Source organism: Cyrtonyx montezumae, unplaced genomic scaffold, assembly GCF_038088225.1.
Source record: "Cyrtonyx montezumae isolate F1298 unplaced genomic scaffold, pur_monq_1.0 scaffold_5, whole genome shotgun sequence".
Classification (NCBI taxonomy): domain Eukaryota; kingdom Metazoa; phylum Chordata; class Aves; order Galliformes; family Odontophoridae; genus Cyrtonyx; species Cyrtonyx montezumae.
In genome coordinates, this window is record NW_027072056.1 from 12,915,559 (window position 1) to 13,059,737 (window position 144,179).

Genomic DNA, 144,179 nt, shown 5'->3' on the forward strand with positions numbered 1-144,179 from the left:
AGAATCTGTTCTGGTTTCAAGGCATTATTGGTGCAAGTGCTGAACAGACCTTCATGTGCGTGCTTCAGACTCACACAGAGTCAGCCCTTCAAGCGCAGGATGGATCTCAAAGCAGCTCATAACAAAGCAGCAAGGAATTCCAGGGACCAGAGCTCACTAATTGCAGCTGCTTCCCCCTCATTGTTTTCTAATGAAGACCATAGGAAATGCTGCTACTTAAGAAATGAGTTATTAAGAGATGTGACCCCAAGAAATCCACGTGTAGGTTCTCCTGAGGACTCTGCTGCTGCAGCTGCCCAAGATGAAGAACATGCTGCAGAAAAATGGTGAGAAGGGAGTGCACAAGTGCACTAGAGCAGGTTTATTCAAAAGAACTGAATAATCTGTCTGACAGACAATTTTGTTATGAACTTGAGAATCACAAGGAAAGATTCCGAAATATTACAAGAGGAAAGGACAGGCAGCTGCTGACTTACACCTGGCTGACAATGCATACCTTCTCAGGCAGTGCTGCTTCTGTATGCAACTGTCTCAAGAGGTTTTTAATTCAACTTTTTTACCCTTTTCAGTGTAGACATGTTCTCAGTTGGAGCAAAATGAATTATTTGTAGCTATCAAGGCGAAAATTAAAAAGCACCAGCAAGGCTTGCCTAACATCTTAACGTATTCCATATCTCTTCCAAACTCATATTATCACTCCGAGCAGAACAGCATAATCAATCCTCCTACACTCTCTTTCAGTGCTGTAAGAAGTAGCCTTTCCATTTACTTTTCATAGTTGAGATGTTGTACACTTGCAATCCACCAGAAAGATCTTCAAACAGGAAAATGCTTTTTGTTCCTTTTCCCCTGCACTCATTCTCTGCCACAAAAACAGCATCAACAAAACCCTTCAAAGTCACCACCTTAATGTGCTCTCAAATACCTGGGACCCGAGGCTTGCACAGATGGCAAAGTTGAGATGAACTCAGTACCACGCCTGCTGTCAACAACAGCCTGCAGACAGAGCTATCAAGAGGTGACCATAACACAGGTACTAAGTCTCCTTGCTTCTTTCCTGGATGGCTTTTCCAGAAAGCTACCCTACCAGGGGTCCAGAGCAAGCCTAAGCACTAGCATTTACATGTCTGTATCAGTGGACTCCAGGTCTGGGTAATTCGCAGCCAGCTTCCAGCCCACACAGCACTGAGCTTCTGCAAGTCTGAAAAATTAAACTAATGGAACAGAGTGCACAGACAGACATCACGGGACGTAAATTACCAGGATTGCTATGGCAACAACACAGGGTGAGTGATAACTTTGAGGCCATGACAACATATGTATCTTATAGGAACAGCTAATTGTCTGACTGCTCACTGACACCACAACATATTTTTTGCTAAATACCTCGGTATTTGAATTTTACTGCCTCCAGCCACTATTAACATATTTTGCATTTGTGCTTTGCATAAAACCCCAGTAATGTTTCTAGTTAAAGTTCCCAAACATACATTCAATTTATATTTAATGAGACAGTGTGAGTTAAGTAAATGAGAGCTAATTAATTAAAGCATATGTATAGTGGGCTGTGATGATTAATTAGTTAATGTTTGCAGAGTGCTTTGAAAAATTTAAAGCACCATATAAACATGAATGGTACTTTGGGAGAAAGAAGGAGGGTGAAGAGATTCAGCATATCCTATCTAACCTTTAAACACCTGTTTAATATCGTGCATGGTTTGTCATACGGTATGAGAAGAACCACCATACATCAGTTACAATTATCAGCTGTTACTTTTCCGTTAAAATTAAACAGGCCAAAGTCTCCAGTTCTGTCTCTTCGGGACAGACCCTCACGTAACACAACCAGCAGACACCAGGTCAGTTAAACATTTGGGGCAGTATTCAAGGAACTGTTATAGTTCCCCAATGGCCTGGTGGCTGCAGCATACCCATTCTGGCATCCCCAGCATCCCCACCAACTGGCTGCTGTACAGGACCACTATTAGTGCCATTGAGCAGCCCAGCATCACACCACCTGCCAGACTCTGCCTTTGCTCTCCCACCCGGTGCTCAGCCAGCCTGTGTCTGTTCCCCAAAAAAAGAGACTGAAAGGCAGTCAATAGCCTGTGCTCTGAACTGATGGAGCATTCATCACCCACTCCATTTTCAGAGTTTCCCAACAGAGATGAAGAGTTACCAGTGACAGGGCCAAGGCAAGGTGTGGATAGTTTCTGTGGCTGCCAGCAGCTTGGCCCAGGACATTGGCTCCAGCACTCAGTAGCTGCAGCCCATGTGTGTTCCCTGTGGGGTGAGCTCTACTGCCAGCATCCAAAATCCTGAACCACAAAGGCATTCAGGCACCTACTTACACCTGAAGTCAGTGGGGACTTCTGAGCTCTAACCATTAAAACTCACCACAGGTGGGAACAGTCTCCATGATCAGGCTCTGAGTTGCCAGGATCCACCTTGAAAACCCAGATAGAGAGCAGTACAGCCCAGAAAGTATTTGGTTACTTACACAGCTCCCACACACCACAGCCCTAGGGTGAAGTCCACTTGCACTTAAGTTCCTTCTCCATGACTGCTACCTGTCTCCTGCAAAGAGAGGCTACTTTTTGCACTCTCCTTTTGTAAGATGCTGTCTCTGCCCCAGGCACAACACCTCACCACTCAGGAGATGCCTGGATGCTGTTCTACACCCAGATTGCAGGGGCAGAGAAAACAGAAAGCCCAACAGCCAGGCACTCAGATTCATGGTGGCAAAACAGAACAGGACAGAGAGTAGCAGACACTCCAGGAGATGACAGGTTTCATTACTTTCTCCTCCCAAAAGTGGACTGTGACCTGGCTGCACAATGTTTGCTGTCCCATCAGCCTCACTGCTGGCTTGCAGTGGCAGTGCTCCCTGGGAAAAGCCTCAGCTGCTCACACAACACTGACAGTGGATGCCAGCAGGCCTGGTGTGATGCCCAGAGGAAAAGCACCTCTTCTTTCAGGAAAATAATCTTAATTTGTGCAGTACACTTAGCAGGGTCCCATCGGTAAGGAAAGCTTGATTTATTCAGCAGTGCCTTTCTCCTGGAAGGACATAAGCCATTCCCTTAGGAGACCTACAGAAAAATCACATTAACACTAACATGTTCTTTGATGATTAGAGAATTTCCCTGGCAACTGTCCAGCAGTGCAGACTGGCAAAATATATTGCTGTACTTGGAAATAGACTTCTCTCCCCCTTTTGCATTACAAAGCAATCCAAGCAAAGGGCTTTAAGTAGATTTCTATTTATTTATTGGCTTAGGTTGGAAGGGACCCTAAAGCACATCTGATCCCTACCCCTAGCGTGGACTGGTTACCTCTCATCAGATCAGGCTGCTCAGGGCCCATCCAACCTGGCCTTGAGAATGCCTTGCATTTGGTACCATAGTATCAATTAAAAGCATCTCCTTTGATATGACAGAAGGAACGCATTTTCAGGAACTTTCCCATAGTGATAATTGTGTAGTCATGTGGTTTCATGCAACACAAAGCAAGAACTGAGTTCCCATCTGTTCCTCTATAGCTTATGCAACATATAGCTGTATGTCTAGTGTTAATTATGTTCACCATTAATAAAAAGGTCCATAGACTGGGATTTTTTCCCACCTTTAATGCTTGATAGGCAGCTCTTGCTCATATGTTTTTTAAGAATTCAAGACAAATTACCTATTTTTCCTTCGTAGCTAGGCCTCACTGCCTAGCCACAACTCCCTTAAGTCCATGCCTCAGTTCCTGAGTGGAAAAAAAAAGGAGTCATGGAAATGCAGCTCATACCCAGGGTTTCTTGACCATGCTCTCCTCCATCTGCACACAGCCTTGCAGCAGGCTGAGGTGCATCACAGAGATCAGCAGGTCCTTGTGGGGTCTGGCCCTGGACTAACCACAGCCAAAGCCCTCCTTTTACCCACAGCCACCCCCACACAAGAGCATGTTAAGCACTACAACACATTATGAATGACTTCTGGATGTGTTACGGTATGTAGGTACCTGGCTCTAGTCTTACGCCTTGGCAGTTCCAGGTTCCATGTAGAACTTCTGGCTGGTCCCTCAGCAAACGCTATTGCTCTTTGGAAATCAGTTCATTTTCAAGCCAGTCAGTTCTAAAAAAGTTTCAAGACACTAAGAAGCTTTTCCTTTTTGTATTTTTCCCTTTGGCTGAGCAGAGGCTCTCAGGATACCCAGATCCACGAGCCCTTTGCCAGGGCATCAGGTGCCTCAGTTATTGCAAGGATCCACAACCAAATGTACTGAGAGACCACAGCAAGTATGGGAACAGATGTTGGTCAGACTTTCCCAGGTCTCTCTGCTTCTTTATCCTAACACAGATAATACAGTCGAGACCTCTAACGTTTGCTAGAAGTATTGATTAAGTTTGCAAGCATCAGCACTGACTTGGGGAAGACAACCTGGCCATAGTTGCCTGTGTAGCAAATGCTAATCTGAGAAAAGACAAAACTTAGGGATAGACACTTCCTGAGATCTGTTCCATTTTTCCAGACTGGCTCTTGAAAAAGTTAAAGCAGTTTCTACTGTTGAAGCAATCACTGGTAGAAAGGCAGAACCCTAATCTCTCCATGAAGCTGGGCTTGAAGTCTATTAAAGGGTCCTGAAGAAAAACACAAAGCATGAATTATTTCTGTTAAAAGTAGAGAATTAAAGTTATGCTAATAGAATTCGTTTGGCCAGGGGAGCAGTCTCCTTGCAGTTACATAAATTACCTCCTGAACAAGGAATTTCAACTGGAACATAATTTCTTGGCCAGACCCTGACTGATTTCCAGGCGAGCAATAACAAGCACTCCAGGGGGAGCTGCTCTATCCTCAGATGAATGGAGTTAATAAGTCACAGAAAGCTGTTTAATAAACAAATTCCTCCCTTTTCTCTTGTGAACTGTATGAGAAAAGAGATGTCCATTTTCTGCAGATTTCCCAAACCATTTCCCCACCAAATCCTTCACTTTTTAAGTATCTCTGAGCCCAGAGCTCCTTTCATCTGAGGAGCAGACTGCATGGTGTTGAGTTCCTTGTCTCCTCTGCAGCTCCATATGCCTCATGCACAAACAACAAAGCTCGTTATTCCTGTGGTCCCTGAGTCCAAGGAAACACTGGCAGGATTCTGGTTCAAACCTGTTAGCTTCCTCTAAGACTCAGCCATTTGTTGCTCATAAAGAGCAGCTTGGCAGATAGATTGAGACGTCTCAAATTTATCTTCCCACACAAGTAACAGCAAATTGCAGTGTGAAACTTGTGCAGTTTTGCCCAAGCATCCCAAGGCTGGGGAGTCACTCAATGGAGCTGTTTTGTTGGAGCTGCATATTTCCCCACTCAACACCTTCCCAACACAACCATGGATGCACTGCAGGAGGAAGCACTATAAAAGATCCAAGAAGAAAACCCATGCAGAGATGGAGCTGCCTGTTTGATACGAGAACTTTTTACTAAGCTGGAAAAAAGGTCATTCCACTTTTTTTATTTTAAATTGTATCTGACTTATATATGGCTCTGTACATTCCTAGGGAGCAGCAACAGACTTGCTGAATCACAATGAGAAAAGCCTGTATCCAGGCAGATCTGGGTTTGCAGAAGTGAAGTTTCAAAAGCTCTTTCAGACTAGATGGGTTGGAAAGGAATCTGCCTGTTTTTAACACAACCTTAATTTCACATAGGACAGCTGGGTCTTCCAGCTACCGTTGCAGTGAAGATCAGTACACCCAGCAGAAATTCCTATTGGAAACCTGAGGCGTTTCCACGTGCAGCTCTGGCTGTCAATTTGTCCAGCTTTATCTGTCCCATGCCCAGAGCAAGCTCAACCCTATCCATCTCTCCATGCCCTAAGGCACGGAGATACCACAGAGCCAGCTGCAGCAAAAGCCAATCTGGATTCTCACCATGCATAAATAGAAGCCTTGTGGCTAACATTACCTGTAGGGTTGTGAGGATGCTGATGTGAAGGAGAGCATCTGTCCCACCTGAATCCTCAGTCCATGTCTGAATGTCCCCATGCACACCTGCAGCACGGCTGGTACCCTGGGGTACCAGGGCTCCTTGTGGGACACCCCACAGGGGTCTCAGCTTTGGCAGCACATAGCAGTCCCCTCGTCCAGGACTCCGTTACGGAATGGTGGAGGTTTTGATCTATACTTGCTAAGTCCCGTTTCCCCCGTGCATGGAGCACAGTGATCCCTTCTCGTGGGGTTTTGCCCAGAGTGGAAGCAGGTGGGGTACAGCCTGACCACCTCACACGTTTGCACGGGAATCTCGTGGTGTATTTCACGCCTGAAGCACTGATGGGTGTTTCCCCAGTTTCCCTCAGAATCGAGTCTTGCCGGCCCCCCAGTTCACTTCGAAATCTGAAGTTCATCGACAGAAATAGGAGAGCAAGGAGCGCCGCTTCCCGCCGGCTCCAGCCCGACCTCCGCTTACAGGCGGCTCTCCACATCCCACAGCGACACCCAGCGGGAAAATGGCCGCGCTGCACACACGGGAACTGCAGGTCAAAATAAACCCTCTACAAAACACAGCGGTTCAGAGGGAGTTTCTCTCTCACCAGCAGCCAAGAAAGTGAAGAATTACGGGATAATTGAGTGCAGGTATGAGAGATGGAGGACAGCTGGAGCGTTTGCAAGCCAGACTCACGGGATCCCTGGGATCAAGCTGCTAAGCCCTGCAGAAGGGAGCAGTCCCAAACCCTGCTGCTCTCTGCCGTGCTGTCACTGAGGAGATCTTTGCTTTTCCATCTCCCAGCACAGTCTGGTGGTAAAGGACCTGAGAGTGCAAGCAGAGATCTATGGGTGGGTGTGAAGGCCAGCCCCTGTGCCTCCAGTTTTGCTGCTCCCCCAAATATCTTGTAATTACTTTTTAAATCCTGTTACCCTTTTGTCTAACGCTAGCAATAAATGCATTTGGATTGAAAAAGAACTCTAAAACCATCAAGTCCAACAGACGTGGCTCTCCTGTCTGACAGGAGCACCTCTCAAACAGCCTTAAGATAAAAACAAGAACAAATGTGTAGAGCTGCTCCAGCCCTGTGAATATCAAAGAGAGACAGCTCTATTAAACTCAAAGGACAATTGTACTCTGTATTTCAGATTGGACTAAAACTGTGCTACAGGGGACAATTAATCTTCAAAATCAATTTTTTGTCAGGAGGCTAAATTTCAGTTGTCTCAGGAATGGTGGTGCTGGGCTGGTAATTACTGTCTGATGAGGCAACCTCTGAATTCAGTGCCCCAGAGAACACTTTTTATTAATAACTTTCACCACAAATCCCATTTTTGACTTTGGAAAACCACTTTGGAAGTCCATTTTTGACTTTGGAAAAACAAACAAACAAACAAAAAAACACGTTGCCTTGTTTACTGTGTTAATCTCAAGCCTTCAGGAGCCAGAGGATGTGCTTTGGGTCTTCATTGCAAGACACAAAGTAGATATTCCCTATTCCCTGGGAATGCAAAGCAAAATCCCCAGTTTGTTCCACAAGTAGTGCAATAAAAATGCTAATTTGCTTTGCATGTGTCCTTTTTTTCCACACACCCCACTCTGCACAGCTGCAATCATTCTGACTCTAGGGCCCCACTCTTTCCCACCTGTGAGCATCACCCACTGCCTACACCGTGGCTGTATGGCCCTGAAGCTCTCTGCCTGCCTGCACCCAGAGGCACTGTATCAACAACTAGCTTTGAGAGCTACAGAAACACTAACTGGAGCCACCTGCACATGGACTGGGCACCTACAGCCAGGATTTAATTCAATGACAGCATCAAAGGAATGAACTGCTGCAGAAGAGGGACTGGTTGTCCTCTCCCAGGATCCCATGATGCTCCGTTTGGCTCTGTGAACTCATCACAGGGCTTCAGAGCTCGAGCAGCATGCACTGCAAAGTATGGTCTTATCAGGCTAAATTTGTGTAGCCAGCACACTCTCCTGGCACAGAGGAGGCATCGCTTTGTATCTCAGCGAGCAGATGGATTAAAATCCAGGTTTTCTTCTGGATAACCCCTTATATTTTTGATGCAGAAAATTGGTACTGCAACGGATGCTGCCTGGAGGGAATCTAAGTGCCCCAAACCATGAAAGCAGACACCAGCCTGAGCCTGACAACGCAGCTGTGCACCACGCTTCCTGATGAATAGCCCGAAGTGTGTCCATACACTGAATTTTCTAAGTCACGCAGTCAAAATACCAGATTTCCTCAGGAGAAGCATGACACTGGCAAATCACTGCCTGTTCCCCACTGGGAGGAGCCACCTCCTGCCGCAGAGCTCCGTGCCTGCACCCTCAGTCCTCCCAGCGTTGCCCTGGGAGCATGCATTGACCTGCAAGATCGACCCAGCAATCCTGCTCCCCAGTCCTGCACTTTCCACCCCTCACAGCAGAGGAATACTCAGTGTTTTGGGAAATTGGACTCTGCAGGAGCTGATTTACTAATAAAGGGATTCTCCTGAATTGAGCTTCTGAGTCCCTGCACACTCTATTTTCCAGCTCACCCAGCTAAAGCTCATTTGATTGTAGAGATAATCCAATAAGTATCAATTAACAAAGTTGACTTTGCAAGGGTTGGATTGCCCTAGGGCATGAGACTGAGATTAAGGGGCAGGCCAGAAGGGAAACAGGGCTGACATCTCTGTTATAGAAAAGTCGTTTCCATTAAACCCAGGGCATATTCCTTCATACAAATGAAGGGTCACTTTCAGCCTTGTCCAGTGTACACAGACTGGAATTCCTCCACTATGGAAGCATACAGCGATTTTCTTGAAGAATGAAAAATAGTAGAAAACTCCAGAAGAGAAACAAACAAGAATACACGAAGGAAGTGATGAAAGAAGTGTATAAAATACTTGTTAGACTGCTGTTTCTTTGCATCCCATTTGAATTAGTATTTGCACTGCGGAGTCCCAGCTGGAAGAATTCATTTGCGATTCCTGAAGATCAAACTGTGGTGAACTTGCTAAAAGCCCCAACCAAAGCCTGAGGAGTTTGATGAAAGCTTTTTGCTGCCCAAACGTTCTGTTGGGTGGCTAGCACCAAACTGAGCTCTTTCAATCTCAGAACCATCCCCTTACATTGGAGAGGCAGCATACATGTTCGGAGCTGGAGGGAATGCACACCCCGAGGGCTCTCATGCTACAGAGGTGTCTTCTGAACAGATGCCTAGCTCCAAAATGGCAGTTATACCCTTAGTGCCCTGAATTACTTTCTCAAGCACAAAGCACGCTTTGGCACCTCCATTCATGTATCTCAGAAACACCGTGTATGGCAAGAAAAGAAGAAACAGGCTTATTGTTACAAGGAAATGCCATTAACCAACAGGCCAGGGCTGCTGCAAGACAGTTCAGCCCATGAAAAATTAAAGGCAACATGGACCTCTAATGCATCATGTATCAGGAGAACCATTAAGTAATCAGTTTTATAGGGCATTTTGAGCATAATTCAATCTTCATTCATTTTAGATCATTTACTTAATGAAGTAATGCACTGAACATAAATATTTCAGTGCAAGTCTCTAATGCTCTTTAAGTAGCAAGCAGCCTTCAGTAACACAGAGCCCAATTAAGCTGTAAAGGGTAAATACTGCAAAAGGAAGAAGGACAACGTACAAGAATAGTTATGTGTTTAAGACCATGGGATTGAGGCGGATAGATACAGCTGTGCTTTAGGACCAAACTAAAATTAAGGAGGCATAAACAGCAGTGAGAGCTGGTGTTGGTGAGCTGCTGGCTGCCTCCCTGTTGCACAGGCACCTTGAGTGATTTGGAATGAGGACCATTCTGGTTCGGAGTGGTAAAGCACCATAGTAGTGGTATTTTCAGCCAACATCTGCGATGGAAGTTACCAATGTTCTTCACAGCAGTGATGCTTCTTTTGCTTTTGTGTACAGAAAAGATGGGAATCCTTTAACAGGAGAAAGGTTTCCCTAAGTGCATTAAGTGAGAATTTTGCTAGAGAGCATCTCTCTTCCACTGGATACACGCAGATTCACGGGTGCTTTCCAACAGTCACTTGGCTACAGAGCCTGAGCACCACCTGCAGCAGTTCCCCTGGGCAGGAGCTGCAAGGCAGAACAGTCAGTGCACCCACAGCAGCTCCCTGGCAGTGCTGCACAGCAAGAAGTCACATCACTAAAACAGAGTTTCTGGAAACGTGCTTAAGTACTGCAAGAGACTCTTTGCCAGGCAGCAGCCACAGGTTCCTCTAAGGTCTCACTCACACTAGCAAGAAAAGGATCCCCAGAGCCCTGCAAGCCAGAGAAACACATTTGCTTCTTTTAAAACCACAGGTTGAAGCATTTCACACCAATAGCCACTGCAAGCATCGTGGTGAGCAGGGAAACTATGCGATTCATCTTAGGATGAGAGAGCATTTGCAATCCTCTGAGGAGAAAAAGAAGAAAAACACTCACTGCTGTTCAGCTAGCAGTGGGTTTGTCCATGCCCGGTGCAGGGAACAGCCGTGAGCTGCCTCTGCTGTGCTCTGGCCGCTAGAGAGAGCCATGGGATAAAGCGTGCTGCTCCGTGCGTCCCAGGGACGAAGAAAACCCTCACCCGAACTGAAATTAAAGCATTTTTCCACCTTCATCTTTTTCTATTCTTTGGTTTCCAACAGCATTTTAACTTATTTTTATCATTACCCCAGGTTGATTTTCAAGCTCTTACTTTTAATTGATGGTGGCACGGAGCACACTCCTCTCTCTGCACTGTGTGCTCACGGTGCAACCAGGGAATACAGTTTAAGGAGTAAATCTCCCTCCTTGCCCAGGGTCACACTGCCTTAATGAGTACCCAGTAAATCATCTGTACGCAAATTATGTGTTGTCCTGCACCTGCAGGATCTCCCTGGTCTCTGGGGTTGGGTGCCCTTTTTGAGTACTTTCTGTTCAAACTCCAGGTAGCCTGGACTGGATCACAGAGCTTGGTTGCCCACACAGTAACAAGTCCCTTTGTTTCTGAGGCTTTGCCCTCTCTGCCCACGAGCTCATCATCAAATCACATGAATATTTAGAGAAAACAGAGTATTTTCAGCTGAGCAGAAGTAACTCCCAATGCCAGATCTGAAAACAGGAGGGCCAGGAGGGACCAGCCTTGGTGGGCAGTTTCAGCATCCCCACCCTGCAGAGCCAAGTGCTATTAATGTTCACCTTTGTGCAGCTGAATTCGTTCCTGCTGTAACAGAGCTGGCTTGGGCTGCCAGGGGAGCCATTACCCAGTGGTCATCTGTTGCTGGAGGTAATTGCTTTTAACTGTTAAAACTACGAAGCAGCCGTTTTCCATTCTAGCTGGGACAACACTGAAGCTCTCAAAGCACCCTCTGGTGACAATCAGATGAATAGCCTTAGCATGGACACAGCACCCAGGGAGGATGATGAGGGGAGGAAGACTGTGTAATGCACTCCAGGCTCTGTGCTCAGCCCAGGAAAGGGATGCTCATAATTAGATATGGGATATGTCAACTGTGTTTTAATAAAGATGGAAAAGGATCTACATCTGAAAAAGGCAGACGGCAATGTCCTGTGAAGTGGCATTAAGCAGTTCAGACATAAATAGGAGCCATGTGGTGGTCCGGGAGCACCAGCCAGGGGCTGTTTGTATCCATTTGGAGCATGGCTTCAAAAGACCACGAGGTGAGTCACTGGGACTGAGTGTTTTAGGGAAGTGATTACTAAGGCGAGAGCAGTGCTGGCAGAAAGGAGACAACGTGAAACTTGAGGTGTCCATGCTCAGAACTGTTGCCTGCCATCAGCATGATGAAGCTGAAGTGGGTTTTAGCAGCTACTGCAGGATGCTGCTTGGGCTCCCTGGGGTCAGAGAAACACAGTCATTCACCAGTACACAAATGTTGGTCTCAAGTTCTGGACTCACTTTAAACTTGGTTTGCAGGCTGATCTTAGGTCTCAGTTATTCAGCCTCTATTTTTACCATTCCATCTGTCACAAATTGTTGCCACAGTGATGCCTGTAAGCAGGGCTCAGCCCTCCCAGGCCACAAGCAATACACAATAGAACAGACCTAGGTGTAACATGATCAGGAAACATGCAAAGATGGGAGATCACAGAAGCACAGAATGGTTGAGTTGGATAGACTTTGAATATCTCCCCCAGTCCCAACCCCTGCCATAGGCTGGTTTTCCCCCATCAACTTAGGTTACTCAGGGCCCATCCATCCTGGCCTTCAGCACCTGCATGGATGGGGCACCCACAGCTCTCTAGGCACCCTGACCATGTCAGCATTGCTGCTGCAATCTGTAAACCCAACCTTGCAGAATAGGATGGAGCAGCCAAATGTGCAATTAAGGTCCTGAGTACCCAGCAGTGTTGGCTTGAAGCAGACTCTGCTGGCTTACCTTCTCTCAAAGCTGGAGGTTACCTGGGAAACTTGGATCCATCACCACTGATGAGCACAAAGGATCACCACATCCACGCAGACGGGAGCTGCATGCAACTTGGAAACCCAGAGATCAGCAATTCCTCTGATGCAGCCAAAAAAATTTTAAAGGCCCCAGAGGCCCTTCAATGTTCCTTTTGTGGTTCCCACATACAATCCTCTGTGCGTACACTGGCACAGCAGGTGAGAGGTGCTGCTGGGGGCTCCAGCTGGCCCCCTTTCCACCGCAGCCCAGAGCTCACACAAGCGCCAAGGCTGGCGTGAAAGGAGCCTTTCAAAGAAAACAGACCAACCCAGTCATTCCAGACAGAAGGCTACAATAAACTGCAAGTTGGCAGAGCTCTTGGCACTTAGAAGTGCTCTGTATTTACAAGGTTCTTCCTCTTTTAGCCTGAGCCCAGTATTTTTTATTGTGTGTTTTGCTGCTCCCTGACTCCCAGAACCAGCTGAATGGGACTGCATCCTCACCTGCCTCCTCTGAAGACATCAGCCACTCCCAGGACGCTGGTCATGTTTTCTCATTGCCTTCTGTCAAACTGCTGAAGGTCTGGGCTGTTCTTAGGAAGCTTCAAGAAGATATTTTGCAAACCAAAACCCAAGTTAATAAAAAAAAAAAAAAAGGAAAAAGTATCCTACCCTTGCAAATAATTACACAGCTTTATTTTTCAGTATCACAATCTCAGGAAATGAAACAGTCCAAATCCTTTCCAAGACATTACACAGCTTTTTCCCATCTCTCAGGCCACAAAAATAATCAAATTAAATACAAACCGTTGTTTTGCTACATATCTATTAAATTGGAAGAACATAATTACTGGTAGAAACAGCAAAGCTCTGGGAGCCAGAAGTGGAATGAAGTGCTGCTTTCCCCCTGCTCTTGTGTGACCCACAGCAGGATGCACTGAATGAGCCTCTGACACAATGGGGAGAAGGACCCCATTCAGTGTTCCCAGAAAAGCACGCAGAGGGACAGAAGGATGTGGTCAATAACAAAATACAACCGTTTATTGAACAAAATGGGGCAAGGCAATGTTCCCTTTACATTCAATGAACTCAGGAGTAAGAAGCAAAACATGCTACACACACACGCGGACATGATACTTTGGTTAAATGTCATTCAGAAGTTCTATGCCAAACCTGGTAAAATTAGAGAGTGAACAGTCAAAAATAAGAAGAAATAGGCTTGCATAGACAGATTATTGTCAGTGCGTGATTTATACTTAAGGATTAGCTGTTGCAACACAGGGTACACTCGCAGCTCTGAGGAAGTTCAACCACTCAACTATCTTATGGCCAATGATTAGATCCAACAGGCTGAAAGCTTACCCTGCAGAGCTAAATTAGACAACTGCAGCTTTTCTGAGGCAGTTAGCTATATTGCAGTGCACAGATGCAGCTGGAGACACACTGTGGAGTCTACTTAGAGTGAACACTGATACAGTGAAACTTGTTTGCTGTGAAGTAGAAAATACTCAATTGTGTGCCGCTGTCCTCTGTGGGACTCTCCTATGATGAGCATCAGCTGCACAGCTCCAGCCTTGCCCTGGCCCCACCAAGAGGAGGAAGTGCCTGTTGTTCGCAGCCCACAGGCTGAGGGCAGCGCAGGTTCTCAACACAGGACCTGTGTAGTGCAGCCTGTCTGGGGCATCGCAGTCCAAGTGGCACTTGTATGTAGCACAGGCATTACTGCACAGAAACATGCTGCAGGACACGTTTTAAGAGTACAGTAAACTGGAATCTCTGCAGGTTTATGCCTGTTCTCCACAAGAAGAGATGAGCTGCCTGCGGAATGCACAATGCGAGGGGCACTGCTGTGCTTCACACTGCGTCCCACACCCATCTCCCAAAGCAACTGCAAAAACACACATGGAGCATCTTGAGAGTGGGGTGAGACCAGAATGGTCCATCTGCTGGGGACGGACATAGGGCAGAGAAAACCTCAGTGTCACGCCCAAAAGGGGACTCCTGCTGCAGCAGCCTCCCTGGGCATCTCTGCCACAAACAGGACAGCAGAGAGCTGGGTCAGCCCTGCTACAGGCTGTGCTTCATCTCCTGTCACAGCCAAACACAGCTTGCAGCATCCGTGCTCCTGTCCTTCCTCACAGCAGCAATCTACCTGGGTGGCAGGTGCCCACAAAATGCTCTTTGCAAGAAGTGATGAGTTCTATGGACTGGCTGCACTACATTACAGGAGTGTAAACTAAGCAGGGGAATCCTCACACTGTCTCCAAAGTGCTCCCCTTATAGATAAATTAGCAATCCACAGTTAGCTTGCATACAGGTTAATATGAATTAAAATAAAAAACCTTGATAATAAAAAATATAATATACACGTTGATCAACAAACTGAAAGAATATCCTAGAATGTAACAGTGGCTGTAATTTGGCACAAAATAAAAAAAAACCTCAAAGGTTTAGCATTGAAAAAAAAATCTTTTTTTTTTCCTATGTATGTTACAAAACTTGATTTAAATCCTGACAGGTGGGAATGCAAAGATATAAAAATACTGTACGTACAAGACCCCTTTTACAGCTCAAAGCAGACTGCAGCATTTGTAACTTCTATCCTTCCTCCCTGGGAGGAGGAAATTCAATGATGAGACAATCCACCTATCCCTAAGAGCTGATATTTTCCCACCCCTTCACTAAGTTGAAAACCATGAAATTCCTTAAAAAAAAAAAGATTAACCTGTTTGGTCTGCTCCCATGATGATAACTGCTTCTCACTGCAGGAAGCTGTACAGTCCATGATTTAAGACAGTGTTTCACAACAAGGTGACCCAGATCAGACTGCTGAAGACATTGAGTATCTCTGCTGGTAAGGCACGACCACTCGGGTTCACCCAACCTCTCTTCTGCGGATCACTGTGCTTCGGACGGAGGCAAGGAGGTGGTGAGAGCTCTTGCTGGTGAGATGTGCTTGCTGTGGAGATCAGGAAGTGCCAGGATTCCACAGTGATGGACTCTCCATGTTCCCTTGTTAATGCAGGTAGTAAGAAAGGGATGCAAGATCAGAGTGATCAGGGTAGGAGCCCTGGCTAGGGCTCCAACATGCTACTAAATTTAGAGCAAAATCAAAGCCAAAGCTACTGAGACTCAGCAAGGGAAGACATACACATACAAAAAAGAAATTATGTTTTTTTCTGCCATAGAAATAGATATTGCTCTGGTTGTTTCTTTTTTAAGACGACAACTTCACTGTGCCCCTTCCGAGGGGCACACATGCAAGCTGCTGATTTTCTATCTGGTCTCTGCCTTTCCATCTTGCTGGCTCTCAGCAGAACTGGGATGCTGAGCTCCAGGAAGATTTGGCTTCTTGTTCACCTCTGGTCTTAGCTCTTGTTGACTCCAATGGTGCCACGGACCGAGCTACTAAACATGCAGGGTGCAACCTCTGCTTGAGGTTGTCTATGTGAGGTCTACAAGGCATGTCAGATGAACAACTGTTTCATTTATCCCCCATTATATGCTTTTCTCAGTTACCATTAGCATTTCTCTCTGTAGGTGTCAGCTCCCATCTAGCAAAACCTCAAGGTCCACCTTTTCTCAAGGACCATGGAAAATACAAAGCAGAAGCAGAACAAGGGGCAGCAAATGAATAAAGGCAGGGAATAAGATCAAAAAGGGAAGCACTAAGGAAGGATCACTGGGCAGCGTGGCTGGCCTGAGGAGGCCACTAAGGAGATGCTGCAGCTTTACAGCCTAGGCACTGGGTCATGTTTTTTACTTCACTCAGCTTCCACACCACAACCACAACTATCTTTTGTATCATTTCCACTTGATCCCATTGAAGTTAACCATCAGGATCTTCAAAAGCATCTCTCCTGATTCAATAGGCTCTTCCTGTGCCAGCAGGCTCAGGGCCTTTGTGATTTTCCCAATTAGTAAGACAGAAGTTACATCAGCCAACTGCAGTGCAAGAAAGCCCACCACAGTTATCTCCAGAAACCCAGGGAGGGCTGAATCCCTGTTTAGCATCTCCCCCCATGTCTTGCACAGAGGGTCACCATTTTCCCCACGCAAAGTCTGCAGAAAGAGCTATCAGTTTCTGATTTGGCAGGATTTTTCCCCATCAGTTTTCATAACTGCCCAGATGACACAAGCAGCAAGGCCTGGGACATTTACAGAAGCATTAGAACATAAAACCCTACCAGGCATCCATTTCACAACAATAAATATACTCAGATGGCAAGGGAGGGGAAAAACTCCATAGAACAGAAAAAAAAAATGACAATGTCAGCAGTAAAAATTTTGACTGTTACACGAAATACAAAAATAAACTTTTATAAAATAAAGCCACCACAAATGAGGTTGCCACACTGACCCAAGTTATCAAATAATAATTAAAAAAACTGTTTATGTTGTGGTTTTTTTCCCCAATCCCTTAAAAACAATGTTAACACTTCTGAATGGACACAGATGGAACAAGAAGAGGGCACAAGGAAAGGGCAGTACAATCTAGCCACTGGCTGAGATATTTCCTGAGAAGAAAGAGCACACAAGCAAGAGCTTGCAACTCACTTAAGGACTTGTGCAGGTAAGAAGGCCTGCAGCCTGGAAGCAAGGGTATGCAGCTGGGTTGCTGCTGGTGCACAAAGACTTATGTTGCAACATTTTTGGTTAGTGTATGCCTGCAGCTGAGGGGTTACCTGGTACTTCACAGGTATAGAAGTGGTGCTGACATCCCTGATAGGGTAAGAGATTGAAGTCTGAGTTGTTCCAGGCAAGACAAGAGCTTGTGCTGTATTATTAAATGTACCCTTGCAACTTATTGAAAACAAGTTGCTTTGTCTTCCTAGCGATTCATCTCGGTAGCTACCCTAACCAAGGACAACAGCCAAAGTGAAAGCCTTTCAGCTGTCTATGGATTTGAATTGTACATTAGTGCAAGATACGATCTCCTCTGACCTCCTGTCAGCACTCCACGCCAGCATCTGCTCTCCACAAAGCTCCATGGAAGTGTCAGGCTCCCATTCCAGGCAGCTATTCAGGCTAGTGGCGAGGGTGAGCACAATCACAGCTCTGCCTCATCTCAGCAAAGCCAGCAGCAGAACCACCTCAGCTGCCAGCAGATGAACAGTAAGGCAGGACAGGCTCGGCGATGCACTGTTAGGAAGCTAGGCACAAAAGCACTGCAGCCAGGCTCTACTGCCATGAACGAGACTGCCAAGTGGGTAGCTAATGTGTACTGTGCTGGGTATCCAGCTACTCAGCTTTGCAGCTTAAAAATGCACTTGGCAAAAAAAAAAAAAAAAATCATCAAGACAAAAAAGAATTGGAATGACAGAAGGCAAGGGGACAAGGCTGCTGCTTCCTGCCAGAGCAGGATGATTTTCAAAGAGATGAGGGAATGCAAACCATCAAAAGGAGAGAAAGGAACAAGTACATGGGCAAATCTGCATCGAGGACTTAAAAACTTGGAGACACCACTGTGCCCTGAAGAGTAATAGTCTGATCCTGACTGGAGCCTGCCTGGTGTGCAGGACGGAGTAGAGTTAGAGGGAGGCAGCTAGCACAGACATCCTGCACACAGTTTGGCACTCCATAGCTACCTCTAAGTGACTTCTAACTGTAGTTTTTGGATTTAATTCTCAGTGCCCATATGGCCCTGTGTTCATAAGACATATTCACGTTCAGATGTAAGTTACTGTGCTGAAGTGCATCAGTGATTGAACTAGGAGTTACAGTAATTCATAACGTGGTTTCTGTGGCATTCCTTGGCTTGCACCATCTGGAAGCTCAAAGCAGGTGACCACAGAGATCTCCTCAGGCATCTAAATTCATTTGCGTGATTCTCTCCAACCCACAACTCACAGCTTCATCAACTCCCTGGCATGCCTTAACAGCCACGCACACAAGGCCTAATTTCAATTGAAATAGTCTTTTCCTGCTAACTGCCCTATCCTATATCCTGAAGCTAACTGCTTGGTTAAACACTCTAAACAAATTGCTGGAAACCCTAGAGATAATCACAGCAGTTAAGGAGCTTTATTCTGTAGGCAACTTCTTCCTCATCAGCCCCAGGTTCCTGCTTTGGATTGTGAGCTCTGTGAGGATGCCCTCTATTTCCTGCAAGCTAACATGACTTTTAGATTGGCTCTGCTCTTACCCAGCAGAATAAAAACCACACATTCCCTCTTATAACTCTCTGTTCAGCCATCCTAACATGGAAAGGACTTGCAATTGAGACGTTCACCTGCACTGCCACAACCCAGCTTGTATCTTGAATTTTCCTCCCTCTTGTGCGTGCATCTCTGTTTGTCAAAGCTCCAGCCAAAGCTTAAAAATAAAAGGAAAGCCTCAAAGGAATATAAGAGGGAGCTGTTATCAGCTTGTTGATTCACACAGCTCCGTGGTGGCTAGATTGTACGGCACTGCTTGACTGATCACATATGGACAGAAAATTGTAACGAATAAACATTCCGTATTAATATGATGACACTTAAAAAGGAGATCCTGAGAGTGGAAGGTGGATCCCCCATAGGGTAAGGATTTGAAAAAGTTGCCTGGCAATTCCAGTAATGTTTGCTACAGAAGAGTCAGTACCAAAGCAAAGGCTAGCATAGTTTACTGCTTCCTACGGGAACCTGGAAAGCAGAACAGAAATAAATAATCTGTAAGGATAGATTCTGGTGAAGAAAATACGACCTGCAGTCATTGTACTTGCACTGCCCTGCTAGATGTCTGAACTGGTAAAGTCAAACGACAAAATGAGAATTGTACATTACTTTATTCAAACAAAAGGAACCTCAGAGCCCCAAGACAAGCCAACACTCATTTCTCCCAGGCTGTGAACAGCACTGCAGATGCAATTCAGTCTTGCTAAAAAACAACAGAATGAACACTGAGCTTATGGACTATATGAACTGCCATCAACTTCCAGCTCTTGTGTTCTATATCCATCAAGAAAGCTTTCCAAACCTTAAAGTTTGGAAAGTAAGCTGTCCATATTTAAGATGCAATCAGTGGAGTTGGAAACAATTTGAACAACTGAGTCAAACTCTGGCTGCACCTTTCTTCCTCCGGGAAATCTAGAGGTAACTCAGACAACTGGCATTCAGATTTCAAGAGCTGGAGGGAGGGTGATCCTAAATACACTGCGCTGCTGCCAAACTATTTCAGGAAATGAGCCAACAAAACAGTTGAGATGCTACAGGAACAAAACAAGCCTGTTCTCAGGACAAGCTTCTGTATCATCCCACTCGCCCACCAGACAGGAGAGACTGAGGCTTTTTGTCATGTACTGAATTCTTTTATATTAGTGACTCACCTAAAACCCATCACATCATTGTCTTGATGTTATTTCTCCTTCATTTGCTGCCTGTGTTTACAGTCATTTATCACTGAGACATCAGGGAGGACAAGCAGAGAGCAATTTGACAAACTTGAGGCAAACCAACTCAGCTATTTACTCTCTCAGCCAGCAAAGTGCTCAGCAAGTAAAGCTCAAACACTGAATGGCATCAGCTGGCTGTTGGGGCAATAACATCCATTCTTCCTCTTTCAACCGCCCTGTCGTTCAGGCTAGTTATCTGAAGAAAACAGCCCACAGTAACCCACATGCTGAGCCAGCTGCAGATTTGATCCTACCTTTAGGAGAGTGTTCAGGTTTGGAAAGCTGGCGTAAGGGGCTGGGCTGGCTTGTGTAATACCGAGCGTGCTCAAAGTCATCGAGAAGAGGCTGTGACCTACCAAGCATGAGAAAGGAAAGCAAGACAGTACTTAAAAAAAAATATTACCATAAAATTAAAAGACACAGGAGCATGGCAAAAGGAACATCTCAGCTGCCTGGTCTGTCCCTGCCAGTTTGATGTGAACTACGTCTGATCTGAGCTTTGCACATGCATACTAGCAACTCTCAGAATACTGTGAGAAATATCTAGATAACTGACTACTTCTCATGACCTGCTTTCATTTAATAATGAGTTGAATTTTTCAGGAAACAAAGAATTTCCACTATGAAATTTGATGAAAACCTCAAGCAGAAACATTTCAAGTGTTTAACACTTGCCCTGTTCTTACCCCAGAGCATTCTAGTGGGATCTCAGTCTCCACCTGCACACCTTTGTTGTAAGTTAAACAAAAACATATAAGGTCCTATCAGGACTGAAAATCAAAACTGCCAGGGCCATTTCCAGAGTCCAGTATCACATCAGAAGCATCACTACAAAGAGATTCAGAAGATGCACAGCATTATAGTGTGCTCCCATCAGTTCAGGGATGAAGCACAACACAATGCAGTGGTGTGTCCACAGACAGCAGTGGGAGCAGCGTACAGGGCTCAAGTGGGGAACAAGGACACAAGGGAGCAGCTGTGTAAAAGCAGTGATTATTCCTCTCAGCCCAGAAATGTCATTTGGTTTCACATCCCCAGCAGCTCTTTAACCCTCTTGATGCTTCTCTGCCATTTAACAAATGTCACTGCACAGGCTCATCAATCCCTGTCCGTGTCAGGCAGGAAGACCAATGTGGCCAGATGCCATGAGTGCAGCAAGTGACACACGTCAGCAAGCACCTCATGAGCTCTGTGTCAGACACCTCCTTCCAGTGCTAAGAGCTCTACTCTCTGCCAAGCCCCTCATGGGTCAGGCTGCTCACCCCACAACTGCTCCCCATGACTCAGCTCCTGAGCAGCTTCCTGAATGCGTTTCCCAGGTTGACCAGCTGTGCATTCAGCTCACCTTGACGACTTATCACCTTTGTGTCGCTGAGTTTCAGGTCCTTCTTTTGACCGTGAGCGCGGGGACTCATTTGCATCGTGCTGATGGGAAGAAGGGAAAGCAGTTCACATCTGCATGCCTTGCAAGACAGCGGACAGTTGCATCAAGACTGCCTCAGCTGCTTTTGTGCTCTGGTTATGCACACCAGCCACAACCAGGCATGTGCAAACAACAGGATCAGGACTAGTCTCCAGTAACTGAAACTCAGTCTTGCTGAGCCAAACACAAGCTTTACCCTAAATTCAGGACAGCACTGGAGGTTCCATCTGAAAACTGGGATCGAGAGCACACGGTCTGTTTGTAATGACTGCATGCATGCTCATCACAAGGGACAGCTGCACACAGCTGTGCTGCTGCAACTGCTCAAACATGGCAAGAAGTCTGAAAACATGAGCTACCTTCAGCTGGCCCCAAGATTAACACAACACCTCCTTCAGCACATTACTACAGCAGACTGTGAAATCTGTTTCTTATCTACTTTCCACAACAGGCAGCCAAAGTTCTGCAGCATAACTCACAAAATCCTGGTGTAGGCTTGATACACTCAATACTTTGGTTATGGAGCCAAATACATTATGAAGCAGTGACAACTGGAGCAGCTGTGCTGTCCTTTACCTGATGACCAAAGAGAACCAGCTACTGCTGTTACTGCTCCAGCCAGGTCTTCAGCACAGGGAAAGCTCTGTCTGCACCAGGAGGGCTGACAGTGCTCCACAGTAGCCACACAGTGCTGTGACATCCAGTACCAGCCTCCAAGGCCAGAGCCCAAGGCATACTTTGTCTGAATCCAAGGAGCACCTAACCAAGGAATAGACTCCAAAAGCTTGGAAAGTAGCTGAATAGTAGGCAACAAGACCCTTTTTGTGCAAGGGTGCCTCATATTAGACTCTCATCACACTCTGGAACAACATTATAGTATTTCATCTGTGAGGCCTTCTGAAGCTTGGCATACCTTCCAGTCTTGATCATGCCTCTTCCTTTCAAAGGAAGATTTTTCTTTCTCCTTCCCTTTCTTGAAAGCCTTTTTTTCCTCTGCCATCAAGAGACGGGCAATCTCCTGAAAGGGAAAATAGAATGTGTTAGAAGATTTTACCACTATTGTGGGTTTGAGATGTTTATATCCTTTTCCACACAATGTCAAATGGGTGCAAAGCCAAGATTACCAAAGTCTGTGATTGGGGATCAAATACCAGAGTAGAAGTGAAACTGATTACATACTGCAGGCCCAGAGGGTCCCCAATTCACCTGGCTTGTGTTAGCAGAGCCTTTCTGCCCCTTCTTTTCCTTCAATGCTGAGTTAATTTTGCAGCATCTCTGAAAACCTCTTTACAGGGTTCTGTTACAAGAGATGCTCTTCTGAGGCCATGTAGCTACTTCCTCTGTTATGGCTGCAACAGGCAGCACAACTCTCTACTTGCCTAACCTGAACATGCATGTGAAAAACAGCCTGAAACAAACCCCATTGGAGGCCTGATCTCCCTCTACAAAAAGATGGACAGGTAGAGGGTCAGAGTGGACAGATGGAGTTAAGCATTTTCCACAAGTAAAAGAATATTACAAGCATACAGCTTCTTGCTCACCTCATCTTGTGCCACTTGAGCTGCCATCTGATCTGCTTGGTTGGCCTTAAGAAAAAGAAATGAAACAGCAAAACTCTGAATTACTCAGATACATCAACATATTGGACAAGGCAAGTAAGTTTCCCCATGAATACACTACCATCCTCTCCAAACACACTAAATCAGTTCAACATTTACCTCACAACCCAGTACCAAAGCAGCATATCAGCTGAGTTTAGTCCCCATCTATCTTCCAGGACACTCCGTAATCCATAGATGTCCACTCCACCATGCTCTTCCCAAGATACTGGGCTCACTTCTCAGCTCAGCACACTGCCTAAAGGCCATCTTCACTCATCTGAAAGCACTCATTATAATATGTATGCCTGCTATGGAGGCAAAGATGACCATCAAAACACACAGCAACAGGACCTGAGATCTAAGTCAAATGCAAGAGGTTTGCAGATTCAAGTTGTCACTGATGGGTGCCTTAATTTCTTCAATGTGACCAATGCATACTCTCTCTACTCACCAGGAGCTCCTCTTCTTGCAGTTTCCGAGCAATCTCTGCATCAGATAACTCCTGTTCTCTTCGGGGCTTATTGTAAACAGTTTGCTTTGTCCCCCTCAACTTCGCTCCTATAGAATTTAGAGAGAACAATCAACTCATCCGTTCCCCAAATGCTTCACAAAGGAAATCCCCATCACCTCCTCAGCCACCTGCAAAGCCCTCACTCACGGGGCCCACAGACCACTGCAGCGTATCTGCCAGGCAAACATTTGGAGGACGCTTTAGCTAAGGTGCAGCATGCATATTAGAGGGGTTTTTTTCCATACATACTCCATCTTATACAACAAACACAACTGTATGACAGAAAAGCCATGCCTCTTGTTGCAGCTTTTGCTGGCACGGTTATGTCACCAAAGGAATCAGATTTTATTTTACACTGTTGATTCACGCTGGCAAAACCCAACAGCAGAGAGCAGCCTGACGTGCTTGCTACAAGCACAGCAGAGTTCAGAAACACTCTAGAACAACACAGGCTGCAAAAGTTGTCTGGGACAGACTCACACGAGGTTTCTGACCATTTTGTACTTTGGTCTGACCCAAGAATTTTGCAATACACAGTTAGAAAACACGCGTAAAGATTTTCAGAGTTCACACAAGGTTCAGGTCTTGCTTTGTGTACACAGGTTTTTGTTTGGTTTTTAATGTTTATTTCTTTCAAAGATAAAGGTTTTGTTTTGGTTTTAACATTTATTTCAAAGTTAAACCATCCACAAGTGATTTAAAGTACTGCACTTTGAATTTCTCCACGGTCTGTTTGCAATAGGCCCTACCAAAGGAGTCCTACTGCATCCCTGTTACAAAATGCATGACCTCATTCACGTGTAACAAATGCCTTCTCCTTCCAACTGCAGTTGGAACTGTAATGCTCAGCAATCTCAGACATTATAAATGAGCTTCTGCTTTATATCTGAAATATACCAATATACAGATGTCTGTGTCTCTTCCACTACAAACTCAGAAAATAAGCTTCATTTCTATCTTTCTAGCCACACTGTTTACATATTGATTATAAATGTATATCATATCCTGGTGGGCCACATATCAATTTCCTCCTGATCAGGTGAGAGCAAGGAAAAGAAGACATTTCTAGAGGTCAGTAGATTATTTTCCATGCATTTATCAAACTACTATCATACTGACAGAACATCCCAAATGCTTCAAACTACAGAGGACAGAGACCTCATGCCCTGACCCAGAACCAAAGCATGGAATAGGTATTAAAAGGTGGCACATGGGGTATTTTTGCTTTTTTGTTTCCCTTAAGTCAACTGACCAATAATCTTAAGCACACAGCACTCCTCTTGCAAATCTGTGCATAAAAAGAAACCTTTGATCAGTTCTGGCAGTTCCAGTTACGCATACAGTGTGGCCTTTCGAGAACAGTTTGATCAATCCAAGCTGGGAAGAGTCACAATCTCAAAACAGCAAAGGAACTCCAGCAAAAAGCACCAGCTTGGTCAGAGTTAAAATGCTCAGATGGCTTCCAAGGCCACAATAAACACAGCTTTTATTGCCACGCTGGAATGAACAGCCCATTGCCCCTATGAAGAACAAAGCATTTCCAGGAATTGTTCACCGAACAGCCAGACTGGGCTTGCCTTACACACAGAGTGGTGCCAGTCTTCATTTGCTCAGAAAGCAATGTGTTACTCCCACATCACTTCAGCCCACGTTTAGGGAGCACACAGGTTGTCCCAATTCCCACAGGACAAGGGGGAGAGCTTCCAGCTATTCAGACCCCATGTCAATGTGATCAGATACTGAGTCACCTAGGCCCATGTCATATGATGGCCCAGTTAACACCTTCCACTGCCCACAAAGTTCTGCATGGTGAACAAAGTATAGTAATCCTGGCATCTCTGGAGAGGGACATGCATCATCTCCCCCACCTCATGAGAATCAGTTGCATGGCCTGAGGCATGAGTTTCCCACCCCATGGCAAGCATAGATCCAAGCCTCCAACCTCCTACTTTCACTAAGAAACCAGTCCTTACACCCATGCAGGTTTTAAAAGCAGTAAGATGTATCTTGATTTTTAAAGGTCATCTAGTACTATTTAACAAAAACCACAGACCACAGAAAAATCTACTTGTACAGAACTTGATGAGAACCCCACCTTTACTTTTCCAACAAGGTTTTCAATAGGAATTGGAGGGAAGTTGCTGGCTTGCTAGGCTTAAGCAAACCATCCTCATTTATAGCCTTGTATCCCACATCAATTCCCATTCCTGTGATACAGAACCACAGCACAAAGCATCTCAATGAAAATTAAAAAGACAATTCTAACACAAGATAAAGGGTACCATTTCCAACAATACCTTCTTAGCCATCCCTCTTTGATGCCATGGGGACACCTCAGGAATTAACAAGAGTGAGAGTCTTAGTAGCTAAGATGAATCTCATTAAATAGAGGAGAAACCAAGGCAGGATTCACCAGGCCTGCAGACTGATATTGAGATTGTCTTCAGAAGAAAACCCCAGTTTCAGACAAGAGGACGGGGAAAGCAAAGGTCCATCCTCATGTGCATATATACCTTCCCCATCACTTGGTTACCTGAGTCTTTCCGGTAGTCTCCAACCTTTTCCTGGGTCACAGAGTGTGGGGATGGGGAAGGTCTCCTGTGTCCTGCCCTTTTCCAGTCTCTCTCCTCACCCCTCCTATGATCTTCCTGGGATTTGGAGTCCCTGAGCCTGTCCTCGTGCTCCATCCCATGAGAGCAGTGGTCTCTATGGCGGGATTTGTGGCTTTCATGGTGCACCAGCTTGCTGCCGCCCCGACGCCATGTCTCCTGCTCAGCCTCCAGCTCCACATCAAGAACAGGAAGGTGCTTTGCTCCATCTCGCCTTGTTGGCTTTCTACTGCGCCGTGCATGCTCTGTGAATCCACTCTCCAACTCCACGTCGAGACTCAGAGGTCTCCAAGCCTTCCCCCTGCCAGGTGAACTCTTGTCCTGTAGCTCGCAGTTGCCACTGTGCTCACCAGCGTCACGATCAGCCTCTCTTTCCAGGACAAGGCTGGGAGGTCTCCCAGACCCACCCTGGCTGGCAGATTTGCACCCCGGCTGATGGCTATCGGTGCCCTCGCTTGGTTGAGGAGATCTACGGTGATCCTCCAGCGGGGGATGCCTGTGTTGGGAGGCACTGCTGGATAAAGGTAAGCGAGCTTTTCGGTGCTCTCTCTGTCGGTGTGTGCGCCTATCATCACCACGTGCCCTGTGAGGCTCAGAAACCTGCTCCCTGTGGTCAGCCTGGAGGTGCTCTGAGCAGCAGGGGAGGGACAAACAAGGAGCTGGTTAGTGACATGGGGATGACGGGGGCTCAGTGAGGGCAGAATCACAGTCTGATGCAAGGAAAAGCTGGAAATGGAAGTAAAGCACAGTGCAGCTGGGAAGAAATGGATGGGGACATAATGCTGAAGGGATGCAATAGCAGAGTGAAACAGGGGCCTACCTTATGTTAGGGCAACACAGGAAGCGATGGGGTTCGAGCAGAAAGAACAGATGCAGCCCAGAAGTAAGCTACTGGGAAGATTAAGGATTTTTACTGATGCCATTAGGGCTGAAAAACAGAGCAGAGCAATCCATGTCCTGGTGATCTGTCCCTGCTGCAGGACACTGGAACCCTCTGGAGACAAGGCTGAGGAGGCAGCAGTGGAGCTTAAGGGCAGGAGACTCCAAGCAGAGACCCAGGTTGGATCCTGGATTATGGGCATCCATGCATCACTCTGGCTTTAACCACAGAGCTGTTCACCAGAAACAACAGCCTCACCTTAACAGGCAAAGACCCACAGCAATGGGAAGAAGAGAAAGGGCTGGATGGGATTGCTTTTTTTTTTTTTTTTTATGTTTGTAAGAAAGATGACAAGACAGCTGCTGCATCCACGTACTTCCCACCACAAACTGTCACATAGCTCCTGAAGACACAGAAGTTTCAGACTACTCATTGCGTAAACAGAAGCTTGGCCTGACTGCAGAGGGCTACAGCAGCTTAAGGGCAGGATAAGATTTCACAGCAACCAAGCTCCTGACCTCAGCAGCAGAGCTGGAAAAGCCACTTACTCAGCAGCTTACTGAGGTTGTTTCCTCTGAGCTTTCCAGAAAGCAGGTGGAAATTTTTCTTTGCTTTTAGTTTCAGTAATAAAACAGCCACAAGTGTACGGATGCAGAAGTCTGGGTGTATATAATCTGCTCATCTATTTCATTTCTAATCATCCTATTTGCTGAGAAAGAAATCATCACACTGAGTGAACTATTATCTCCCCAGCAGCTTTTCAAAGCAAATGTGTACTGCTGCAGAAAAAAATTCCTTCAAGCAGAGGCTGATTTGAAACAGAAGCACACGAAGAAAAGTGTAAGATTTTCCTGCTCCATTGCTGAGTATTTATAGCATCTGAAAACATTTAATAGATTTCCCAGCACCTTCTGTCTTAACAAATAGCTCTGCCTTCCCTACAATTATCCACAAACCAAAAAACTCTATGTTCCCTTCAAGTCATGCTATCCAGAAAAATACCTTTTCTCTGAGCCAGCAAAAATAAGAGCGTACTGAAAACCTATCCTGAAAACAAATGGGTTTTGTTTGTGTAACTTTCATCCCAAACCAGTGTTAAAGATCCAAGAAATGTAAGAATAACCACAGCAGCTCCTGTTAGCTGATGGGTTTTTGTCTTCAGTTTCAGACTGCTAGTGTGATTTACAGAAGAGGGACATCCAGTGCAACAATTTAAGTGACTTACTGAACAATGCAGAGCAGAATCTGAAAGCAAGAGTCAGAAGTGAGTTTTTTGTTGATTTCTAAATGATACCAACAAGGGTCTAAGAATGTATTCATTTTGTCATTTAGGGAAAGCTCAGTAATATGTCAGAACAGGAAGGGAGGTCATGCAAAAGTAAAGCACGGCTGTATTGGGAAAAATTTGGTGCAGGTAACACAATCACACTAGACAGCCCAAGCAGGAAGTTTGCTTTTTGGTTATCTCAGGGCTATTAACTCCTCAGCAGGCACTGGTTTCCACAGCACCTTTTGCGGGAGCCAAGTAAACACTCTTTAGGTCCTGGTGTTACTCTCTCAAGCAGCCTGTGACTAAGCTAATACTGAAATATTTTTCATGGCACGGACTCTTCTGGTAGGAATTCTGCTTTCTTTCATGTTTATTTTTCCACTTCTTAAAGGCCTGGTTTGCTCTGGAGCAATAACCCTAATCCACACTCCTCCTGGATGTGGATACGTTTTTATTCAGCCAAGACAGACTAAAACTCAAATAAAGCAAGGGCTTTTCTTTTGTGTTTAAGTTCACCCGTAATGAGGATGACACAAACAGAGAATGACAAAGCCTAATCAAACAGTGCCCAAGCGTTTACAGGGCTTCAATTAATGTCCTAACAATCCAGACATCAAAATCCACTTCAGTCCTTCCTAGTTTTTGAGGAACAAGAATCAAGTGCAGCATCAATATGAACAGACAAGCAGTAAATCCTTCCACCACATTTCCAAAACTACAGATTACAGCAGAACAATTAGATCCCCAAAATATCCTGCTTTCCAAATCCATAACAACCAAAATTCAGAAAATCAGAAGCTTCTTTCTGTCAGCTGCTCTCTGTTACAAAAATCCATCCTGTTGTACCACCTCTGCCTGGCACCTCTACCGTATTTTTCCGGGGACTTGTCCCACTTAATTCCTAAAAATTAAACTGTGGGTTGACCATAGAACTCTCAGAACAAAGTCTTTCCAGCTTTGCACACATAACAGAACTGGTGGCTGTAAACTTTCCATCTAGTTACCTTTCTGCACTTTGTGCTCTGCATTTTCTTGGCCTTCCTTGAGCTTCTACTCAATTGGCACTAAAATACTTCGAGTTCAGATGAAGATGCTTAAAATTGTCAGCGGTATCAATGTCAAGGTCAGAAATAAGAGGTTTGATTTTCATCTTCACAACCTGCTGATCGAAAGCAACCCATCTCTTCCCCACCACATTTTCTAAGAAAGAAAACAGAAGCCACCACCAGTGCACAGCAAACCAATCACCATATTGCTGTGTAATTAAACACACAGATTCTCCCTTCTCAATTTAAAGGAAGTTCATATTTGATCGTAGAAGACACCAAAAGAAAGCAACACAGCGCTGAGTCGTATCCTCTTCACAAAATGCAGTCCCAGAGGATGATCATAGCAAAGATTCTGTGGAGCTGACCTTGTTATTCAGTAAGTCATTCAAAGCAGCTGTGCTAATTTTAGCACTTGGATACATACCTGCGAGGAATTTTTTTTGAAAGGCTGTTCCATGAACCAGCATTTACCTGTGTGCAAGTAGCAGTGCCAGCACCACAGATGAGTACACACATTCAAAGAGAAACAGTTATAAGCATGGAATTGCATCCGCATTTCTCTTCTGCACAGAAGAAGCATCATGTAGAAATAACTGTCTTACCAGTACTCTCAGCTATTATTTTTCCCTCCACAATTCCTGACTTCAGAATAAAGTCAGATCCTGATCCTGGAAATTCATGCAATACCATAGTACTGAATGCAAGATCTAATGCAAATAAGGGAAATCACCCTAACAAACTACCCAGATCACCAGGTTCACCTACAGAACCATGATCTTGATCCCTTTTTAAGGCCGAAACTTACCTCCATTTTCTGAATAATAGCTATCCTCATAGCCCTTGTGTCCCTGGGATTCTGGGTAGTGCTTTTTGCGCTTTTTTTCTTCCTGCAGTTCTTTCTGTTGCAGGAGACGGGCAATGTCCTGCAGAGATGGAAGAAAATAATCATTAACTTCCTCACAAAACATCTCCAGATGCTTTTATTAGAATACAATTATAAAAATCTTCAGAGTTTTCTTTTTTTAAGACAGCACTGATAGCATTTCTCTCGCACTCAAAACCACGGACTGGATAGGGCTGACACAAGGCAGTATCAGCAACTAGCACACAACCCACCACTGAGCTCACCAAACAACTGGCAGGTTCCTAGTCCATCTACATGCAAGTCTGCAAAGTAGTAACTGCCAAAAGTGGCAGGAGGGATTTCACTTGCAACCTCAGGCATTCAGCAACACTTTGGAGGCTCACACAAGTGGCTCCTAAACTCCATGACCAAGGAAAAACAGAGAAGCACAGACTCTTCCAGGATGAAGGCACTTCTGACTGAAAGCAGTTCCAAAACCAAGTCTGGAACTTGCTTCAAATTAGATTTAATTTAGAGGGATCATAGCATGCCAAGCAGGGAGATGCATCAATTTGACAGAGGTTGAAGGAAAAGAAAAATCGAATGGGGTGTTAGAAGAGAAGAGCAACACACAGCACAGGAGTGCAGTGGGGACTGTAGGCCGTTTATCTTGTCACTGTTTTGGTAGATAGGCAATCAAAGAACAGCACTCCATTTTCTTAATCGGTTTTCCTTCAAAATGACTGATGGTTCAACAAGGCCTAGCAACAGTAAACAGCTCCTTGGGGCTTCCTCATTTGGGGCCTGATCTGAAGCTAGGAAGAGAAGCTGGAAGATACCAGCAGGACAACCTTACCCTTGGATGATAATCACCTAAGCCTCCCTAGTCCTCAGGGACTTCACAGAGCTGAGCATGAAGAATATACATGGCAGGTAGGAAAAACAACAGTGAAAAGCAAAGTCAGAGCTGAAATTCTTTAAAAGCAAAGCAAGCACTGGAGAGCAATGGACTAATGTTCAAATACCAGTTATTACTTCAGTAATTCAGAATTATATGGTACCCAGCTTTGTTAAGGACCTGGGGATACCACAGGCTCTTCACCAAAAAAACTTGTTTCCCTCTGGAGAGGTTAAAATCTAACAAGAGGAGAAGTCCTGTTGCAAAGTCAGGCAGTACTGCTTCACCTTCAATACTCATCTGTAGCCTGACCTAGCACATACCCGTTTCAGCCACACTTCAGAACTACCTACAAACCAAAAGGAAGAGAAGGAATATTTATGGCTTTTCCTCATCACTTTGAGTTATACTCATCTGAAGATTGTTCCCAGCATCCAGAGATAATCAGTATGCTGGTTTGGGAGGCTGCAGGGACTCGGTATCAGACTGCTGACAACCCAGAAGCTCTCTGCTAAAACCGGTGTGGCTGCAATACTGCTGCCAGCAGAAGCAGAACTGCATCTCCTTCACTTTTTTCAGGAAGATAAGAGATGGTCACATTTACAGCACAAATCCTTTAGCCAGAGCGTTCCTCTCTCTCCCGTTACAAGATCCTCTTGGAAGCTTTTCCATGTCTTCCTGGCCAGCCTTTCTGTACTTGTTTGGACTTAGAGGTACAAGAAGAAAATGAAGTCTTGAACAAGCAAACTGATGTATCAGTCAGCTGAAGACAGATTATTTTTAGTTCTTGCAAGAAGCAGCCTTGTGTTTAAACACTTCCTATAGAGAAAAATACCACTAGCTGCTTCTTCAGCATTGTCAAACTCCCTGGATTTCTCAGGGTCCCATCTTCAGTCAAACATGGAGGGAGACACACTCCAAGCTCACATGCATGTTCCTCTAATCTGGAACTTTCTGGACCCCTCAGGAAGGCCTATTATTATTTGCCCTCTTAGGTAGCAAGACACTGGCATCGACAGCCCTTGCAGACTACAACTGTATTTTATACCTGTAATAGGGCGCCCTGAAATCCCTGTGTGTACTGATAATCCATGAAGACCACCGCTGACACCAGGCAACAGAGCTTCTGCAGCTAATGGCTGAGAAACGCCTGCACTAAAATGGCTGATTCAAGTAGCTCTGCCATCTTAACAGTTACCTCATCTTTTTCCTCTTGCCGGCGTCGCTGCTCTGCTTCAAAAACCAGCTTCACTTGGATTTCCTGAGCAATCTCTGAGTCCTGCCGTTCCCTACAAGAGATGGAAACAAAGATCATAAGTACCTAAAAGTCACAGACATCAGTCAGCCTGGAAGGAGGGATAAAAGAGCTAAAAGCACCTATCCAACTCACACAGAAAAGTTATTATTCCTCAGCAGTAGTGCAGAGCTCATGAACTCTCACCAGACCCAGGACTCCTTGTACTTAATGCTGATCAAATTTAGAAAATAGGTCCCAAAACATTCATGACCAAAGGATAAAGCCTGAGACAAGAGCTTCATAGGCAGTTTGCTAAGAAAGGAGATAGGAACAGTAAGATAGAGCATGCCAAGGAAGTACATAGTCTCTGCAAACAGCAGTCTAACACTGCTGAAGAGCACGTGTACACGTGGTGCCAAAGGAAGGGTTTGGGATTAAGGTTAACACAAGCATTTCTGGGAAGTGGTTTTCAGGTGAAAGTCAAGGAGGAGAAAGTGCAGCCACGCTTACTGGAAATGCAGTATGTATGTAGGCCAAGCAGAGGCTGGAGCAGTTCGGTAATGAATGAGAAATGCTGCCAAGGTGGGACGAGATACAAAAGCCGAAGCAGAGTCAGTAGGGAAAACAGCAACATGCATCAACATGAGGGTGGGACACAATCATCACAGCACCACTGCAGATGTGGGAGCAGAACAAGACTGTATTAACTGGGGAACAGAAAATCAGTAATTGAGACGTGAAATTTCATGTTACCACGAGTTTCATCTGGGTGGATAGACCAGGAAAGACGTATCTCTAGAATGTCATACAGAAAGCATCTGCAAGAATTGTGCAATGCTCAGCTGCGTGTTCTGATGCCCAACAAACAGGACTGAATGATGGCCAAGGGTTCTTCAAGGCAATCCAGATCAGGGCTGGGGGATTTGAGAATAAAGATTAAGAGCTCTCTCCTTCAGTGCCATTGAAGTTAAGCCAATGTCTGCTCTGAACAGGTCAGAGGAAAGAAAAAAAGGAAAAAAGGAGAAAATAGTATCTATCCATCTAAAGGTATCTATGGGATCGGAACTGCTAAAAGGTAAGGCACAGAAGGAGATGGGAATGAGAACAGCAACAGGCAGAGCTAGCTTCACCAGAATACAATCTTTTGAAGAATATACTGGCACTGATCAGATAGGTGATGGGAGGACTACCAGGAGTAAATTATGGAAGCCAGGCAAATATTTCAAGAGAATCAAGTTCAGCCACATGAAAGCTGCACAGTGTGGGCTGGAGCACCTGTTCTTGTCTTGAGGAAGGATCAGGGTTTAAATGACCTGGCACACTTGGAGGCAATGGCCTAGAAGGGATTCTAAGACATGAGCTGATGCGATTAAAATCTTACATGCAAACAAGCACTTTCAGGAGAACTGACAGAACTGGCATTGTTAGAGCAAGTAATGGCACAACACAGGCTTATTTTATAGGTGAAGATCAATAAAAGTATAAGGAGTTGGTTAGCTGGTCTAGGGTGGGGAAGAACACTGCAAGAAGTGCATTAGAGGAGAAATACCACCAAGAAAATCTGATCTGTCAAAGAAAACAAAAGGAACATGAAGCAGTAAGGAAAAAACGCTTTTTTACTTCCATCATTTGCTCATCAGAAACAGATCTACAGTTGGGTCCCATATGTTATTTATATTTCCCCTTCCTTCTCCAAACACACAAGAACCCCAAGTCTGTGTCACAATGTGATGTTTCCTTTCCATTCCTAGACCATATTTGTAAACATTTGCTCACTTTCATAAACTGACCCAGGCCTAAAGTCACCCTAATTTCAGTTTGTGCAGGGCTGGAGTTATTGAAAGGGAAAACAATTTCAGACATTGGTTTCTTTCATCCTCATAAGAGAACTGGTAGTTGGCAAGTGTGTATGTTTGTGTGCTGCACCCGAGTGCAGGCAGAGACCTATTCAGAAGCACACAGGTCAAACACAGTTCTTGAACCTGCCTCATAAAAAGGGAACCTTGGCAAACTTGGTAGCAGCAGGGAACCAGCACCAAGCAGACAACTTAATATGCAAGCCCTAGAAGCAGATTGTCAACTTGCCTAAAAATATCAGATCCTCTAGGAAGCCAATCTCAGATTACATGGATTCATGTAGAAATTAAATTAGAAAGGTCGAACCCATCAGCATTGTTGCAAGCCTCTAGTTCCTCCTGGCACCTGCGAACAAAGCTAAGGTGGCGAGTTCACTGGCACCAACTGAATTGCTAAATGCTTAAAATCCATCTTTCTCAGACAAGCATGAGACAAACAGCTAATTGTCTTCCAGAGCCAAGGCAACAGGGTCACTGCCTCTCCATTCACAGCAAAGAACACCAGAAGTAATGCACAAGCAGAAGTGCTTTCTAGTTCCTGATGACACACATCCTGAAGTACACCATATCAAGCTCTTTCAGAACCACTGAGCAGAGACAAAGGATTGGATTTTGTCTTTTTTTTTGTTGCTCAGTGGTAATTAAACACTAAGACTTGATTAGTTATTTAACATAGGCTGGTGTTTCAACTTGCCCTGAATATAAGCAAAAAGGTTAAATAACTTGGACAGCTCTTCTTGTCCTCTAGTTTACAGTGAATTCAATGGCTTAGTCTTCAGCAATCACACAGAGCAGCACCAACATCACCACCTCCCAGCATTGCACTGAGGTGCCCTTCATGCCTGCACAGCCAGCAGTGTTACTGTCAAGGAAACATCAGCTTAGAGAAAAATAAAACATAAAGGCACTTATTAGAAAGCTGCCATTCAGGCAAGCTGGCACAAGCAATTGTTACCAGATGAGAAAAAACAAAAGGGTTTAAGGGAAGTGTTCAAAGGAGCTGTTCACATTAATGTAACAGAACAAAACAAGGAAACAGCATCTCTTCACACTACTGCAGTTATTTTAGTGGCCTTGCTGCTACGCCCGGCAGCACGCAGGCTGCTCGGCTACACATGAGAGATGCTTTTAAAGAAGCAGGAGTACAAGCAGAGTTCTGATGCTTCCCCACATTCCTCAAGAAAGGAAAGATAAGCAAGAACAGATATGTTTTCTTTGTCTTTCATACCTCCCAGGAAAAAAAAAAAAACCTTAAGTTCAATGAGCTTTTTTTGTTATGCTCTTTGTTTCTAAGCAGACCACCCAGTTCTGCCTCTTCACTCCTCCCATCAACTTGCAGGGTCACACTGTCCTAGGCCACACAGCACACACCGGCAGTGGGAGTCGTAGTGCTGCCAGAACTCGATGATCTTGCATAAGGAAGAGACAGTGGGAACGTACTGAGAATTAAGGAAGAAGCAGATCCAGTCACAAAAGGATGCCTCCAACTTTTTTTCTTTCTTTTTTTTTTTTTTAACAAAAACTACTCTTGCAGAAAAGCTCAGGTTTTCAGGAGCAGAACTGCTGCTGACACAACGTTTTGCGTCAGCACTTCTGTCTGTAACTTGGCTCACAAAGTTAGCAAATCCCATTTTGAGAAGTCCTACAACAATAAAATTGTTTTCAGTTTCCAGCAAGTAGCAAAAAGGAATCATCCCTGTCATACAAAGTTAATTTTTAAGTTGTCATTTGCACGCTCACATCTCTAATTGCTAGCAAAGCTATTGAAATAAAGCACTAACTTCAGAGATGCACACATACTGTCTGCATGTGTTAGTACCATTGAGTATGGCAGATGACTTGTCACACCCCAGCCTTGAAATCTTTTATGAACAGCTCCTTTGAAGCCAGTCCTGTATCACACACATCTGCAGCACAGAGCTCTTCTACTACATCGCTCTCTGCCAGATGAACCCCTCAGGGTTTGTGATCCACCATCAACTGTATCTAGCGGGTGGCATCACAGAATGAGACAAGCTAGGATGTGTTTCCCAACTGCTGCACTGCATTCTGCTTTGCAGACCATGCAGAGAGCTCCATTAGAAAGCAAGCTGCTGTCTCTCATCACTGATCTTACTGAGCCCTGTCACACGAACCATTTGTTACTTCTCACGCACAGCAAGAGCTTTAGAGTTAAGAATACAAGAAAACGATCAAAGTCAACTCCAGGCTGGTAAGTCCAGTTTGTTTTGCTCTGCAGTACAACTTTTTATTCCTATACCAGCTCCACAGCCATAGCACAGAGAAATCCAAATCACAAGCTACTCTGTTAGATCTGGTAAGGGGGGCCCTGAGCAAACCTGCAGAGTAAACTGAATCAGTCATTAAGGATCCTCCTGCAGAAGACAAGTGACTGCAAGAGAAGGAATGTCTACAGCAGCTATCTCTACCAAATGGCCCCACAACAGCAGCTCCTCTTCCCACCATGCTTTTTGCTGGAGCATCTGCAAACACAAGTAGGAGTTTTGAACTGTTCAGCACAGCAAGGCACCAATGGTGTACAGCGCAAAACCCTCAAAAGCACTCATAAGGCACAAAAAAGGAAAGACAGTATCTGCCATTTCCACAAGAGAGGGAATTCACTATTACACTGTGTATTTCTGTAGTGTAAACTCTTCTCTCTCAGACTTCAGCCAGGGACAAATCTACTGCAAACGGCCAAGTTACTCCTCTCTGCCAACAAACAGGAAGGCTTATTTCCATGGTCAGCCAACAGAGTCCAAGCCAAGGCAGACCCCAGCTCCATCTGCTCCTATCCTGTCCTATGCTAGAGACTAACATCAATACCTCTAAAGCAACAGATATCTAAAGGCAAATGGCTGATCAACCTATACCCCACTGTACCGTGCATCAACTTGAAACAAACCAACTCATTTCAGCACTCTGATTAAATGGGATGAATGTTTGAACAGCTCCATCCTAAACTCACAGGTCTTTTTGGCGTTTCTGGATTTGAGCACGTGCTTTCAGATCCTCCTCCTCTTGCAGTTGCTTGGCCACCTGCAAGTCATGCTGCACCAGACGATTACGCTGAATGTTTGTCGCCAAGTGATGCTCAACTGGAAATAAGCACAGAGAAGAACCCCAGAAATCAGCTGGCTGAACGTCATGGTGAGAATAAGATGAAGCAAGTGGAAGGGAGATTCCAGGCTAGAAAGGAAGACAGTTTACTGCAGTGTAATGTCATTAACTTCTCTACAGGTGGGTAAGCCCCATACTGAAATTATGTTAGCAGCCTGAGACTGCCTCACTTCAACACTGCAAAAGCTGCATATACGTTTATTACCAAAACAAGGCCTACGCATCTTAACTGCATACAGATTTGTAAGGATTTACTTTTAGGCTTTGCATTTTATTTTCTGGTCATGGGAAATAACCCTAGATTAATAAAGTGGGCTGGAAAGGACCACCAGAAGCCAATGAAGATGAATTGAACCTAAACCACTTCTGATGGATTCTTCTCTAAATCGCTTTCAAGAAAATCAAGAGAGGATCTCCTCTCCCTCTCTACATAATAGGTTCCAGAATCTCACTGACTTTATATTTAGCAACAGAGCAACTGAACGCTGCAGTGAGTCCTTTACCATACATGGATACTGCCTCCAAGAAAAATGGCTGTAAGATCTGCAGCTGAGAGCCAGTTTTTGTTCTGTGGTCTCACATCCCAGCAGTAAGAGCAGCTTCAGTGCAAGATGCACGCTCAGTGAAGCCACTGGAACAGCATCAGCACCTAGTACTGGTAGATACCAAGGCAACTGGCACACAGCAAAACAGATTAGAGAGGCCACTTCAGCCCTGACTGAAAAGCAAACGCATCCTGTACAGAAATCACCACCCACTCTGAAGTTCCTGGCTTTACTTTTTTTTTTTCCCCTCTCCTTTTTGAACTCTTGTAGCACACAGCTGCCTTGCCTCAAAATGTCTTCATTAAAAGGAAGCCTCCGTTCTGAAGACAGGCGCTAGCAGCTCTCAAATCAGTCAGTAAGCAGGGCTCTTCTGGCTGCACTCAGGTCAGCCTGTAAAATGGGAAGCTTCCAGACACGCTAGTCATTTCTAACAGCCTCACACAGCAATGAAACCTCAAGTGCACTCCCACATGCAATCTTATTGTAAGCAGTGTAAACAAACTCAATTCTGAAGGGAATGAGAAAAAAGAATATACGAAATGCAACCATCTCTAGAGGGCAATATAAGCTGGGGTAGAATGCAAAGTAGTGTTACAGGACAGCAAATACAGAGAGGATAACAATACTCCATTAGAAAGAATAAAAAATAATAATAGGGAAAAAAAAGCAGGGAAGATTTTTCTCAGGAGAAAAAAAAATAACACCAGCATAAGAGCAACATAGAAACAGTTATCTGCTGCGATACATTTGATTCAGTTTGTTCCAGACACTGCTACTTACTTTCTTGTTCCTGCAAGTTATGGGCCAAGGTATGATCTTCCAGAACAGCGAAGTCTCGGCACACTGTGCAGGGAAACGAAGGCAAGAGAATGAGGATAAGGAGGAAGGAAGGGGAAATGAAAAACTACCAAGGCAGGTGCTTGGGCTCTCAAGCACAGGCACTGCCCTGCTCAAACCAGGCAAAGTCAGTGCTCAGGGGGCACATCTATGTCTTGCTCCACAGCCCTGGAATGCCCAGTGCTGAGCTGCTCACTCCCAGAGCCTTTGTGCTCGGCCATGCAGACTTTGAACACAGCCTGCATTCTTCATGCCAAGCTATGTCCCTTGCACTTGTCTCCTGTAAGGCAGTGTGGAGCCAAGTTTGCCATACAGGTGGCTGTGCAAACACGCCCCACCTTCACATTACACACTCTGGCTTCGAGTCATTACTGCTAACAACTCCGTATTTACCCGGAGCGTGGATGAAAAGTGTCAAACATTATTGGGACCAGCACTGATTGCTGTGCAATCACACCAGAAACTCATCCAATGCATACTCACTGGTCATGCATACAAACATCAAGCACCAATATCCAACACAGAAAGTTAAATGACTGCAACTTCAGTGGCTTGAACATGGCTGTAGCAAGAACCCATAACAGTTCAAACCTGCAACCTGGCATTTGTTGCGCTTGGCACAACGTGCATTCCAAGGAAGCAGTTTTCCTGGCATCTCCACACTCCCATGCTCTAAAAATAATGAAGACTTCCATCAGATTTCCCAGGGTTTTACCACAGTTCCCAGAGCTGCTCTCTCCCATCGAACAGGGTTTGGAAACTGTAAGGGGATTGCAGAATACGCAGATCTCACATCTAATGCCCTCTCAACGGTCATGAGACTTAAAGCCTGAAAGAATCACAGGAAACTGATTTCTATGTAAGTTGGAAGTGGAAAAGGAAAATGTTATCTGCCCAGCCCTGAGATAGACTAGCTGGCTGAGGTCCAAAACAAGACCTTGAGAGTCTGAAATGCAAGTAATCCAATCTTCACACTTATCACGAGATACAACAAAAGGTTTCTTTTTCCTTCGACCACATGAATGAGTATTCAAAACCCACTCTAACTGCTCACCCTGCCTCCATCAGCACGTACATCAGCCAGGGCCAGCTCAGCTCCTGGGGCAGCAAATAGCCTCCTACCCCTGAGCCTGCCAAGCGTGCTCCAGGCAAGGGCTATCAAGTCATTTTCAGTGTAAAAACTGTTTCTGAGTTAATTTATGGACTTCAGACAAAAATAAAGATTTTCACGCGGAAAATATTTTATTTTTGAGCCAAAACTTAGGGGAGCCGTTTGGTTTGAAAAAGACCTGAGATTACCCATGGAAAATGTTGGTGGAAACACACCTCCCCCAAGACACCGCTCCTTTCTCAGGGGAAAGATTCTGTCTTCCCCTCGAGCTGCTCTCAGACTCCAGAAGTCGACCTGCAGAGCCCAAAACAGCCGCCCACAGCATTACCACCACGGGCAATTTTCAGCTTCTTTTTGGAAGCCGTGCTGACCCAGAGACAAACAAACAGGAAGGGGATGAGCACCAGTCTGAAAGAAGCATATTTTTACAAACGTTGATCACTTTCACTCTTGAGCTTTCAAAGGAACGCTTGTCCACACTGTGGGAAAACACAAGGGTTTATTTTTAACTTGTTATGATAGGCAGCAGAGCAGTAAAACAGTCATACACCTATTGGGACAGGGCCACATGCAGTGCCTGGTGTCTTGGTAGCACAGACACAAAGCGTGCACTGCTGCATGCAGAGCTCCCACTTCAAGGGGAGATTAAAGCCCCCAGGATGTAGCGAGACTACAAATGAGGAACCCACTCATTGAAGAGTGTGAGTAGACTCCATTTCCATCCCCACAAAGGGCAGGAAACACTGCAAGGGGAGGGAAAGGCAGCTAGGGTCCCATGGTGTTCCTTCATCTCTCGGTGTCATGCATGCTCTGAGATGTATCAGGACACTCCTTGGCACCCACAGAGCTCCACAGGCTTTTCAGAAGAGTTTCTGAGTGCAGCCAAATTAGCACTTTAACAAAAAAATCCTGTTGAATATGATCAAGGAGAAGCCTTGGAGCATTTGAGGGTGGAAGCTGCACTTCAAGCAGCCCTACCTTCAAGGTCAAAGGCAGTGCTTCAGGGAAGGGGGGACAAGCAGCAGGGTGGAGAGGAGGACAATGCTTAAGGTAACACAATCCCAGAGTGACTCACTTTAGGCATCTACAGTTCTGCATGGTGCAATTAAGGTTTTGTTGTCGCTTTCTTTTTATTGCAACTACTTTTTTTTTCTTTTTTTTTTAAAAAAAAAAGAAAGAGGATACTAAATGCTAACTAGCAATGAAACACTTCCAGTTGGCCTTTCCTATAAATAAATGCTTCCTTCAGCCACAGAACTGGGAAAAGCGCAGCTTTTTCAGACAGTAGTGCTGCTCCCAGGTGACATACTCAGGGTGTCTGGTGTTCATGAACACGTTTTTATTGGATGTGGACAGATGTTCCCCAAAGAGACTTTACTCCATGGTCCCTAACACTATTTAGGCTTCACAGAATGATGGTGAGACAGCCACCTTCTGCTCACACAGCACCACCCACAATGTTGGAAAGGCACCTCTGGCTCAGAGGCTGGAGCTAAGCAGACATCACAGTGTAGCACTACTAAGAGCCTGTCCAGATCCAGGGCTGTGTTCTTACTGCCACATCTTAAGAGTAGTAACACTTCCTACTGAAGGTCTGACAGAAACAAACAAACAAACAAACAGAAAAAAATCCCACCCACAAACTAGAAAGAAAAGGCAGTGCTGTATTTACCATAGTGGGTAAAGTTCATTGCACAGCTGCCTGAACAGCTGTACAAGCAAAACAAGGGAGGGCAGAAGCAAGGGTGAACATCTCCAGAGCTGCATATGTGAAAACATCTGCAAAGATTATGAAACTGCATCCCAGCCCTTCTGAACTCCCTTCTGCTCCCTGTGGCATTTGGGAGCTCTGCCGTGTTGGTCATGACACTGAGGGTGCTGGCAGACCTTTGCTCCATCCTCTCCTCCCCAGAGAGGCACACGTGCAGAGAAGGACTTTAGATTCTATGCTCCGTTCTGCTCACACCCAGCTACGCTCTGCTACTCATCTGGGAAAAATCACAGTGATGGAAATATACTGGGTGTGCAGGCAAAAAGGCAGGAGGGCTGTGGTAGAACACTGCTGCTCTTCTCTCAGCAGCCTTGCACCAAGCCCCACAGAAAGTCTCGTCTCCTTGAGTGAGCTTCATTCCTACAATAAAGCAGGGATTTAAAACCTATTTTATTGTTCTAATTGATGGCTGTCCTCCTAAATCTATGAATGGCTAACGGGAGCACGCAGACCTCGCTCTGTGTGGTTGAAGTTGCTGGCAGAGAAGAAAGAGATGTTCATCACCGCCCAAAACTTGGCTGGACTGAATGCCCCTAACTCATCCGAGCACATTATTCCTAAGTTCTGTCAGCCTGAGAACAACATGCAGAGGAGGATGAGAACATCCCATTATGAACAAAACAGAGTGCTGTCAGCCAGCCAGGTGGCAGGAGATGGGACACCTGTAATTCCCTCAAATCTGGGGGTGATGGCAAGTGCTGAGCCCTCCCCCAAGTTGGACCCAGTGTTTATGGCACTGAGTCAAGCATGACCACTGCTGCAGGGAGGCCAAGAAAACTAACCCTCCTACCCTGAGGATGCATCCAGCAACGAGGCTGATGGGAAATTACTGAGGATGCAGATTGGACAGATGTGGTCTGAAACGAAGCTTCAGCAGCATGAGTCCTCACTCTCAGACCATTACAATGCATTATTGGCACTGGGTTTATGCTGAAAAATAGGATGGCCCCAGTGACAAGAGAACCACAGTTCTTCCTCTCTGAGAGGTTTCGTGGTGTGGGATAAGAAATCTGTTTACTTATTCCCTAATTGCACGGCTAAGAAATGAAAAGGTAAGATTGATGCTCGTTCACCACTGAGAATTAACTCAATTTCCCATTCCCAGGCCCTGGCTGCAAGCCATCAGGCGGTCAAACAAGCAGCAGGGGCACAATCAGAGCAGCTGTGATCAGCAAGTCCAGCAAAGCGTGAAACACTGACAACAGGTTTGCCCTGGGCTGATTAAACCAATCTGCCGGGCCGCAGCAGGGAGTGTGCTGGGACGTGTGCTTCTAGCACAGCTGTGAATGAAAGCAATGCCTGCACAGGAATGCCAGCAGGGAAAGCAATGGTCAGGGCATGGCGGGAAGCAGAGAACCGTATCATGGAAGCATACCTTTGGAAAAGACCACTGAGATCATATGGTCCAACCACGAACCCATCACACCACGCCCACTATATCTCTCAGTGCCGCAGTTCTTGAACACCTCCAGGGACAATGACTCCACTGCCTCCCTTGGGCATCCTGTGCCAGTGTACCCCCAGACTTTCTGAGAATAAATGTTTCCTAATATTCAACCTGAACCAGCCCTGGCACAGTTTAAGGAGACACTTCTTGTCCTACCTGGGAGAAGAGGCCAATCCCCATCTCGACACAACCTCCTTTCAGGCTGTAGAGAGCAATAAGGCCGCCCCTGGGTCTCTTCTCCAGACCGAAAAACCACAGTTCCCTCAGCCACTCCCCATAAGATTTGTGCTCCTGTGAGCATGGCTGCAAGCCCTGCCTTAGGTACAGCAACTTGGCAAAATTTCACACAATAATCTTTTCCTCTTTCTATCCTGCCGCACCAGCTTCCTCCAGCATTACCTCAGCCTCATAGCTCAGCACTTCAACACTGAATTGCTTCAAAGGGAGCGAGGTAACCACAACAGAGGAACTAAGGGAACCCTCAATGCTGTGTGACAGAGGTAGGGAAGGGCAGCAGAGCAAGCAGGGTCTCCAGCAGGCCGGATCCCACAGGGCTCACAGCAGAGCATCCACTACTTGTGCCTGGAAGCCTAGGCCTTGCTGTGTGACATCAGCCCAAGGGCCCCCATGTTAGTGCTGCCCTTCTGACATGCCCCAGAACCCCCACCGGGTTGACACAGGCACACTCCCAGCATTTCCTTTTGGGTTTAAAAGCCATTCCTTGCTCCCCATCCCCTCCCACTGCCTGCATTCTCCCTCTCAGCATCATGTGCTGGATAGTTCACAAAATAAACGAGGTGTGAGTCACACTTAGCTCAGAACATCTGCAGTTTTTGAATCCTGAAGCAAAGGACGGGAGGGAGACAGTGACACTGAAAAAAAAAAAGTTTCAGCAGCTAAAGCCACTTCTTAAGGCCTACAGAGCTAACAAATTAAATGGAGAGCAATAAGCACAGCTTGTTCCAAGCCAGCAATCTTAGAAAGATGCTGAGTTAATAAAACTGCAGATCAGAAAGAAGAGCTGGCACCACAGGGACTATATCAGCCAGGTGAGTGCTTTAAGATTTCCTTGAGCCCAAGAGGACCTGGCCGAGCAGCCCTGGCTGAGGCAAGAGATAAACGAGGGGCAGCTCCCAGAGGAACAGCACAGTCCCAGCACCGCCTGATTTGTGAGATACACTGCCTGACCTCAGCACTTCGCATTTCTTTCCTGCCTCTCCCATTGCCCTGAGAGATTCCTGAGCTTGTGCTAATCCACATCACTTCTCAGCAGCATTCCTGGGACTTTAGTCACCCCGGGCGGCCAATGCCAAGGAAATCAACCTCACAGGGAGAAGATGGCTCCTGAGAAACAGAAGGGGCCAGGCAGGCTGGGGAAGGGAGCATGATGAAGCTGGGCAGCCCCACTGATAACAAGCAGAAAAGTCTCTGCTTTGCTCTTAAAAGGCAGAGTAAGAAATATCTCCACCACCAGTGTGGTGTGTTATTGTTTACTATTTTTTTTTTATTTTATTGCCAGTCCTGGCACGGAACCGAAAAGCAGCTTGGGATTTGGGAATGAGGTTATCCTCCCTGCTCTAAAGATAATGCCTTGAGGTCAAGGGTATGAGAGGCTTGTGCTGTGCGCACCATTCCCCAACAATAAGCTGCCACCTGCCCAACCAATGCTTTGCAAGGGAAGTCTGCATGTATTCTGGGACCAAGTCCTCAGAACACGAGTCTGTTTTGTTAACCTGCTTCGAAATAGAAATCAGCAGCTCTCCCTTCAGGAAATGTCCTCTCTGAGGCCACCAGGCTGGCACTCTTACTTCTGTAAACCTGCCTGTGAACTGTACTCCAGAGCAGTCCTCAAGCTGAGATAGCATCTGCTGAGCACTCCAACACACGAGGTGATGTGCTCGCACAGACAAGCAAGAATATCTAAGACTGCAGAAAGCAGCACCACAAGGGACCTCAGAAGGTCATTTTAGACTATGTCCCAGAATGACTGAAATCTCTCATTCTGCTTTTATTACAGACATCTTTTTCAATGTCGGATAATTCCACCTTATCCGCCAAGCTTAACACGCAATCCATAGGTCATAAATGTTAAATACCACGTTTTTGGTTTTCAGAAGAAAATGCTGAGTTTAAACACTTCAGGCTCAGATGTACGCTTGAGAGCAACTTTGATACTTCCAAAGTACTGGTACATGATTTGGAAACTCAGCCCTTTCAGCCACGTTCTGCTTGGTCCCCACATTTGCAGCTCCTGGAGTCACAGACTCAGCCAGTAGCTTGGCCACTGGAATGCCAGAGCCAAGCAGCAGAACTCAGGCCACCAAATATCATCCACAATATTCAATACACAGCTACGTTTGTATGCAAATGAAGTTAATCTTTAACCATGGATGTGAACAGAAGTTGCTTCTGCAGCCCTCTGCTATCTGACACAGCTTCAACTGACTCAGCCAGCGCACGTACAACCTGGAAAGCTAACAAGACAAAAGCTTTCCTAGCAGCCAATGCTCGCTCTGCATAACAAATACCACTGCCCCTTCCAAGTGAGTTTTATCCCCAGTTGGCCCAGGGGTGAAGCACTATGGAGGCCAGGGGGAAGGGGAGAGGAGTTACCTTCACCAGGAGATCACATCCCCTGGCTCACACAGATGTCTCCACAAGCTGTAAGTCATGCCCTGAGTGGTGTCCCATGAATCATACGATGCTGTCCTTTTCTGGAGGTTGTTGTTGTGTGTTTTTTGTTGTTTTTTTTTTTTTCAGACAGGATGTCACATCAGTTTTAGTTTTAAGCCAACACCGCTCACTTAACAGGAAAAAAAATAAAAGTCTCCTTTCACGAGCAACTCAAAACAGCCACCCACTCAGCAAACTGCTCAGGCACAGAGCTCACATCTCAAGGGATTTGTGCTATATACACTCCCTGCCCCCACAGCCATCTCAGCAGCAATCATCCTATTTTACTTTGATCTGGTAAGTAGCTTTCACTTCAGCATTTTAAACAATCTTATACTACACAAAATTGTTGGAAGGACACACTGATTTCCCAGATAGGCAAAACTTCTGTCCTTTGCTCAGCACAAGCCTAAACTCCTTGCTCAGTTCAGCAGTTTCTCTTGGGGGAGAGGCTGGGAGGTGCACCCCAGGAGTGAGGCCAGCTGTCAGGAGCCATGGCGCCCTTGGATGCTTCACCCACATCTTAAAGCCCTCTGTTTCAGGCAATCATGAATAAACTCACAGAGTAGCTCCAGAGAGATGGAGCCAAGATAATTTGAAGGGTCAGCTTCTCCGTCTTCTCCTCCAGCTTAATCCTAAAAGATAACACAGCAGAATACAAGGAAGCATGGAATCAGGACAGGGCTCTTAGTACCCTTCCATCACAAGTTCACGCACCACTTTGAGGACTCCAAGCAAGGCTGACTGCTGAAACCCGATGCCCCCGCAGAAGGTGCTAAGTACCAAGAAGAGTTCCAGTTCCTCTTAAAACCTCACAGTGTGGTTTTACACCTCAGAGGGCTTGCAGTCATTTGGAGGGACAAGCAGTAGAAGTGCCACTTTCTTTCCAGTGCCCAGGTGACTGTAGCCAAACCAGAGACCGCTACAAAGCTTGCAGCTAAGCGGACCGACAGCAGCATCAGCACACACACACCCACAAATCAGGATTCATTCATTACATCAGATATGCAAGAAGCAAAGCTCCAGCCAGCAGGACAGGCCGCGGGGCAGGCAGCCACTCAGGCTTCCTCTGGCCAACTGCTGCTTTCCAAGCTGAAGGTGTCAGAGCTGAAGGCAGCTTGGCTTCTCACTGACTCCTGCAGATTCCTATCAGCTCCCTTCATCCTAGGAAGGAGCACTCCTGTCTGCCACCTGCCCAGCCACTTCCAGCCCTGGGGATGAGCTGCTCTGAGATCTGCTTTGCGAGGACAGCCTTCCTGTATCTAACCATTAAAGATGTTCTGCCTCATTTCCAACTCCCTTTTATTGTTATTCATTTATTTATTTTCTTTTTTACCAGACCCTTTGGGGTGCTTTCTCCCCTCCTCACTTCCTACACTTAAGTTCCCCAAGTTCATTAGGCTGCTCTGAAGAAACCCACATACCAAAGCTGTCCCCAGATCAGTCAGATCTTCACAGCCATCTACAGAAAGGCCACAAGTCAGCAGAGCTGCAGCACTGAGAACGCACATCTCCCTTCCTGCCAGAGCCCTGCGCTGACACCCTGCCCTTGGAGCAGCTAAGATCAAAAACAGTGGGATAAGATGGTAAAAATACACCCTGGATGCTGAAGCCACATAGGCAGAGATGAGGATTGTGAACAGCAGCTCCGTGTGCCACAAAAACAGCTGACACCCTGAGGGCTTGGAAAGCTCCCAGGTCTTTCCCTGCCATCCTCCACTGCTTCAGCCCAACAATATGGCAGTGCTGCAGCCTCCTGTCCTCTTTGGTTATAAGTGGCCAAAGCAGCACACACTCATTTCACAGTGCCTTCAAGCATTTGCCCCTTTGCCACCGCTAATTGAACATTGCTTAATTAGCCCACATAACACTTCCTCTTTTCCCCCAACCACAGACTCCTGGTTCAGCAGAGCATGTTGTAGAAGGAAGAACCACATACACACGCACGCACAAATTTAGTGCAGCTTTTTAAAGCTCCTCTGAAACAACAAGAGAGGAAGAGCACGCCACCTGCTAAACACTGCTGCTTTCTGTCCTAAACAGCACTCACCACAGGCAGAGGTGCTGTGCCCTCCTAGCAGCAGTGCTCATCTAGAGAGTGGGATGGATTCTTTGTAGCACCAAGAGATGGAGCAAAGGCTCCTGTTTTTAAAAATCATCAATATGCTTCCAAGTGGCCAGCTCACCACCAGCACTGTAAGCACCCTGCCTTCCCAGGTGGAAGCACCCAGCAGCCCCAAATTTCTGAAGTTTTAAGGCAGCTTTAGCAACAGCTCAGCCATCTCCCTCGGCCTTTTGGCCTTCCAAGCAGTGCTAAGCAGAGGAGCGGCAGGAAGTACATGGAAGGCAGCCAGCTGCACGCCTGCTGGGAGGGGGTGAGGAAGCAGAGAGGGAACATGTCACTTCGTCCCACAAATCGTCACACTGATGTGAACTGCAAGAAAGAAAACAAGGCTCTGAGCAAGAAGGAAAACAAGGCTTACTGCAGCAAAGCAGAGGCATTTCACACAGCCCCGAGGCACACTTCCCCTTGTATGGCTTTCCATGCATGGCCCCAGTGAGGGCACTACTGGCTCACACTGCCCTTTGCAGCCACCATCTCCAGGTCCCGGCATGCACAAGCTCTCTGATGTTGCCATGGGAAATTAAAGATCAAACAGAGGCACACAGTCACAGTAAACACAAGGCTGTCTGCAAGGCACTGCTCAGACAGCAGGAATGGAAACGTCCTGTACTGCTGATGGGGAAGAGCCCACCACCTCACTGCCATCCCCAGGAATGCCAATGGAAAAAGGACCTTGTCTCCTTCATCCCAGCCCCAACGCTTCTCTGCTCATCAGTAACTAAGAAAACATCCATCTGCAGAAGGCACCAGTGCAAGCCTGGGAGCTCCAGAGACAGGGAAGAAAGAGCACAGGATGGCAGGAGGCAGAGCTGCCTGCTCAGCCACAAGCCTGAAATGCTAATCCTGCCCATCTCCTCCACCAAGCGCTGCAGACCCAGGACAGCTGAATGAACAATAGAACTTTCACCCAGCTTCAACCAGAAGCAAAACGAGCACTGCAGCCTCAGCTACTGAATTTGTGCATGCTGGAAAAACAGACCTCCTATTACTCAGAAGAGCTGGACATGAACCAATGACCTAGAAAGAAAATCCCATGTCCATGTCCCGTCAGCCCCTGCCCTCGCTGCCCCTGAGCCATTCAGCTTGCCTGCATTTTTCAGAGTGCTTCTCAGAGGAAGTCACCAAGCAGAAAACTGTGACACAGCACATGATGCTTCACAAAAAAACCCCACCATCTGGAGCCAAAGGGCTCAGAGCAGGTGGCTGCAGGGTGACCTGGCTGATCAGCAGCTGCTCGAAGAGTTGTCCTGATTACATTAATCCAGCTGGAGGCCAACCCGTCCTCTACATGAGCATGGCCCCACAACAACACCCCCCCCCCAAAAAAAAAAGAAACAAAGCAGAACCCATCCCCACTCACCCCTCACCAGAACCCCTTCAAAACGTTGAGCCCTCTGGGGTTTCTGACACACATCAAGTTTCCTCCCCGCAGCACCGCGCTGCTGAGCACACAGACACCGAAATGCAGTAAGCTGATAAGATCAGGCAGTCTGCTGCACGGGACACCGTCTGTCTGGCACCAGGAGGCTCTCCCTGCAGCAGTGCCACTAAGGTCAGGTTAAGCTGCAGAGGTCAGAGGGAAGGTGCTGTGGCTGAGGGGAAGATGGATGCTTACCAGACTTATTCCATTCATGATAAGGCAACAAAGAGCAGCCAGGCTGCCTGGCCCTGGGGCTGCCCCAGCAAGGGGGAAAACAAAGCTCCAAACCTTTCCTCTTCCCCCAAAGCAGCGGTTGCATCTTTTGCTACCACATCTGGGAAACAACCAGCAACACTTTAAGTATGAATCAGGAGCTCCAGGAAGTCAAAGCAGACGCTTAATGAAGAGCAAAAGTCAGAGTGAGGGTTGTTGCTGTGCCCTCGAGGGTGTGGGTAGAATGGGGCCTAAGTAACAGCAGCGTGGCTGCGCTGATTTCAATGACAGGCCCAGTCTCACTGCCCTTTTATTTCTTCTTCATGCTATTAAAGATAAAACTAAATGAAAACTTCAGCCATTGCAATTCTTCACCATTCTGAAGAGATGCATGATCAGAGTGTTGGGTCTCCCCTTCCTTCCACCAGACCCCTTTTCTCCTGGCGGGGCTCAGGCCAGCACTGAGCTCAGCAGCCCCAGCTCTCACTTCTGCCTCCACAGGGAAGGATGGCTGCCAATTTCACTTCTAGAAATGCATCAGAGCTCAAGAGATGAAAGACATGCAAAGCAGTGCTCAAGCCAGCTTGTTGCTCGCTTTGTAAGTAACCAATTAAAATAATATTTCCAGGATGCTTTTGTCCCTGAAAGGCTCACAGATGAGACCTCCAGTAGAAGAGATCTGCATGCAGACAGCTGAGCAGTGCCCCTGGGAAGGGTCAGACCAGCACACACAGAGCAAAAGCTGCTCTGTGAAAAGAGAACATGTCACACACACCAGACAGGAGAGCAGAGATGCTCAGCCCCTATACTGCAGCCACCACCAAAGCCTCCAGCCTTACAAGAGCTTTGCTGACCACAGTGCTCAGAGCAGGCACACGGCATGCCTTGAAACAGAGACCAGGCTCCAGCACCACATCTGACTGACGCTGAAATAGAGTGCTTTGAGGGTATATCTGGCTTACCAATACAAAATAAAGTGGACCGGCTGAAGTAGCTTTCACCAGCAAAGCTCTGCCTGCAACAAGCCTTCAGCTAATACAGGCGGCTTTGAAAATGAAAGAAAGCAACCACAAGAAGGAAACACCTGGCCACAGCCGGCGGATTTTCACTGCACAGCAGCTTTAAGAGCAAACAGAGGAGCAGGACAGCACTGTCACATCAGTCCCACGGGAAACGCTGGAAGCGGACACACGCACCCCCAAAAAGCGGAGCGAGCGCTGAGCAAAGTCCTCGCACCACAACAAAGCATGGAGCCGTGCCCTTAATGAACGACTGCGCCGACCTTTGCCCGGAATGGAGACAAGGAACGGGGTTTTTTATTTTTTTCCAGAAGAAACAACAGTGATTTCTGCATCGGAAGAACAAATATTTCCCCAGGCACGGAAGGTGATGCATTTCTTCCTTTGGCTGCCAAAACCCGGGCAACCACTCGGTTTCCACACTTGGCCCAAAGAAAACAAATGATATCACCGTGCCGACAGCACGGAACGGGCCCGGGGTTCCGCTCGGGGCACCGCTTTCATCCCGCGGTTTGGGGCGGGGTGGGCAGCAGCCTCGAACCGGGCACCCCGGGGTCGCAGAGCCTCTGCCCACAGGCGCGGGCTGAGCGGGAGCCCCGCAGACCCATTCCCATCACGCGGCGCTGCTCCGGGAGCCGCTCCTCTCCCGCCCGCACCCGCGCCGCTCCCCGCAGCCCAGCGCCCGTACCTTCCTTAACGCCGGGCAGCTTGGACTGGTCGATGCCGATCTCGGCCATGCTGCTGCGGGGCGGCAGGCCCCACACCGAGGGGAAAGCCGCCCGCGCTCCGCGAACTTAACCGAGGAGGGATCCGGAGCGAGCGGCCGTACGGCGCGGCGGAGGGGACAGAAAGCGGCGGGGGGGGGGAGGGGCGGGCGCTGCTGCGGGGCGGGGCGGGGCTGAGTGCCGGCAGCTCCCGGCCGCTGCCCTTCGGGTCCGGCCGCCCTGGTTGGGCTTTGTTTTCCCCTTTTTCTTTCTTTTCCCTTTTCTTTCAGTTTCCCTCCCCCCCCCCCCCCCCCCCCCCCGTTTTCTCTCCTTTTCCGTTATTTTCCCTTACTCCTCCCTGTTATTTCCTCCCTTTTCTCTCCCCCCCCCTTTTTTTTTCCTTTTTCCATTAATTTTCCCCTTTCAATTTGCCTCTTTTTTTTTCTCAAATTTCCCCCTGTTTTGGTCCCTTATTTCCTTTCTTTTTCATTTATTTTCTATTATTTTCCCTTATTTCCCCTTTCTCTTATCCCCCCTTCCCTATTTTTCTCATTTTCCCTTACTTCCCCTAATTTCTCCCCTTTTTCACTTATTTTTCCCCCTTTTCCCTCATTTTCACTTTTTACCCCTTTTATTTTCCCCTTTTACTTTATTTCCCCCCCCCCCCTTTTATGTTTTCTTCTTTCTATTTAAATTTCTTCTTTTCTTCGTGCTTCTTTTTATTGACAGGCTGTTTTTCCTCCTTCTTCTCTCATTTATTCCTCAGCCCCTGGAGCACCACCTTGCAAGGCCATTAATTCCTGCAGCAAGTGCACATGGGGACCAGCCAGGACATCCTCCACCCATTGCTAACCCAGTTTTTAATCTCTGTGCAATCATCTGCTGTTGGACATAAGTGGGGAAACACATGAGCATCATAGGGAAGGATACAAAGGTGGGGAAGGGTCAGGAGGGACCTTCCAAATTGTGATGTCCTATAATTTGATGCAACAGAGCACATTGGCCCCACATTCACAAACTTCTCCCAGTTATCGATTTCAGTGATCCCAAGTTCTCCCTCACGAACACAGCTCCTTGCTCCAGTCTTCCACAATTAATCTGTATCCTCTTATCTGGCTGAGGCCCAAACCAGCCGCACCAATTAGTCCCAGTTCCTGAGCTCTCTCTGCTCAGGTTTCTCCTACACAAATGATGTGTCTCCTCATGCCTTCCTCCAGCTCTGTTAATCACGCGGATGCGTTTGTCCTTGCCAGACTCACTGATGCTCCTGGGGAGGAGCAAATCCAGCAAGCAGCATTCACCAGCCCTGTTCCCGAGGGCAGGGTCCTGCACACCAGGCACAGCACTCTCCTCACTACTGTGACATTCAGCTCCTCACATCTTAGCTTCACGTCGAGACGTTCTGAAGAAATCTCTGAAGCCGAAAGATGGCATCAATCACTCGAAGGCCGCAGGAGGCTTCAAAGACTATGGAAACATGGGAATGACCGTGGGGGGCCTGGAGATGAGAGAAAATGAAGCAGGAAACAGGAGATATACGACTGATGCAATGCTGGCACTGCAGCACAGTCACATGTTGTGGTCCCAAAGGGTTCCTCCTTGTGCTGGATCTCAGGGTACCTCCCAGCTCCCACTTGTGTCTGAAAGCCTCTGCCTCCAGGCAGAAAGAGCATGGAAGCTCTGTTCTGCTGGGCTGACAGCAGGTTTCCCACTGCAAATTTTACAACATCCAGCTTGCAGGCTTGTTTCAGTGGCTCAATTAATCCCAATAAAGCTAAGGAAAAAATAACTATTTATTTAAGATAAGACAACATTTCAGCTTTTTATAAAAAGAGCACCAGGAACACCTTGTGCTGCTTTGTTCCTCCTGGAGGCCAAGAAACAGCTCTGTGCCTGCTCCTTAAATAAACCAGGCACCCCTCCCAATGCTGTGCTGTCATCTCAGGACAACAGGATAACAACTGTGAAATAAATTGGGCCTCATCAAGATGTTCACTTTCAGCAGAACAGCCTTTGTTAGAGCTCCCCTAATGACTGCATGGCAAACTCCAACTGATGAGGCTGCTCTGGGGATAGGCAGAGGATAATGATCCCACAGGCAAGAAAGCATCATTCATTGTTCAATGCAAAGAGATGGAAAAGCAGATCTAGGCATCTTGCAGTAATCAGATGTCACGCGAAACTGCGCCCAAAACCTATGGGCCAGTGGTGACGGGTGACTGCCACCTTTCCTCTCTCCTAAGCCAGAGCACAAGATGTCTTTCCTCCTCTGACCACCCCAATCATTAACCTTCCTGCTTTTCCAAGCAACCAAAGACACAGATTAGGAGAGGTCTGAATTCCTGTGCCAGAGGAAGCACGCATTGCAGCACTTGGCAAAGGAGCAGCAAGAAGCAGGTGTGCAATTTCCATCAGTAGCTGAATGGTGCCTGTGGGAATTAAGGCTCCCTGGGGGACAAGGAGAGCAGGAGTCTGCAAGGATTAAAGTATTCAAACATGCAGAGGCAATGAATTGGAGCATTGCAAAAGACGAGCAAATTAAACTAAACTTGTGCTTACATACAATGCCATAGAAACAGTAGGAAAATGGTGAGTTGGGCACTGGGAGGGCTTTTGGTGGCTTCCCAGTTGGAGAGAGAATGCATACAATGGGAAGTCAGGTACAGTGCTGCACAACTCGGATGTTTGTCCAGGCTGACCAGAAAACAGCAAATTAGCTCTACATCAAATTTACTAATACATTTGTAAGGATAATAGTTCCGCCCTCCCTTCCCCCTCTTTCACATGAGACTGTTAAGTTTCACTTCAGCAATACCTTCCAAAATTATTCTTCACTGAAGAAAGTGAGAAGTAATACTAAAGCTGACACATTGACCACTTTTCACTCAGAACAGATATTTGTTCTTCGCTTTGTGCCGGGCAGGGAGCTGCCTGAAGCCCACATAAGGGAAATATAAGCAGCCTAACAAAAGTGGCAGTTTGTGGGGAAGCCCCAGTGCCTGCCATCAGCTACTCAGTCACTTCTGGATGACATTTCAGCAGCGATGTCGGAAGGACTTTGGTGGGGGCTGAAGTCAGTGCAGTTCTCACATGGCACCAAGCTTGCTATATTCCCCTCTGAACAACTGCTAGATCACCTTTCAATTTCCACCTTCCTCGTCCTTTGCTGGTTTATAAAAAAATAAATAAAATCTGGTGCTAACACTTCTGCCAGCCTTGATTCCCAACATCAAGATGTGAGGGATTCATACATCCTCAGATCTCTCATTTCAAGACGTGATTCCATATAGACAAGTCTGCATCCAGAAAGTACTGATATCACTCAACAGAACAGATTTTGCACGTGTAGGAGCTACCTCAGTCTCAGTGACCCTATGTACAGCTGACAAGCTGGGTAGGAAGACAGGCTCTCGGAAATGCAAGAGCTACTTCCACTTATGCAAATTTCCTCAGAATAAACTAAACATATTTACCCTCTCAGACTTACAGTGGATAACTTGTAGCAAAACTATTTTCCAAAGAACAGGTAGTAGTTCTCAGAGTAAGCTCCCAAAAATCAGCTCCTGCTCCACATCACTCTAGATCTTCCTCCTATAGCCAACGATGGTTCTTTAGGATAACACTATTCCTGTAAAGACACCCCACAGCATCATTCACTTGGCACTTCGTGTCCTTGCTGAGTTCTGGGGCACTGCTCATGCATCACCCAGGATGGACTCAGAGCCTGCAGAAGGTGGATCAGAATAGAGAAGGATCAAGCTTACGGTAACTGGTGGTATAACCAGGTCATCCCGTATCATGTCACTTCAGCACACTGTCCTGGCTCAGCCAAATAACCACTTGTCAGGAGGGATCTGGTCTGGAGAAGCTGTTCCAGCTCAAGATCAAGAAGCAGAGGTGCAAATGGCATGATTTCCCTAGTCTCTGCTTTTCTTCCATGCTTCTGCATTCCTGCATTGTTTTTTTCAGCTCTCACTCCTGGAGAACACTTTGGAGCTGGCTTGTCCTCTAAGAAGCCGCATCATCTGACAGCCCTCTGAGTGGATGTGAAAGCCAGGCAGGCAGCCCAGCTGCACTCCATATCCTCCTCTGACTTAACCACAAAATGCTGCTTCTTTTTCATGTGATCCCCACCTCACAGGAGCTAGTGATGCTTCCCTCTGTGCCCTCCCTCAGCTGGCTGCAAGGAGGTGACAAGTGAAGCTGTACTATGCCCTGCTTGAGATCTTTCCCTACTTCACTAAACAAGGAGACAGTTAAACCATAGCACCTCATTTTATGGCAGTAACAGGCCAAGCAACAGCTGAGTCCCAAAGACAAGCACGTAGAAAGGGGAACAAATTGCATGAGTCAGACTAAAAGCTTCATAAATATTGACTGGTTTTAACAGTCCCCTGAGGAACAGAGAATCTCATTTTACAACTGCATCTCCCTCCCTGTTATGCACTCCGTCCTCTCAGAGAGCTGCTCTGCTGGCTTATGTGCACATTACTTTAATTCCTTTCCACAGTGAAGCTGTGCTGTTCTTGTCGGGGACTTTGCACCAGCCAGCAGCAGAATAGCTGAGCGCCTTCCAGTGGTGCTTTATATAGCAGGACCAGCACGGGTTTTGTTTTCTGATTCACCCCAGGGTACAAGTGACGCAGGCAGAGGAGAATTCAGATAAATATGTGAGGGACAGAGAGGACAAGGTGGTTTTCAGTGCCTTCTACTTTGATTCCTATCAGGTGAAGCACAGTTGGAGAGATAGAAGGACAGTCAGATAGCATTGGAACACAGAGAGGAGACACAAATGCTACCAGGTCTACAGTGGTTGTACAGGGAAGAACAGATGCCACAGAAGAGACTGGACTACCAAGGAGGGAAATTGTTTCGTGGACAGAGGGGATAGGGGGATTGCTCTGGAGCCACTGTTTAGGATGGGGAGAAAACTGACTCCTGCCCTTCCAAAATTGTGTAGGAATTCATTTCATCTCATCCCTGAAAGGACAGCTCTCCCTTCTCATACTGACAGGCTCCTAACTCCTCTCTGATTTGCAGGGTCTCTAGCACCCAGCCTGCTTTCCTCTCTACAGTTTGCCCCTTCCTCTTTCCCCTACCTATCATACCCTTTATCTTTACCCTTTAACACTCTAAGCAAGGAAGCAGCAAGACCTAAGTTTCCTGCTAGGATAAAATAATAATAATTTAAAAAATCCCATCTCCACCAGCTGGGACTACCTGGTCTCAGCCAAGACCCTTCTTGGTGCAGACACTGCAGGGCAGTTTATACACCCTTTCTCCCAACTTTAAGTAAGGGCTCTTTCCTCCCAGGTCCTGCCACAGCCAGTTGGTTGCTTTGTGACCAAGCAAGCAAAGCTTAAGCAGAGACTGTAAGAGCACAGAGCAAAGCCCATGAATGCTGCTGAGGCCTACCTGAAATACAGGACGCACGTGAAACTTTCACATGCTCTCAAGAAGCACTGGAAAAGACAAGAAATCCTACCCCTCTTCGAACACCAAAGTGAAGCATACAATGTGCCCTGGAAACCTGCCACTCCAAGCAAGGTCCAAGCTCTCCTGCTTTCAGCAGCTCAACACTGCCTCCTGCATCTTGCAAGGGGCCCAAGAAACCTGCTGAACTCTTGTCTGAGCTTTACTCAGAAACAAGAGATGTTGCTACTCTGGGGTTAAGCTAGGCTATTTGGAGACTCCATCTATTCTAGAGAAATCAATTAGTGGTAAAAACAAACCTGAAAGTGACTTCAGAGAAACTAGAATTTTATACAGAATACCTAAAGGCCTTTACTGCTTCAAGTCAGGCTGACCTGTCTAGCAGAGAAAGGAGTCTGTGCACAGAAGGACCCTGAGCATCTTGAGGAAAATAGCATCAGGGGGCATTCAGATCAACTGAGAGCCAGGATCACTAAGGAAGTCTGCAGAGATGAGGCAGGTTCAAGGTCAAGCTAGAGTACAATCCACCACTCAGAATCAGGCCCAGTAATGACAACCAGGGTCAAACACAATTCAGTGAACAATAGACACATCCATGCTGACAGGACAGGTCTAACATCAAGCCAGAAACCCAGCTCCTAGGTCAACAACCAGATCAATAGACCCACAGCCAAGGACACAACTAACCAGAATCCCTCAATCGGGAAAGAACAGATGGGACAAGGAGCCCAAGGCTGGGCTTAAACAGAGTTCCTCAGCCTATGGGAAGAGAGGGCAGGTGAAGGCCCCAGCTGGTGCTGCTCAAGCTCATTAAAGTCTAGTAATGCCTTGTCTCTAGCATGCAGTGCTGGTACAGCTGAGCTGGGTAGCATCTAACCTGCTTGGATAAGGTCTTTCCATCTCTGTCCTCTGGGCTGGTTGGTTTTGTCCATTCTGGTCAACTTTCCAAATTGATTGTATAGGATTACCTGACATTTGTGTAGCTTTCAGTAAGGAGAATCTTCTGCATGAAGAGATTCAGACAAATTAGGACCATGGAAGTTAGGGACAGAGCTCCCATCTTTGGGCTGCTGTTGTGTTTCAGATATAGACACATATGCTTAGTGGATGTAGTAGAAAACATTATTGCTGAGTGAAGTAATTGAGAGAATATGGAGGCTATGTTGTTTTTCTACTGGGAATAAAATATATAAGAACAATAAAATGGAATAATACATTCATCACTCAGACAAATGGGCTAAAAGCAAAGATATTAACTAGGTGGGAGTGTTAATTTAACCTAATGCCTCAAGTCAGCCCTCCCACAACTGCAACATATGCAAAAAGTCACTAGTGTATGGCAGTGGCTGTCAGGCATCTTTCCACCCCCTCACTGAGATCATCCGCCCCTCACCCCTCTTACTGTGTAAATGGAGAACAACAGTCCCCTACTTTTATACCACAGTGCTCTCTTGGAAGGACTGTCACACTGCATTTGCAAGTTGCTTTGGGGTCTGAACAATTGCAGTGACCCAGAACTGAAGTTTCTCTACAGTGAAAGAGAATCCAAGAGCTCTTCCAACTCATCTTCCTGAAAGATCCTGTCAATAGACCATGATGCCTCACAGCCAGTGGTAGGAAAAAAATCATTCAGAGATGCATGGATTCTGCAAAGACTTAGGTGTGATGGGGAAATCCACCAGCATATCAAGGCAAAAACAAGCCTATCACAGCCTATCTCAACACAGACTAGTAGAAATGTGGACACCATTCAGTATGAAGCAAAACCACATTCACTTGAACCTTCCTCAATATGGTTTTGAGTCAGAACTACAACAGCCTGCCTTGCCTGCCCATGAAAGGTGGTGCTCACCAGGAAATGGCCCCTGCTTCTCGGAGGCTGCCCACCTCCAGCAGTTTGCAATGGATAGCCTGGGAGAGAGGTGGCTGAAAAAGTGTTCCCAGTAGGAGGTGCTTGTCCTTCAATCCAAAGAGAACTTCACAAAGAAGTAAGAGGACTAATTCGACTGATTGATCATTGGTTCACAAGAACAAGATGGTTTCATTTGTATGTATTATCTCTGTAGAAAAAAAAAAAAAAAAAGAGACCATTTCCTCAGTAGAAAAGCATTCTTTAATGGAAGCATCACATTCAGCTTCACAGTCAGTTGCAAAAAATCTGAGCCTCTACCCCCTGTTTTTTAGTAAAAAAATGAATATTAAAAGGAATATTAAAGAGCAAGTCATCCTAAAACCATCCAAGTTGCACAACAAGTTTTAGGGAGAGATAGGGATCAGAATCCAAAAGCCCAAAGAAGGAAAAGGCATTACTTTTTATTGAAGATGAAGTGTAGGTATCATCAGATGAAGCTGTATTGGGTGATCTGGCATGATATGGTGTCCAAAAAGCACAAGAAATGAGTCACTAGGAGTCTATGTACAAGTCAGAGCTCGGCCAAAGTATAGCAGAAATGATTCAGTTCAGCAGATGATGATTGGCAGAAGGAGCAGAAGTGCAGAACAAAGTCTACCACTATTACTGGGGTAGTATTTTTCTTGGTAAGGTTGTAGTAGAAAACTAGTAGCAGGTCCCTGCTCAGTAGTGATGGACAAGTCACAAAGAGAAGCCAAGCCAAGACACAGTGATGTCCTGAGAAGACATGGGACATGTGCAATGTGCCTCAATACTCCGCTCTAAATAAAACACAGCTGTGCAGACAGAACTGGCATCTGACCTTCCACTTCTTCTTTTCCCCAGAAAAAAAGAAGACAGTTGCCCATCCTTGATGTATTCCATGTCTGCTGCCAAATTTGCACTCCCCCACTTAGACACAATCCCAAAATAGGATGTGATGCCTTTCCCGTTGACAAAGCCATAAGTCACTGTGAGCGAGACACACTCAATATCTTCCAATCACTTAAATGGAAAGAGCTCTCCCCCTTTGTTTCCCAGCATTTCAGCTCTCATTATACCTCACATTAATTAATACAGGCAGTAAGAAGTGCGATGATAAATTACAAAAACCCATTAACCTGAATCTGTCCAAACTGGTGACATATGGCAACTTGTACGTTAGACAAATCTTCCCTGCTAATGTGGAAGTCCTCATGCCTGAACTCCATTAAAGCTACAGCCATGAAAGAATATTCTTAGTGTATGTACGAATGGATGTACATATGGAATGTATATCAGTGTGCATGGACAGGGCATGCCTGTGGGAACATCAAAATTCATTAGATCAATCTGATATGAGATATATTGAACAGGTTCCATCTGACGTCTGTTACTGGGTTGTTCTGTCCACTCCCAAAGGAGTGAATCATATTGACAGGTTGAATTATATCTCAAGAGATATTTTTCTCCCCTCCTCCAAAGGCCATTTGCAATCACGGCACATCCACTGCCTCTTAAAAGTGAGCTCATCTGGCACTGGGTTGCATTGAAGTCCTCCACTGTGCCTGCAGGAAGAATGCTTTTGGGCGGTGGGTACGTGGAGAAGATGCGGTCCGTCCAGCTGTCCCTCGGAGTGCTAGCCATCTTGACCATGATCGTGTATGTCCCATCTACACATGGAGTGCCTTTTTTCCTACTAGGTAAGCTGGAATACAGGCTAGATGACACAGGTAGGTCATTACCTTTTTGCTTTGCTTTGCTGCTTGTCATGGCCATGCAATACTTGCTTATCTGTGCAAGAACATAAAAGCAACCTTGAGCTATTCTAAATAATCAATCAGCATTGGTACTACCCAGAGACTTGTTCATATTAGCACGTACTTCTGGTCTGCAGCTGGTTGCATATTCCTATATCACACTCTGCTAAACAATGAAAATCCCAGATCTGGTGAAATCTGGTAAAGGTATTTCTTTCTTTCTTCCCAAAAGAAAATTTCCAAGGATATATATTAAAATAGCAGAGAGTAGCAATCCAAGTATGTACCATATGAGATGTGACAGCTCCTAAATGTCAGGAGTAGGGTGCTGCTGAACTTTTTTAATCGTGAAACTTCTGTTTATATGTTCTTCTCCCATAATTGAAATTAATCTTAGCTTCAACTTATTCCATAGGAAAATGTCAATCATTAATCTTCTTTCTTAGAGAGACTTGGCAGCAGGAAAAAAATTAAAGCAGCTAAACATAGGCTAGGAAACAACACCGCTTTTCAAATGATTTTTCCTCTTATATCACCTATTTATTTTTGTAATGACAACCAAAACACTCCCAAGGCCACCCTCTCTAAATACAGCTTCTGTTTAGTTTTTTCTAGGGTGTTTATATATGTTTTTTAATTTCTTTTTTCTGTACCAAATCCCTCAAATGACTAAAAGTGGCTCTTTGAAAATTGTGTCTTCCAGGCTTATGTTTCTAGCACACAAACAGCAGGTCTTGCACAGTGCATAGCCCTGCTCAGTTCCTCAGGTTTCCCAAAATCACACTCTGCTTCAGAAGCAGCATTAGGTGGGGGCAAACCTGGTCACATTCTGGGAGTGCATCACCTTGGGGTGCATTCCCACACACTCTCGAGCACCTCGGGGTCTCATCTGTCACAGTGCTTTGTCTCGTCTGTATCAAAATTATTTGCATTCGTCTCATCACAGTTATGCAGGTCTGATGGCTATTTGAGACCCATTGCTCCCTTCCCATCTCCTTGAAGTGAGTGAGCTGAAGTCCAAAAGATCCTGGGAGAAGAGAAAGAATGCCTTTCTTCATCATTTCTTTGCATTTTACATGGATTTTGTGGGCATCTACTAGGGCTTGGCAAGGTCTGGGTGTGGGGATTAGACAAAAGGATTTGGAAAATGGCCAATCTGCAATTTTATGCTCCTTCCAAAAATGAATGCATCACACAAGTTCCAGATGCTCCTAGAAATCTGTTCAGCAGAGCTGAGGCTTTCCCAGAGCCTTGTCCAGTGTGATCATCCAATCCTCGTGTCCATCAGATGCTGGTGAAGCCCTGACCTCCACAACCACTCGTTTGAGGGCGTACCCACAACCACAGAAAAACCACCGAGAGAGCTCCCAAAATGGGCCTCATACTGAAGCCCACATTGCTATAGGAAAGCAGCTTGGGGAGGATGTTTCCTGGAAAACAGGGAAGGAAATTAGGCATGGCTGACAGCAACCATAAGAGGATTACTTGGAGAAAAAGAGGCTCGCTTTAAACTCCTCCACACTTTGCCTATGAGCAGAACGAATCCTTTAATTCCATGGGCAGCCAGCAAGCTCAGCCCCAGTGCTGGCTGAGCACAGGGTTAGATGGAACACTGCAGGGCTCACACAAGTAATAGCTCCCACCTCCACCAGCCCTGGGGAGATGGATGGGGTGATGGAGCAATAAAGAGAGTGCTTGCAGGAGAGGTCTTAGCCTTAATTTTTGTTTTAATGTTGGGGGATGGAGGGTCCATCTGTTTTGGCACTAGAGAGTGAGAATGGCATGTTTTATGTGCTGCAGATAACCGAGTGCTTCCGGAGAGAGAAGACACAAATCACAAGGACACATTGCTTCCTCTGCTTAATAAGAAGTTTGCATGGAGGACACCAGGAAATTTTGGTAAGCAAAGGTCAAGCTTCTTGCAGCTGTATCTTTATGAATGCTACGGATGTAAGGAATCAACTCACAGATTTTTTGCAGAGAGGAGGTCAAGATTTTTCTCTCTGTTATGTGTACAGACCCCAAATTTAAGGCCAATCTGTGTGTTGGGTCAGGCTCCAAACTCAGGCTCTCTAAAGAGAGACCTGGGCTTTCCACGACACCACACGCAGCAATTGCAAGCACCGAATGGATTACCGAGGTCAGAACTTCCCACGGCCACTGCAGTGCGGGAAGGGGCTGGGCCAAGAGTGGTGGGCTCAGAGCAGGAAGCTGATTTTCCATGCAAAAACAGCAGAGAACGGAGCTCAGAAAAATTTTACCATGGAAATCCATTAATCAAAATCACTCAGTGCTCCTCCCCAGCCCCTTGTTAATGCAGTGAGGCAGTAGTTAAGCAATCCAGGGACAAATAGATAAATACAAATAAATCAAGTCCTTACACTAACAAAGGCATTCTTCTTGCAAAGGGGACGCATTCAAAAAAAATAACATTTTTATGATTGCTTTATGGATTATTGCACTTATTACTCCTGGAGGAAAGGCTGCATTTTATGCCAGACAATTGAATATAATGAATCTCTGAGCAGAGCACAGACAGAGGATTTACAGCAGGCAGTTTCTCAAGGCATCCTCCATAAATTAACTTCCTTCCCTCTGCTTGAGATAATCTGTTCCAAATTTTGACCGCTGTTCATTTTCTATTCATAGCAGCCATTGGCCAAGCTTACTCTTTGCAGAAAGTTGAGCCAAAATGAGCATTTGAAATTCTGTAAGAGGCAAAAATGTGTAGTAATAACAATAATAATAATAATAAAATCAATTATAACAATCATAGTAAGCTTTCACAGGGTACTTTTCACTTATGGATGCATAAAGACACATTTAAGAGGAATCTGCCTGAGGATGTTGCTGGCAAGACAAGGCAAGGCACCGAGCCCCACTACCTGCCCCCAGCCCTAGCACTCTGGTGAGATGGGTTTACTTAGGAGTTGCTGTTTTTTCTATGAATATCCACCAGAAAATATTCAGTATGTTTCAACAAAATTGTTGCTTTCTTGGAGGAGAAACTGAGAATGGAGGCAGCTCTTGTTTTGGCACCTTCCTACTCAGTTTCAAATGTTAAAAAAATAGCCCAGGTCTGGCAATGTGCGCAGAAGCCTTATCTGAGATCAGGGGAATGATCTCCTAATCCCCCAGGAGATGCAGACCAACACCCACTGCCCCGCCAGGAGCAGACAGCACGGACAGCCCAGGGCCAGCGTTTGGCTCTTGGGCTGAACAGAGACATTCCTGAGCAATATCCTGTCTCTTCTGCTTGTTTTAGTGCATGTTTCTGCTTATTTAGTGCATGTTTGCAGGGCCAGGAACAAACTGGCCCTGCAAAGCAGCTGATGGCTTTGTGTTCTCCTTTCAAAAGGAGTGAGATAGGAAACCCACAGCCGCTCCTGCAGCTTTCCTACTGCTAACCCAGTTCAGCTGGAGGCTTAGATTCTGTCCACAGAACCTGTCTCTGCCCCTGACATCTCAGGGCACTTATACCACCTGTGTGCACAGGCTTTAGACAGTCTGGTACAGTGCTGCTCAGCCTGAAGATCCATGAAGATGATGCCTGGCATCCAGACCCCAAGCAGGGAAGGGCACAGTAGAGACTAGACAGGAATTAAAGGGTAAATGGGTCTTTCTTTGTCAACTCGTAGACAGAAGAAATCATAGAGTCTTAGAATCAATAAGGCTGGAAAAGACTGCTAAGGTCATCTAGTCTACCCATCAACCCATCAACACTATACATGAAGAAACTGCTTCAGATTCGAGCTTTAGGAAGTACCAACATGACTTTCTTTCTTTGCAGACTGGGAGCTGGCAAAGAAGTTCGATGACTTTGAGCAGGTGAGAAAAGCAAATGCACAGACACATACTTGCCTACTGCTGCATGAACAATACCTGAGCTAAGCTGGAGAAAGAAAAAAGAAAAAACAGATGCCACAAGAAATCTCCATGCAAGACGGAAGGACGGGTGCTGGTGCCTGTCCATGCATTGCACCAGCTGCCTACATCACACACCAGGCTCCAGCAGGCACGACCCCTGCATGCCTTCACCAGGCTGGCACTTCTCTGGGCTCCTCACCAGCGAGGCAGAACCAGCCCATGGCCAGAGACTCCCCGCCTTGCTAGGAAAGAGAAGCTGCAGGTGGAGGCAAAACACTGTGGGCTTTCATTTTTAAGCAAGTCAGCAAGAGCTGTGGATAGGAGGACACAAGGAAGTGCTCTAAGGGCATATCCTTCTGAAATGGTCCTGCTGGGCTGGCTGTAGTCTGCCTCTACCATACTGTGCTGGGCCCATCCTCCTGATGGTGTAGCTCACTGTTGTGTCTGTTTCTCAACAGCTGCTGAAGTTTAAGGATCAGCTCTCAGCTGAGGAAGGGTCAGAGGTGGCCGATGCCTTGGAAAGTCTCTCAGCATCCCAACCCAAAAAACGTGGTAAGTGCTGGGTTAGAGCCCTGCCTGTGGGTCTGGCTGGCTGCAGCTATCCCATCTGGCTCTCTGTCCCCGCATTTCCTATCTGCAGCAGAACAGTGACAGTAAGCATGCCTCCAGCACTCTCAGAATAGAGCGTGTTTGCACTCAGGACCTCACCAGAGGCAGCTAGAGCAGCAGCCTGAGAATAACTGTGGGGCTATTCAGAGGGCAGTTCTTAGGAACACGTCCCCACAGGGCACCCCTCACTCTCTGCTGGGCACAAAGCTTGTGCTGGAGGCATAATGAGGCATGCGGCCTGCATGCGTCCAGATCCACCAAGGTCACTGCTTCCCTGCAGAGAAAAAAGAAGCAATTGTTTGAGCTGCTGAAAGGCAGCAAAGGATGTGGAAATCAAGCAGGAATGCAGGGAGCTAAGAGCTACTGTGTCCCCAGTCAGCCTCCTCTGCTCTCTGCAGTACATCCTGGGAGCTTTGCACTCCTGCAGGGCTGCCCAAGAGCACAAGGACACGTCGCTCATGCTGGCAGCAGAGGACTCCTTCACAAAGCAGCAACAGCTGTAGAATAATAGTCACTGGTTGCAGATCTGGCATCACCCCAAAAGAGCTCCTTTTGCCCTTACCCCACATGCTCTGTGCTCATGCAGGCTGACAATCTGCCAGACAGGAGAGGGAACATCCCCCTCTATGCAAGGCTGGCTTATGTGCTTAGGTGATGCTTAGACAATCTGCAGTTTATAAGCAACCCTGGAGACTGTCATTAATTTGGCTAATCTCATTCATGCTCCCACCAGTCTGGAAGAATCAACTGTACATAAAACTGCTTCTCCCAGCCAGGTTTAAATCAGATAGTGCCAGAAAATAAAGCAGAGAATCTTTTTCTTGTCCACGCATTTTGGAGGAGCCTGTGTCTCGGCCTGAGCACTGCTGATTCACTAGGAGGTTTCTCCCACAAACGAACAAGTTGAAATTCTTTCTCATGCTTGACAACAGGACACTTGCACAGGGTTCAAAGAACCAGGCATGCTACTTTTTCCAACATGCTGCTACTTTTTACAAATGCTGCTACTTTTTCCAACACCAAAATCTACATAATTCCCTGTTTTTTCTTAGTACTAACAACTGTTTGGGAGACAGTCGGAAGCAGACTTCTGTAGTGACTGAGCTTTTAAAAGAAATCACAGGGCCTGGATCAGGTGTCTCCAGATCAGTATCCTGCTTTTCCCATCAGCCATGGGTGAGAAGCCCTGTGCACAACCCAGAGGCTGCAGAACTGCTGACTGGTAGACAAGAAAGAAAAAGCTGATTCCTGACATTGTTGAAATAGAGCATAAGAAATGGCAAACCATAATAAATCATGACCCCTTCCTTTTACTTTAAGAAACCAAAAGGATCACCTTCTAGAAGCATTGTATGAACTCTTCACGCTCCAATCCTCTCAGGACATTGGGCTTTTGAAACCCACTTCAGGGAAGCTGCGGCGAGTTGGGAAAAAAGCCTCTTCGATGCTAAAACTCTTTTCTTGTATCCCTCCCCAGCCTGCTTTTGGAAATACTGCATCTGAAGGCTTGCCAGGACTTGAGGATGAAGATGGGTCCTTCCCCAAACTGCGTGCTGGGTGTTAATGTGTTAAAGAGTTTGTTCTGTTCTCTCATCTCATTGCTAACTTTGATGCCACCCTCTGTGACTGCACCACAGCCAACTCTAAGAGGCACCATGATAGGTGCAGGAAGCTCCTGGCCACCTCCGCTGCTCCTTCCTTCCAGGCCTCACCTCCCACAGTCTTCTGCTTGGAAGATGTTCCCCAACTTCACCTGCTGTGCCATTCAGTCTGCTGCCACCATACATTCTTCCCCTTTTCACCAGGTCCACAGAGGCACCAAACACCAACCCAGTCTCCGTGAGCTCGGCCCTCTGCCCACACTTGCTATGTTGCTCGTGGTGGGGCCTGGGTTTTCTGTCGTGTCCCACAGGCAGGTCTGTGAAGCCCCAGCACCCTCTGTTAGGAAACGAAGGCAGTCTGGGTGCAAGGGGAGGGCTCAGGGCTGCCTGTCTTGGCTTGCTGAGCTAGAGCTGCTGTTCCTTGTCATGTCCCACCAACATATGCAGTAGGTTTGGGGGAGGATGGGCACAGAAGTCTGGATCTTTTGGACACCATTCCAATAAAGATTTTCTGTCGCACAGAAGCACATGCTGTTTTCTTCCTCATCCCTTCCAGAAGCCCAAAGAGGGAATACTGTTCCATGGAAGTAGGCTCTGGTTACATAATGGATCATAAGGCTCCTATTAAAACACCTTGCTAAAGCAAGACAGGTTTGTTTTAATATGCCTCAGGAGTATGCCCTTCCTTTAGCCAGAACATGTTCGGGCATGCGTGGGCTGCTGTACTCATGGGACTGGACCATCCCTACTCACTTCTACCTGCTTACCCTAAAGAGATGCTACCTGTTTTTTCCTACTGCAGAACTCATAAAATTATAAAGTTTGGAGCAGACCACTAAGACTATCTAGTCTGACTGTCAAACCATCAATTGTCTGCACCTGTCTTACATATAACCATTTTAAGTCACATTATCCAAAGCAAAAGCAAAAAGATTACGTTCCCAAAGATGAAAGTTCAAAATAAATCTTGAGGCCATTGATGTTAACTTTGAGATTTCCAGCAGTGTAAATGACAGCAGAATTCAGTAGGCACTGTGAAAGCACAGACTGATTTTGAGTAGAATTGAACTGTCTCTCCAGTCCTGTCTAGCCATGTTATTTAACTGCAGCTTGCATACTATGTATTCTCCAGAACTTTACCTTTCCTAAAGCACCAGTTACCATGTTACACTCATTGCCTTGGAGTGATGAACATCAGCGTTGAAAGCAATTTATTTGCTAGTTTAGTGCCTACGTAGTGATGTTTTCACTAGACTCACCATCAGCAGTCACTGTGGGGCTCCTGTCTTTCCTCCTAAATACAGAACAGAACTCTTCAGGTGTCACCTCCACATCATGGCTGCTTTGCACCTCACCCACGCTTGGGCAGTCACACTTACTGAAGTTAATGACCCACGAGCAATCATTAAAGGGATTTTCCTCAGGCATTCTAGTAGATTGCATTGAATTGTTAGCAGAAAATCCTCATAGGCATCTGAATTGACAAGAAAGCAGGCAGCATGGGGCTTTAGTATATCCTCTTGTTGACCTGCATGCTACACATGATAACCGAATCTATGTGTATGAAAACAAATCACGGCACCCAGCCCTTCAGAAATCACCATACTTCAAACAGCACCTGTCCATTTATGGATGTTAAAAGGCCGCAGGAGGCTGCAGTGTGTTTGGAGGGGCAGATGGACATAAAGGCTGTTGTTTTCTCCCAGGTTATCCATGCAGTGACGGAAGCTTCCAAGTCTCAGTTTCAGGCCACACCACGGCAGAGACTTCTGTCCTGATTTGCTTTCACGTTTTTATTCAGATGGAGGGCATTCCTGCAGCCAACTATGGGCTTAAAAAACTCTCTTTATTTAGAAGCCCACACTAATACCAGGTGACTGTTGGACTGCTTCTGGCATCCAGCAGTATCTTTGCACATTGGCTGTGTCACCACTGGATTGCTCTGACCCAAGCCTTCCAAAATATGCTAATATGCCTTCCAAGTAAGTCTGTTCATGCTGCTTTTGAAAGACAACTATATGAGAGGTCAGGAGTACATGATTTCCATCATCTGCCCACAGCCCATACATATGATTACTTGGCAATGAGATTGTCTGCAGACTGGGTGAGCTCAGTGAAATAACTGTTTAGTAAACTACAGGGCAGGCTCAGAATAGGTGGTTGCAGCACACTCCAGAGGACAGGGAGCTGAGCTTATCTTGGAGTCCATTTGTGGATTTGCTTCTACCATGGACAGAAAATCTTGTCTCAGATCAGCACTCAGTCTCAAATCCTTTATCTGCAAGTTCAAAGTTAAAGCGAGCAGTGGGACTCAGGCACTTGCACTGGCTTCTGCCTGCCCTTCTGAATGGGAACCTCATCACCCTCCATGGCCTGAGCTAGGGCAGTTGTCCCTGATTTCCAATTCTTAGAACAGCTTTAATCTCAAGGACTCGTTATGTTAGCTGACAGACAGGTGCCTTACATTAGATCAGGAAGTTAACATTTTTATCTCTTGCCTTACTGCAACTCTCTGTCCAACACAGGGTAAGTATGTGGCAAGATATACTTCGCTTCCCTAGTCCTATATCATCCTTTCTCTGTGGATCATCTGCAATTCTAAGGATTGTTTATACCCAGGAATAGCAATCCAAGGCATTTAGCTGATGTAGACCACAGTCCAACAGGGAGGTTTAGAAGAGATCAGTTGTGAAACCGAGCACTGAGATGTCAGCCAACAATTCTTTTCAGCTGTATTTCATAATCTGGAAAGAAGTGAAAAGCAATGAAGCAGGATTCAAGATAACCTGTTTTACTCTGAATTGAAATAGAGAGAACAGGCACACGTTTACATGTTATCAGACTAAGAAACGCTTGAACTTTTACAGTTGCATATGTGATTATGCCCCATGCACACATCAAGAGACTAAAATAAGGCATACAATGCAGATGGCCCAGGAAGTAGATGACTTCATATTTGGACGCTATCCTATGTTATGCATAGGGAGGACTGAAATGCATTTGTTAGCTTACAGGAGGAAAGTGGCAGTCTCGCCACACGTCAGGATATGCTGTACGACGAAAACATATCTAAATTTGGTGCAGAGATACAAGGAAGACTGTTCAAAGCACCAGAGCAAATCCTAAGATTTTTTTCTTACTTCTTATTCAGGCCAACTCCTAATGATGTCAGTAGATGCCTTCTCCCAAATAGCAGTTCTAATAAAATACGGATTTGTCCCATAACGGTTACATCCTCCCTTCATCTAAGAGAAAAACACCCACTTGAAAGATATGTGCAAAGCAAACTGCCTGCCTTTCATGGACTGCTGGTGTCTTCTCTGAGAGCTCTATTTTAAATCCAAAATTTCTAACAGTCCTTGCTAGGAGAATGGACTTCTGCAGGTTTAAGAGATAAATGCTATGCGATTAAACTATACTTTTTTTTCCTGTCTCTGCCTATCAGTGGCACTGTGCACAACTGTGAGAGCATTCTGATCTGATGAACTGAATTATTTACTATTTGTAAATGCAACGTTTGTAAAACACAATGTGAAGTAGATTTTGCAGGAGGTCAATTCCTTGAGTGTTGAATCATTAGTCACTGACAAGACCCGCTCTGATGCATCTTCCACATTTCTGTGATGTTTCCTGTATGGCATCAATCATTCAGAACAGAAGAACCTATAGGCAGAAAAGCAGCAAACATTATGTCTTCTCAAATCAGAACTGCGAGGCTTGGACAAAGACAATATACGGAGATGGAAAAGTGAATAAACACGTCTTGAAAGGGAGCAGTACTAATTTAGAGGATTCAAACTAAACTGTGTCACAATCCACGTTATAGATGAAGCCGTCCTTCCTCAAGGTTCCTTATCCAAACCTACTGGCATGACCTGAGTACTTCCACGTGACTGAGAGCAGGAGGGGCCCTCCAACCTGCCCAAACCAGATACTTTGGCTTACTTGCAGGAACTGCTAACCCTTGGTGTTGCCAAGACGACTCACTCCGATCCGGTCAAGAGGAACTCCAAACCGTCTCTTAGGCAGCTCAACCACTTTCCTGCAAAGGGAAAAAGGGAAAGGAAGAGGGAAAGAATTATGGAAAGACATCATAGGAATAATCAAAAGCATAACTACGTCTTTGATTCCTCCATTCATCCCACTCATTATTTTACCGTTCAGACAGAACAGCTGTGGAGCAGCAGCTGAAGATGTGAGTGCTTAAAAATGTTTCATTTCTCTTAAAAATTAATGGACAAGAGTGGCACCTGTTTTCCAGACTGGCACTGATGCACTACCCCTGTTCTAATCTGACAGCAAACAAACAACTTCACAGATTAAATGCCATTGATAAAAGAAAGGAGACGCATAGCCTGCAGACCCCTTTCCTCAAAAACCTATATATTAAACACTTTTGCACAGTTCATCACCCCAAAGGCAGTACTCTTTCCAAAACATAAGCTGGTGCGAGTGGGACCTGGGCTGCTGGAGTCATACTGAGCCTGATCTGATAAAAGGAAACATAGAACACTTTGAGTTGGAAGAGACACTTGAAGGCCACCAGGTCCAATTTGCTGCACTGAACAGGGACACCTACAGCTCCATCAGGTGCTCAGAGCCCCATCCAGCCTGACCTTGGGTGAATCCAGGGATGGGGCACCCACCACCTCTCTGGGCAATCTGTGCCAGGGCCTTGCCATCCTTACTGTAAAAAAAAATAAACACAACCCTTTTTCCTTGCATCTAATCTATTTCTCCCCTCTTAGCTGGAAACAATTTCCCCTTGTTCTATCATAACAGATCCTGATAAAGAATCCGGCCCCTTATTTCTTATAGCTCCCTTTAAATTACACGGGCTGGTTTGCATGAGATGCGTTCTGCATATGCATTGCTTGCAACACTGCCATGGTCTGTAGTTAAACAGTAAAATTGTAAAAATCACATCAACGGGCAAAGCTGAGCAGCCTGAGAGAGGTTCTGCAGCGGAGCTTCCCCTCTGGTGGCCGTCTGGAGCCATAGCAGAACAATCCCCTTGCACAGTTGTCTGCTGCTCCCTTTCCATCTTCCAAACGAGACTGTAACGATTTCATCACTTACTAAGGTCAAAGTAATGTTTCCTATTAAAAGCACCCTTTCTTAACAACAATATATTTAAAAATCCAAAAATTCCAGAGTCTCTTTTCAAGTGCCAGCCACGTGCTACAAAACTAATTTTGTTCTCTTAAAGTGATACACAGACAAAACAGCTCTACTTAAGGACTTCAACATTTTATACTTTATCATTTCTGGCCACATTAAAAGAAATTCACTGGTGAACTAAACAAATAAGTAGAACAATGACAAAAAACACATTCTGTAGAGAAGAAAAACGCACAGCAAAAAAAAAATACCTTTAACATTGACTGGTTCTTGGGAGTACTTCCCATTTCCAGATTAAGCTTTAATCTAATAACATTAGATACTTTACAGCACTTGGGATTCCATCCCACAGAAGTCACTTAGCACAAAGAGGGAATAAAACAATTAAGCTCTTCCAGGCATGGTGAACACTGCAGCCTGCTCTGCTCCAGGCACGCTGACTTTCCCCACCTGTACCACGTCGCTCCTCAGCCTCCAGTTATAAATATACTCATCTTCTAGCTTTTACTTTGGAGGTATTGGTGTACTGCTGCGTTGATTAAACCATGGCTAACCATAAGTTGATTGAGATCTTGAAGGTTTTTTCCTCGAACGCCCATTCTGTATCCTGACTGTCCACTTTTCAATATGTTCTTCATCTCACTATTCCAGATGTGCACTGTGAAACCTTCTCTCCAACCCATTCTCAGGAACACTTAACTCTACCCCTTTGTTTTTGAACCTCAGGCTTTAAATAATTTCAGGACCAAAAAAGTAGCTTTAAGTTGCTTTTTTTAGTACATTTCTTTCTGTGTTGTGAACTAATGTGCATGTCCTTGAATGTTCTTCGTTATCCAGATGGTGCTTTAAGGATAAATGAACTACTGCGTGTACTATCCATCACAGCTGAAGAACTATATAACATGCAGCTGGAATGATCTCTGAAAAGTTTCTGGTACCTTGATCAGAAGTGCCTCACAACTGCAGTAAAATAGTGGCTAGAGCTATGTCATTTGTATCCAGGACAACCTATCAACAGCATTCTACCAACTTTATCACTGGTAGGGCCCACTTAAGACTTTACCTCTGTTTGCCTTTAGCATCCACAGATGACGCAGAAATTCTGTCGATTGGGGAGCCAAATCCTGGAAAACTTCTCTTCTTCTTTGTCTCAGTTACCTCGTTCTCCAGAGACACCAGCTCATCAAGAAGGAGCAGTTTGGCTGCCAGACTGGGGGCTGACTTCTCCTCGCTGGCAGTAGGATGTACTGTCACACCCAGAGCAGCAGAAGGCTCCAAAGGTTGCAGAAAAAAAAACATTGATGTTAGTACACTGCTGAAGAAAAGCAATTTCAGGCACATTCTAATCACAGGAGTTTCCCTTAGAAGGCTGGGATGTGTTCTGGTGGAATTGAACTCCCCTTCTTTACTATTGAAAGAGTCACACTCATAAAGATTTAGGATTTCACAGAGCCCATTTCTGTAGGTTAGCTCACTATCACTTGGTCAACGGCATGATGAGGAACACTCATAGCATGAGCTGAAGCATTCCATCCTTTTAAAAAACGCAGTTAACAGTCCCAGACAGCAATATCCATTCTAAAACTTTTCAGTAAAATGTAACAAATAGTGATGGAAGGTCATACAGTGTTTTCCATTCAATGTCAGCAAATCAATTGTTTGCAAGAAATACACCAATATAAATTTGCTCAGCACTGACAGAGTCATATAGGTACCACTATATGAGGAAGAGGAAAGGAACGATCTGCATGGTTACTCAATACAAAGTTTTGAACTTTAGTCATGATGTTAAGCTTAATATCTTTTCAAATCCAAACTCTACACAGCTACCCAGAATAGCCAAGAATACTGGAGTCCATCAATAGAGAAATGAAACAAAGCAATGAAAGTAAGGTATTTGCTTTTTTGAATACCAGGAAAATATAGGGCAGCAGCTAGTCTACAAAGGCATGTATCAAATTCACACCATCCCCTCTTTCAATGAAAAGTCTGTCTTCTCTCTCTACTTGAAATTTGAAGAATTAGATTTAAAAAATGCTAACCAAAAGTTTTATCACATGCCTTCAGACAGGTTTTCTTCTATCTGCAGATACATATTTCTATCTTTCTCATTCACACACAGTGAATTTAGTAGGAATGTAAAGGAAACCATCATATGGGTGATGTAATATGCTTGTGGACAGTAGTAGTGGTCCACGCCATAGTTGTGGTGGCATTTCCTACTGCTGATGAGTGGTATAACCAGGGATGGACTGTATAAAACTCTGACCTTCATGAAAGGAGGAGCAAGATGACCACAATAGTCACAAGAATGATGCAACTTTTTTTAAAGGTTCCCACACTGCCCTCTGACTTTCCTTTCTTTGAACTTCATGTGCCTTTAAGTGGTCCTTCACGTTCCTTTTCAGGGTTATAAGACTTTCATAAAGCTTTAGAGAATTAGACCTTAAACAAAAACAACACCAAAAGGAAACAACCTTACCTCTACAATTAGTGGGAATAAGTATCTACAATAACACAATGATGCTTGAAACTGGATGGCATATTTTGCCATCCAGTTTCTTTTTTCTCCAGTTTATTTTTTCTCTGCTCTTGAATACTACATGCAGTTTTACTCATTTAATCTTTGAAAGGATGTTATGAAATTGTATAAAGTGAAGAGACTGTTAAACAATAATCAGAGGTACCCAAAGGCTTTCTTATGGTGAGTCACTGAATAAAACACAAATTCATAGATTAGTAAAGAGATGAGTGTTGGGGTGAGGGTCAAACAGAGGATTGAAAAACTTCAAACAGCAGAGATTCAAATAAGGAATAAAAAAACCCAGCAATTTCTTAAAAAAAAAAAAAAAAGTAAGAACAAATGCCCCTTTCTTAACTGAATTCGCTAGATTTAAAATAAGTACAAGGAGTTACTTTTTCTTTTTTTTTTTTTTAACATAAGTGAAGTAGAATGCATTGTCTAAAGATGTCACAGATAACAAGATTTTAAACTGCTTCAAAGATATTCAGCCTCCACCAGCAGCTAAAAGAATGCCCTGATCCAGTGCAGAATCTGAAGCAGGAATTCTCTGAAGATGTTCTGCTCTTATATTCATTTCACAAACATCTGTCATTGATAGAGACAGGATACCAGGTCTCAGAATAGCAGCTGGTACAGTGTGTGGTTCCTCTAAGTCCTATTTTCTATAACCAATATTATTTTGTGTAGCCAAAGCATGCCCACTTGAAGACAGAGAACAAGGCAGAAGAGAAGGATCCATTGGTACTTTCCAATATGCATCTAATTCCTAAAGTGATCTCAAAAACTCTTTAAGAGACCATACAGCCAAACAGTGCTACTCCAGTTAGACCTTTAGATCTTTTGTTTTCATGACATGCAACCATTGCATAAATGTCTTTGCTGCCACATCTTTTTTAGGTCAAGATGACTTAAAAGACAGTGTACTAGAAGCATTTTCAGATGCAATCCCTGCATATCCTACCGGATGAAGCTAGAGACAGGAGCTGTTTTCCTTGGCCAAATTAGGCAAGCTGCTCTGCCCCTTCCCTCTCCTGGCCTCTTGTGTTTCCTTTAATTTTTAAGTTTTATGCAGGGAGTGTTCTGTCCAGCCTCTTTCTGAGGCTCCAGTTCACACTATTATTTGTCTTCTAAGAAAGATGGAAACTCCCTTCAGTGTTGGCTTGTTTCCCCTGTCCTATCATGCCATTGTCCCCTGCAAAGAGTTCTCTCTGAAGTCACTGAACAACATTTAAACACGTGGAAATCTGAAGTGTTTCAGGAGAGTCTGCATGAATCAGGGTGAGGCTTATTTCCATCTGTCTTCTAAGAGACACACAATTTGCATCTCTCTTTCCACTGGGGAGGATGTCCTGCTCCTCCTTTGCCCCTTGCAGAATCAATACACACCATTCTCCTTTCAGCACTGTTATATATCACTTTGTCTTGTGCTCACAGCAGCCAGGAACAACCTAGGAAGAGTAGTGTTATGTGACAATGACCAGAAACAATGACCTACCTCTGGAACTGCCTCAGCAAGGAGCATTGAGCTAGAATGCCACTGCAGCAGGGTGATCACAAGGGCCAGATGGACCACAACAAGCTGGAACTGCAGCATCTGCAAAGGAGAACAGTTAATGGCTCCATAGCCACATTCCCAGAGAAGAGAAAGCAGGTAGCAGACATCCATGAAAATTTATACAGACTGACGATGAAAAGACAGGAATAGAACACTTCGCTCAAAAGATCCTTAAGAAGTGAAAGGGAGAGTCTGTTCCCATGGTTGTTAATATATTTTATCTTACAGAGCCACTGCATAAAAATCAGTAAGCAGATAGCACTGAGTGTCCATTGATGGGTACAAAATCAGCTTTCTGCTCTGTTGGGGCCCTGAGAAGCTTTTAATTCCTTTCTGCACAATTGCCCCCTCCTTGCAGTGTGGGGAGTAATGAATGCAAACTTGTATTAAAACCAGGTGAACTAGATCCTTACTTGTAAGCAGAAGAAGCCTACAGGATACAGCCTACTATAGGATAGCTGCCTAAAGCTGTTACAGAAATCACAGATCTCCCCAGCAGCATTTTGATGCCTGCAGAGTATCAAAGTAAGGTGAAGAGGTTCCAGTTTTGGCAGGATCAGGAAGATGCAGGCATTTCTTCAGCTGTGGATTTGGGCTAATGTTTCAGTCCTTGACTGGATTTAGCTTTTAAAACTTGACATGCCTCCAATGTGACCAGGTGGGAATCTTTCAGCTGATGTTAATAAGAGCTAGGCTAAGGCCTCTAGAGCAAAAGGTACCTGCTAATTTACTGATCAGTCTGTTACCAGGTTCAGCTCCAGGGAAGAATTCAAGACTGCTCTTTGCTGACCCCCCTCTCTTGGCAAAAGCAAGAACGGAAATGATGTATGAATGCATTTCTATGATATGCAGTATTTGTTTTATCATTTGCTTAGCAAATCTCTCATAAGCTCAGGCAGAAAACACATAGTAAAAAGTATTTTGCTTTCAACTTTTTTCCACACTACAAAAGAGAGAAGCCACAGAAGTGCTTGGAGTCCAGTTTTAACAAGACATAACATTTATGCTTCTTCTCAAAGATCTGTTTTGTTCTTGTTTTTCTTTCCAGCAAGTTTTGCGTGTGCTTTTGTTATTGGTTACCCCATTACACGTATCTTCTTTATATTGTTCATGAGGGATTGTTGTAGCTGGGAAGAAAGCAGCTGGTTAATCTGTATGGATCTCTCCAGTGAGCAGACTGATCCGAAGCAGCAAAGCAGGGGGTACCACCACCCCTCAGTTTGATATGAAAAGCTATTAAAGCCAGACAAGGGTTTGGCTTGGTGTTTTTAAAGCTCTAGCCCTCTACAATGTATATTTTTGTACGTGGGTGTGCATTGAAATTCTAAGTAGTAGCCTACTACCTTCACAGGTAACCACATCCTGATTATTTGGATACAGAGACATAAAAATAAATGGCAAGGTTAAAAACACATGTTTATCATGGTTTAAAGTCTGTGCTGGTATTCATTCATCCCAAGAACCAAAGAGCTAAAAATAGCAACTAGTACACTAATCAAAATAAACATTAAGGCACCTGCAACACAAAAGACATTTGATTAACTGGTCAGAACTCGACGCCAGTGAAATTAGAAGCAGAGGAAATTGTAAGGACTTGAAACTTGGCTTTAGCTCCAATGGAAATCAGAAGCTGAGAAGCAATGTCACTGGTTTAAAAGGGAGGAAAACGATGTCCAACAAAGTCCAGTTGTGCTGGATTGCCATGCAGCATTGTGACCATGGCAGGAAAAAGGAGCAGTTCAGCTTCATTCTCTTCCATCACTTTTCCAGCAGTTTTGCACAGAAAGCTCATGGGATTGGGCTGTTATTCAATGTCTTCAGTATTTCAGTGTCTGGCCTGGTGTTATCTGACATAAAATATGGTTTAACCTTCACTAAATGTGATTGCAAGCCTGAAATTCAGACATATTTATGCATTTTAGTGATAACGACGTTCTAGCTTGAAATGTGTCAAAACTCAAATTCCTCATACAAATTTGTATCTTTGTTGCAGGTCCAATTAAAATACAATTAAAGATAAAAGAAAGAACATTATTCTACCTTATCAAAGCAAGCTAAACCTTCAGAGCTTTCTTTAAGGAATCTGTGTAGAGCCTTTTTCCAAGAAAAGATCATAAGAAAGCAAAATTTTTTACCAAACAGAAACTTTATGTCTCCAATTTCAAACCAAAGGACTTAAAAGATGTTTTTCTTTAACAAAAAAAAAAAAAAAAAGACCCTCCCCTCCCCCCCCCCCAAAAAAAAAGACATCCTGAAGATAAGTGGATTGAAGAAAGCCCAGCCAGTGTGTAATTTGTCACCAAGCTCCAAATCCATTGCCTGTCAAAAACAATAACAGCTGTCATTGTTCTTACCCATTTGAACTATCATATTTCACATTACTACAGAGATTTCTCTGCAAGAATAAATCACAAGCTTTATTTTTCTTGCTGGCTTGTTAGCAAGAGAACCAAGGCAAGACACCATGCCTTGCACTGTAATCTTTCACTTTGGCTGCCACCATATATTGATGACTATGTTCTGCTTGCTGTCACAACACTAACATGGGTCACATCCAAGCTCACCTGCAAATGAGGACCTTACTCTTGCATGGAGCACCATGAGGCTGAGTCCAGGAGACCAAAGGCAGCTCCCAAACTGAGCTGCCACAGAGACAAGCCCTAACTGTCCCCTGGGCACAGGGGAACACCTGGAAGTAGGACCCATTAGGACTGCAGTCCTGCTGTATGAGCACTGGGATGGTATTGGGAAACCTTCATCACCTGATAGCCATGAGGGTCTCTAATGCCATGCAGGTTCCAAAAAGTTGGGGGAAATCATGGCTACATCTGCAAGTCAGTTACCCATGTATTTTGTTGCTGCTCCAATGCCATAAGAGAAAATTAACTGCTGCTACTCAGCTTAAATCTATCATCTTAACACTGGCCTCATCAGGTTTGGACTGGACACCTCATGGGAATCTACCTTATAAATAAAACTATGATGGTGAGTATCTTACCATAAGAACAACTTATTAATAGCCTGTGTGAAGCTCTGAGAATAAGCCCGCTCCTGCTGAAACCAATTTGCCCTACTTTTAAAAGCTGGATGATGGATCCTCTGAGCATTTTCATTACCACAAAGCCAAAAATATGTGCATAGCAGCAGTCCTAGTGCTTCCAAAAACTCCTAAGGGACAGTGTTTATCTCAAGCATAATTTTCTAGTCATGTAAATATCAAAGAAAAGTGAGAAAAATCAAAATATATCCCACCCTCGAAAAAAAGCAGAGTCCAAAGATAGGTTAGAGTGGTGTTTTTGTTCTCATCCCACAGATGAGATGAAGAGCATTTCTTACATACTGCTTTCTAAAAAGATACTGAAGCAAGGCATTGAGGAACGGGACATGGGGCTTTGTGGCAAAAAGAAATGTAGGCAGTCAGTATCAGGCTTGTTATGTTATTAATAATGTGTTTCCCAGAGTAGCTTTAGATTTTTAAGCAACGGTATATAATTCATTAGATATATAGCACAGATACTTGTCAACTTCTACAATGTAAATCTCTATTCTCAGTTTCCCAACTACATAGATAAATAGTTGCAGGCAGATTTCATATGTGAACACAGAGAACTTAAAATTCCTGAACTTGTGCAAGAAGTTTAAGACTAGTGATTCTGAGAACGTGTCTGGGTGTATCTGTGTCCCAAATGAAGCATTTGGTCTGACAGTATTTCAGGGACAAGAATGCTCCATCTTCTGAAAACAAAATTCCATAAAGATTTCTCAGGAAGGCACTTGAGATCAATCATCATTTTTCAAAGCCTTCATTTTAACAATTATTTCCATCTTAAGGATACAATTTGCAGCCTTTGGCTAGCGTTTCCACATCATCAAAAGTTACCCTACCTTCATTCTACTGAAGTTTCTACCAAAAATGCAGATACACCTACTGACAGTTGCTCTTCAGTGAGAGGCAGATGCTGTTGGTGGATGCTCACGTAAACAGCAGTTTCTATCACCTTTACAGGTTCAGAGGTGGTTGGGTCCCTGCCCACAGAAGGCTTGGTGTTGTGGGACAGCATATGAATCACACCACTCAGAAGAAGAAAGGCTGGAGACGTGGCACCCTGGTTTCCATGCGGAGTGTGGAAAGGGAACAAATGCTTGTGCTGAAAAATGAATATTGCCCTGTTGTCAGGAGGAATTTAACTGACAGAGGTGGAAAAACACTAGTGGAAAAAGTCAGTTGTGCTCTTCATCTCCTTGTTTGAAAAAAGAGAATGAAACCCAATGGAACAAACAGGGACAAATTTCCTTGGAATGGGTAGGAAGTAGACAAGTTGGACATCTTGCAAAACTGACTACATTTCCATCTCTAGCAGCACATTTTAGCAATTAAAAACTCCCAGCTCATTTCAAGACCATAAAAGTAGGAGACCAGGAAACAGTAGGCACAGTAGGAGTGACAAAACACATTCAGGAGCCCAGGGACTAGCAAATAAGATGGACACTGAGTTATAAGAAAACATCTCTTAAGGAGAAGAGCCTATTTCCACCTTTCCTAAGTGAGATGGTTGAGTGAGTATTTTTGGTATGCACAATGGAAAACAAAACATTATTAGATTATTCTTCATTGCCAACAAACTCTCAGCCTTAAATCATTTATATATTTACTGACTGAGCACACCAACTTTTCTTAATGTTTCTAGTAACTGTACATTTAGATTTCTTCGTTCATCTTTAGCATGAGAACTAAAAACTTCATTTTTGGAGTGCAATTACCAGCATTTCAAATAAAAATAAGCATTGTGTCAATAAAAATTGAGAAATATATTGTTGTTTTTCTGCATTTGGAAATAGCATTTCTTTTTCTAACAGCACTGGAGTGATAAATGGAAGTTCTTAATACTTGATATGAAGAGTATATTATCAGAATGCATTATCAGTACAAAAACACGGTCCATTTCAAGATATACCCTTCAAGATGTGCCTTTGAGATAATCTCTTAAGAAACAAGAATGGCATTGGAATTTGCGAACAAGAAAACCAAACCCTGACACTGATTTACTGGATAAAAGCTTTTAAACATTTTGATTGAGGGTATTAACATAAGAAGAGTCACTTACTTGATGAAGATGAATTGCAAAGGGAAATTAGAGATTAATCTGTTTCTTTGGGTTGACTAAAGTGAAATGGGAAGCTGCAATCACTTGCAATTTTGGCATGGTCCATCAAGAGAGTACACAAAACTTTCATATGGTTCACATTTTTAAATTTACAGTGTAAAAAGCCCAAGAGGTACCCTTGTCATTCATTCAAAAAGTGAAAACCAAGCCCTAGCTTCTTGAAAGCAGCATAGTAGGTATTCATAAATACTGAAGAGTACTTGTTTTGCAGCTTTACCATCATTTACACCATTTTATTTGCTTGCTTGCCTACTACTCCTCAAGGTGCTCCAAGTGTTTTTACAAGAAAAGGAGGCTAAGCTGTAGTTTGAATACAGGGGAGCAGAGACAGGTAAGTATAGTAATCTGCCCTAGGCTTCCTGAGTGAACCAATGGGCAGGGGCACAAAAATTCCTTGCAGTTTTTCAGCTTTCAGCTCTGCACTCCCTATGAGGACAGTCATCCCAGACTGAAAAGCCAAGTAAGGAAAGACAGTGTGGGCTTGTGCTTCAAAAATTAGTGGGATCAGAACTGCACAGTAGCCTCTGGACATCTAAACCAAAGATTATTCACATGTATTTACTTGTATGACTCCAGTCTGGGAGGCAAAAAGAAATGGTGAAATAGTTTTGAACCCAGAATGGAGAAATTACAATGACTATCACTGAATCAGAGTCTGACTTCACTTACAGTGGTACGAAACTAAAGGAATCAGATCACTAGATAATGATAATTACTCTGTTAGTGTAGGAATGCTTTCGCAGGATTATTCTGTTACTGCAGAAATGTGACAGAATCTGGATCGTTTATCTGAGACATAACAGAAACCTTGTGGCAGATTCATAAATTAAAGAAAAAATATTTCCCTAAATCAACTGTACATATTGTATTTTACAACATACTACATGCTGCTAACTTATCTACTGCATATGATATACAGGAATGCAAAGGAGTTATTCTGTCATAGCTCTTCAATATATTTTAAGAAGTAATATGTATTTGACAATAGCATACACAAGAAAATCCATAACAATAAAACCAGAGAGCAGTTTACTGCAGAAGTACTGTGAAAGCATGAGAGCAACTAGTCAGTGCTGTAAAATGCACTGACACATCTTGTTTAAATATTAGCTGATTAACTGAAAGAAATAAGATTCCACAGGATATTATCAGTTCAGTTCTAGTACCAAAAATACTAGGTGATAGGCATCTTACTGTCCTAATCTCAAACTGGAAAAAGAAGCTGTACTTTTCCCATCTGACATGGGCATGTGTATACTTTGTGCATGCCTGTTCACATGAAAAAATAGGAAAAAAAAATTAAAAAGAAGAAAGCATAGAAGGGAAGAAAGTAGAGAAGTAAACAGAGCACAGAGACACAGAAAATATCCCAAACCCTTCTCTGTCCTCACTCATCTTACCTTGCATTGGATACAAGCAATTCCAACCTAAATGGTCCTGCTATGTTCTTCTCCCTAACTTATCCCTAAAGTTCAGCTTTCTTTCAGAGTTTTTATAGTCTCTGCTGTAGGCTACAAACTCCAATCCCTGCCTTTGCTTTCTCTTACATCATTTCTAAAGATTTTCCACTGATCCTTGCCCTAAACCTTTCTCTGTCTTGCACTCTCACACACATACTTGCCTCACATTTGTTATATTTATTGCTCTGATGAAGATGATTAGGTTATAATTAAAGGTCTAGGCTTTTGTTGTGTGTGTTGCTTTTTTTTCCTTCTTTGAGAGAATGAGACAGCCATGGAAGTGGGAATATTTTCCACAGCATCACCATTCCTGTAACCCCTCCTTTCTGCAAACTGCAGTAGAGAAACCTAATGACTTCAAATATATATATGTTTAACTGTACTTCCTGGGTGCAACAGAAATAACTTCAGAAGGACAGTATTTACTTTAGGAAGAAATTAATGTGTGTGTTTACCAGAGCAATGAGATAAGCAGTAGAAAAGAAGTGTGCTTTTGTAAAACAGCTCACAAGAACTTTCAGACACAAGTCTTTCAGACACCTTATTTCAGTTATTGAAATCACTGTTGTGTGAGCTATGGAAGTACCTTCCCTAGGGAGTAGCAGAGGACCTTTCTTTCTTTGCCCAGACACTAGGAATGAGTCTATATCATTTCTTAAGTAATGTACATAGAAATTATGGACTAATTTGGGGGACTACAATACCACCCTGTGCAGACACCTCAGCAGTTTGATTATAATGACTCGACAGGTAGGCACAGTACTTTAAAAATAGCTTTGACTCTGACTTTTCAAAGGCACTTGTTACAGCCAACAGAGAATGAAAGGAAATTTCAAATGTAGCTTTGCATTACATGGGGAAAAAAAACCCGCCAGGGAGCTACACCTTTGATTTCATCATCTGTCTTGATTGGAGTGATTAGAAAAAGATCAAAAGTTAATCATATTTTTTTTAACACAGCTCATTTTTCCAGACAACGATGGCAGCAGAATTTTGCAGAGCAGATATAAAGTGCCAAATCAGGATTGTTCACTGCAGTGTTTCCACCACACTCTAATTGAGGCATTAGGAAAAAAAAGGAAAAAAGTGAACACAGAAAGAGTCTAGTTTTAATCATGAAGACAATACAAATTACAGCCCCAGAAGACAAGGAGATGCAAAGGAATTATTTTTACAGCATTTCCCAGAATAGGCAGATCTCTGAGTAGGGGCTAGTCAAGTGCTGCAAAAAATGCATAGCCATAGGTGCATTCACACAGTGCTGGAGCATGTAGCTTGGGACTGTTTTCCGTTGTGGGGTATAGTAGACAATAACAGCCACCACAGCATCTAAGTGGGCCCTGTGGTTATTAGAACTGCAGCAGAATCATAAGCACAGAGCTGAACACCAAACTGATGATACAGCCCGAAATGCTGCAACTGGGTAAGAACTGAACCCATCTGTTTTATGCAGCTACCTGAATTGAGATGCTTGAAGCCTAAGAACACAGCAATACTTGATTGATCTGTACAAAACACATGAGCAGGATCTCAGGAAAAAGATAACCATGGCGTAACCACAAGTTATTATTGGACTTATGGCATAATTTTGCTACTTATGACTTTGAGGTTTTGCTGAGCAGCAACTGCAGTCTTATCCACTCGGTTTCTTTTTTCTTCTTCTCATATTGGACAGACACAAGGCAGCACTTGCCAACATTTATTCTTAGGGAGTTTTTACAGGTTCCATCTCTAGCACTATAAGTTAAGTCTCAGCAGGGCTCCATTCTTCAGCATGGGTAGGGCTGATAAGAGACACAGGCTGTGCCAGTGTGAATAAGCTGAGGACAACTGAATGCCTGCAAATTAGGCATTTCAGTATTTCACAACAAATCACTGAATCATAGAATGATCTGGGTTGGAAGGTACCCCAAAGATCAAGTTCCAATCCCCCTGCCACAGGCAGGACCATCAACCTCCACATCTGGCTCTAGATCAGGTTGCCCAGGGGAAGCCTGGAGGATGGCTGAGGCTCAGTGCCTCACAAGACAGGAGGATGTTGGGCTCAGGAAAAAGCTGGAGAAATGCAGCCATGCTACCAGTTGCTTTGACTCCAAGGGGATGTCGAAGACCAGGTTTTCTTTCAGGCTCTGCTGATTGATGATCTTGTAACAGAGCTCCTATTACTCTTCTACCACTTCAAGCTACCATAAGGTCATGGCTCTTCCTTTAGATAAGTGATATACACTTTCTCTGATTCAACACGAGTTTATTACTGTCCTCTTCCTACAAAAGCACAAAGCCTAAAAGATTTCAGAAATGGATGCTGATACTCATAACTATCATCAAGTCTGACCAGGAGCTGAAAGAGACTCAGATGTGAGTTAACAGTCATCATCATGGGCTGCTGATGACCTCAGAATAGGACACATGTTACCAGAACACACCTTTTCTTTTCTTTTTTTCTAGGGAAAAAAAAAGAGCATAGAGTGTTAACAGTCATCAAGTCACAAGTGACTTAGATTTAGCAACAACTTATAGATATCTTTTTGACACCTTCTGGAGAAGGCTGATAAAGAAGCTTCCCAGATAATGAAAAATGTGTATGGTGGTTACTTAGCTGGCCGAGTGCCCAAGGAACAGACGTCCTCAACTCTGCTGAGGTTTAATTATACTTCCAACACACTTATCTAAGTTAGGGCAAGCAGGAGTTTGGTAGGAATATTACAGTCTTAAATTCAAGTGAATAAACAAAAGGGGATTTTCTCTATGAAGAAAATCTGTGAAGAAGAATAAAAAATGAATTTGAGGGGGGAAGGCAAATCATCGGCTCAAAAGTTTCCTTAATTTCTTCAGTAAGCAAGCTTTTACTCAACTCAGTAACTGGTGTTAGTAAGGGTTCACTTATATAAGTGTTGTACAATCTTGCCCTTGCTTTCATCAGTCTTGCCAATGGAAACTAAATTTGGTTTTGTCAGTCCTTGTCTTTGAAGCTTTAGGAGTGATATGCAAATATAGTGACACACGCTTGCTGGTTTTGCCATATCACACCTTCAAACTTCTCCTTCTCCCACTAAAACATGTACCAGTAATGTTAGATCATGATGGTCTAAGTCACAGAAGCCCTTTCATTGTCTCATGGGCACTCTACCCTCCAGCCTCTTCAAGCCATGTCAGCCTTTCACTGGTCACAGATTACTCACATAATGTCACATATCTGTCATTTATAAAAGAACACAAATAGTGCTGGATCCAGAAGGTGTTATGACCAAAGCAACAGATTAGTCCTCACAAATTTGTAACTGAATTTCCATGAAACAAAAGCATGGGACTCACAACATGGACTGTCAACACTATTTCAGGGAATGATGGATTTGTTATTAGAAGTACCGTCTTGAATTAGAAACGTAATACTGGTTTTAGTCATGGAAATAACACTGAAGTTAGAAAAATTGATTTTTTTTTATCCAGTTTTGACCAGTTTGCCCCAAAAATCTAAGAAATAATTGAATAATCCTTTTCTTTTTAAATGGATACTAGTGTTTTTCCTTATAACTGATCTCTACAAGGTAGGTGCTCAGCTGGTACTGATTCACATGGCTTCATTTAAACAACTGAGATGTTCCTATTTTTGATATCTTCAGTCTATTTTTATTTCTTGAAACAATCAACTGCTCTGATAAAATTGGCTGAATTCTGACCAGCCTTAAAGTGGAATAACATTCTATGGGATTAACCAAACACCCAGCATTTCTGGTCTGGGAGAATATCCAATATTGCTTTTGTTGTTCATAGCTTGATGAGAGAAGGGGAAACAATTTAAAATAACTACAATGGATTCTCAGTTAATACATAAGAGGTATTTCCAAATAGCAAGATGATTCCCATCTACTTTCATGTAGATGTACGGAGCCAGAGAGCAAACAATTCATGGCATTAACAAGGTATATGCATGCTTTCCAATTAAAGGTATGTTTTACTTGGGAAGGAAAAACTATCTTAAAACAGCTATTCTGAAATCTGTAAGCTACCCAAGTAGCTTTTGTTGTGTCACTTCCTTTTAAGATGAATCCTTACAGCTAATGGATTTTGAGAAGTAAAACCCACAAAGTGAAGGTAGCATATAAAAATGAAGCCAGTCACATTTTCAGGAATGCTAGAATTCCTACAAGCAGTCTCTCTATACATACTTCTAAGAGGTAGTTTGTGCTAGAATTAAGAACTTGTGATAGGCTCTGGGTCACGACAACTAAGAAGCCATAAAAAGTACTGGCAAAACAAAGCAAAAATCCCAAACAAGGACAGTTAATTGAAATGCATGCTTCTTTTTGTAACAGTCACGCTATGATGCAGAAGGATGTGTTTGGAAATGAAAAATACATTTTATCTTTCATGCACATGCTACTGGCTCATGGCCCAAGATGGTTAGGAAGAGTGACGGAGCCTTTTGTGCAATGGACAAAGTTGTCCACAGGGCAACAAAGCCATGTAAAGAGGCCTCAAACTGCTACGTAAATGATAATCTTTCTGAGACATCACCAGCCTGGCACTAATTCAAACTGGCAAGATAGATACAAAAGTCAGTAGATTGAGTTTACACCCCCCCCATAGCCATGCTGCGCGAAGTCAGTGCTAAATATAAAGACAAAACACAGAGAGCAACCAATCTTTCTATACTAAGGAAGAGGAAAAGGGAGTGACTTGATGATACGCATGCTGATGTCACCTGTCATTGAAATAAACCCTTCAGCCCATGAACCCCTGTGGCATGGTGCACTGGAAGTGTGCATCCTGCCTCTAGAACACATACTTCAGCTCAGAACTAATTACAAAACTGGCAACGCAGGTTAAATTCAAAGACCTGCTCACAAGAAGAAAAAATATGTCTTGAAATTCCACTCTGAGTTCACACTTTTTTTTACACAACCGTTAACAATTTTCTGTCCAGAGCTGAAAAATAAGATGGAGGAGAAAGGATATAGAAGAATTAAAGTAGCTACATAGCAAAATGACAATGGTCCTAGGAGAAAAGATGAAGGTGAGTGATGTTCTTCAAACATAAAGAGTGGTTTGGAAGCTGGGCAAGGCCACATGTGGACTGCTTTGTTGCAGGAAATGTAAATGGCCATTTCTTACCTGGCATGCAGGTAGAAGATGCAGCCATGCCAAATGTGGGGCTGAGCACCTGCTTCTCCCTAGAAGCAACCAGCACCAAATGACGTTAATGAAGCACTGTGCTCTCGTTGCTGGTACGTCTTGCACAGTGGAACTGTTCTGTGCTGGAGGCCAACCAGAACAAGATATTAATGTGATCCTAGGAGTTCAGAACAATTGAGGACTGATATGATTTCCTTCCCTGTTTTACTGTTTTAAGTGTCCTTATGGTTTGGTTTCTGCAAGGGACCTCATGAGCAAATGCCGTTCTAGAAATGAAAGCCTCTGGTATTACTGGTAATTAAAGATCTCACAACAGTTTGTAAATCCATCCTAATGTTCTGGCCAAATTCTGCTATACTTCTTGGCCACATTTCCTCTATCATTTCAACTGGACAAAGACATTTTTTTTGTTAAGCTCACTACAGCTTTCTGCAGAGAAGCTGTAATTTACTAAACGGCTGCAGCACTGCAACTGGATTAATCCGGGATAAGCCAGTAATCATTTCAATTACAGCACAAACATTAATCAGTCAATCATCGCCCTCTAGAGGTAGCTACAGTTCTGCTTGCCGCTATTTGGGTTTGCTGGCACGGACCAAGCACTTATGAATGGAGGAAGGTACTTGCTGATTAGGGTGGATCCGCGTACCATTACAGAAACAAATTTCTGAGTGCTAATCGTCAGCTCCTCGATTATTCCTGCCCTCTCTCACCTGGGAGGTCATCCAACATGCAGTACATTGCATTCATATATTTTGTAGTCATGGCTCCGTGGGTAGAAGTGAAACACATAGACAGCTATATGCCATAGATATCATAAAAAGCAGTGAAAATAAATCCTAGACCAAAGTCCCTCATTACAGCTTATTTTTCTCAAGCAATGTGTGTAAATTAACCAGTGGCACAACTGAACTGACTTCAGAAAAGCAGCAAGACTTTATACATTCGCTGAGTGTTTATTCAAGGAGAAACTTGAGTATCTCATAGGTTTTCCTCTCCCATGTAAAGTTCTGGTGTCCAAGTGCGTTGGAAATAAACAATGATTCATATATTTTCACAACACCTTCAGGGGCAAAGAAGTACAATTATCCCCTGCCAAATTTCAAAGCCTAGCTCTAAAAGCACAGGTTTGTCACAGCTTCTCAACATAATTCTTCCCCTAGGCACACACAGCTGAAAGCAGGCTTGTATCCTGCACAGCACTAAGCCACTATTACTATAGGTATTGCTGCTGGCATACTAATGAAACTATAGAAATCATTATTGATTTGCATGAGCAATGTGATCCTTTGCTCTTCGGTTACCCACACCAAGCTGGTCTATGCCCAAAAACCACACACTGCTCTCTTTGAAAAGCAGCAGTTCCCCGAAGCACTGAGCTCAGTGCCTCTCTCTACCTGTCCTCCTCAAGTCCATCCTCTCAGAGACCCTCCAGCTCTCACACGCAGTCCTCAGCAGAAGGGACAAAACCACCTCCCTGCCACTTGGTCAGTCACTCCATTCCAGGTGTGAATCGACTGGTTTGCATGTGGGAGGGGATTGGCCCTCTACCTCTGTAAGTGCAAGCACACTGAAGTTGTGCTTACTTTACAATTAGACTTGGAACTCAGGAGCAAGAACGTAATATAGTTTCTTATGTAACCATATATTTATTTTGGTTACGTGCGGCTTCAAGACAAATCTCAAATGGTGCTGGACCGTGCTGCTGCCCTCAAAAGAAGTTTGTCAGCAGAGTAACAATAATGTTCTGCTTCTGAAAATGATGTGCTGGGCTTTATGGTCAGCTTTTAGGTTTGAATGCTTCTTTTCCACTTTGATATTTGAGCCCTCCGCTCCAAGCAAATCCTTCGAGTGTGTACATGGCTCTCCAAGCAATGGTCACGGGAGGACATAGGCAAGCACAGAAAAAGCCGCTGACGGCATCTGAAAATGATTTGCAATCTCTTAGCCGCATGAGCTCAGTCGCATTAACATGGTGATTTAAATACTGTGGATGGCTTTTCTGATGTTCTTTTAGAAATTTCTTATTGGAATTATTAGGCATCCAAAATATATTTAAAACCAACCAACCAGTGGAATGAAGCAGAGCAGATAATACTGACTAAGCACTCCAAGCCCTATCTTGCAGTCCCAAATCAAGTATGCTGCCACCAAGCTCACAACTCCAGTGTCTAGATTCTAATGACTGCATCATATCACATGCATCGTTGTCAAAATGATTCGGGTGCTGAGTCACAAGCAGATCCTGCATGGGCTTGAAGCATCCGTACTGCCTGTGGCACAGCCTTGCCACTGCAAAGCCCAGCTGGCACTGGGAAAAAAAAAATGATGTTGTGGGGTTTTCAGTGCCTTGCATACCATAAATAACACAAGGAGAATTCTGAACACAAAGAAGAGGAGGCTGCTAAGGTTGCCACTGAAAAGGAATTGACTGCACGCTCTCAGCTCTACTCATCCAACAGGGAAAAATCCATGCCTTTGGTAGTGTGATGCCATGGCTCCACAGCTCCACGGGAATGCCTGACTGCTGAGCTGTATGGCACTGCTTGCACACGGATATTGCTGAATGCATCGGGATGCCACTGATGTAAGCCCTGCTCCTGCTCCTCCAAAATGGTCAGAAATGCCCAGTGCTGTCAGGAGCAGGGAGAGACCACGTCAGTGAGAGAGAAATTTGGTTGTCAGTGGATCAAGCAGAGAGTCAGTAAGTGGAGAATACAGCCAGCTGCCAGCCAGCCCCTGTCTTCTCATCCCATATACAGGACTAGTTTTTATGCAGTCAGGTTACAAGCAGAGTAACTGCTCTGGAGTCAAAAGCCCTGATAACAGAGTGCTGGCATTGTGCTGCAGTCAGTGGAGCTATTTGTGTTCACAAGTAGACCAAAATCAAAGCCTGTCTTCCTTGAGTGAATGGAGTGAAAAATCAGACCCTCCTGAGGCATTTATCACACAAAACCACTAAGTAAAGCATCTTATCCCTGCCCTTCTTTCATCCCTCTTTCTACTTGATGCTGTAAGTTCCCCAGACTAACGGTTGCTGTATTATTTCTTTTCCTCACCATCTCCAGCAGGTCGCTAGTTCTACTGCTATGCAAATAATACAGTGTAACCTGTATTACCCTGGGGTACAGCCAGGGTTAATGAACAGCATGTTATCTGCACAGGCTCTGGGACTTCAGGCAGCTGGGCACACCAAACAAATACTCCCTGGGTTGTTTTGGGGGGCTCTGTCAAATCTTCAGTGCCAGAAAAGGAGTTCAGGCTGAGCATACACAGTTAGAAAGCAGAGAAACCTCAGCCTGGAGCTGACAGTGACTGATGAGTGGAGGTGCGGTGAGTGTTCACCGCTCCTCATGTTACCAAAATGTCAGGGTTTTTAAGTGATGTTATTAAAGCACCACAGGAGTGCAAAGATCTGTGTAAACTGAGAGGATAATCACCATGCAAGCAGAGCATAAACTGTTTGACTGTGTTGAAATTCGGCAATTTGGTATCCCTCTAATTTGTCACATGACTTGATACAGTGAAAAAAAAAACAACTATATAGTGCTTTTATATTGAGTCCATGACAATTCCCTTTCCTATAGCAGACAGTGACAGTAAAGTGACTTTTCTTATACCCCAATCATCCAAATATATGCAAACTGGTTTCCACAAATTAGAAGTGCTTTGTAAATAACCTTGGCTCAGGGACTAGATCTGCTATGGGGCTCTCACTGCCATGACAGCTAGCAAAGGAAGGATAGTCACTTCTAAATTAGTCTAGTTTACATTAATATTTCTTCTAGAGCCAAACAGCATTATCAGCAGCATTATCTGCACTGCTTGTTCTGAAAAAGGACAGGAATCACAACTGTATATCATCCTACCACAGGCATCTGTGGTTGTGGCATATGAAAGTTTACCCTCTGCCTCCCCAGTCTCAAGCCCTGGGCTCAGTGTGGGGCTGCAGGGAACAGCCCCTTTTCTCCACTCTGCTAGCAGCTGCTGGCAGCAATACATTACACTTCATGTCAGACAGTCTTGTGTGGACAGACCAGGCCGATCTCCCAGAAACAAGCATGGCCTTTTTCACTACTCTGACACTGGTTTATAACAAGGTAAGGCGAGGAACCCATCAGTGGGCTATGAACCAGTGACAACTGCTGTTCTCTGCAGTTTGGGGCTAGATTTGAATCCACACTGCAGGACTTCAAATTACTGTATTTGACTCACACACGTAAACCAGGAGCACTGATATTCAAAACCACAGATGTTTGAGCTCAGAGAGGTTGAAAAGCATCCTCACATAAAGCTCTACAATCCAGGTTAATCCAGTGATCTCCTCTCTTCTTCTGTTTGAGCCCCATTCCGTTTAGAAGAGTACAGAAAACCTGAACAGAAAAGACAATCCCCTCTATCAGAATCATGGTCCTTTTGCTCCTGGATCAAGAAGAATCAGACCTAACATTTTCAAATCCTCTCTTCCAGTAGTAAGGACCCAGATCTGGTGTCATGTGTGCACCCTGGGGATCTGAGATGTGTCTTGCTCTTGGTCATTTCCTTGGGCTCTTCTCATGTCAGGAGAACAAATGTGCAATTCTAATGTTTTCAAAGAAATTGTAAAAGTGACTTAATGGCTTGCTTAATTTTAACAGCTTAGAAGGCCATAATTTATCATTAAAAGAGGAATCCAACAACTTACTGTGGGCAGCAGGAAGAGGGGAAGGGAAAAGGTAAACAAGTCAAGAGAGGCACAATACCAAACTGTATTCCAAGCACATACAATGGAAAATGCAGGCTAGTGCCAGCAGCCAGATAATCCAAATTCTCTTTCTATGCACCGACCTTCTGAGAAAAGGAAAGAATTTAAAGGAGCATAAATGATAACTGTACACATTCTGGGAGCAAAGCTAAAAGTGCTGCCAGGAAAAATCACCCTTCTACGTACAGGCCACTAACACATTCCCTTCCCCTCCCGCTCTGGTAGAAGAGCACACACCTTCCAGGGGAAGAGCAGAAGGAACACTGCTCAGCAATGTACAGCCTCAGCACAGCAGAAGGATGGACATTAACTCTCTGAGTGGCTGACAAGGGTTACAGTACTGGCAAGATAGAAGCATGTTCCTGGGAAAAGCCACAGTAACTTACTGAGTGCTGGCACCCAGGTGGTCACAGCAGCTTTCTGGAGCACATAAAATGCATCCTGCCCATGGGACTTCCCAGGGGACAAGGTGCACATCACTGGCTTCTTCCCTTCCCACAGTGGATGACAAGCACTGCTTTAGGTACTGACCTCCAAAGAGCTGGGAATGAAGGGAATTGTCCTAACTGCTTTTATAGAACCCACAAACTGTGATTCATCCCTTTTGCATGCTACAGATGACTGCAGTAACATCAACTGATTCACCAGAACACTGCTAGCTAGATCCACAGATAACATAAATCTCTGCAGGTCGTGCACTTTTCCTTTTTTTTTTTTTCCACACAGCTATATCCTTACACCCGCACTCTGCATTATCCTTCTTTATTCTTGCCATGCCATACCTCCCCTCAGCCCCAGTGAAATTGAATTCATATTCATTTTGCACACCCACTTTATGACATGTTTCCTGCATAGCTTACGTTCTGATTAGGTTTTATTTGCACTGAAAATAATCAGGACTTCAAAATCTGTCCCCAAAATTACCAGCGGAGGATATTCTTGCCTACCTCCACTTTGCATTTGGCCCATTTGCCACAGTCCTTGCATGGATGAGGTAGCACCAGCATTGCGAACAACAAACTAAATGCTCCTTAATGCTGGGAAAAATCCAGAGAAACTCACTAAAATCAAAGGAGATATTCCAGATGAAGGAGGTATATGGCTCAACAAGAATATTGGAAAAGAAAACACCCACAGATACAGGAGATGTTGTCCAGATGGTTAACCTCGCCTGGTGTCTGTCAAGAACACATCCCTTAACACCCAGTCAAAAACCTTTTGCACTGTGGCTTTAGCCCATGACACTTATCTCCGTCACTGGCCCAGAACTGCTGACTTTGTTGGCTCATGCTGGCTTTCACTAGATGAAAGCTTAACCACTGATACTACCTCGAAAATACAACTGAGGGGATGATCAGCAGGGGTACCCTGGGCACCACTGCCAGCAAGCTCCAGAGCGTGCCCCACTGGCAGCCAGACTGACTTCGGAGGAGGATGTGGGTCTGGAAATATTAGCCAGACCCGCTGTGCTTAGGCAGGATAAAACAAGAAAATATAAGCACAGCGGGATGGATAAAGTAGAAAAATAAGTAATCAGTTTGTTCTGTCTCAGTGTTATAATGGTGTTACAGCTTCTCTGTCCTCAGTAGCATCTAGCTTGGTGCAACCTAAATGAAATTGTGGTCCAGGAGAATTGGAGCACTCTGAGACCAGCTGAAATCAAAGGAAACACCTCTGTACTCCATTAGCTTAAGCAAGTTTCCAGAGGGGCAAGTGAGCACCAGTATCCTGAAATCAAATGGAAATAAATCACTGCACAGAGCTGTGCAGATTTTCACAATGACTTTGAATCAACTCAGTCTTCCAGTAGCTGAGAATTTGGCCAATAACCTGGACTGGAGCTGAACCACTTGTCAGGGTAGGATCCTGCCTCATAGTACGTCCTCTGCAAATCCCAAACTTGGTGCAAGACCTGGCTGCATCGTGTGTGGCAGGTGAGCTGCTGGTAGGACAGGGGCTGAATTCAAGTCAGCATCTCCAAACAGAAAACAGAGCTGCAGCTGCAAAAGGAAGGACACACAGGGTCACTTAACTACCCGTCTGCTTCAGACAAGTGAGCCTAGACCAGAGAGTTTAGCTGGTGGAGTTCCACATTTCCTCAGCAAACAAATGTCTGCACTTTATGTGCTCACTCTACCCAGGTTTGTCTATCAGAATGCTAATCTAGTGCAACAACAACAAAAGTACACAGTCACCACTCATGGGGCAGCTGAAATCAAGCACTCCAGCTACTTCTGGGAGCTTACTAGGTATGTATAAATAAACTTGGAAGATCCCAATATTGCAGCAGTTTAACAAAGTGGTAGAATCCCTTCTGAAATGTTTATGAGGTGAAAATAAATAAACAACCTCTCATTTGCCTCTGCAAAACCAACTGACATTTTTCAATTTATGAGGCTTCCCATCTTGCAGCATCTATTATTTTACATGAAGATTTTAATTTAAAAACTGCCTTTCTGAGTTACGCTGGGATGGGAAGGCTGCTGGGATTCTGGGCTGACATCCCAGGAACCGCAGTAGATTGCCTGGTATTCACAGTCAAGTTTTCTAATAAGGCGGCGCACATTTCCAAAATGTCACTGCACAAATGGCCATTGGTGGAGTTATTTTAAGGCACTGCTTCAGGAAGGCACTTAGACTTGTTGTGCCTGTTCCTGAATCTAGACGTGCATTCCTTGAACTTTCTTAAGACCCTGCTGTGAAGAGAGATTTTAATGGCAAAGACAGATCCAGGACTACTTACTGGAAGAGATTTTTATCGCTTGATGTTCTTCTCTTTATACTAGTGTCAATTAGAAGAGAAAAAGAAAAAAATCACTGAAACCCAGGGAGCTAGTTCTGGTTAAAAGCAGACTGAAGTCTGAATTCAGCCATATAGCTGCTTGTCTTATGTTAGTGGTATTTTCCACTGCTAATGTACACTAGGACAGAGGAGAGTTAGAAAAAAACAACCAGGTGGGCTGCTATCTGTGAAAGCTCCTTCCTCTGCATTAAAACATCGAGTACTCAGAGACAGCTTCAATGCAAACCTATTCCAAGCACACACAGCCAGCTTGGTGAGAGTCATGAACACAGTCTATCCTGCCAGGTAGTGATCAGATAGGCCTTCCTGAATCATCTCTTCTGTTCCCTACTTTGAGGGTCTGAAAGGCACATACCTACATTCCATCCCCCATCAGAGCCTCTCTCCAAGAATCTGGCTCATTTTCTTGGGATTTTTTTTTTTTTTGCCTTTTTCCTGTTAAGTTGATGCTCATGGAAATTTCTGTTGTGTGAGACTGATTTCCTTTTCCTACTGGAAAGATCCTTCATCCACTGCTGCAAAGTCTAACAGAGGTCTTTAACCCCTTATGAAGGTCAGAATGTTTATATTCCTATAGTTTCCCTAAGGAATCTCCCTTTTCTTCACATCTTTGGCTTGAGAGTTATCACAGTGCTGCTGCCTGCACTTATTTAATGCCCAAAAGGGCCAACAATGCTGAGCAGAAAGGAGAACAGCATCTGGATTAGCACCTTTGGGTGGGGGACTAAGAAGCCAGGTGTAATGAAAATATATCACCCAGGCCCTGGAGTCTACAAGCTGGAGTCACACACACTGAGGCAAGACAAAAAAGCAAAATATCCCAATGGCCTTCTGAGACTTATTACTAAGCAACTTAAAGAGAACAGATATTAGAACCACATTGCCCAACGAAGATCCTGTGTGCGTTGGTACATCGTTAGGAACCACCCACACAAAAATGAGGAATTTCTTCTTTTCTTGTAACTGAATCTTCCCCAGTTATTTCTACTACCTCTTCATTGCATCACTTCGTTACTCCAGAACCTTGTCCCTGAAATGAGACCCCATTGGCTTGGATCTCTCTGAGATTAATCAGTTTTCCCCAGTCATGAATAACCCTAATAAAATAAAACTACACCTGCAAAGTTACCTATTTTTCCAGTTTTTCAAGGGATTAGTTTAAATTTTAATACTGAAAAGTGTGGTACCTGCTGTTGTCCCTTAGGAGATATCTAAACTAATCTGATTTTTTTTTCTTTTGTCTATTGCTCAGTATTTTATTATCTCTTCCTGTCTACTCAACTTCTGTAAGAATATTTTATTCTGTAAGAATCCTTTGTCATAGGATTAAGAGTGCTGTAAACAAGTGAGCTAAGTCTCCTTTAACTCCTGTTTTTCAACAAAGAAAAGGCAATTTGCCATCATTTGTGTAACAAAGTGCTTAAAAATGTGCTCTTATACCTTTCTTATCTGTGTAAGTGTAAGCCTTGATTGTCCTCTATGACAGAAAATAAAAAGCAGTGAAATAAAAGAACAGGGAAAGTGTCCTCATACTGGTGGAAATGACTAGAGGAGGTGCGTGCTTTGGAGAATGAAAACCTATGTCAATCATAAACTGTAAAACTAAGTGTGCATGGACACAAATGGCGTTGAAAGGATGCAGCAGAAGAGAAGCAGAACCTCCACAAGATCACTCTTACACCTCTGTGCTCTGCCACCCTGCACATTTCTTTTGGGATGATTTATCTTCTTATTTATCCCATCTAAACTGAACTTTCTGTCCCCACTTACCCCTGTTTCTACTGCAAGTCAGTGAAACTTGATTTCTTCTGCTCTCTCAAGAAATGTAACTGAAAGAGTCGGGAGAGTGGACAGTTTCACAGTGCAAAAATGACAGTGATAATGGAAACAATAGCTTCAGAGACTGGGTAAAGGGAGATATTGGGACTATTTCCATTCCTTTCCTACTAGACTCTTCCCTGCTTCCATTATTTTTTCTCCTTTCATGCTGGGAAAAAAGTATCGTCTAAAGGAACAATGGCATCTGGCACAACTCAAAATTCCCTTTTACCATCAGGCTTGGGTCAAAATGTCCCAGTGAAACTTACTGAGAGCTGACAGCTGACTCTCTTAGGAACTTCTGAGAAACCCATTTCTAGTGAAGATATCCACTACCTTTACAGATGGAAATGTTATGCTGAGTCAGCAAAGGAGCTATTATTGTGGAACAGATTTAACAAAGGAACAAAGAGGAGGCACGAGAAACCCCAGCTACCGTTTCTGAGCAGAGGGGTACCTTACCTGTTGGCAAGGTGGTGGGTTTGATGCTGTACAATTGCACCCTCCTCCACACAGATGCTGTTTTATATGCCTGACAATCTTATACAGGCAATCTAAGTGCCACAGAAATCACTGGCAGCCTTTCACATAGAACTATCTGGAAAAAGGAATTTCTGATCTCTGAGAAATTCCAATATTTTGAAATTCATTTTCCTTCCAGAAAAGAACAAGAAGCCAGAATTCCACAGGCCACATGGAACAGAGCTCTTGGAGAGGAAGAAGAAATGGAGAAGATTAAGAAACTTCATGTGGGGGGGTAGGAGGGAGGAGATAGAGATCCCGTTGACGTTTTCTTGATAAGGTTCAGCAGGGACCAAACAGACATAACAAAGTATGCAGGTTGAGATTCTGGGAGAAATGGATGAAAAAGAAGAAAACAACTGATGATCTGTCAAGGTCGATAGTCAGAAGCACGATTGATAGGTTATTTTCAAACTACCCCTGGCAATATGCTGCAAACAATTCATATATATTTTTAATAAAGTTTACAGAAAACTATGCCATTTGCTAAGGTCCAGCAAAGCATTTAAATATGGTTTTCAATTTCAGCATGTGTATCCCCACTCAGTCATGCACAGACATCCATTCACTAAGTTTATTTCCTAGACTGGTTCTCATTCATTCTTAATCCAGGAACATTATTTTTACAACTTACACAACAGTCTACTGACTTCTAAGCAAGTCTCACTCTCAGTTCCAGTCACTGTTGGGTCTGCTATGCCATTCTTTAGCCAAAATCTGCTGATCCTTGGTATCTAAAATCAGCCTTTTAAAGTTACCTCAATAAAATGGAGTAAATTTCAGTGAAGCTGAACATTCATAGTTACTTTCAGTATTACTTCATTCCCTTTAACAAGTCCCACAGCACTTTGAAATGCTCACAGGGGTAGCAATATGCATGTTTGTGACAGCTCTGTCTCCCATTTGAAGTCTCTTTTCTAGCATGTGAACATGCTAGAACTGCTCAAAGGAAACTTAAAACTCCTAACTCAAGAAAAATATGCAACATGCAATGATCTAGAAAAGAAAGACAATAGTGAGAAGACAGTTTGCCACTGATAACATGCATTCCAGGTGGTTAGTGGTGATTGTAAGAAATTTAGGATGAAGATGACACAATAGAGTGTCTGGCAGATGACATTAAACATAAGTGAATGTGAAGTAATTCATGGAGAAACAAGCAATCTTAAATATTTGTTTGTCTACATGGTAAAGGGTTCTGAGCTGACTGTTAACGACTGAAATGAGGGCTGAGATGGGGTTTGGCAGACACTCATCTTCTAAATGATCGCTTCCAATGTAACAGCTCAGGACCTTCAATTGAAAATGACAGGAAATAGGCTCGAAAAACAGAAAGGAGCTCTCTTCAACCACTGTGTATTTAAACAGTGGAACTCCTCACCATGCTCTAGATGCCAAAAGCTTACACAGATTCAAAAACAAAGTCACCAAAGGAAAATCCCTCAAAGACTATTAAGTACAAAATATTGTGTCTGGTTCTAAAATCTCTCAGCCACAAACTGTTGGAGGCTGTGAGAATATATGAAGGAAGTGTCAAAAATGCTTGCATACTGGCCACTGTCAAAATGACTATCCTGAGCTAGGCAGACAGCTAGTCTGACCTGGTATGACTGCTCTTGCATTTTTATATTGCTTTTTTTTTTTTTGTTTCCTTGTTTTCAGAAATGGCTTAAACATATTAACTGAAATGATCATAACATTTATACTTACCATATTGTGTCTGGCACATGGAAAATATGCCACAGAAAATGTCAACCTTTAAACTTAGTACATTTATGACCAACCACCTTAAAGGTAAATGTTACACGCTTTCAACTTCAATAGAAGAGATATCTATCAATCCCTACCTTTAATTCAAAAAATATACTTGGTACACATCAGCAATATAGGGCAACGTGCAATGCAGTGACGATATAATTATCCCTGAAGTGATCTTCATACACTCAAGAAATTCACAGTTAATCTTAAAGTTCAAAAAACCCAAATATGCTGAGATACAAAAACACATACATATTATGCATCCAGACATAGTGTGGTAACATTTGCAATGTTTCCCACAGTCTAAAAGACTCTAGTGGTTTTAGAAATATTATTTGCAGTTAAAATACAGAATACTAATAAACCTGATAATATTCATCAGTTGGGTTGGAATTTCTTGTGTGTACATATATATGCTATGTCTTTGTTTGAGAGGCTGATGTCCATTACATTTAACTGCTTCCCTTGTGGACTTAAATCAAGGGTGGATACTAAACTAATATATTACTATATATAGTCTGTTTATTAGTCATTCTTGTTTAGCAGTTGCATCTTTTCCATGTAGTTCAGAATAGAAGCTGCCCTTGTTTTCTAGCACAACCTTTACCATAAAAGCATCAGAAGAAAGTAATTACATTTAACAGGCACTACCCTTTTTAATGGTTTACAAATATCCTGGTGCCAGTCCTATGCTTGGCACACAAGGAAAGGTTAAACACATTAAACATTTGAAGCTCAAGAGAGAGAAATGCTGGAGGGTACATGATAACTACAGACAAGCCCAGAAGAAATGGAAACACTAATGATGGGAGAGTATTGTTTAGAGAATAATACTTGCGGAATGATACTTTCAAAGTAAGCATGGAGAAAACAATGTTGGAAACATTTCCTAATGGGGAGACCTAATTGGCTGTGGAATAATGACCCAAGGGAGATGGAGGAAGTCCTTTTGACTGAGTCATTTCTTTCTGGACTCAGCAAAGTGTTAAGAACACTACAGGGAAAATATGTACTGGCAGATGGGAAGGCTACCAGGTCTACTGCTCAGAATCCCAATGCATTTTCATTCTCAGCAGTAGCAGTTCTGTTCAAAACAAAACCAAATTCATCAAAAAGCTTTTCAGTTATGAGTGAAGAGATGATTGACTTGTGTAGTCTCTAGCATTTCTTCATTTTAATATATTTTCATATATTTATGTCTCTTTCCTAAATTGCATTTCCAGAACAGATGTTCCCCCCCTTGTCTATTCCCAGATCTGCAGTCACTGCCTTTGTTCATCTGATGCTGTGTGGTGAGAATAGCTGCAGCTTTATTGGAAACCTGTCCTGTCCAGGGTCTTGCCAAGCATGACTAGTTTAATGTGACAGGTTATAAAAGAAAAGAAGAGTGAAAAAAAAAAAAAACAGCAATAACAAGTGCCAGGGAAATATTAGATTCTCCACACATTTCTGCATTTATTGACCTTTTCTCCTTCGATATACCATTAGTTACTCAGATTTACAGCTCAGGATGGCAGGCAAGCTGTCTGGTGGACTATTTAGGTCAACGATGATGTTATGAACTCTACTGGAAACTGATTTCATTAAATGGAAGTATGTAACTTGACATTTGATACAGCAAACATCTGACATTTTAATTGGTACTTTTGCAATTCCTCGGTAATTATTGAAATCTTGTTAATAGTCTTGTAGGGACTTAAAAATTAAAATAGCTCTGAGAAAATTGCATACTGGGCACCAAAAGCCAGTATTTAGCATCCATGCTGGAAAGTCATTGCATGTGAGCACAATTTGGTGTCAGCATATATAAATCTATAGATCACTCTGCAGAGAAACAAGGTTTTATCCTGCACTTTCTGAAACTTCATTTGGATGGTCTCCTTTCAGCAACCTTGAATAAAATACCATCTCTTGGACTTGACCCAAGGAAAAAGTGAAGAAGCTAACTACAGCTGGCCAGCAGAACTATGGCTTAACGTGCAGGGTGCCACTCAGAGCAAAGCTCTACATGGGTTTTGACCAGTTCATAAGGAGCATGATCTGATGTGACTGCCTGTAATAGTGGAAGCAAGACTTCAGAACTATATTTCAGAGGCAGTACTTCAGCGAAAGCACTGAAGCAACTGAGGCCTGTACTTGCACTCTCACTGCACATCCACTTTACTTGCTACAGTAGTCAAAACAGTGTAATCCCAGCCTTACACTACCGGAACTGATTTAGGAGTTTGATGATACTTCAATTGTAACATCACAACACTTTTGCTGAACAATTTCAGTCTACAGCAGCTGTCTCCTAAGGAACTTCTCATCACCTGGTAATGCTTTATAAACACAAGGAAAGTTATTTTCATGCCTGTTTATGACATAAATCCAGCGTTCAGTGTCCAAGTCTCAATGCATAGAGGGAATAATGTCATAAGAATCTGTACAGCAAGTTTCACTGACATTTAGATAACATGAGTGAGATTAGGCTGCCCAGTTCATTGCTGTTCTGTCTGCTAGATACAAAGAGTTTGGATGGTGCAAATGTTATTTTCAGTCAAGTATCACTTAGAGTCTTCAAAGAGTTAAAAGCAATGACTGGCACTAGCTCTGAAACTTGTGGAACTTTCATCTCTACAGCCTTGAAATGTGTCCTGTTTTAAGGACAGTCAGAAAAGCCAAGCCTAAATTCGAGGACTCCTGTTGCTGATGACAGTTCCATGCAGCTCTTGTTTTCCTCACGCTTCAAGACCTGGCTGGTTTTGGCACATCCTGTCTAACTGCTGCTGGTGATAAGGAAATACTTGCCTTAAGCCCGAGCACTAAACACCTCCGCTGTGGTTAGAAGAGATGCAGCTTCCTCCATAGTGAGGTCGTGATTAGATTGCACCGTTACCTCCATTTTCCACCTTTGCTGCATTAATTGCTTTCCCTTGTGCCCCATGCTGAACAAACCAGCTAAGGAAATTTCTGAGAACAGCAAGGATTTTTGTACACAGTGTAATGCGAGTATGCTGACTTTTGGAAAAGGGGTTGGCTCTGCATAAGTGTGAGTGGAGGAAGTCTGCTATTTGACCCTCGAGCAAGAAATTAATTGCTGCGACTGTGGTCCCTCTTTGCCATACATACAGTAGGCAAACCCTGGCTCATTCCCATCACGTGGGGTCAGTACTTTATTCCAGGTTTGTTGACACCCTATACTTCACACTAGCATCACTGAACTTCATAGCTATACTATCTGCAGGGCAGAATAGATCCCACTGCCTTCACTAACAGGTCAGTACTTTAAGGGGCAACAGAGATTTAACTCCTCTGCGCAGAAAGCTGAAGGTGTCAAAACAATCTTGCCTGCGTGACGATTACAAAAGAGCATTAGTTCCATCTCCTTGGCAGGAGAATGAAGACAGTTTGTTGTACTACACCTGTCTGTGGGTCCATGCTTATATATGGCCACACATACCTCAGTAAAGCCTTAACACCTGAAGCGATGTACCAGCAAGTACATCGTCCTGCCAACCTCCCTGTAGCTGTTGGTCCTAGGCACCCAACCTTCATTAACAGCAGATAAGGGAATTCTAATCATCTCCAGATGTCAGCACCAAGCTCTCCTGCATCTCCTCCAGGCCCAAGGCAGTCCGCCAACTGCTCCCACACATCTGTGAAACAAGGGCCAGGTAGAACATCACACACCCTCTTTTTTTTCTTTTTTTCTGTACTATCAAAGGAGAAGAGCTTCCATAAAATGCATTTGCTGCAATTTTAAGCAAAACTCAAGGTTAGACTATCACTCATGGTCCCAAATACAGGTCACAGCCCTGTCAGGTCAGAGTGGAAAGAACCTCTCCTGTCCCACACAGTCAAAGCGAGGTATACCTTACACAGTACACTGAAGATACTGAAGCTTACTACAGTTAGCTAATGTACAGTTGTTTCTTGTTTATACACTCCATCTTAATTTACAACAGGATTACTTATCACTGAATCATAGTATGGCCTGGGTTGAAAAGGACCTCAAAGATCAAGGTAGTTTCAACCCCCTGCTGTGGGCAGGGTCAGCAACCACTACAGCAAGTTGCCCAGAGCCACATCCAGCCTTGCCTTGAATGCCTCCAGGGATGGGGCATCCATGAGCTCTCTGGGCAACCTGTCCCAGTGCACCACCACCCTCTGAATGAAAAACTTCCTCCTAACATCTAAGCTAAACCTCCCATCTTAGTTTAAACCATTCATCCTTGTGCTATCACTACCAACTTGTGTAAACAGTTGCTCCCCCTCCTGTTTACACGCTCCCTCCAACTTGATTCAGTTTAACCTTCTTCCATTGCAGACTAAGCTAAACCATTACATCCCTGCAGCCACGGGCTCAGGGCACTTGGCAGACAGCATGTGGTGACGTGTTGAATTCTGGAACACAATTGCATGTCTGAGCACCTACAGACAGACAATAATACATACAGGATGTGAGTGTTACATTAGAGACGTCGCCCATCTGGCAGAAAGCAAGCAGAAAGCCAGGGAAATGTCTGAAACTGGCATTCTGGCTGCCACCTCATTCATAAGCAGCAAAGGCATGAGTTATGCTTCCTGGTTTACCAGAGCCTGAGCTCCAGAAGTTCCAGGACTGGCTCCAGGATGAAAAGGTGATGTGGTGATTTGCCTTTTCTGCCTGGCAAAGAGACAGTATTTTCTTACTGATGATGAAGGAGACAAGGTCCCTAAAGAAAAGAAGGAGACACTGCATTCCCTCTTTTTTGGGTAGAAGCAGCCCGTCTGCGTGAGTCACTGCGATCCAGAAGAAATAGCATGGCATTCAAGTCAGGCAGCAGATCTGCTAACTACAGCACCCACAAAACAGAAGAACAGAGCTGCACTTATCTTTTTACGATACCACATGTGCCTTCCAATGGATAACCTTTCTGCCATACCCACATGTTAGAGATGGAAAAGACCTCTGATTTAAGGTTCCTGCTCCAACTCCAAACACCACACAACTCTGAATTTACTCAGATCTTCAGCCAGTGTGAATCAGCATAGCTCTACCGAAGGCTGACTCATCAACTCTGGGTCTGTTACCTTCAAAGAAAGCCAGTGGCAGAAAAAAAATACATACTTCTAAAGTTTTGAACAAATATAAATAAATTATTTGAAAGTGGTTTGCTATGTATCTTAGCTGGTACAAATCCAAAAATTTTTAACTGGTGCTATATAAATAAATGGTGCAATACTGGCATAAACTGTAATGGTTATGCATTGATCCTTTTATGACACTGTACAGAGACAAAAGAACGTTCTGAGACATAATGGTGCTGGGGCTAATATAAAGTAAGAGAGCATGAGTCCAAGAGTGAATGACTACTTAAAGCAGTTCAATGGAAAAGTAAATTGAAAGTTAAGGTTGGAATCTGCTACGATATGCAAGAAAACTATTCCCATCATTGAAAAAGCTGACAGATTTTTTTGTAGTCTAACAATTGTTACAACCTCCTCAAAATGCAGTTTTGACAGAAAATGACTGTAAGTCCAAATTTTGGAAATAATGCTAAGTTTTCTGAAATTATTTCAAGCACCCTTTTCCTTCCTTTGCCCAGACTTGTTTGTTCTACGTAAAACAGCTTTAAGAATTGAAAAATTTAAACCAGCTCTCACTGTATTTCATTTTCAAACACCACTGAAAGAAAGAACCAAACAAAACAATTTATGCCTATGGAAATTTCACAGAAGTATCTGCCTGGATGACAGTAAGAGTTTGCATATTAATTAAGATGAAAAGAAAGTGCTGAAGAATTAATAGACTTTTAGTGCATCAAGTCACCAGATCTCAAGCTGATCTCTACAGGAGCATTTACATTTTGTTAAGCCGGCATACGCTGTGTTAGGCTAAGGCAGAAGCATCCAGTTTGAATACATAGGTGTAGGATCCAGCACTTCTCTTGATAGGAACTCAAGAAAATGTTAGGAAATATACTTAGTGCATCTTCAACATCAATCTTACTTAAGAGCTAATTATTACACGAGAGTAATTTTTTATACTACGTAAAGTTCTCACCCTTTCTTGAAGCAGATGGGAAAAAGAGAGCAGGAAACAGCCCTTAACTTTTACAAAGTGAATTAATACAGACAGTGGGGAGATGTAAACTGTCCTAGGACTTACTCAACAACATCAGATAGATGCCTGCTTATTTGGAGAAAGAGAACTGCTGCCAGCTGAGAAGGAAGGAGGTACAGAAGAACCTGCAGAGCTGATAGGAAATGGAGAAAGGGACTGTGTGAATCTCAAAGAGGCAGAGGCAGTAGTTATGCAGTGCCACACCCAATGATTCTGGTAGTGTGTGTTAAGTCACTCTTCACCAGTCTCCTCCTCAAGCTGAAGGGACCCAGCCTGCCCCATCAGCCCTCACAGTAGAATCATTGTGCGCTTCTTGTCACCTTCATTATTTTCAATTGAAGCTAACAGCAGCTGCAGTAGGACTTTGGAGCATGGCAGCAAAGGTGATCTTGTTCCATTGTTTCTGTGTTGCTGCCAGGCACCCCTCTGCAGGAAAGGTGGTATCCACAGGTATACACTGCGAAGGTGATGGAGGCACCATAAAGTCTTCCAGCTCAGAGACAGAAGGAGTGCAGTACCTCACGTGGTAGCTGAGATGTGTACATTCCTTTGGACATCCCAGCATGCATGTTTCTTGAATGAGGGTGGAGGAGGGGAATGTAACACTCTCCAACCACACATACACACTTAAAAAAATTCTTTAAACATGAAATCAGTCTACTAAAAATAGCATGAGAAAGGTCCAAACATAGGTAACATCAGGATAATTTTCTAGGTAGAGTTAAGATTTCTGTAAGATGGTTTTTGTCTGGATATCACTGAACATTCTAGAAATCTGCCAGAGCCATAAAGAGAAAATATAACTTACAATATCAGAGAAGTATCACTCTCTGTGTTGCCTTCCAGAAGTTAAAGGGCTGTGATTTTATTAGAACACTGCTGTTGTCAGACCACAGAGTAATACGCTGACATTTTGAGCTGCATTTAAACCCAGTATGTATTTTTAAAACTACACTTATGTTCCACCATAAACTGACAACGGACAGAACTACTGTCACCACTGAACTTAAATTGGAAAAGACTACTGGGAGTAGTGTCATGAAAAGCTCCTTTTCTGTGTCAGGGTCTGTCTAGGGCTTTGCAACAGTGCCAGTCTCTAGATTCTGAGCATAGCTCTCTCAATTAAACTCCAAAGCGAGTTGCCAGTAAGGCTTGTGGAAGATTCAGCTTTTTAACCATTCTCCATTTATAGGGACTAACAAATTTTCTAGTTACAGAGAGAGGATAGACAACATCAGGGACTGCAGAATTGTTCAGCCCTTGATCAGATTCCTTGTCAAAAAAGGAAGCTCACGCTGCATTTAGTAAGGACAGCCCGACAATCTACTGGCCATGTATAGCAGTTGTCCTGTCCTGGGAGATTTCTTATTTTTTATTTTTTTAAATGATCTATCTCATCTGCCACATCTACAGTTACCAGGGCAATTTGGTGGCATGAGACATGGTGAGAACAGGAATAAAGAATGGGTAAAAAAAACATAGCTAGAAATGAGGCTGTGCAAGTCTGAGATGACTTTGTATTTCCAGTACCGAGCAACCATGGAGAGATGGCATTTTTCCTCACTACATGTTTCAGGGTGCCCTCTACATTCTCCCTCACACATAGGTTTCAAGGTATAAACTCTTGAAGTTATTATTTCTTCAACCTGTATTAAAAGTATGAAAACTAATCCTGAAATCACACTCATTCTCCTATGTTCTCTGCAGGTACATACAAAAAAAAGATTAATTGATGTCCAAAGCAGCCTGAGCAGTTACATCCACTCATTTGGGAGAACTCTGTAGTTCAATCCCATACAAGTCCTCTCTCCCTCCCTTTGTATGGAATCAAGCAGATACATGAACTCCTGGAACAGAAACTGTCTTTCGGTTGTGTAACTGTGCAAACAAGATCTACACTGAAAAGTAGAGTACTGGGACAATAACAGAAACTCAGATCAAACAATAAGAGCTCAGTTAGATGCTCAAGCCAGGGTATCAATTGTGAATACAGTAATAAAGAGCTAATCATCTCCTAAGGCTTCTAGTGCCTTCTTGCTTAGTCATTCATCCATAATGTTTCTAACATGTTCCATTTATTCCTAATGTGTGTATGTTCTTCATAGAGACATAAAAGTAATAAAAGTGTAGTTAACATGGCCAGTTTTACCATATGCAGAAAGGAATATCACCACAAACAGAGGGCTGAAAACCAGATCCAAGTACTATTTCTAAGGAATTCTGAGGTGTTCTCAGGATTGCAGTCACTCCTATGAGTATTTCTGACATTCATATTTCAGTAGCCCCAACAATTTAACCCACGGAACAGGACTGCTCTCGATAATGTAGATACACACTTATCAAAGCAAGATAGGCCCCGGGCTTCAATCTTATCCTCTTGACAGTGTATTTACTGTTACTAATCGCTTTACAACTTTACCTCACAAATGAGACAAATGATCATACTGCCCATCACAAGGCCAGAAAGATGAGAAGAACAATGCTTTAAAAATATCTTATAGCATAAGCCTGGAAAAGAAAAAAAACTTCATGAGGGACAAAAAAGCTATACATCAAATTCATGACTTAACAGAAGAACAAATAGGACACAGGAATAAGTGTAATGAATTCCAAAAAAACCAATCTAATACTTCAGAAAAGAGCAATATCCTCTTCACGGCTCACTGGAACTCCCTGAGGAATTTTGGAAAACATTTATTAAGACATGCTTTGGCTGATAATATCACAGGGATGCTGGGATTTGATTTGATGTTTTCATTCTTGTTTTTTTTTTTTTTTTCCTGGTTTCTTGATGTTTTGATTTGTGAGAATGAACACTTGTCTCAAAAACAGGATCTTGGTTACTGAGGAATCTGTTTATTTCAGGCTCTTTTTCCTAACTTGGTATCAGTTGGAATTGCTTGCTGCTCTTGGTATTTTAGGGTCCTAATTTTAGGCCTTGGTTTTTCAGATGTTGGCCGGAGGCCCCACTCAGTATCTTATGTAGAAAAAGCATATTGGAAGATTTGCTTCTATCTCTGGTGAGGATTCAAAGCTTTTGAAGACATTTTTTTTCCTCTGAGTTTGAATAGCTCAAGGTCTGCCCTCCCACTTGTGACACCAGCTAGCTTCTGAAAAGACAGTTACACTGATGGATCTACAAGACTGAGTACCTGCAAAGGACATGAGATGGACTTAGGGCCCTGGATTCACTTCACTCCAGGCACTTGTTAAGTGAAGAGCTGCCTCTGGTTATCTACAGTAAACCTAGTGTCCACAAGCACAGAAGGTGGAATAAGGCAATTCCATCACAGTCAGGACAATGCATCCTAGCATCTACGCAACGCGAAGAAGAAAGAGCCAACACAACACTAAGAAAAGCCAGGAGACTGAACCCAATTACCTTCTTGCAGGTTTGTCACCAAGTCCACAGGAGTTCTCTGCATTCTGACTGAGCTCCATACCACCCTGCTCTGAGTGTAACCAGGAGTTTCCCAGGGATGAGCCTAGCAAAAGGCAGCCTGCTTTTGACAAGAACAAAACTTTCCCATAACAAGCAGATGTCATCCTTAAGGAAAAAGACACTGGAGCTGGTTTCTTGTCCAAAAGGCAGTTCTTTAAAGAACTGCATCTCCCCAGGGTTCTGATATTTGTCAAAAGGGATCTTTACAGAAAGTCTCTACTGCTTCATCCTTCCCACTTTGACAAGCTACACAGCTGGCTACTGCCCCAGAGCACGACTGATTTCCCCACTCATCAGAACACAAGTTTTAAGTTCTCTTGAGGCAGTTTGTGACCCTCCAGACATTCCACATGCACCAGCGGCACTCCTTGGTGGGGAGTGGGCTTGGTTTGTCTCTGCCACACAAAAGCTGAGAGGTGCTGATAAGCATACAGTCTCCTCACACAGGCAAAGAGAAAGAAATCTGGAGTACTACTGTGCTTTAACTAATTCATCTATTGCAACTTTGCATTGTTTCCTCATCCATTATGTCCATTAGATACTATCTATCAGTTGCTTATATGCCACAATTACCTTTTTTTTTCCCTGAAAAAACATGAGGGACACGTGGACCACTGGTAACTAACAAGTGCTGAGAAGAAAAACACTGAAGGCCTCACTTACAACCAGAGGAGAAGGGGTGGTAGAGAGGATTATTTGCACAGAATTCAGGTTGGGTTTTCAAACCAGTATTTATGGGTTTGGAAAGAACCAAGAACAAAAACTTTGAAATGGTTATTAGGGGTTTTATGGAAACTAGATGAATGGATGGTTTCAATGGGAAGCCAAATAAATATTTTAAAAAAAGATAATTTAGGACTGGCAGGGAACCTTAGGATCTTGAAATAATAAAGATAGAAAAAATAAGAAAATAAAGCTTTTGAAAAGTGACACAAAGTCTCCGGAACCCAGAACAAACCCATCGGTCTTAACTGTAAACATACAATACTTGAATAAGGGGATAACAATTGTTACAGTTACAGCCTTTTTATTAATTACTTTTATTAACACAAACTGTGCTGTCCTGTGCATTGCACTCTAACCACAGCAATACAGTCAGAATAACCATCCAGTAAGCACAGAGGGCATTTCAGAGAAGCTCAAAAATAACACAAAGTAATATCCACTGAGTAGCTTCTCCCACTTTGCTTTATCTAGTGTATATGCATTTGAGTCCTTAGATGGATACAGCAGTGCCTGAACTAACCACAGTAGTATCCCTACACCACAGCAACATCCCTGCAATGGTGACCCTGAGTTAGTGGAAACTATAGCTGCGGAATTTCTTTATCTGGACACTTAAAAAAAAAAAAAAAATCAATCTGCAATCCATGGAGGAAACTGAAATTTCTTTGCTCTCCACCCTGGTTCTGGTCTCACTGCAGCCAATGGTAAGACTTCCATATATGTGAATAGTGAAGATTTGAGACTTCAGTCTGTCATCTGCTCTTTATAGGTTTCTGCCTTTATAGATAGGGCAAACTTTTTATTCTGTTCTGTGGTTCAGCCAGCTGGATATTGCAGTGTATATATAGGGTATAGTTAGAAAAACAAATGGAATAATCCTGACCACGTGGTAGGATGCTAACCGACAAGCACTCTGTATGCTATATGTCAGGGTTCCTGGTACACATCTCCACCATCTATTTTTCTTACCTACTTAGGTCAATCCAAACATGCCAGTGCCCTATAACACCTACAGCAATGCTGTGTGTTGAGAGTGACCTTTATGTTATTGGAGAAGAGAACACAGCTCTTCTGCAGGAGGGATTACAGCTATTTGCTGAGCTCTGCTTCCAGGGAACATGTCTGCAGCTTTGGGCGTCCCTGCTTCAGGGAGCTGATAAGTGGAGAACTCATACTGTAATTGTGTCCCCAAAGTCCCAGCATCACTTAGGCTTCTGTCAGACATTAAGGCTTTTTTAACTGTCAGCAGGTGACTAACACTGCTATTGTCACCAAAAAGAGAAGAGCAAGACCATATAAGTAACAGATGAAAGAACTTAAGGTCTGGTATAGTTCCTACATCACCTGCAATGGGGGGAAGAGACTGCATATTTGCTGAAACTTGCCTCCTCTCCAGTCCCCTTCACTCTGTTAGCACAGAAACATTGATGGTTCAGCCAAGGGTTAGCTGAAAAAATACAACTCTGCTTTATTCCAGCATATACAACAGTGAGCACCACCACCTGGCCACGAAGCATGAAGATAAGTTTATTGTGTGCATATCCTGTCAAGAGTGAAGAGCAACATCCATTGTAATAAACCTGCTTTGTGATGCTCATTACTGAAGCTTTCCTTTTGGAGTAGAAACTTTCATTACCTTATCCTTCTTTCATTTCAAGACTGTGAAAACTCTCCTTAGCTTTGAACTGTGAGAGGATGAGTAAGGTATAAAACTTCATCTAGTGATAAGGAAGCAATTATCAGAAAATTGGGGAGAAAATACATTTTAAGAAAACATAACTGCCTTAACTATAATATTAAATTAGCTGATTGTAAACAGACACACGCTGAATTAAAGTCAGCTTCTACTTCAGTTGTATTAGTCCAAAAGTATTAGTTAAACCCACTCTCTTCTCAAGTACCTTTCCAAAAAACCCAACAGGATAGCTACTGAACTAGATGTGAATAAGATATGCAGAAGAGGGCTGACAGACTGCTGCCAGAGAACACCAGGAACACACTGTTTGAAATAACCACTTTGGTGTCATCTTCCTTAGAATAAATTTAAAGATCACAACAGCGTAGAGAGCCAACACGTTGACATTTTACTCTGTTGTGCAGTCCTGCACCTCACAGACAAGAAGGGATGCATCTGCTACTTGTTTAAACAGTCCATTCTGAGCATCTTTTGGAAAACCCAGAGGTGAGGGCAAATTGAACAAATGTGGAAAGGAAAGCAAGGCAGAGGCAAGACTGATTTGTCTGCAAAGGATGCCAACAACGCTGAAAAGGGATCAGATCTGTATTGAACCAAAGCATTGATGGTTTCAGTGACTGAAAAATTCAGACTTGAACAAAACAGGGTGCATATGTGCAAATACACTCATACAACACTAGCCTCCAAATACTCCCAAACCCAAATGACATCAAGATTTTATTTAATTATTGTATTTTAAAACCCTTGATTTTCTTGTGGTGGGGCCTCAGAACCATTGGAGACCTTGGGGGGTGGAGGGGTGCCAAAGGCAATTGAGGCCTGGGAATATTTGCCAGCTGGACTATAAGGTTTATTTTTGGTGCTCAACTTTTTTTTTTTCTTCCCTGTTTTCCTAACAGATCCTGTGTTCTGGCTCACTGGGATCTGTAAACACCCAGCCTTACAAGCTGCAGACCTGGACAGTGCTTGGGTGTCATTCCCTAAAACTGAGAGGGCTAATGCAACAGGGAGTAGCAATTTGATATATCAGGAAGCATGCCTTTTCAACAAACTGCACTCAATAGCCATAATTCTTATTGAACTCTGAAGACCCAATTTTGCTCTTATTTACACTTATTCAGCTTTAACAGCTACCGCAAACTTATGCCAGGGATACAGAATTTGGATCTGGGATTCATTTCCTATTATAAAGGAGAAAAACACTTAGAATCCAGCTATCTTGAAGACTGAAACTTTGTTCTGCATTTTTTCTTTCAATGCCACAGTCTCCTCTGCTCTTTTCTGCCTACTTCCAATTTTCAGATGAACTGCTGAGATGCTGAAATTCAAACTACATGAATACATACCATATACAAAAAATCAGAAGGACTATTGGTTCAATATCTTCCTACCTATCCTTTGTACATCAAAGCAAGATCTGCTGGTTGCCTGACACAGCAAGTACGATTGGAATTCTGCCCAGAAGTGGTAAGTGCCACAAAAGCCTGTCCCTGAGGCTGCTGCCCTCCATGAAGATGTATGAATGCCCTGAAGTCAATCCTCAGCTAAAGAGCACCTCAGAGCATGGAGAAGCCTCAGTCACAAACAGCTGAAAACAAAGTTTGATACAAAAGACACTGATCTTTTCCACCTGCAAAGAGACAACCAAGTCTACCTGCTGCACAAAGTAAGAGGAGTTAGGAAAGTATTTTGGACCACACCAGCCTTCACTATGAGGAAGGGCAGAGAAAAAGATCCTTTTAAGTAATAATTATAAGGCACCGTCAGAAAGAGAGGTCTGAAAGGAGTGCCAAAAGCAGGAAGACATTAAGGATACTAATAGGCAGTAGTCACTGCAAGGTTTGAGAGAAATTGAGTCTGAAGGCAAAGAAAAATACGTAATATCATTAATATGAGACAGGGAATTATACAAGAGACTGAAAGCAAACTCACAGCTCCTGTCACTCTCAGAACAAGGCACTACATACTACATGCAGACAGCCTGAAAATACCTCCATCCTGCAGCTCTTGCAGTAGACTACCTATAGCCATTTTGTAATCAATTACCTACCATGATTCATAACTCTTTCATCTTTTCCTCATGAGTCAGCTCCTGCAATACCTGAAGCAAAAGAGATCCACAACTCAGATTCAAGAGACCTTGTCCTGTGCATAGGCTTTTATCTTTAGTAGCTCAGAACTAGATAGGTTTTCACAATCGTGCTAGAGAACAGACAGGTAAATACTTACAGGAAAGCAAATTCTAGATGAGCACTGCACAAAGTATTTACACTTTTATCCTCTTTGTCCTCACTGCATTTTCAGATCTATTAACTGGACACAGTAAGCAAAACATCACTTGAAATCCATGATCCTCTCTTGAGACTTTGTTTTTTCCTTCAGCCTAGTGAAGATGTTCTTCCATATGCCCTACTGACAGCACCCTCATTGCCACACTTTAGTCACTCCTTCCAGAAAGAAAGAAAACTATCATCTGGAGGCACCACAAACATCAAACGAGGAACAGCTTGCCCAAACAAAAGCAGAAGCACACTACACGTGTGCTGTCCAAATTATTTGGCAAGTAATAAGTATATTAGAAAAGAACAGATAAATGAGGGAAAAAAATAAAGAAGTTATTTCCTTACAAATATTATTCTTAATAAATACCTTGACTCATTTTCCTAAGAATAATTTGTCTGGAACACAGTACTTAGATTCTTTGGAACTTTTCTTTTGAACTGCTTTTCACATACAAATTTTGTCAGAATTTAATTTGTTTTATTGGAACAGAGGACAGGAATGGCACTCACCAACTGCACTAGTAAGCAGCAAACATCTTGTTTGCTTACTGTTCATCTTTAGTACTCCCTCTGTGTTTCAGACTTCTTCACTGTAATATGTTTCTGTCCACACTGAAATCCCATACGGTAACCACAGAGTAAGACACAAAATGCCCTAACAAGGATAATTAGGGCATTAAAAAAACAAACAAACAAAAAACACCTTGCAGAAGTTTCTCTCTCTTATCATTCAATACAAGAAATACTCCAAACAATGCCCTTCCTTCCCCTCCTCTTATCCTCCAGTTCTCCTTTTCTTCCCCTCTACATTTTTTCTGTATATAGCTCGATTTGCAGAAGTTTTTAGCTTATCCATCTGAGTCACACATCTGTGGATGATGCCTGTATAGAATTAAACACTCTAAGTAAGAATCTGTACTGTATGCCTGCTCAGAGCAAAGTACCTAATGGCAAAGTTAGTCAAGCACACAAGCTGTATTTTGACGTGCAGGCTCAATCACAAGCCAGTGCACCCTATGTGCTGCCACTGCTTAGAAAGACTTCCCTACCATCTTCTGAGTCTCTTTCTTTTCCTCCCCTGAGATCTGATGTCAGACAAAGGGAGATTAGAGCTTTTCTCTCTACCAATGGGTCAGTTTCATTCTGTTACATTAATGGGAATTGCAGGTGCACTTCAGCCCAAACGTTAATTTCTTCACACAGCAGAGAAAAAGCTACATGCACCTGGGGAGGAAGAATATACATCCGTTTGTACAATCTCAGCTTTCGACGGGAAATGTGCAGTGGAAAAAAGAAGGGATGATAGGGGAAATTAAATTAAAATACGAGAAAAAGAATATTAGTAACAGAAGGGAACTTCTACCTGTGGTGCTGGCCAGAATGCTTTCAAGATGCTCAGAGAGAATACACGGGTCTGCAGGAAGCCCAGCAGACTATCCAAATACAATGATGATTCGGAGGGTTCTGGAGAAATTGCTCTACTTCCACAGCCTCAGACAACTTAGCTGCTGAGTTCAGCTCTCACCTTGGTGGCTCTCTTATCCCTTGCTTTCCTGGGTTAGCAGGAGCTCACCACAGAGCCAGGCAGCACAGCCCCACAGGCATTCCTGCAGTATCTCAGCTCCCTGTCAAATGATCTAGTTCATGTTCAAAGGCAGACGTGAATGAAGCAGAGCAGCACCCTGAACAACACAGCTTCTTGATATCCAATGCACTGTCACAACTGTATTCAGGTAAGATTTTCCAAGGTACTGTATAACATGAACACAGAATGTTGCTCCCACTTACTGCTCAAGCTGTTTGCTTGGATCTACAAAACTGTCCTTTTCAAGCCCAGTCAGACCTCCAACAGCTTCTCAGGAGATAGTCATTGTGTAAAGGCTGCCATCTCCAGAGCAGGCTGCCTGGAAACTGCACTTCTCCCATTTTTGTCCTCCTCATACTTTCCTTGCTCCATCCTGGCTATCTGACTTCCCTCTTTGGCCACAGTGTTATTTATCATAGCATTACTGAGAGCACAAGACATCAAGATCTGACTTGTTATCTGCCTTTTGGCACTAACAGAGTTATTAATCATCACTGACTTACATCACAGGGATCTCAAACATGCTTAGCACTGGGATGATGCTGTTCTATGTCTTCTCAGAGTCTTAGGTTGGGCTGTAGCCCAGGTAAAGCTTCCTTCCTCAAGTTCTTCATCGTAGTGTCAGTCTTGTCACACAGCCTGCTCTGCTCATTGCTTATTTCATCTCTCATAAACTTTGATTAGATCATATGGAAGGAGATAGTCACTGTTGCCTAGTATAAGCAGTGTACTCAACTAAAATAAATTCTCCCTCTGCTCCTAGACTCCTTTTGAGATGTCTTCCTTCACTGTCCTTTTTTTTTTCCCCACCGATTCCTTGTCCCAAACAGTCTCAGTCTGAACTCAAATCACTTCCAGAGCCTTTCTGCTGTGCATCTTCCCTTTCCAGGTATCTTGCCAGTATCTTGTATACAATGGCTTTTAAAACATCCCTATCTCCACAGGTCATCTACCTAATACACCTGGATTGTATTTGTATTGTCAGAGTACAGCCTCTCTACAGTCACCAATGCTTGAACATCCACGGTTTCATATAAATATTTCAATTCATTTAAAAACAGAAAACTGCTTTAAAAAATAAAAATAAATAACAGATACAGAAATGACAGAATAAAACTTCCTTTCCTATTTCTTCCTTTAAGGTCATGGAGGTTGTAAGGTTTCTGATATGAACAGCCTTTCGAGTAAAACTTGGCAGGTTTCGCACCACTCATTTCTCTTAGGCCAGCACAGGGCTGTGTGACATTAACAGCTTCCAGCCATGCTATCGACAGGAGGAAAATAATGCTTTCTGTTAGCAATGACCTTCTAGCTAGCACGCTCGCAAAGCATACCAAGTGCTAACAGTCCTTCTTTACATCATTGATTTTCCTAAAACACTGTCAGGATTCCTGGTAATAGGTTCATTAGTCTCACAACAAAGAGATGACATAGGTATCTGCTAAGAAGTAACCATGAGGAATAGCAAAGATCTCAAGGACATAAGAATAGTGTAAGTTAAATGGTAGAACGACATGGCGCACACGCTGTACTTATCTTCTCTCTATGCTGTCATAAGCTGGGACACAATCAGTCTCACTCTGATCAGACATAACTGACCAGATCCCAGACTAATCATGAACACTTCCCATCTTTGGGCTGCGTCCTAATACCTCACTGTTTTATCACTTAGCTGTGCACAGTTCATTTCACTCCATTAGGTTTACTTTCATTCACTGCACCCACTGAAGCTCGGTTACTTTTATTCTCCACACTCATCTCTGCTGATCAGTACTGCCTTTAGCAATGCTTATTCATATCTAGCATGCTGAGGGAACATCCACACGTGGTTACATCGTCTCACAGTAGATGACCCTGAGTCTGGAATAACATTAATGCTCTGTTCCACTTGCTGCTGAAAGATACAGAAAATGAGCCCACTGTGTAACTAGGCTCATGCAGCAGAGCTACAGGCTCCAGAAAATAAAGTTCTGAGCAATGCAGCTACAGTAGTTTGCTCAGAACTAGCCTTAACTGTCTGTACTCATTGTAAGTGTACATCAGCCCATACAGAAGTTTGGTAGCTTTCTGCAGTACCCTGACAAATTACCATTAAACAGACAAAGGTGACTGAAAAGTTGCCAGTCTTTGCATTATCTATAGCAACTATTTGACCATAAACTTTGTCATTCACCCAAGTGAGCATCATTCATCCAAGTGAGGTCTCAACAGCACAGAGTATAGAGGTAGGATTACCCAGGGATTTGATTTAGTAGTTGGGTAGGGATAGTGATAGGAGGATGGTTGGACTAGATGATCTTGTAGGTCCTTTCCAACCTTATGAACCTATGAACCCCCCTCACCCTGCTGATCATGCTTTTTTTTGACGCAGCCCAGGATCCAAGGCACACTGCTGATCATGTCCAGCTTATAATCCACCAGTACCCCCAAGACCTTTCCATGAGGGCTGTGCTCTATCCTTACATTCTCCAGCTTGTACTGATAATGGGGGTTGCCACAACCCAGATGCAAGGCCTTACACTTGAATTTGTTGAACCTCATGATGCTCACCTGAGCATGAATATGACCTCACAACCAGTTCCTTATCCATCAAACAGTCCACCCACCATATACGTATGTTTCCAATTTGGAGAGAAGGACGTTATGTGTCAAAGGCCTTACTGAAGTCCAGATAGTTGTCACCAGTGGCTCTTCCCTTGTTCATTGCCACAATTACACCATCAGAAAAAGCAACAAGGTTGGTCAGGCAGGACCTGCCCTTGGTGAAGCCATGCTAGTTATCCCATTGTCTAATACTTGGAACTTGTGTGGCACCAACCACATCTAGACGTGTTTTATTTCTTGCATATTGCATGTTTTGTTCCCCCATATCTACGCCCTGCTGGAATGTGAGGTTTCAAAAGTGTTATTTTTTCATTTCTCTTACATGGTAGCATAAAACAGAAATCACAACAAACTGTGAGATTTACGTCAAAACCCACAAGAACCAGGAGCATGTCTAGGGTAAAAGGCCCCAAATTCAAGATATTCAGTAGTAGTGAGACAGTCTGTGCTGTTCTCATGGTCATTTTTAATATTTTGCTGATATTACACCTACAGGCTGAAAGGGGGGGAACCTCATGATCAGAGAGAAGCAGTTTTAACATTCTTGTGCAATCTTTTCTGGTTCGGTTTTGCTATTTGTAGTATCACTAAGGAAACTAAACTTGAGACTGGTGATCTTTATTCAACACATGCCTTCCACAGATGTGATCTCAGCTAATGCATCACTTAACTCCAGGTCATTCTTTCCTATTCAAATACCCATGTAACCAGGTTGAACTGGAAGGTAAACAGTTATTACTGTCGCCTCGATTAGCTTTTTATTCCCAGTACATGAAGAGCTATAGTTACCTCTAATGGCAGGCTGCCAAGCTTTGGGACTGTAGTATCTGTGATGCTAAGAAAAATGTGTTGTGTATTTTCTCTCAATATAACAAATCACACTTAGCTCTCACTGCACTTTATAATAGTTGGATGTAACTACCTGTGGGAAACAGAGGCAGAGGAATACGATGCAACCCACGTACAGTCATGCAGCTGATCTGGGACAGTCTTCAAGGATACAATTTGGGGCTTCTGAGTTTCAATCCAATGCTTTCTTCAGGTAAAATTGTCAGTGAAACACACTGGTTAAGATAAGATTCTTCACATATTCTGCTTTAAACCCAAGCTCCACCCTACCCTTCTGCAGCCAGTGTTCTCTTTTCAAAGTATTCACCTGCATTTCTGAAGAAATCACTGTGTGCCAGGGCTTGATACTCTTCTGTGTCTTTTAGTTGTGAAAAACTAGAAGAAAAAATGAAAGCCATTTTATAGCCAGTACAACTGCCTCGGCAGCTGGCTTATGCCACATCATGTAGCTGAGGTGAATCCATACTTAGAAAGACATAAGTAAGCCAGCACGTACCACTGGCTCTAGGCAAGTGATCTCCGTGAATGCACTCAACTCTCAGCAAATGGATAGCAGTAAGATTTAGCTTAGTATGCAGTAAAGATTTGACTAGAACAGCATAACCTTACACAAAGACAGAGCTGAGTACCTGCATTGAGACAATTGACTCAGATGACATGAAGTAATTTGTTGAGCCACAGAAATGTGAGCATATATTTGAATCCAAGCAACTTCTCCATGGCCACAAAAAAAAAAAAAAAATAAAATCCCGGAGCACACCATAGTTCAGGACTTTACCAGCATTCCTCTCCTTCACTTGGAAATGAACATTCAGGCATATTCCTTTATCAGAAGATCACTATTTCTCTAATTGCTTAAAAACATGGTAGCTTTAAAAAGTATCATTCAGTTAAACAGCTACTGAAAGCATACAAACTCCTTTTGCTGAGGACAACTCCACCAAATTTCTCTATTTCAGCAGGTCTGGATGACACTTGCATCTCCTATCACATGCCTGCGGCCAAACAAGCACATCAACTGTGCGTCCCTCCACAGCCCTCAGGAGGCATATGACCATTATCACAACACTGATGTTGACTACATCCCTCAGTTACTTCTGGTTTACTTGTGAGTTGATAGTACTCTGACACTTTCAGGCAGTATTAAATACCTCCTAGAATTGGGCCAGTAGCCAGGGCACAGATCTGGCACATGATAAATATTAAGTGCAGTATCTCCTTGTTTCCACAGCAACATGAAAAACACAGTGAAAACAGTCCATATCCCTACAGAAATCCAGAGGATGAGCAGACATATACTTTTGAAATATCAAAACAAATATAACGATGCTCCTGAATTGCAAATAAATTATATTTCATGCAGACACGACTGTCAGAAAACCAGATGTTGTCTATTGATACTGAAACTTCATACAATTCCCCTAAAATTCACTAGATAACATACAAGGAACTGATTGTACCAAAGCTAAAAGGAAGAACAACACTGAAAATTAAACAACTGAACAGTCTGGGAAAATACTGACTTTATTTTACAATTTATTCCTAATCAAGTTTTTGCTTTTTTTTAAAACAGACATATTTATGTACCTCTGTGAATTGTGCAGTATAGACCTTATCCTGCCTCCTTAGTGTACTTGATTCAAAAACAATGAAAGAAAGAACTCCACTGAGCTGTAGCTGAAGACCATGGTTGCTCCAAAGGAGTCAGTTAATTGGTTCCAAGTGATATCAAAGGAGGATAAAGAGGGCAGTCCAACACCTCTTCAGCTGCACCCTCCCCAGCTTAGACTTAAGAGGCACTGCTTGTGGTGGAGGACAGGAGTCCTGCAGCCTCTGCATTCAGATGAGCTATTACAGACTTGCATAGCATGTAGTGGCTTTCTAATGTTGATATCTATTTTCTCTGTTATTACAGATATTCTAGGAGCATTTGCCTGTGGTCAGAACCAAAGTGACCACACACAATACTCTCCTTAGAGCAATGCCCTCATTGGTCTAACTGAATTGCGGCCTTCTCGTGTTGTCTACACCCAGTTATGAGGCCAGGCTTAATTATTTTCTGGATAAAACAGATACTGTAGCAATAATGAACACAGTCTCCAGAGAGATTTTTTTTTGTCATTGTCAGGGTGGAAGCACATTCAATTAGAAGTAAAATTGAGCTGAACCATCAACCAAAACTTGAGTCAAAGCTTTGGGAGTCTGTAAACTGTTCATTAATACTTTCTTCCCCAATGGCTATTATCATTGTTTGTTCTTCACTGACTTCAGCTATTCTTATTAAAGGTAGAGAATACTCCCTCAAATCCAGGATACAAACAGTATAAAACTTATGAAGAAGTTCATAGTAGCACAGAGTTCTTAAATCCGTGACAGTCCCCACAGACTAAAAGGAGAAGTCTCAAATAAGCATAAAAAGCTACTGATGGTAAATACCTATGACTGGTTCTGTTTACAAGATTAAAACTCAGTATTTCAAGTCAATCCATTTATGAACTGTTGTATGATAAGTGAACCTTGCTGAGGGCAAGGCATTGTCATGATCTTCACTACTTGTCCTAGCTTCACGGAATCCAAGACTAAAAAGGGACAGAATATAATCCAGGACGTCAGCCCCATCCAAATAAACACATCCAATGCTGCAGTTCCCAGAGTTTTCTTGATAAATCCATACTTGAACTGTGCTGCCTTTCTGTTAGAAATTTTTCTCTGGGAAAAGCAGTTAGACATAGAATAGCTATGTGCACATACTCTCTGCAGTTTCACACTAGCATGCCTTGCTTTGACTTGGGTTTCCCTGGGGCTCCTCTCCAACCTTCCTAGATCCCTCCCAGAGACAACAAAAGAAGATAGAGACCCCTGCTTTGCTGGAATTGGACTAATGCGAGATCAAGCGAGGTGGCTATAAGCAGAGCCAGAAAAAGTCACTGAAACAAAATGTTGTCAGGTGCATATTGAAAAACAGCAGTTCTGTTTCCCACTAGAGAGCTTCTGATCATAAACCAGTGATCTAAGAGGAACATAAATGCCACAGGCTGTTAACAAGGTCTGCTCCCATCATAAAGATACCTTTATCTAATCACCCTTGCTCTCAGTCCTGGATTTTTTCACTGTAAGTCACATACATGTCATAACAATTACCTGAATTGATGCCAATGAAAACGTTAGCTGTGATTGCTTTGAATGGCTCTGCCTTGATCTTTCTGTTGCTGTTTAAACTACTCTTTACCTGCTAGCTCTTGCTTTAGAGTTAGCAGCTCAGTAAGAAAATACACTAAAAAGGAAAGCACTAGGAGATGGAAGTGGAAATATTAATGTAAATATAGTGATGCTTTAAGCTAGACAGCTGACACCACCATAGTAAGAAGGTCAGGAAGGGGTTTCACTGTGCACTTCCAACAAGAACGCTCCTTCTCTTTGGTGTCAGAGAAGGTCATGGGCCTCCAACACACTGCCCTGGATGCATCCAAGGATCTTAAGAGAACAGTGTTGTCCCCACCCAGGTCATCTGTGACTCCACACAAGCAAGCTCCTGCTGGAAAAGCTCACTTGCGATATTATCAGAGTGTAACACACAAGGAATTCCCACTGCATCAATATTTCTTGCAACTAAAGATAAAGAAGATGTAGAATAAGGAGACATTACTGTGTCCAGCAGAGAAATTTCAAACTGGTACAACAGGCACACAGAGCATCACTGTGCAATAAAGATAATAGTTTTCCAAACTAGAGATAAGTAAGCAGCCTCTGGAACCAGACTCAGCCAAGTCTAAGTCTGAAAGTGAGACTCCCCAAACCCCTTGCTCAGAAAGAGAACTTCTAAGTTTGGGCTGAACAGCACAGAGATGGGACAAGACCAGCTCAAGCCAGCACTAAGCCCTGAGCTCCACACAAATGTGCAAAGTGAAAGAGACTTGGTGAGTGCAGGAAAAGAGATCAGAGCCAATGAGTGAATCCCACAGAGCTGGAGCCAGGAGGACCCAGAGGGAGTCATACAGCACTTTACAGCCATGGATCTCACAATGTTTTTCAAATGTTCATTAACTCCTCCATGCTGCTGGGCTCATCACTCATAGGTGCTCATTCTTGCCAGGGCTCCTGCACCACAAATCATTGCCAGTACCCAGCAGACAAAGCAGTGGTTCAGATCCCTGCTGGGCACACCCACACATTCTAACTTTCATCTTAGGATCACGCTGTAGAATGAAGCCTACGGTCAGACTGGAAAAGGAGCAAGAAAGGTTTCCAAGTGCTTCTACCACCTTGAGACCAAGATGGAGATGGGCCCAAGTATACTCCTTCCTTAGAAAAGGCAACAACTGCCTTCCAGCAGTTCAGGAATAATTAACAAGAGTTTCTGTTTCCATTTGCTTATTTTCCTTTTTTTTCCGTCTTATCTCCTTTTCAGACTGTAAACTTGTGAGGCAAAGATCAAATTAAGTCTGAAGAATTCAGTTTGTCAGGGGAAAAATGAATAAGATAGCCCCACAGAACAGTTCGTTTATATTCTGGACAAAATGATACCATCACCCAATCGCTACCCAGAAATTTGTAATAAAATATATCACAGAGACACAGCACTGATCACCTAACCATGTGATAACACAACAGGAAAAAAGAAAAAAAAGAGTTCTATGGTAATTCAACTGAAAAGTACTCCTAACGCATGGAAAGCTGAAATTGTGCAGTTAGTGGAAAACGTCCCCAAATACACCTTTGGTCCCACATTAAATTAAACTGACTTCAAGAGTTCTCATTTTTCCTGGTGCTGTCATTGAAAAGGCTTATGAGTCGAAGGGGAAAAAAACTGAGCTGAGGCAAACAGACCACAGAGATGGCAAAGAGTCAGTGGGGCTTAAAGGAAAAAGAAAAGCCAAAAGAGTTTATTTTAGTAATACAGGTTAGGAATGTTAATATAGATATCTATCTCCACACAAATACATATAATGATTTTTCACGTTGACAGCATCTGTTTAAAGATGATTTCTATGGCTGTTAGCCAAAGGTTTAGAGAAGTGTTATTTGGCCCTGTAAGTCACTATTATGGAGACAGACCACACTCTTTTGGGTTATTTGGTGTACATGACAACACAAATGTGATTTTTGCAAGGCTGGCTCTGGCTTTCTAATTAACTCTACTCTCCCCAAGGCAAAGCTGATGTCTGCCAGTGCCAGTCCTTCATTTTGGTCAAATCCTTTCCAGAGCTAATATTGGCAAGCAGCAAATCCTCATCTTGCTGCTTTTCTCTTAAAGCATTTCTTTCCTCTACCTTTCACCTATGAGCAAAGGGGAAACCTATACTGTTCAGCTTCTTTAATGCTTCTGATCTGCTGAAGTGTTCCATCACTCTCAAGCACTAGCAAATCTAATAAGCAAAGCAATGCCAACCATCTGGTGTGATAGTAACCCTTTCCAAATAAACATTTTCCAAGACTGATTTTTCCATTAGGTTCTTGATCCTTTTGGCATGAACTGTTCTGACTTTAATGAACTGAAATATGAAGCACACTGCCTCTTAAGGAAGAAGTCTTAGCGTACAACACAAAGTTATTGTTGAAAAGTGTTGGTGCCTTTCTGTATGTGTATGCACACATGGACAACCTCTGCCAGATGTGGAAGCATCAAGGAAGAAGGTATGTATCAGAGATCACTAAGTGCAAGGAGTGATGAGAAATATCCAAACTATTGAGACACATTCAATGGCTGAAGAAGCTGGATTTTACTCTTACCATCCCTTTCAAATTGTAGGTATTATATCTGCATGCACAAGCAGGCAGAAGCAAAGGTACCCTTCTGAAACCCAAGCATCACCTTTGAGAGAAAGACCACAAAGGACCATTCCACTTTTCTTCAGGCTGTGACAGTGGTGACTGTGGAAAATTAGAAGAGTATTCCTCCTACCCAGACAAGCTAGGGATGGGGCCACAACTAGGATTTTAAGCACAGGGCCAAATAACTACTCTGTGCTGGCATTTTTTGGTAAGGAGTGTAGAAATTACCAGATCTGATCAGTTCAATGTCTAACATCATGCAAAAATAGCAGGCCAGGTCAGGGCCCTCCATCGTGGACAGTGAATCACTAACCAGCCTAGAGATATTTCCTTGCATTAGTCAGAAGGAAGCCTGAAGAAAAAGAGTCTTGTTTTCCCTCTGTTTTTCATTTTCTCTTTGTGGTTAGCCCTGAAAAACTAATAAACATTTAGTGTGTCTACCACATCATTCTATCTTTGCCTGCATGTATAGTAGCTTTAGGGAGCAAACACTATCACTCATAACAACAGACCTTAAATCAAACAGACAGCCTTCTATCTGCACTGAAGGAATCATTTTTTCTCCAGTGACAGTTTTCAACCCCTTATAAATTAGAAATCAATCATATAAACACAAAATCAGATTAGAAAAATATGTGTTTGCTAAAATATACGCACAGACTTAATACAGGGTGAAAATCTTCCACAATTCATTCATTCTAGACATCTTCCAATTGTGAAGTCACACCCCAACACTGCAGTGAGTTCAGCCACATTACAGAATGCTCCTGGAATTACACCAATGTATTTTTGAACAAGTGTATTGATACTCATACTCTCTTAAATGATTAAGGAACTACTGCTTTTAAATCGCCTATAGGTCTAATGCCAGTCTAACAATCATTTGTGCTTAAATTCATTATGGACCAAAAGCCCGTAACGTGGTTTTCCTTGCCTAAATATCATTTCTTATTTCCAGAACTTCTCTTCCTCCATCACTCATGAGCCTAAATAATACATGACAGGTCACATTAAGCCTTTGTGTGACAGCCCTGAGACAATTTGTCACACAGCTGCAACTCCCCCTGCTCAGTGAGTTCTTAATGAGCATTAGGAAAAGCTTAACAGCCTCTCAAAATCAATCTGAAGCCTTATAAACACTCCTCAGTAAACTGCTTTTCAAATAATGCTTTTGCTTTCATGGCGAGGAAGATACAGGGCTGTGTCGGTAATCTAAGCAGCTGTCACAAACAGCAAGGAGTGCATACAAACATTCCCAGAGATGGATCCAGCAGCTGTGCCAAATCACCAGGTAAACCTGCATGGTACAGCAGGCTGAGAAGGATACTGAAACACGGACAAAAGTAGACCCGGTGCACAAGTTCCAGGTGAAATAACTGCTAGCTGACATCAGTGGCACTCACACTGTTATTAACCTGCATTGGGACTCCATCCCAAGATGTTTCTAATGTACAAAAAACAAACAAACAAAAAACCACTTGATAACCACACACATCTTTTTCACTGCAGATTTGCAGTAAGCAGCTGACAGAGGACACTGTTGTACCTGGCACGATATACTCTTTGTTAACTGCCCCAAACACGAGAGACTAAATGACATAATGAATGCATCAGAGGGGAGAAACTGTGATAAAACTCAGTCAAAAATTCAACTGCTCCCGCTGTTGTTGGGGCAGCATTCTCTCAAGCTAGTTAGAAAAGAAATCTAAACAAAAATACAGTCTGCTGAAAAAAAAAAAAACGAGACCAAAGGCAGCTGCTGTGATGGGTGAAGATACTAACCTGAGTGTTTCTGTTCTGCGTGATGTAGCTGAGATAGACATCCTCCTCCTGAAAATGAGACTAACAAACTAAAATCTCTCAGTCAGTTCTGAAAACTGCCCTGTTACACCTCAGCTTCCTCTGCAATAACAGTAACAGCATTTGTCCACAACACTGATATGTTTTGAGATTTAATGCATAGATGAAAAAAGCAGCATTAATGCAACTGTCTTTTAGCAATACTTGCCTATGCCTACAGTAACACTCACTGAAACAAAACAAATATAGTTAAAGCAACAGAAGACACTGTTTGCAAATACTGCTGCACATTCACCAACTAAGCACACAGCAAAGCATCTGCACACAGACCCAGCACTTCTACCCTTCAGGCAAAAGAGCTGGAAAAAGGCAAAGTCTTCATCACTGCATTAGAAGAAGAAGGTCTGCAGGTGCCTAATTCAGCAAGAAAGGATTACATTTTGCGTTCATGACACTGATACAAGTAACACACGTTACAAGGGACTGTTGTCACACAAAGAAAATGGCAAGTTACTCACAGCTGTTACTGTTATCTGAGTCTGGTGCAGGCCATCCGCAAAGAAGCAGCAAGACAAAAAACAGGGCTGGAGTTTTAACCAGTCCCCAGCTGAATGCATTTACAATGTGAAACACCTGAAATGTTGTCTGCAGTGTTAAAGACACAGCATCCTTACCTTGGCTTTAATGCCATCTGCCTTAGGGCACAATGTATGCCCCTGATTTGTGCAAGATGGATAACAATAATTAATCTTGCTATAGACAAAGTAACATATATACTAAGTCACTGCTTGAGTTTTCTGCAGTCCTGAAATCAGTCCTCAAAATGAACCAGTGTGTTTGTACTTATATAGGGTTCCTCACAATCAGGAATTTTGCTTTAGTAGTTATAAGGATGCAAAATGAGGACAAGTGGTGCGTATAACCTGGGAAAGGTTGGAAAGAGCTGACAAAGTTCAATCCAGTTTTACAGAACCTAACAAATTGCATGAGTTAAACGTAAAGCAGAATGAGCCCTGAAGCATGATTTTCATCCAGAAGATGGTTACAGAACAATAATTCAGGCTGAGTATCAATCATATCTTACACAATTTAAACCCACACTTATCCTAGACTGCTCTCCGTGGACAGCTGAGCACCAAAAACAGAATGGGATTTTCTCTCTCTACCTCTTTCGGGTGCATATACTCTTTACCAGGGAAGCATATAGCAATTTTCACCCCCTGGATTTTCACTTTCAGAGTTATAATCTGAGATTACTTTAGGAAAACATACAGAGGAATTAAACCCTAGACTTAGAGGGCTGTTCCAGGAATATTTCGTTCCTGACAGCTTCCTGTGAAGTAATTGAAAACCCAGGATAGCTGTGTCTTGTATTGTCATGCTAGGATGTGCTGGATTTAAGTGTTCCTGCACATGGCTCCATCAGCTGGGGGTGGGGAACCCTGGTGCACTCAGTTTGGATTCTGATGGGCAAGAGCACCTGAACTTGTTTTCTAGTAGCAAAGTCTCTACAACCTCTCTGGAATTACACAGTTCCTGCACTTCTGATTCCTAAATTACATCATTTGGAAACATGGACCTCAGTGGACTTTAGCACTCTGCTGACTAGTGTCGAAAGGAGCCCAGAAAGGGCAATCATCAGGGCTATCTTCTGCCTTCCATCAGGTTCTCAGTCATGGATCTTATTCCATTACATCTCTCTGGTGCTCTCAGAGAGCCCTGGTGATGTGCTAAAAGTAATTTCAAAAAACAGGTAAAAACTAATGCAATAAGCATGCTTGATAGATAGCATGGGACAGTGAGAACAGCAGGAAACAGGGCTTACAGGAATTAGGCTTCCAGCTTCCAGATACAGTCATTCTGCCCTACTAGATTAAATGATTGCATTTTATAGCACTCCAGCAGGAACTCCTTTTCCAAAATTGTCACTGCATCCACCAGCACTCACATGTGGTATTTCAGTCACTTCTGTTGATATGTAGCAGCTCAGCATCACACTGACTGCTCCCAGGGAACATGTGTTTCCGTCTTTCTAGCTGTCCACAAATTAAAATGGGGTCCCTGAACAAAAGAAACCTGATCTGGGAGGAAATTCAGATCCGGATTTGGACTCAGGTCCAAACATCACATCTGCTTGAAAAGAAGAATAATTAAAATCACACACACACATATTACACTCACATCCCTGCACTCCTGTGCACCAGTGGCTAGAATCTCTTTTACTTTTAGCCTATAACCTTGGTTTTGTACCAACTTCCTTACTCGGTGTTTTCGGCGTGTGGGGCACGTGTGTCATTAAGGAAGCAGCAAAAGACCGTGGCACACAAAGAACGCCCCATCTGCGTGTTCAGGGACCCGGGCTCTGTCTTCAGAGCTTGAAACGGGCTCCTTCCCGCAGGACCCCCCGGGATGGCCATGTACGGGCAGCCCGAGGCCGCTCCGCATGCCACGGCGCGGCGCTGCCGCCAGGGGGCGCTCTCGGGGCGCTGCCGGCCGCGCCAGCGGGGCGACGGAGCGCGAGGCTGTAGAAGGGAAAGCAGCTGCTATCCCTGCACGGGGTGGGGGCTCATTGGGGTCTAAGCCTCAGTTGGGGGACAAAACCTCCCGTTTCTCTGCTGGCACCACTCAGCCAGAAGGCAGAAGCTGCGGCTGGGTCAGCTACGAGGAGGGGATGGGGCTTGTGAGCTTGGCCAAGGGAACACAGTCCTACCTGCAAGCTGCTTTTTGCATAAAGGAACGGGCAGGATGTGCAGTGCTTTTTCATTTCTCACAAGGGCCTGCGATAGCTGGAAGGATGTGTGAGGAGGAAAATAAAATGCTGGGAAGCGCAGACGGCTGCAGGTATGCTTTCTCTGGGTGTCACTTGGGGCTTATGCACAGCAGAAGAGAAGTGTGAGTAAAACGAGCACCACAAAGGTGAGACTCCTGTCTCTTAAACATGCTTCTGAGCAGCTCCTGTGGAAGAAGCAGGGCACAGGCAGCCCCCTTGCAAAGCAGTCACTCGGGCTCCCTCTGAAGTCTGCTGCACGCACCTTGGAGAGTAGGCATAAAAAAGATAGTGAGAGCAGGGCTGGAGCAAGAGAGAGAGACTAAAGAGCCTTGCAAGAAGCAGGGCTGTAAAAGAAGCTTCAGCAGCAGAGAGATGGTATTTTTTCTCTCACCCCAAGGTTGAGCCAGTAGGTGCCTCTCCAAGAGAGGGAGGAATGTTCACAGGGTGCTCCTTTTCCCTTGGCAAAAGAGCAAGTGCATCTGCTAATGAATAGGACCCTTAGAAAAGGCAAGGAATTTTTTTCCTTGCTGCACATATTCAGAGAAGCAGAGAAGTTTTTGTTGTTTTCTTTTTCTTCTCCCCCTGTTTGGGATTCCTTCATTTGTGATTTCTAATCATCATTCCACTCTTCTTTCCCCCCTTTTCTTCAGTCCACATTTGTGAGCCACCCCCTGGGCTTGGCACCTCTCCAGACCCAATGAACTCTAGGAAGGCTTTCTCTCTCCCTTCCCCACTACCACCACTTTCTCCTCTCTATTCAAACCAAACTTGTGGACAAAATAAACGCTGGCACTAGGTCCCTGTCCTTCCCCTCCCCAGCACAGGGTTCTGAGAGAGGATTAAACTAATCTCACACACTGACTTGCTCCCGGGTGCTGGCCTGGACTTCTGCCATGCAACAAGATGGCATAAAGTGTAATGTCCCAGCAGCATGTTTCTGCAGTAACTTCCTATGCAAAGGCAGCAAGAGCACCCAATAGAGTGGGTGGTTCTATAGTGTGCAATGTCAACACATTCAATCACATTTGAGACACTGCCTTGATTTAAAAGAAAAAAAAAAAAGGGGGAAGGGAAGAAAAAGAAAAGCAAAAAAAATACAAGAACTTAGAAGCCTAAGGGAATGGACAGTCCACCCAAGCCAGTGCTTCTGTATTGGCTCATTTGTTAATTAATACCTAAGCCTAACCTAATTAATACCTAAGAATACCAGAAATTGTGTGTGATCGGAGGAAGGCTGCAGGAAGCAGGACTGCCTGGGATTTTTTGGACTCTCTTTCCATCTCTGATGTACACAGATGATCAGCACCCACGGCAATCTCCTGCACACTAGCAGCACCTGCCTGCAGGGAGCCTAGCATTAGCTGGCTTTTCACAAAGGAAAAAATCATCACTGCTGCTGTTTGGCAGGGAAGCTGAGGTACTGACAGATACAGTGACTCCCACAAGTTTGCACTGGTAAACAAATGGGTCTCTTTCACTTCAGTGCTTTAGTTGCTGAAAATGCCAGCTCACTGCTAGCACCTCAGAAAGGATACTGCTAAGGTTCATCTACTTGGATAATCCTAATGTAATAAAGCTGTGAGCTGCATGTATAACTCCATCACACTTCACTGATCTGCACAAAGCTGCTCCCATACAAGGATTCCAAAATATTCAACAGTCACCCAGGCCCTGGCTCAGTTATGTGTTGAAACATGCCTTTGAATCCTATAATTTGACTCAATTTTTATGAAGGTTAAACACATTTTTAAGTGTTGGTGTTAGAAATTAGTAAAATTAACTCAACCTTGAGACTTTCCAATGAGACAAGTAAGAATGGAAGACAGAAATGGAGAGAGGACTGAGTATCACAGCTTGCTGTTGATGGGGAGTGTACGTAACACATTTCTGGCACTCAGTGACATTCATTCATGGCTTGGAACACCAAGGTGTAAGGATATACGTCATCTACCTTCAAGTAGCTACAGTGGACACAGTAACAGCATAATCCATAGGAGCATGGATTGAGAGCAAGCAGTAAAACTCTAGCAGATAGGCTGTGCCATGTCTGATCTGCTGCTAAGCTAGCTAGCGTAGAGCCCATCTGTATGGCTAAATCATCCAGGTGGCACTGAGTCAGGAACCATGTTTATTCCTTGTTCTGTCAAACATTATCTCCGTGTCCTTCAACAGGATACATAACCTCTCCCTGTGCTACAATTTCTCATTTCTGTGTGAAGATAATACAGTTAATTACATCTTCATATCCCACATCTTCATATCCCATTCACCACTAACTTTTGTGAGCAAGGAAAGGTAGCTGGGATTAAATAACTGTAGAAAAATTGAAGTTGCAAGACATAACCAAAGGGTAAAGTCCCTTCTGACCCATCTCAGTCAGCAAGTACTACGGGAATGTATTCTCATTCCTGCCTCAGATTCTGAGTTGGCAACTGAACAGCTCTGCAAAAAAAAAGGAGAAAGTGTACAGAAACAAGGCACAGATAGCAAACAATTCCAGTCACAAATATGCTGGCACAAACGTCTAGGTGGTTTGTCAGCGAGCAATTAAATCCTGTGCTGAATGAAAATGTTAAAAATGCATCGCATTGTGACTTTAAATAGCCTCTTGTTGGGAAGGTTGGTATCACTGCCAAACTGTGCTTGGGTAAACTCTGTCTTTACTACTGTTGGGATTTGCTAAATGTCCATCAGGCAGTTGCATCACACACTGAATTGTTTGGCATTACCTCATGCCTTAGGGGGAAGACAGAAGAAAAAACTAGCAGCTTGTTTTCTCTAGTTATTTATTTACTTTGGATATGTTTTATTTGATTTTGTTGGGAAGGGGCTACATATATATTTTTATCATTTTTCCTCCCACGCAAAAGGTAACATAAGTATATGGGAATAAAAAAAAAAAAGGAGGTAAGGAAAGTACTTTGGGAAGTATAAGTGGGTTTGAGGAAGGCAAAAGAGAAAAGGAAAAATGTGAGTCAAAGGATTAAATCCAAGTTCCAGACTGGGAGTTTATAATGAAGATGGAATACTGACTAGTTGAGCAAATTAAGCTTTTTCAAGGGGGTCTGGGGAAGTGATTGGTTTCCATCCAAGCAGAAAATGTCATTCTTCCCCATCAGTACTGGTGAAAATAAGAAAAGAGAGACAAAAACACCCCCAGCCCTACTCCGAGTAATGTGAAAAGATGGGAGAGTAGACAAGGACAAACAAGCAATTAAAAAGAAATTGCTTCTCCCTCCCTTCACAACTTTTTTTTTTTCTTCTCAAAAGAAAGTGGAAAAAATTGATTAGAGGGACAAAAAGAGGAAGGGGCAAAGAACTGCATCACGTGCAGTGCCATGTGAAACAGGCACTGCTCAGTATACACAGGATGTGTGCAAGAGTGTGCAGTAGCAATGGGGCCACTCAGAGACCTTCAGCAATACACCAAATCCTACTTCTCTGCCTGTTTTTGGCTAAACCTTCTTCCTGCCTTTGAACCTTGCTTTGATAATTACAGTTTCTCTGCCATAAACAACCATGGGAATTCACTGAAAACTTGAAATATTTTCATGTTATTATTATCTAATCAGGCCACCAAGCCAGAATTCTTTACTTTCTCCTCTAACATCTTTCTCACTGTGGTTTCCCACAGGACAACTACTGTTCCAGCCAAGCAAGCACACACTGACCAGCAGATAGTCAGATCCTCTGCTGGAAGTCACTGCCTGCATATTAGATCAGAAAAGGAGAAATATGTCCTCAACTCTGTCACTGTAACAGGTAGTGAGATATTCTACTCATATTTAGCTTAACCAGTGGACTAATTAATATTATGCTGGTAGAGTAACTAAAAAGTGCTTACATTTGTACACAATGTCCTTTTAGTGTACAGAGCGCAGACTAGCTTTCTTAACTGTTGCTCTGGGATTCACATTGGAACTTCCCTTGGAGCCCAAAGCATAGCAGCCACACAGAAAAGGAGAGCAAGCACAAACATGATTTTTTTTTTTGCATTAGTACAGCATGTTTTTGTTCTAAATAAAGAAGTAAAAATTTTGCATCAAATCTAGACTCACTTGTGTGCCCAATAGTCTGCAGCTTGCAGGGATTCATTCAGCTCTGGATGGAAATATTTCAAGCCATATCCAATCATCTGATATTTCAGTATTTAATAAAACAAGAGTATAAGATCATGAGAAAAATATGTTGAGATTATACATATGTGTATATATATATATATTTTTTTTTTTTTAATACAGAAGCCATAAGAATGCTCGCTTTATTGGTTGAGATTGACCTAATCAAGTAGACTGGTTCTGCAATGACCACAGCAAGTGCTAGACAGACCACACAACACATATGATACTTCTCCCTTAGACTCATCCCATCTCCAGCTATTTTCAGCTCAGACACTTCCTGAGCCAGAGTGGTGCTTTCTATGTTTAGTAACCCTGACGGGATTTCTCTTTCCTGAACTTCTTCATTCTTTTCCTGAACACATGTAAAAATTAGCTTCTACAGCATCTTTTGGCAAGGGGACCCTCAGTTTCCAGTATATAAGGTTTTCTACATGCTATTTATAACTCTGAGTAGTGATATAAATCCTTGTCTGGCAGTTTGTAGGGTCAGCAAAATTCACATCCCTTCTCTTTCAAAAACTGTCTTAACACTTCACATGTGGGGAAATCAGAACCAGCTCTCCTGAATATCCACAATAAACCATGCCAACACATACTAGGCAGAACGCTGGAACTCATAGAGTGCATTTTGCTGGAAGGGCTGGAAACCCTCTCCAGACACTCATTAATTCCACCCTACATTAAAATTATGTACCTGTGCAGAGTTTGGACAATGGTATCCCTACAACCAAGACAATTGTGGAATTTTCAGCAAAACACTGACAGAAACTGTATCAAAACCAACCAGACTTTATGGGAAGCTTGAAAGTCATGTTTGTAAGCATTTGTTAGAGGTCGGCAAGCTTCCAAGGAAACCTGAGAGAAAGTATTGCTGGTTTGAAATACAGCCACTCAGAACTTTGATGAAAGTGAGAAATTTAAGACATTTTGTCAAGCTCCACTTCAATACTTCAAACTCATGTGTGAATCCAAAAATGAAGTGCCAGATTCTTTGCTCGAAATACATGGGCAATGTAAAGGAAAAAGCCAGATGAATTTCTACAAAGTATGACGGATGTTTCCAACATCTCTTCTGTTTGACACATACAACTGAGATATATACAAACCAGAAAAAACTTTCTATAGTAATTTAAACTGAGTCAGAAGACTACAGACTGCAGCAGAGCTCCGTCCTTCTCCCCTTGTTCCTTTCATTTCACCACATTGTCTTTACACACTCTGGTGCTGGAAGTTTTACGCTGGGATATTCATCAGACATAAGACATTACTGACACCAAATGTTTAGATGAGTCCTTGCACACAGCAGAATAGGAATATATTTTTACATTAGGCAAAACATACAATTAAAACTGCCTAACATTTTATTTATCAGATTTTTCAGTATTTATCAGAGAACAGGCTGAACATTTATTACTACCAATTGAAACTTCCTGGACAGTGTTTGAATCTGTATTATTTTTTCTTGCATTCTTAACTGAAGCATTCATTATTGATTTTTTGCTGAAGGAAATGCATATATACACTTGAGATATTCACTTCATATATTATTGATTTACATAATGAAGTGATGTCCTTTTACATAAGTGCCTTCAGAATCTACTCGCAACTGACAGGCAGACATTCCTGGGCAGGTTTGAGGAGAGGTAGAGCAGTTGGCCTGCACTTGTCTTTCATCTTGCCTTTGAGTCTCCTACTCAGAAGGGCTAGCTTCAGTAACCCAGAGGTCCTGGGTAACCCAGAACAACGATGCCTCACTCGCATGTCCCAGGCTTTGGCTGGTACTACGGCAACAGCTAAGCCTGGCTGGGACGTTTTCATTATACTCTCAGTGCTTGAAAACAAACAAATTTGTACAACGCACACAAACAGCCTTTTCTAATCTCTTTTAATGGCACTCCAAAGACCAGACTATCAATTGTCCACTGTGTTCTCAACAATTTACTAATGATAATTAAGGATGTCCAAAGTTTGCCAACTATTTCAGCACTCTATTCAACCAAGGAAGATAAGGGTTTGAGAGAAAAGCAAAAGAAATGAACTTGATCCAAAAGAAGGTGAGGAACCCACATGGGCATAAAGATAGCAAAGGCACAGTAAAATGTTTTCTGAACTGCACAGCAGATACACAGAGAGGTGATGCCAAAACCCTGGAAAGAGACTACAAAAGCAGGAGAGTGATTCTTTTTTCATTCTCTCTCTATAGGATTCCATCCCAAAGAAGTTGCTTAGACAACAGCAATCCCCTACTATGCAATCTGTGCACGAGGAAAAACAAATTCATGCTGTAGTAAAACTGGAAGATCAAAAACTGTTTTTCTCTAGAGAAATGAAATACTCCTTGAGCGACCATTTCAGCAGGAAAGGACCCTATTTCCTCTACATATTGTAAGATATAAGGAATGCTGTTAGAGCCCAGGAAATGGAAAGTAATTGGAAGCACAATTCCTGCTGAATTAGAGTCCTGTGTAAAGCCTTGATTCACAGAATTGTTTGAGTCAGAAGGGACCTTTAAAGCTCACCTAGTCCAGCTCCCCTGCAAAGAACAGGGACATCTCCAGCTCAATCAGGTGCTCAGAGCTTAGTCCAGACAGAAAATGATTCCATGATTCCAGAGAATCGTACAAGATAATTCAGACCACAAAAGCCATGATTTTGCACAAATATTCTTAACGCATTTTACTGTGGCCATGTGAAAAAGCTGTCAGACACCAATCTGTGGTGCTTTTCTCCATATGTCAACAAATTTAGCAGGTAGCCAAGAACATGTCTGCTCCATTGCAAGACTGAACTCATTGTCTTTAAGGAAACACATCTTTTTTTCTCTGAAGACCACCAGCCTTTGCAGCAGTTCCTCTGAATGATTCATTTTGATCACTTGATTGTTTATAAAAATTTATTAAGATCATAGCTGTGACCCCTCAGTATCCCTTTAGTATGAGGATCTTAATATTTCCATTATTTTGCTGCGTGTGCTTTTTTCCAGCTTATCACTTGAGTGTGCCTGAGTTGATTTAGAGCAGCATACCAATTTCCCTTCAGAATATGAATAAAGAAAACAAAGTATAATCGATAAACATCCCTTTCTGAGAAGCAGGATTCTGGTCATTTCTAATAATATACATGAAATAAACATTCAGTATATGTAAGGAACAGCTTTGCATCATATTTTAAGGAGCTTTATCTGTCTTTCTGCTTTCCGTGCACATCACACTCAACTTCAACTTACTTAACTAAGTTCCAATGACTTCAGCACCAACATCTTGGCAGGTTTATGTCCCCTTTCTCTGAGCAAAATAGTAATTGGTCTTTTAGCAGATTGCTTTCCACATAGTTCTCAGCTAGAAACTCAGGGAAAACACTTAATTCGTTGCCATTTCTCACCCAGTGAATAGTCAACATCAGCCAAACAAACAGCTGCATCTGAAAAGTTTCCCAAGGCTGTAAGAGAATAACATGCAAGCAGAGAGGCTTTGCCATACAGCAATAATCAATAAACAGAAACTGTTATCAAGTCCATCTAATAAAAACAAGTCATTTTTTGGATTATGTTATCTTTCACTGAAACTCATGTGCAGACCTCTAAGATCAAATGCTCAATAAGGAAGAAGGCAGCTAAATAAACTTGCATCTGAAATTGCACGTTTCTACAGATGTTGTATCAGGAACATACTAGAAAACTGAAACAAACACACCAGGCAGCTCTGATTCATCACAAAAAGGTATCAAGGTAGAAAAATGATCTTGGGGAGAAAAGAAACAAAAACTAGATGACACTGTGGGCTGTAAAACAAATAGGTGGATGTCTGGGAGACCAGGAAGGGAATGATATGCCTTACCCCAAGTCCTAGTCATTGGTAAAACACACTGAGTTAGTTGGCTGTAATGAATGGAGCTGTTGATCAGTTTGACAGGCATACTTTTCTACAAATGCCTTTCAAACAGGTGAACACAGAACATCTTTAAAGAGAAATTATAGCATTATATTACAAGAGAGCAGGAATTAAGATCACATAGCGACTGTGTTGGCAATGCCAAGTTTACAAAATAAAATGTGATATGCACATAGAATCACACATACAAAAACTTCAGTTGTATTCCTTATTTCTTAAATATCACTTCTTTTCCTCTCAAAATGACCAAGATTTAAAAAAAATGTCAATAATCAGAGACTTTTAAAATTTCAAATCTGATCATACGCTCCTAATGCTTGAACTACTTCAAAAAACATATCCTTATTTAATTTCAGATCACAACCATATTTTCTAAAAAAATCAGATTTGTGTAAAACCAAATAGCAGAAATACAAAATTACAGTCAAAAACACAGTGAAGACTTCTGTCTGTAAACGTACATTTCCAATCCAGTTCCCTTTGAGTGTAACTTATTTTACAGTTTTTACATTCATTTTGTAGATTTTATAATAAATGCAACATATCCCTAAACTTTTGTTTTGTTTTGCATTTAGAAGCTCTACCTCATTTACTAATAACCCAGGAAGAATTTCATGTGAATATTCACTGGTTTGATGTAAGCCCTTTGGGGCTAATTTGTACTTGTTTTTGCTCTAATGCTGCCAAGTTCAGGCTATGTAGGAGCCAAATCATTACCAACACACTAAGCATTTCACATCCATCTCATATCCATTCTGACCAAGTGGAAATATCTCCACAGAGCAGTGGAAACACAGTGCAAAACAGATCCTTGCTGAAAATACATCTGACTTGAAACATCAGGCTCGGCAGTGACAAATCAGGACATAAGGTGGCATTATTTCCCTTCTTTAACTATCTGCAGGGCCAGAGTCTAGATCTGCATGTCAGCAGTGAAACAGCCACGCTACAGACAAGCTGTTTTGTATTCCAGAAACAAAACAAAACAACAGGGGAAAAAATAAAAACAAAAACGAAAACAACTAGTAGAAAATAAAGTCTGTACTGAGTTGCATTCAGAATACTACACAGAGCCAAGTCCTGACTCCTCCCCAGCTTGAAATTTTCCCTGAATACCATGCGTATGAAGTGCTCTGACCAAAATCATCATTGTTGCTGCATTAATTACAGAAGACTTCTTAAGGAACACTTTAAAAACCTGGACTTAGCTGGTATGCTTGACTCAGCTGTGACTGCCTACACTATGAAGTCATATCAGATTTACGTAGATATTTAGAAAAAGAACCAGAGAACAGTTGTAAGGGATGCAGAAGCTTGGGCTACCTGCTCATCTACTGTCAGTTCACACTGTTCAGCCCACCAAATAAAGACAGCTGCGATGCAGAGCAAAAGCAGCATGTGAGTACTCTTGCCATTCCAGGGACACATAGGGTCTTTCCTTCAACAGTTGGAAGCTACTGCTCACAACAGAAAGAAAGAGGAAACTTTAAATAACACCAGTGATTAAGCAGTGGAACTGACTCTCAGAAGAGACTGCAACTTCTCCCTCCCCTAGTAACTCAACATCAAGGCAGATGCCTTTTGGGAAAGGATATTTTAATCACATACAAAACCTCAGACCTAAAGAGATAAAGAGACCTAAGAAGAAAACTGACAGAGCTGGATGGTGAGAGACAAGATGGTCCTTTTAGGGTTTAAAGATCTCCAGACACGTTACTTAACAAAACAGAAAAGTTGCCTTTATATACCCAAAACAATATTTGTTGCAATATTGCCAAATATCCAGATACATTCATTCATTTCTCCTGATACTCTAATTTCTTTATTATGCATTTCACATGAAATTCACAGTTGAAGGCCCAGGATTGCATTCACTCAAGTCTAAAGAGGAAACACCGATCACTTGTTAACACAAATAATTCAATGTTCTCTTCTGCAAATCTTGCACCACTTGAATGCTGAGATACTGGGTCCGGAAAAAGACAGAAGTGGGAAGCACGTATTGAGCAATTAATTGAAACAAGGTTCATTACGGTCCAAGAGATGCCAAGCAAAAAGACAAATAAACACCTATCTGTGGTCCATTATTCATTCATTCCTGACAACTTTTGGATCTTTCCTTTTACTCCATGTTGCTGCAGCTCTGAAGGGTATCTTTTATCAGGTTGGTTCCTGTTCCTTCACGTAGGACATTATCTCCATGAAACTGCCCTGAGTAGCACTAGGGACTGGCTTGCTGTAAGACATGGCTTGATTTCGTTTCATTCCATCACTGAGAGAACCCTATTAGTCATGTCCTGTCAGTGCACTGAACTGTCTGGAGATGAAACTCCACATTCCCTTCCAGGGCTCCCCAAGTACACCATGGAATTTGTTTCATCTTTGTGTAATGAAGAAATGGAGCACATTAGGGGAGTGAATTAACCCCAACTTCGAGTTTATAAAGGTGTCCCTGCTCTGTTTAATTAAATGTGTCTTAAAATCTCCTAATCCCAAACTAAAGACTTAATAATGTTCAGGAACCTCTTTTTTTCCTTACAGTATATTGCTTTAATCTGCTGACGGCTTAATATTGAAATAAGCATACTGCTCCTCTACCTGACCTGGCCAGTACAAAGACAAAAACCCACATGACTGAGATCAGTTTCTCTTGGGAAAGAAGTACACACAGTACATAAAGGATGCTATGTGACACTACTCTAAAAACATTTTAATGTCACAAAATAAGTGTCTAAGATTGTTCATAACCTAAAAAAAGCGAAAAAATAAAATCAGGAATAGAAGCAAAACCAAGGTGAACAGGGTATGAAGATTCAATTTCTTTTGAAGATGTGGAGAGCTGTCTTTTTAGTCAAAACATGGCAAGCTCTGATCCATGGGTCTGTGACATTACACGTTCCTTGGAGAGCATCTTGAGGCTCCAGACACTAGCCCAGGTTTCTATGTTTCACAGCTCTGTTCAGGCTCTTTTAAATTTGGTGGGAAATCTGATCTGGTAGCTCTTTAAAAAATAATAATAATAAACCTGCAAATTTGTTTCATATTATTATCAGCAATAATCAAACCTACACCAGAGCTTCCTTCCCTTCATAAAATACAGGTCTTTCAATTTAGGACTTTGGTGCCAGAACAAAAGGATCCTGGAATACTGATTTCAGCAGTCCTAAAAGTATCAAACCATCAGCAGAACTTCAGAGGAAAGCTGGTGGATTGCAGAATGTCTCTATATGAGATCTTCAGGAGGCAACCACATCAAGAGAGCAACAGTGTGATCCAGTGAAGAAAGGAGGAAGGTCCCCTTCCAATCCAAGCCATTCTATGATTCTATGTTTCTGTGTATGAGCAGAGACAGAAAGTCAGGCTGTAAAGACTGCCAGCCCACATGCAAAGTGATTAATGGGAGGCAGCTTTCCTTTCCATATCCATGGTTATATCCATGTTCAAATGAAAGCTACAACTTTAAGTGTTTCTCTCTTCCTAGAATCTCCTGTCACACCTCAGAGTGGGAAGGCAGGGAGAAATTTTCATGAATCAGACACAGCAAATGTTGCAGCCAAAGAGTACCTGCAGCAGATGGAAATGTTTTCTTCTCTTTCTTCCCCTAAGAGGATTATTTCAACAGGGCCTGGCTGGCGTCAGCACCAGAGCTAAGTACCAGCAACCACGCCAGCCAGCCTTACTCTTCTGTCAAGGGGTTTCATTAAGAGTTTGGTTCCCTGTTGCTCTCATGGCAGCTTGCACGTGCTCATTAAATATCCTATGTTCACTCCCAAGGTATTTGCTGATACAGAAATCTCTTCCACCCTCCTCCCAAGGACCTGAGGCCACAGCACAAGTCATCATCCTGCTGGGAAATACTTATTACACGAGGATCGGACAGAGGACTCAAGCTGAATGTGTATGATCTGAGAGGAAAAAACTTTACAACTGGACATCATGCCTGCTTCTTGGACCATGCCATCAGTCAGCAAGGAGTCCATGAAGCCCAAGCAGATGAAGAAAACAGGAGTGAGCCCCTTCTCATGCACATCCACTGTGGTCTAGCCATGGGACCTGGCCAGCTCTGGGCACTATGGAGGTTGGCAATTTGGGTCCACTGTCTTGACTTCTCTCCTTGAGGAGGAGGGATTTCAAACCTTAGAACTAAACAAACATTCCCATGTTCCAAAGACTATAGAAAGACCATTGTATTCTCTCCTTCTCAACTGTCCTGGTTTCAGCAGAGCTGTGTTAATAGCACTGCTGAATTGCTGAGTGATGGGAGCATGACGGAGGCCAGGTTGTGTAGTGCTGAGTTGCCTGCCAGATTAAACCACAACACCAACATATCCAGCCCTCAGGCATGCCTCTGCTCTGCTCTATCGAAGTGCAACAACAGTCATGGCAACTCAAGGGGATGAAATACATTTGATTCAAAACAGGTAAGTTAAAGGCCACTCCCATTCATTTTAAATACAAACAAAAATGTTTAATAAAGTTTTGAGATGAAAATGAGGGCTTTTTTGTCATTAAGATTAAAGGTAGAAAATTCAGGCACACAAGTAAATCCACAAGTAAAGCCACACAAGTAAATCTAACTGTACAGAATGATATATACAGTCATAGTCAGCAATTATGAGGATGGATGCCCCCAGATATTTATCCCAGATATTTCTCTGGGATCCCAGAAATGGGGAATATCTCTACTTTTTTTTTTTTTTTTTTCCATGAAGATGAGACTCAGTATCAAAATTTCCAGCAGAGACTTTCAACAAATCTATCTGTGAACCAGCTCTGTCCTTTAATCTCATTTCCCTGTTGCCAGCTTGAATAAAAACAGATTTGTCACTGACTGTAGGGACAACTTAAAGGCATTTGTACTACTAAATGTATTAAATATGAACAGATATAACTTTTGCAGGTCAATCATCACTTTCAAAAATCATTTACAAATCCCTTCCAGTTAAAACTGAAGTCAGAATCTGTGCTTTCACGTAACTAGTTCCTGTAGTAACAGCTGTAGCTCAAGGGAGGCACTGAAGCATCAGACTCCAGCATCACCTAAGCTGAGTACACCAACTGATGCGAAACTCAACTTTTCAGTATCTACTGCTATCAATGCCTGGCACTTCTGTGGATGTTCAGTAATTGAGCTGAAAAAGTAACAAGCTGTGATATTTTGAAAGATTTTTTTTCTTTTAAAGGAAACACTTGAAATTGTTTGTTGAAAATCATTCATCATTTGGAAAGGAAAAACTCTCTATACCTTTGCCTCTTCCTTTTCCATTATTCTGTACCAGACTGCATTCTGTCACTGGAGAAGCCACAGAAGATTGACTTTTATTTTTAAGATATTTCTCCTTTTTCTGAATGCTGAAAAAATCAGAGAATCCAAAAATGTTAACCAAAATGCTAATTTTGCAGAAAAATGAGGACAAGAGGGAAAGTACTGGATCAGCCCCAGTAAGTTAGCTTTGAATTTCTGTGGTGCAATACACATGAGAAAGATTAAAGGATTTTGAAAATATAAATATTTCCTATTTAGAGGTCTGAGAGTACTTCAAAGAATATATTAAACAGTTAAAATTATATTTTTGCTTTTCACCTGATTCTTCCTAAAGCTTAAAATTTCTTACTCACCAAAATGTAGAGAGAATAAACCACTCCAGTAGTACTTAAGACAGTATATACTCATTGACACACTGCTGCTTTGACTATCACGGTAGCTATCACAGAATCAACTGAGTTGGAAGTGACCCATAAGGAACATCTGGTCCAACTCCACTGTAATGAACAGGGACACCTATGGCTTGATGCTCCAGGTCCCCTCACATTGCTGCCTATCAGTTGCCTAACATAAAATCTTCTCTTTTTCACAATCATTTAGCCTTTTTGAAAAGGAGCATAAAGGGTATATAAGCTAATGTTTTCAAGTTAGGATGTAACATATTAACTCTAGAGCTAAGAAAACAATTTTTAGCCAAAGTCAATAATAATGCATATATATATATATACACAAATACACACATACACACAAGCAGTAGTTAAGTATGACAATCTGCACATAACTCTGTATCAGAATGCCTGTACAGGAATGCAGATACATATATGTTACAAGCTGCAAGTCCAAACTGAGATTCACTTTCACAAATTACTGGCAGTGGCATGCCTGAAATCTGTCAGTAATCTAAGTCTAATACAAGAGTGCCTAAGTGACAGAAATACATATGTTTTGTGAGTATTTAAGTCACCTGCAGTGGCTTAACACACTTTTCACTTGGATCTAAAAATGTGCCACATTTTTGCAGGCACAGAATGAAAGCGCCCACTAATACTACACATCCTATTTGGATGTCTCTATCTGCCCCAGACAGCAAGAAAAATCACAAGCAGAGTGGCTCAGGATATACTCATACACGCAGGGAGACCGTGTAGTGACCTCTACACTCAATGCTGGGCACATAAAGAGTTCAGTTTTCTGATGCAACACTAATATTATATCACAGACGTTCTTCTAGCCCTATCCCTATATACCTCACATCATCTTATCCTACTGAAAATTTCTTTTTCAGGTGTAACATCCACACTCCTGTATCTTGTATGTCTCCATAATTCTCTGTGAAAATCACCATGAAATTCGATCTGCCAATCAAATAACTTAAAGTTATTAGATTGCTTAAAGTGGTGTAGATTTCAAGGACCAGAGCTCAGGCCAGAAACCACAGCAAAGAAAGCAACCAATGACAACTCAAGCGTTAACACAGATTGAGGTCTAGCCTCTCAGTGAGGATTATTTTAGGAATATAAATTCATATACAATTGTACATGTGCAATATATGCATAACGCCTTTATCCAATTACATTGCATTCTGAATGAGTATATATGCCATAAGGAAAAGTCACCACCACGAACCCACCATGCACACAGCACCATATTCTGCTTTACGTGTACAAATCCCAGTGTAAAAGCAGATGGAGGGGCCAGTTCTGTTAAGCCCAGGTGATTATGTCACAGGTTTGGGGTTTTGTTTTGTGTTTTCTTTACCAGCAAACTGTCCATTAACTTTTCAGAGAACTGAAAGCAAAAGGAGAGGAATTTGTGAAGTCGGTAGTCCATATGGCTGGTAGTGAGTTAATCTGTGTCTAAGCAGCAGGTAGCATGAGCCAGGCTGTCTGTTGGGGCTGTTAGTAACCTAGGGGCAGATCATGGAACAGCAGGGAAGAGGATAAACTCAGCCTACAAATACAGTCAGGAATGTGGCAGGAAATTATTTTTGAAAACATATTCAGAAGCATAATAGCAACAATCAGACAGTCAGGCTTTGTGTACAAAACCTATCTGGACTTGGGGCACACAACAGAAGTGCATACAACAGTGGGATAAAACAGATTAGGTATATATGCGTGTGTTTGTCCATATATGTAAAAATAGAAATATATATTACTCATATAAAAATGAAAAGTATGTGCACACTGACAGAGAATATGGAGACAAACACAGCTTTACCCTACAATTTGTTAGCTTATGTTTCATGCAAACCATCTAACAGATCACTTCATAAAATTTTCAGTTAAGTATTACATCAGCACCAATGAACAAAAGGTAGAATGGCAGAAACTGAAAGTTTTGGATTACAAGATAAATTGAAAAAGGAAAAACAAGTGAAAAAACAAGCCACAGATGACAGAAACTGCAGAGGAGAAAGCCTTTGCAACCCCAGTCCAGGCAGGGTAGAAAGAAACACATCTCAGATAGACAAGAATCAAGGAGCTCAGAGAGACACACAACCGAAGATAACCTACAGCACATTTTTAGGGCAGACTAAAATGAGAAGCAAATCTATTGACATTCTCTAATTTAATATTATTTTCAAAATGTCACTCAATAATTTTGTTATTTTAAGTTTTGTCACCATTCAAGATGAAGGTGAGGCAG

The 144,179-nt window shown here is 43.4% G+C and overlaps 3 protein-coding genes across 4 annotated transcripts; 1 reads left to right on the forward strand and 2 right to left on the reverse strand.

Annotated features, from left to right (window-relative positions):
- Window positions 1–17,174: 17,174 nt before the first annotated feature.
- Window positions 17,175–51,022, reverse strand: CCDC50 (coiled-coil domain containing 50). 2 transcript variants are annotated; one of them, XM_065747815.1, is made up of 12 exons: window positions 50,878–51,022; window positions 38,354–38,416; window positions 36,877–37,006; window positions 32,014–32,104; window positions 29,879–29,996; window positions 25,799–26,503; window positions 23,206–23,312; window positions 22,695–22,739; window positions 22,067–22,171; window positions 21,076–21,155; window positions 19,985–20,082; window positions 17,175–18,981 (listed from the first exon to the last, which is right to left on the reverse strand). In XM_065747815.1, the coding sequence occupies exons 1-12, from the start codon at window positions 50,924–50,926 to the stop codon at window positions 18,962–18,964; spliced, it is 1,611 nt and encodes a 536-aa protein (XP_065603887.1). In that variant the 5' UTR covers window positions 50,927–51,022; the 3' UTR covers window positions 17,175–18,961. The 2 variants fall into 2 exon arrangements, with proteins under 2 accessions (XP_065603887.1, XP_065603885.1); XM_065747813.1 differs by lacking the exon at window positions 25,799–26,503.
- An 8,753-nt stretch (window positions 51,023–59,775) lies between these two features.
- On the forward strand, window positions 59,776–65,975 carry UTS2B (urotensin 2B). Its single transcript, XM_065748327.1, has 5 exons — window positions 59,776–59,929; window positions 61,757–61,855; window positions 63,747–63,784; window positions 64,282–64,375; window positions 65,910–65,975. The coding sequence occupies exons 1-5, from the start codon at window positions 59,776–59,778 to the stop codon at window positions 65,933–65,935; spliced, it is 411 nt and encodes a 136-aa protein (XP_065604399.1). The 3' UTR covers window positions 65,936–65,975.
- A 2,882-nt stretch (window positions 65,976–68,857) lies between these two features.
- Window positions 68,858–81,852, reverse strand: OSTN (osteocrin). Its single transcript, XM_065748431.1, has 5 exons — window positions 81,799–81,852; window positions 75,176–75,272; window positions 72,218–72,437; window positions 69,996–70,075; window positions 68,858–69,696 (listed from the first exon to the last, which is right to left on the reverse strand). The coding sequence occupies exons 2-5, from the start codon at window positions 75,270–75,272 to the stop codon at window positions 69,674–69,676; spliced, it is 420 nt and encodes a 139-aa protein (XP_065604503.1). The 5' UTR covers window positions 81,799–81,852; the 3' UTR covers window positions 68,858–69,673.
- Window positions 81,853–144,179: the final 62,327 nt, after the last annotated feature.

Coding starts and splice junctions, on each gene's coding strand:
- CCDC50 (XM_065747815.1), bottom strand. CDS start 50,926: ATGGCCGAGATCGGCATCGACCAGTCCAAGCTGCCCGGCGTTAAGGAA. Junction 22,740..23,205: donor TGCAAGAAGAGGAGCTCCTG/GTGAGTAGAGAG, acceptor CTTTTTCTTAAG/GCCAACCAAGCAGATCAGAT. Junction 20,083..21,075: donor AAAGGTGATAAGTCGTCAAG/GTGAGCTGAATG, acceptor CATGCTTGGTAG/GTCACAGCCTCTTCTCGATG.
- UTS2B (XM_065748327.1), top strand. CDS start 59,776: ATGCTTTTGGGCGGTGGGTACGTGGAGAAGATGCGGTCCGTCCAGCTG. Junction 61,856..63,746: donor GAGGACACCAGGAAATTTTG/GTAAGCAAAGGT, acceptor CTTTCTTTGCAG/ACTGGGAGCTGGCAAAGAAG. Junction 63,785..64,281: donor AGTTCGATGACTTTGAGCAG/GTGAGAAAAGCA, acceptor GTTTCTCAACAG/CTGCTGAAGTTTAAGGATCA.
- OSTN (XM_065748431.1), bottom strand. CDS start 75,272: ATGCTGCAGTTCCAGCTTGTTGTGGTCCATCTGGCCCTTGTGATCACC. Junction 70,076..72,217: donor GATGCTAAAGGCAAACAGAG/GTAAAGTCTTAA, acceptor TTCCCTTTGCAG/GAAAGTGGTTGAGCTGCCTA. Junction 69,697..69,995: donor TCGTCTTGGCAACACCAAGG/GTTAGCAGTTCC, acceptor TTCTGCCTATAG/GTTCTTCTGTTCTGAATGAT.